Source organism: Cyprinodon tularosa, unplaced genomic scaffold (genome assembly GCF_016077235.1).
Source record: "Cyprinodon tularosa strain WSP-4 unplaced genomic scaffold, ASM1607723v1 ctg5, whole genome shotgun sequence".
Classification (NCBI taxonomy): domain Eukaryota; kingdom Metazoa; phylum Chordata; class Actinopteri; order Cyprinodontiformes; family Cyprinodontidae; genus Cyprinodon; species Cyprinodon tularosa.
Window position 1 is genome coordinate 3,785,060 of NW_024039229.1, and position 144,179 is coordinate 3,929,238.

The 144,179-nt window shown below is 39.1% G+C and overlaps 1 protein-coding gene across 1 annotated transcript; it reads left to right on the plus strand.

Annotated features, from left to right (window-relative positions):
* The first annotated feature begins 5,450 nt into the window (after window positions 1-5,450).
* Window positions 5,451-102,310, plus strand: LOC119795021 (POU domain, class 2, transcription factor 1). The gene is made up of 16 exons (XM_038302828.1): window positions 5,451-6,639; window positions 81,140-81,205; window positions 83,450-83,478; window positions 83,663-83,725; window positions 86,154-86,294; window positions 86,421-86,669; window positions 86,744-86,858; window positions 87,168-87,259; window positions 88,246-88,497; window positions 88,567-88,708; window positions 90,383-90,531; window positions 92,062-92,259; window positions 92,351-92,399; window positions 92,872-93,019; window positions 96,247-96,320; window positions 100,429-102,310. The coding sequence occupies exons 1-16, from the start codon at window positions 6,540-6,542 to the stop codon at window positions 100,809-100,811; spliced, it is 2,250 nt and encodes a 749-aa protein (XP_038158756.1). The 5' UTR covers window positions 5,451-6,539; the 3' UTR covers window positions 100,812-102,310.
* The last annotated feature ends 41,869 nt before the right edge of the window (window positions 102,311-144,179 follow it).

Below are 144,179 nucleotides of genomic sequence, written 5' to 3' on the forward strand. Positions count from 1 at the left end.
CTAAAAAAACGTAACTAACTGAAACTGTGTTTTGTGTTTATTAAACTTGGTAAAACACGAAAATGATAGATATATACATCTATCATATATATAATGATAGATGTTATATATAGTGATTAGGGCTGCAACTAACGGTTATTTTAAAGATTAGATTAACCTCTTTATTCCAAAATAAACATTTTAGACAGAACAAGCAAGCACACAAGTACAGGTTGCTCATTAACTGTACTGGTGCAATGTGAAAAATAAATGTTTGTGTTAAAACTACGCAAACTTACATGAGAAATGTAGCTGTACATCCACAAAATATAGGGTACTTTGTTTCATAAAGCGCAAAAAGAGACAGGCATTTTTGTTTTTAAAAGCCCCTAATGGGTTCAAACAATAGGCCCCCCCATTTCAACAAATTAATTTTTTTTAGACTAGAAGAGTTCTGCCTTTTAAGACAGGAAAGTATAGCAGTTAAAGTTGCTGCTTGAGAAAATACTGAACCATAGAGATAAAAATAGCCCTGTGATTCAAATTATAAATTGTATTTGGAATAAAAATGAGAGAACTAGGGGTGCTAAAAAACACATCCTCCAAAGACAGATATTTACATGGGGATGTGGCAGATAATTAATTGACATATTACTGAGCTTGCTGGATTTTATTCTGCTTTACTTCCATAAATTGCAGGATCTTCTTTACTTTATCTTTGCCAGAAGATTTAAACTTTAAAAGCCTTGTCCTCATAATTTGCAAGTTAATTTATTTATGAAGAAAATATAAACGCTGCTTAAACTAATTCAAATTAAATTAAAAGTAAAATAAGTAGCCAACCTTATCACTGTCTGTAACCTACTAACAAGGTAAGGAAAGCATCAGATGAGCTACCTGAGAAACTAACGTTACGTTTCCTCACTTTAAAACCAAACAAACATGGTTACTCATCCTGCTGATCTGCTCTCTTCACTGCCATTGAAGGCTCCAACGTGTTTTCTTTTCAGGTGCTGCGTCATAACAGTGTTGCTTCCGTGCCATGTTCATTTGTTTTTACAAAAGTTGCATGTTACTACTTTTTTCACTTTACAAAGCGCTGGCTATTTTAATTATTGTGATCAATTTGCGCCGTCAATCCCGGCGCATGCACGCTTCATTTGCAGTCTGGACGCTGAGGGTAAACATCCTGCGGCTCTGACTGCAGCGCTGAGAGAGATTCCTGTGGGAGAGGGAGAAAGGGGTTGGGATGGGGGAGGCGCCCCACAGCAGGCAAAAGCCGCCAGTGACACCGTAAAAAGTCGCCAGATTTGTCGCTAGTCGCTTTTTTGAAAATTAGTCGCTGGAGGGGTCTGAAAAGTCGCTGAGTTGGCAACACTGCAACTGCGGCGCTGACTCGCTCCGCCATAATTTTTTTTTTCTTCCCCCGGATGACAGCGGCGGCGGATGACGCATTAATCGCGCGACACAACTAATCGATGATTAAATTCGTTGCCAACGCTTTTAAAAGTCGATTTTTATCGATTTTATCGATTCGTTGTTGCAGCTCTAATATAGATGTGTATATATAACGCTTGCAAACTGATTCATTACTTTTATAGAAAATACTCTGACCTTTTTAATCCTTTGCCTGAAAATTATCCATAGTATTAAAAAAGATAAAAAAAAAAGTATCTAATAAAACAAGCCAACCAATTCTAAAAACAGGTTAGATCTAACTGAATTAGAGAAGAACTAGGTAAATAAAACTAAGCTAGGAAGAGAAAATCCCAAAAACTTTTTATACCCTGTTCCTGGTTTTTTCATCTTGGAACTGTTCCATCCATGACCCCCATAGTGGAAGACTTATGCAAACACTCAGTTTGTGCTGATGAAGATGGTCTTATTTAGAAACAATAAGTTAGCCTCGTGAGACCATCCTGATCTCGCGAGCTTTCAAGGTTTCACTCGCAGATTAGTCTGGCTACTCTCTGTTAAAGAAAATTTGGAGCAGTTCACCAAACCAAGCCGATGAAACTAGCATTAGCGTGGCTATCGAGCAAGTTTTATCGGAATTACAGAGTATTTCTTCACTGAAAGAAGAGCAAAACACTGCTCTGGAGGCTTTTCTCAGAGGAAAAGATGTTTTTGCTCTTCTCCCGACTGGTTTCGGCAAGAGTTTGATCTATCAATTGGCTCCTCTTCGTCGTCGTCGCTCTGTTAGTATGTCATATGCTTCGTTGATCTGATTGGTTTATTTGGCCCGTCTATCACCAACATAGGCCAATCAGCTAACCAGTATTTTCGCCCCTTCCCAAAATTACTTCAACGGAAGGTTTCCAGATGGATATGCGGAGCAAATCCATCTGGCGGAGTCAGGTTAACAATAATGGCTAAAATTAAGGCCACTGGGATTTATTCAGCCAATGAATATAACACACTTTGTAGATGTGGGCCTAAAGTGTCATGTCTTCATGTTTAGACCCATTTTTAGGCAAGATGAAAAAAAACCTCTGACTTTGATGGTTCAGATGTGAAGACCGTTTGGGTGTGCTCCATTTCAAATTTGGAATTTGGAGAAGATTTAAGCTTTTAATCTAATATCAGAAATTGTTTAGGTTAGGTTTTTTAAGTTATCTGCTAGATTTGATCTGCAGACAAGAGTCATCTATACTCAAAGACATTTCTATAAAGACGCAACAATTAGATAATATCAATAATCCCAGCAGTAAATCCTAACCTGATCATCATGTAACCCCCCCATGAAACAAAGCTGCATCATTACCGTAACCACAACTAGATCAGAAGCTTTTTTAAAGCTATTTTATCTTGATCTCAAACAAAAAAATCTTTATCCAGTAACTCCAGATCTAAAGAAGTAAGCTGTTAAGAAAACGGTAACAACCGACTGCACCATGTGTGTGGATGCTAACAGCTGTAGGTCAAAAGTTAAGGCTGATTTATAATCAGAAACCAGGTCGTCTGTCGCAGTGAATGCAAATATTCCCCACCCCTGCCGCAGACACTCTTGTGCACCTCTCCAAAATTGTAGGGGACAGACAGTACTGAAGAGAGGAGGACTCTGATTGGTCAAATCTAAATCCGCTCTACACTATGCGTATTTCCTGTTTGGTACCTAAGCGGCTTGTTTTGTTTGTGTGACCGCCATTATAGAAAACGACTCTAAATTGAAGATGGACCAGCTAGAAGAGCGAGGTGCGCGAGAACGCTGGGACCCTTTTTCCACCTGGATCCCCGATCTTTTTCGCCCTCATGTCCTCCGTTGTCACACAAACTTGCCTCACTTCCTCGCCGCCTCGGTCGTACCTAGACCCACAGCTAGTTCCTGATTGTCCCTCTTGTTTTGTGGCATGGAATGACATAGCGCAGACCACGCTTCAATATTGGGCATAAATAAAAAATATCTGCGACAAGCTAACAGCGACACACTGACCTGCTGTGTTGGGAGTATAACCAGCCGCTTAGCCTGCAGAGTTTTCTTTCTCTGGAGATTCAGTTCTATTCAGTTTATTTATAAAGCACCATATCACAACACATGTCAAATTAAGTCACTTTAAAGAGACTATTACCTCATTTCCACTACCCTTGAAAAACCGATCCAGGCCGAGACCGGTCTGAGCTCGGATCAGTTAACCAGGCCGAGCTCGGTTCTGACGATCGTTTACAAATCACGCTATCTCGGTTCCTCGCCTCCTAGTGACGATCTGCGGTATTACTGCCAGTATTGAAGGAGGAAATCAAGCAGTTGGTGGCGGTAATGCACCAAAAGTTGTTTGCCAACCGTCATAAAACACAAGAAGAAGAAGACGAAGAAGGAGGAAATCAAGCAAATCAAAATGGAGGCGCCCGTCACATTCAGAAAGTTATGTTTGATTATTATTGCTGTACTTCAGTGTTATTTAAAATGTTGCGTGGAGAAGATTTCGATTGTTGTTCATAGTTGTTCTTCTTCTTCTGTTTGGTGTTGGTTGGCAAGCTGCTTCCGGAGGGGCATTAGCGCCAACTACTGGAATGGAGTGTGAATCGCGATGTGCAGCCAGACGGAGATGACGCGCTCTACTCATGCGCTCTTGTTATCAGAGAACCGGGCCAGGGAAAAACTGAGCCGAGCCCACCTCTGGAACTGGTCTGCAGTTAGCTCGGTTCAGTTCAGTTTGCTTTCCATTTACACACGATAAGTTATCTCGGTTACTGAGCTCGGACCGGTTTTTCAAGGGTAGTGTAAATGGGGTATATTAAAGGGTCGACAATTGCTGAGAATGACAATTTATTTATTTTTTACTACTACTGAAGCAGCTCATTGCTTCCCCTTCTAACTTTTCAGAGACGCCCCTGTTGTTGCATGGGTTTTATGTTTATAATCTGTGTAAGGTCTTAAAAGTCCTTGTTACAGCAGCTTTTAGTTCAGTCATACATCAACTTTAATGATTTACACTGAGCTGTGAAAGTTGGCTGCTGTTTGTAAAGTAACGAGCATCAGGAGAGGAGTGGTGCAGCCATAAAGTGAGCACAGCCGGCCTCTGATGATGCTGCAACCAAGTAGCAGCTGCTTTATAAACCCTCCTTCCTCTGCCTCACATTAGCATAGGCTTAGAGCCCGAAGCCTTTCTAACTATGGGCGCCATAATTGATCGATAACTTATTAACAGCTCAGTCTCACCTCCGAGTTTATACTGGAGAAGGGAGACGGAGAGGTGCGCGCGCTTCTGGTCGATTTCTCTTCCATTGACCGCGATATTTAGCGCATGGATTTTTCTATTTAAAAAAATCCATGTCGGTGATAATCTGGAGTGTAAACGCAGTGCGTCGGAGAGGAGAGGAGAGGGGAGAGGCTATGGCCGGGAGGCACATTCACACACTTAATGGGAAAAAAAAACCCATGCAATTTAAATTCAACTCAGCTGACATTTTACGCACATTTTACGCATACGCGCACGTGGCCTTCCAGAGCCCAACATAATTACTAATTTAAGAGGCGCGCGTGACCGTGCAGGCTTTGATTAGGCGTCCGCCTCTGGAAAAAAAAAAAGAAATACATTAGCTGAGGTGTGCAGGTGACCTTGCGCAGGCCGGAGCTGCGTAAATCCATACAGAGAGAAGCAGAGATCCACCTGCTGAAATATGCATCAAAGGTTCCTCCCCTTTGAATTCATGTCCGCACATTGTGAGCAGCGGATCGATCTCTGAGGCCGGAGATGATGTGATTATTGGCTTCATTATAATCAAATAATCACATGATCAATGGCTGGATCCTGTTCAGGATTATGGTGGTAATGAAATGTGAAGCGATGGGTTTTAATGTGTGCTTGGCCCCGATGATAAGGAATATAAATGTTGGATGTGCAGAGGAAGTGTGTGTGTTGGGGTGACGGGGCTCTGGGTGGAAAGGGGAGGGAATATGGGGGTGAAAGGAAAGGGGGGGCTGGGGATCTCTACGTCTGTCTCCCGGTGAGAGCGCCGAGCCAGAGTGCGTTCAGGCTGCGCGGCGTCGGAGCAGAAAACCGGGGTTCCCAAAATAAACCGAAGGCACCCCGACCCTCAGACACACTGAGAGAGAGGGAGGGAGGGAGAGAAAGAGAGAGAGAGAGGGAGAGAGGGGGGATCCAGGCGGGGAAAAGACCGAGGATGGAGCAGCAGAGCCAAAGAAAAGACACCACAGCCTGAAAGAAAGCGCCCTTCCCTCCTCTTTTGGTCGCTTCCTCAGCTGGAGAGGAAACGGAGGACCGCTGCGCTGATTGCTATGGATTCACCGCTTTATTTTTCTATCGATTTAGCTTTAATTAGTGACCCCCGCCAGTGAAGGAGGAACAGGGATCCAGCGAGAGGAGGAGAGGGAGGAGCGAGAGTCAAAGAGGGGGTGCTGCCTGCCTACAGCCTTACTTTAATATTCCATTAATTCTTTACCAAATAATCTTTTTACTTTGCATTGTTGTGTCGCTTTGAGTTTTCTCCTGCGGACCAGACAGCTACTAACCAAATATTTACAAGAACCAAAAAATAATAATAATAATAATTAAACGCTATTCCACTAAGACACGGACAGTTTTTCCCCTTATTTTCTCCTTTTTCAACCCGAGGATTCACTGTTGGACAGTTTGAGACTTTAAAGGACAGAACAGGAGGATACTTTCATTTTTATTCAAACTCAAACCAAAGCAAAACTCAAGACGGACACCGAGGTTCTCCCATCTTTACGCACAGCCACCGGGACTCTGATTGCGCTCCGACTCTTCACATGGGTGCGATGAGAGCTGATCTGATCCAGGCTCATAAACCTCTGGCCTGTTTGGATAAACACTGGTAGCTTTATTTATTATCCCAAAGCCAAGCAGCGCGTCGGTGTCTTTTTAGAAATTATCCTTCCGATTGACCAAATCTGAAAGTAGAGAGATGTGATTCTGCGTCCAGATTTACTGAAAAACCAAACTTCCCAAAAGCATCTGAGAGCTGCTGTCCACAAGCAGAGAGCAGAGAAGGCAGGCCAGGATAGGAGAAGAGAAGTGAGACCAGAATAAACAAAAACAAAAAAAATCCAACGACCACCAGGTCGACAGAGGACCATGTTTGTCCCCCTGCCGGTCCCCTTCGTCTTTCAGAGAACAGCGTCCGACTTCAGCGCCTGGAGACTCAAGTCCTCGCTGGTCCCGCGGTCCAGCCCCGGTAAGCTCCCTCCTCAGGTCTCCCACAGTGTAATTCATCCACGTCCTGCAAAATTACAACACCTTAACCTGCTTGCATGCAGCAATATTTAACTCTTTATTTTTAGTCCTAAATATCCTCTTCTTAATAAGTTAAAGGAAATAATAATGAATAAAAATGTGTTATTTACTCCTAATGCAAAGATTATTGGTTTTCTATCTTCACAGAAAATGTTTTTATCCATTTATTTGTAGAAGAGAAATAGAATGTCACTTTTAAAATTATAGTTTACTTGAATCTCTTTATTTTACTCTAAATCATAGAATTTGCAATTCATAATTTTCCTTTTTATATATTAACATGCATAGCTCTTTATATGACTGCCTAAAGTTTTAAAAATGTGATTATTCTGCTTTTTTTCAAATAAGAAAAATTGCCTCTTTACTTACTTGCATATGAATCCCGTTTGTAAAGCGTTTCTCCAAACCGGACGCATGAATATTTTGTCTCATTAGCATCCATCAGAGTCTCAGAGCTGCGCCACTCTCCTCTTGGCTCCCGCTCCTCCATCCATGTCATCCTCCATCCATCCCATCTGCCTCCTCTCCTCCAGTCTTTCTCGGCCGGCTTCGGGGGCTGATATTCATGGTCGTCTATTGATCAGGATGTATTGATCCCTGACTGTTGGGAAAACGGGAGTCCAGTTGGAGAAAGGAGAAACTTTGGCGAACAGGAGAGACAGGGGACATTTTAAGAAAATGCTTGAAGTGAAAATCTTTTATTTAAAAAATAAAAGTACACCCGTTTATTTTTTAAATTTTTGATTTTGCAGAATGGTCTTAATGACAGAAGGGCTTGAATTGCTCCTTTCAGACATTATGCTAATAATCACCTCCCTTTATGCTTGATTTATTACTTAACCACTGCTTTAAAGCTGCTTTCCTGATCAATATCCCGCGTCTCATCATGTCTTCTGCTTAATGATTTGATCATTTTCTTAAATGGATATTTGTGCAACAAAAAAAAGATCATTTTACATCTTATTAATTAGGATAAATGAAGTTATAAGTTGGTGTTAATGTTTAGGTGCTTCTTTGTTCCTTCTGGGTTTTTTTTACGTAATAATAAAATATATGAAGAATTTAAGGTTCAGCACATTAGATAAAGGTGTAAATATATGCTGATCCGAGCCGAGCCGTGTGGTGGTAATTCAGACTATCACCCTAAGTAGGTGTCAGGAGGAGAGAAACGGTGGAGGTTTTTAATGAGCTGCTTCTGCTGCTGTTGACAGGCAACATATAACCGGCGTGCAGCTTCTGTTTTGGAGGGGGTGGGGTCCATTTGTCGGCCGGTCCTCTAAGAAATTAAAGTTAAAGGAGAAGAGGACGCTGGGAGCAAGAGAGGCGATGAATGATTGGATGAATAAGAGAATGGCTGCATGCATAAATGAATAATGAATGAATGAGGGGGGTTAAAGTGGCAGCAAACAGGTGAAAGGAAGCAATAAAGAGAGCATGAAGTAAACGTTGAATCAAAGATTGTTCGGAGGAATCGATCAACTAAGGAATGTGTTTGACCTCGGCCGAGAACGTAGGAGGAACATTTAACCAATGTGTAAAATGTGAGGGTTTCCAAGTGAGCCATCTCCCCTGTGTGTTTCTGCATGTGAGGAAAAGAAAGGGTTAGAGTTCCTGCTCCGGCTGCTTTTTTTATTTAAACACATCGCTGTGATAAGCAGCCAATACACAGGAGAGAAATAAACTGTACATGAGTGCAAAACACTCATCCGTCCCTTTTTTTTTCCAGTTGTTTCTTCTCCCCACCTTTCATCGACGCTCTCCAGAGAGATGCGAGCAGAGAATCTGCTGTTTCCTGTTGTCTTTCCCATTTCTGTGAAGTAGGATTCGCTCGACACGGAAATGCAAACTCTCCTCCCGTCTGTTAACTCCCGTCTGCAGCTCGTCCCTGCGGACAGGAGGGTTGCAGAATTGGATTTAGTTTCGGTGTTCTGGTTGGGCCTTGTAAGCCACTTTAGCTGAATCGTCTTGCTCTGATCTGGGGTCTGTGTGCGTGTGCAGGTGTGCACGTTTAGGTGTGTGAGCGTGCACAGATCTGGGTGTCTCCCAGATGAGGTGAGTGAGGTCCAGGGAAGAGCAGAACGGCAGACAGAGGCTCTATGCTGGATTTAAGCTCACAGCTTTAGGTCTTAAACTCTGGTGCTGGACATACTGACTTGGAGACTGAAACTAAAGTTTGATATGAGATACTGCTGAAATGCTTCTTTTCTTGATGGTCAGATCTCATTTTCAGACACACAAACAATGCTGTTCCCTTTCCGTATAATAAATTTGCACATCATGGCAGAAGAGATCACGCTCTCCACAGCAAAACTAGAGATCAGCAGCATCTGGCTGCAAACGCTGAAACACCCAAGTCTGCTGTGTCCCTTCAGCTTCACAGTTTCAGCTCCAGTCCTGTTTGTTGACCTATTGGACACCAAGACGTTCATACTCCTCCATCGCCTCCACTTCCTCTCCTGTTTCTTTTCCCATTTGTCCTAAAATCTACAATCATCACCCTTTGCTTCTGTCATGATTATATGATGTTCTTCTTTAGCTGCTTTGAAAAATCTCAAAACAATATTTCACCATGTTGCTGAGAAATGGTGGACTTTATTACAGACTTGTCTTGAGATAAATAATGATGCAAACATGTTAATTTAAATAAGTCTGGGATTGTTAAACCTAATTTCTAATTTAATTCGATTCAGTTTATTTTTATTGCGCCAATTCACAACACGTCATCTCAAGGCACTTTACAGTTCACCAGATCATCCAGTCTGATTGATTCAAAGTTTTTTTTCTACATTAAAAAAACTAGTTGATTGCATCGACTCATTGATTTGAATGCAATCCCTCACACTAAGCATGCTTGTAGCGACAGTGGGGAGAAAAAACTCCCTAATAGTCCAAATCTGCCTTCTATGTAAAGTTAAAGCCCCCGAACACTTAGTGACTAGCAGCTACTAAGAAAAGGATGCCTACATTTGTGTCCCTTAGCTGCTCTAATTTTTGAGAAAAGTAAAACTAGTACTTTTATTTTAATAAAGTTTCAAAAATAAGCTGGATTTGGTTTTGTACTTTCATTGCTGGACAGCAAACAGCCTTTTAACATATAAGAATGAATAAAAGCTGAATTTAAAGAGCAAAAACACAACTGCCACTTTAAAATGCAGTTGTAATACAGAAAAAATCTGTTTTGAACTTTTCAGAATTTCAAGTTTCACACAGTAAACATATCCTTTAATCTAAAAAAGGTTTCTCCTCATTAAAGCCAAATATACTGGGAGATGATTGGATGACAAAAGTAAAATAAAAGTAAGTAAAATACTCAGAAAAAAGTAATGTTTCTGTATGTTAAAGGAAGCTTTCTCTCTCTGAATATTTTCCTGAAAAGGGATCGCTAGGGACAAACTCTTTAAATAACACTTCATAACATATATGTATTAAATAAACAGGAGATAAGACAACAGCCGCGACAAACAGGTAGCGAAGCATTTTATACTTCAGTATGTCACATCACTACTGGCCTAATTAGATAAACTATTATGGAAAACATCAGTTCTTTCATGCAACAATCAGCTAATATTAAGGTGCAATGAACTCACACATCATCAGTGATAATTATCTTAACATGTATGAGATCTTCAGACACCACTTTTTATCAGAATTAAGTGGTTTGCAGCATTTTAATTAAATTCTACATATAGTAATACTTTATGGCTAATAGTTTGTCTGTCGTCCTTTCTTTTTCCAGCATGGTGTCAGCTGTGTTGCATAAAGCTAACAACCTTCACCTAAAACATGCAAAGCATTAACTGACAGAAAAAATGTCCAATCTTTTAAACTTTATATTTGCTTTTGATTGTGAATGCAAGCTGCTGCGTTTGGCTCTCCTGCATGATTTTGGGCTAACTGATCATGTCTGGGTCTGAATTAACTTTCCTTTCTGTCTTGATTTCTGAAGACATCTATAAAGACATTGTCGTGATAATTATTTAAACATTTTGTTAGTAATGTTTATTTAAAATTAAAACTAGGCAGTTTCAGTCAGTGTTGGAGCTGCTGTTAAAGTATAGGTTCTCAGGAGGAACCCTGAGATCTCATTCATGTCAACCGCGGCCTACAGAGACAACAAACAGAACAAGGAGCGAGGAGCATCTCTTCTCTAAAACGCAGCTTTTGTTCTTTGTTGATTTCAGTTATGAAGCGCCCTGCAAACAAACCATCCTGTCCGAATTATTTTCAGTTGCCTCTAAGAGTTAAATCCTCCTTTTTTGTGCAGCTGGGAGATCTGATCAGAGGGTTTTTATTCTGCTGTGTGGTTTTCAGAGGGCAGGCTGGGCGGAGAGGGACCTGTAGCTGCCTCCGCTTTGTCCCCGCTCTGCAGCACAACAAAGGAAATCTAAATGCTCTTTTATTTTATGTACACTGCTGTAAAATCCTCCAGGTCCGCTGTGGCCCATATAAAACTGAGAGCTTTCAGGGTCTGGATTGAGAGAGATGCTTTATTTATGCCGGCCACTCTGTATGGCCTCCTGCTCAGGCTGCGGCGGCACCAACTTCTTTATCATCGATCCTCTGCAACATTGTAAATCCAAGGTGATGAAAAGTCATTATTTTACATGATTATTTTACCAGAAAGAAAGAGAACAAAAGGAAGAAACGGCTTCAGGAGGCCATAAATGACCAGAGTAAAGAAACAATGAGGCTGTGTGGCAGCACTGCAGAGAAACTTTTATTGCAGAGTTCAAAGCACAGACCTCCTGCCCACACAACAACAAACCCTTACACATATACAGCCATATATAGTGTATATAAACGCAGTGTTTGCTGCTGATAACTACCTTCCCTTTCACCCAGGATCTTCACCTCACAGAGCTCAGTAGGGGGGTTTGTGGTGTCTGTACTACACCTAACTGAGCCTGAGCAGAGGTCCCCCCATGTCTGCATTAATTGCCTTTCTGTGGGTCTCTGCATTTACGAGCAAAGCTCTTCCTCTGCAGCTCAAAGCGGAGAACAAGCTTCTCTGCTCAGATTGGGAGGATGTTTGGAGGTGTGGGCATGAGCCAATGTTTGGATCAGGTCGGCGTGACCGTGTCTCCTGGGCGATGTGTAAATAGCTAAAAGAGGATAGACCTCATGCAAGCTGGAGTCAGAGCGGTTTGTGTTCCTCATGCATGCGCCATAAGGCAGACAGGTAGACGATTCGATAATTGCACGTTGAGGTCAGTTATGGATCGTTCCGGCATGTGTGGCGAACCACAAGAAGCTCATAGCTACCCATTGTGTGAGTGGTTTTAACCTTCCACCAGTATTGATCAACCGGCATCGACTTCCCCTCCACCAGTACCACGATGTGTGTTCAACGTGGGCAGTTGGGGAGCGTGCGACTGCGTGTGGTGACGTCAACAATGACGGTGGATGTGCAGGAATGTGAGAAGGTGCATTCATGTGAGGACACCTGCCTTTGTGTGTGTGTGCGTGTGTGTTTATGGATCGGGTTTTAAAAAGGGGCAGCGTTTGTCGGCGAGTCCCGGTGTTAACGTGATTGCGAATGACAAAGCGTCCAGGCGGGTTTGTTAGCTCCATAATGGGGAATCAATAGACACAACACAGATGTCAATACAACATGCTTTATTGCGTTAAGCTGCCTCACTACCACCCTGAGCTCAGAAAGCACAACACACACACACACACACGGCTCCATCTAAGGATGCACCTTCTGCTGCAGATTGAGGAACACGGATTAAAGTACATCTATAAGTTAGACAGTTATAGATTTGTGTGTCTGACTGGAGCCCATCACATTTCCACCATGACCATGCTGTTATTGTTATTCTTTGCAGTTTTGATTATTTCATTTTCTCCTTCTGCTTTGAACTCAATGGTGAAATGAGAAAATCTCATGGGGAATAATTGAGCTGTGCATGACTTGCATCGCTAAACCAGCAGATGTATCCAATGAGAAACACGCTGAGCTGCCTGGTTAATCCTCACTTTACTACATTTCCCAGGATTCTCTTCACTCAGACTTAAAGTTACTGTTTTATTTTCCTTCTTCTAAAAAATAATCTGAAAAGTTAGGAATTTGAAATGTACAGAGCATCACTGTGAATTAAGATAATCCTGATTATTTTGTGCAACTGGATGAGAGAAATAGTCTAGTGAGAGGAAAGGAAAGGGTACTCGCCATTTTACCTGCTCAGAAAGGTGCAGACAAAGTCAAAGATATTGTTAGATTTACATAAAGGTTATTTAGTACGGAAGATGATTAGGGCCACTGAAAAAAAAAACAGTTAACTGATTTTTTAAAATTTTATTTCAGTATAGCATGGGAAAAGAGTCAGAATTCTGACTTTAATCTCAAAATTCTGAGAAAAAAGTCAGAATTCTGAGATTAAAGTCAGAATTCTGAGATTAAAGTCAGAAATCTGATTTTAATCGTCAGAATTCTGACTAAATTCTGACAATAAAAAAGTCAGAATTCGGAGAAAAAAAGTCAGAATTCGTAGATTAAATTCAGAATTCTGAGAAAAAAGTCAGAGTTCTGAATTTTTTTCCCATGTAAACTGAAAACTGAAAAAAGTCAAAATTCGGAGATCAAAGTCAGAATTCGGAGATTAAAGTCAGAATTCTGAGAAAAAAGTCAGAGTTCTGAATTTTTTCCCCCATGTAAACTGAAATAAAATTAAAAAATCAATTAACTTTTTTTTTTTTTTCAGTGGCCCTAATCCTCTTCCGTAATTTAGGGTTATTTTCCCTAACAAACATTCAAAAACAGCTGGTGTACGACCTTGATAATTACATAAATGAATCTAAGTTTATGTTGAAGTGTTCACTTGTTTATTCCTAATCAGTGTAGTTGTTTGCTTTACAAAAAGTACATGTTATAACAAACAAGTAATTGGACATTTTTCTCTAATCTACTCTTGGTGAGTTTCGTACATAATGTTCAGTTAATTTCTGTCGCTCTTTGGACAATAGGTAGAGTTTTTCAGGTTCAACCCAACTCACTCTGAACTGTTCTGATAATGGAGCCAATAGAGGCACCTTTGATATATAAAGAAAAGCTTTTACACGTCAAGCAGTTGTAAAGTAATTTATAGTAAAGAAAACAGATAATATTTGCCTTATAAATATGCACAATGGTCCTTTAAGCAGTCCTTTAACACTGCAGTAGGAGCTTTCATGTGAGTTTAAGACCATGATCCTTAGTTATTTACAAGCTCAAATATTTAATTGATTAAAGACACTTTGTGCTGTTTACCTAACCCCCTAACAACCCACATCATGCTGCTTCTTTCCCCGTGTTTGACCAGTTACAGTGTGCTGTTATGTTCTCTTCCTCTCGAATCCTCCAAACAGACTTTGTCTCATCTGACCATATAATCGTTCTCCACAGGACATTTCAGTTTATTTATATAGCGCCAAATTCACAACACTAGTCATCTCAAGGCACTTTACAGTTCAACCAGATCATCCAGTCAAATTGATTCCAAGTTTTCAATCTAAGGAAAACCAGTTGATTGCATCGACTCATTGACTCAAATACAATCCCTCACACTAAGCATGCTTGTGGCGACAGTGGAGAGGAAAAACTCCCTTTTAACAGGAAGAAACCTCCAGCAGAACCAGGCTCAGTGTGAGCGGCTGAGCCTGATTTGGCTTGTCTTTCTGAGCTGATCGTTTTGGTTATCCCCTACACTTTGGAGGACCTATGATTAAATCAAAGAACTGGTCATTACGATAGTTAGAAATAGTGATCTTGAATTATATAATTGTTAGGAAATGACTCCAGAAGAGTTTACTACTTTTGGTAAAACTACAGTTCTCCTGCTCAGATCTTGGCTAAGCTTAATGAATTTTGTCATTGTTTGTGTCGGTCAGTGTTTCCACTGCTGTTACAGAAATCCTATTTATAGAGAGAAATAGAAACCACCTGGATCAAGTTATCATATTCTTGCATATCAAATGAAAAGGCTTTTAAATGTGTTAACTTAATCTTTATTCAGTTTTTAAAAAGTGATGCTAATGATTTTGTTATAGAAAAAACGAAATGGGGTAGATCAGTCGCTTCAGCATCCGAAATGAACTCAAACTTCCTGAAATTTTAAGGTTGGATATTTCTACCACACTAAGTTTAAAATCTGGACGAATAGATCTGTTCATTGTGATCAATGTATCACTCTTGGTTCTGCTGTCTTTTACAGTAAATTTAGATTTAGTTGGAAACAGTAGAAAACGTTTTCCTTCATGGTCACTTCCTGCTGTGCAGATATAAAGGAATATTTCCCCCTAACTGCCGAATACGGCTGCCTGAACTCTGCTTCCCCTCGCTGCTGTCCATCGGTCGGTCCATTCAACCAGCTCAAACTCCCATTGTTACCGTGGTAACATCCATAGGCCATTAGACACACATATAGGAGCAGAAAAGAGTGCAGGTAAACAGTGTGCTGCTGCACATGCATGCTGCATTGGACAGTCAACTTGATGGTTGGCCCTAATGGCCCCCAAAGACCATTAAGGGCTAAATTGGCTGTACTCGGGGTATGTCTGGCTGCCCCGTGTGTCCTGCTCTCTTTGGGTATGTAATCAGCCATCATACGTCGGTGTGTATTGGAAGCGATTTATGAGCACAGAGCTGGTATGTCTGTCCATGCACACCAGCACTCTCTGTACTTCTTTGGTGCTTCGTGTGTTAAATTTACCTAATGGTTTGTTTCAGTGGCTGTTGGTTTATATAGCTTGTGTCTATTTTACACTCCAGCTCCATAATGAATTGAGGCCACGGCAGGGGACCATTTTTGGTTTAACACCAATGTTCACCCTTAATCGAATGCAGTCAGTGTTGGCGGCCCCTTTTGTCAGACAAGGTGTCCATCAATAGGCTTTCTACTCGGTGCACATAAATGCCATAAAGAACGCTGAGACTATTCATTCACCTCATAGCTTGGATTCTTCCCATCCATGCCTCCTACTCTTCCTACTCATTCTTGCTCTCTGCTTTGGTCTGAGATTAAGTCTGCCGTGTTCAAACAATGATGTTAAGGTAAAAAATCAGAAAGTAAAGGGTCAGAGAACCATGATAATGTATGTTAAACATCCCTACCTCAGTTAAAGTTTAGCATTGATTCATTAAGTTGGTATGGATCTCCTTCTTAGCTACTTTTTTAACCTGTTTTCTTAGACGACATCACATTTTGTTCTTTTTTTTTTGTCTATTTGAGCCTCAGATTATTGGGTTTTCACCTTTATAAGGACTAGCAAATTAGCCTCGTGAGACCATCCTGATCTCGCGAGCTTTCAAGGTTTCACTTGCTAATCTGCTAAAGAACATTTGGAGCCGTTCACCAAACGAACGTCCAATCAGCGTTGGCTTTGAGGCGCATTGAGGTGTGACGCAACGAGAAGCGCGACAGTTCAGTCTAAAGAACATGACGGCTTCAGCCGATGAAACTAGCGTTAGCGTGGCTATCGAGCAAGTTTTATCGGAATTACAGAGTATTTCTTCACTGAAAGAAGAGCAAAACACTGCTCTGGAGGCTTTTCTCAGAGGAAAAGATGTTTTTGCTCTTCTCCCGACTGGTTTCGGCAAGAGTTTGATCTATCAATTGGCTTCTCTTCGTCGTCGCTCTGTTAGTACGTCATATGCTTTGTTGATCTGATTGGTTTATTTGGCCCGTCTATCACCAACATAGGCCAATCAGCTAACCAGTATTTTCGCCCCATCCCAAAATTACTTCAACGGAAGGTTTCCAGATGGATATGCGGAGCAAATCCATCTGGCGGAGTCAGGTGACTAGCAAATAACAATGAAATTAACTAAGAAAAAAAGAAACAACAAAAAAAAACTCTCCCAAAGTGAACTATTTCTTTTGACTTGACTTTGACTTGAGTTTTTTAAATGTTTGACCTTTTCTTCTTGCACTCTGGCTTCTTATTAACTTTATTCATTTTGTCTCCAGTTGTTGCCTGCAAACACAAAGGTATGAAGTTTGGAGCGAAATATGTCTTAATGTCCTGATTTTTATTTCATTTATTTAAGAATACAGGTGCTGGTCATAAAATTAGAATATCATGAAAAAGTAGATTGATTTCAGTAATTCCATTTAAAAAGTGAAACTTGTATATTATATTCATACATTACATACAAACTCATATATTTCAGATGTTTATTTTGTTTAATTTTGATGATTACAAATGACAACAAATGAAAATCTCAAATTCATCATATCAGAAAATTAGAATATTGTGAAAAGGTTCAAAATTGATGGCCCCTGGTGCCACACTCTAATCAGCTAATTAACTCAAACCACCTGCAAAAGCCTTTAAATGGTCTTTCAGTCTAGTTCTATAGGCTACACAATCATGGGGAAGACTGCTGACTTGACAGTTGTCCAAAAGACGACCATCGACACCTTGCACAAGGAGGGCAAGACACAAAAGGTCATCGCTAAAGAGGCTGGCTGTTCACAGAGCTCAGTGTCCAAGCACATTAATAGAGAGGCGAAGGGAAGGAAAAGATGTGGTCGAAAAAAGTGTACAAGCAAGAGAGATAACCGCACCCTGGAGAGGATTGTGAAACAAAACCCATTCAAAAATGTGGGGGAGATTCACAAAGAGTGGACTGCAGCTGGAGTGAGTGCTTCAAGAACCACCACACACAGACGTATGAAAGACATGGGTTTCTGCTGTCGCATTCCTTGTGTCAAGCCACTCTTGAACCACAGACAGCGTCAGAAGCGTCTAAAGAGAAACAGGACTGGACTGCTGGTGAGTGGTCCAAAGTCATGTTCTCTGATGAAAGTAAATTTTGCATTTCCTTTGGAAATCAAGGTCCCAGAGTCTGGAGGAAAAGAAGAGAGGCACTTCATCCACGTTGCTTGAAGTCCAGTGTAAAGTTTCCACAGTCAGTGATGGTTTGGGGTGCCATGTCATCTGCTGGTGTTGGTCCATTGTGTTTTCTGAGGTCCAGGGTCAACGCAGCCACATACCAGGAAGTTTTAGAGCACTTCATGCTTCCTGCAGCTGACCAACTTTTTGGAGATGCAGATTTCATTTTCCAACAGGACTTGGCACCTGCACACAGTGCCAAAGCTACCAGTACCTGGTTGAAGGACCATGGTATCCCTGTTCTTAATTGGCCAGCAAACTCTCCTGACCTTAACCCCATAGAAAATCTATGGGGTATTGTGAAGAAGAAGATGCAATACACCAGACCCAACAATTCAGAAGAGCTAAAAGCCACTATTAGAGCAACCTGGGCTATCATAACACCTGAGCAGTGCCACAGACTGATCGACTCCATGCCACGCCGCATTGCTGCAGTAATACAGGCCAAAGGAGGCCCAACTAAATACTGAGTGCTGTACATGCTCATACTTTTCATGTTCATACTTTTCAGTTGGCCAACATTTCTATAAATCCTTTGTTTTTATTGGTCTTCAGTAATATTCTAATTTTCTGATATGATGAATTTGAGATTTTCATTTGTTGTCATTTGTAATCATCAAAATTAAACAAAATAAACATCTGAAATATATGAGTTTGTATGTAATGTATGAATATAATATACAAGTTTCACTTTTTAAATGGAATTACTGAAATCAATCTACTTTTTCATGATATTCTAATTTTATGACCAGCACCTGTAGAGCCTGAAAAATATTACTTATGTGAAAGCAAGCATTTCTGTGCTGTGATTTTAGCCACAAAGTATAAAAAATTTTGGAGTTGGTGGAATAAAAACATGTAACAACCATAGAGCATAAACATAGCAGACAACTAAAGCCCTCAATGGGAAATACTGAAAACATCCTTTGTGTATTAAAATAAACTTCTGGATTGAGTTGTGTTCACATTAAGTTGTTCTGAAAAGAAAAAAACAGCTTTTGTAACTTTCCTGTTGGCAGGAAAAAAGCAAAGCGTATTATGTTGTTTGTGCTTCATGCACTCCTTAGTACTGAATACAGTAATATGCAGTAAGAGTGCAACCTCTTTCACAACATTCGTCTTTTTTGTCTCCAATTGTTCAGAAAAGACATGAAAAAGGAAAAGATGTGGATCTTTTTTTGTGTACCATAATATTTAAGGATTTTGTGATTATTACAAAGTTTTTGATGTGAACTCACATTTAGTTCAAACTGCATTTCTTCCTGGTAGCTGTTTACAGAGCTGTCCTTAGGTCCTCAGGCCCCACTGCCACTTAGATGTGTCTTAAGTCAAGCGCACCTGATTTGAATGATTGCATTACATCATCGGCAGCCATCAAATGCTGCAAACGCCAGTAGATCCCCTTTTTCTTAAATTTTAGGTGTGTGAGGTCAGGGAAATACCAAAAACATGGAGGACAGTGGGTACTGAGTTACCTTGTAAGCAGGATGAATTGTCACAAGATTTTGGAAGTCAGAAACTCTCAAACGAATGAAATGCAGTGACATGTATGACGTCAACATATCAACCAGACAGACGGCTGAACCAAAACAAACATGGCGTTGCCAGTTTTAGCTGGAATTGCTTTTTGAAAAACAAGCAAAAGGACACAATTTGTGCTTTTGCGGATGGGAAGGATGTTTGCTGGTTCCTCCCAACTGGATTTGGTAATGCTACGTTCAGACCGCACGCGCTAGAGGCAGCAGAAGCAGCTGGTTTTACATGCTAAGTGATTGGTTGACACGCATCAAAGCGCAACAAAAATCCTGCTTCAGACGCGCAGCAGTAGCATCTGACACGCGCAACGTGCTGTGAAAGCAGCAGCTGCTGAAGTTGGAAAAATTTTCATTTTGCTGCTTGACGGGCCACGTCAACCAATGAGAGAAGCCGATCTGGGAGCTGGCAGGAAGACGGACCCAGCGCTGCTGATGCAGAGCGCTATGATCAGTCCTCTGAAACAGTTTATGAACGTCTAAATCAGGGGTCACCAACCTTTTTAAGGCTGAGGGCCACTTCAAGGGTACCGAGACGTAGGAAGGGCGACCATTACTGACCTATGAGCTGCAAAGCCTAAACTTTGTACATTATCAACTTATTTTTATTGTTTCTGTTAATTTCTAAGTTTATTTAGACATTTTCATTTTTGGAAATCTCTATAAATGATTAAAAAGAAGAGCAACAGAATAAAATAACATTTCAAACTTAGCCCACTGGTGAGCTGTTCTTTATTTAGAAGACTCTGAGGGCCCCCCATGTGGTCCTTGAGGGCACCTTGGTGCCCACGGACACCGCGTTGGTGACCACTGGTCTAAATTAACTTAAAATGTTGAATCCTGTCAGCAAAATGTTTTATTTAATTATTCTGGTGCCTGCAGTTTGGATTACATACAGCGAAAATGCCTTCCAGTCGCCACAAACGGTAGCGGAAAATCCCAAAGAGGCGATCGGGCCAGAGGCTACCATTGAAGGGGATGTCCAGTGACAGCGCACCTCCAATGTAAGGGGGCCTGAGCCGCTCCAACAGAGAAATAATATGGTAATCTTGATTAACTGACTGCACAGATTACGTTTTTAGGACTTTCTCACTTAAAAACATATTAAAACGACTTTTTAACCAATGATCACAGCAAATATAGCAAAGCAGCTCTCTGCCATTGAACACATGAGCAGAAGACGCATCTGGACACACTTTAATGGACATTTGACCTTAATCTGGACAACCATCAATAATGAAGCAGCAGATGCTTTTTTCCTGCTTTTAGCAATGAACGTTGCATTATTCATTAAAATAAGCCTAGCGACTCTCGATTACATCCGCCATTGTTACAGGCAAAGAAAGGATAGGTTAGCTCTACCCAACGAGCATAAGACCCACTTTTCGACCGTGCATCTAGAGCGGCAAAGATGCTTCAGCTGCGCTTCAGAACTACACTTGTACAAGCATAAAAAATGAAGCAGAATGCGCGTTTTTGCTGCTTCCAGCGCTTGCGGTCTGAACGTAAATGGTACTTATATAGCGCCTTTTTTCAAGGCGGGAGACTTGACCAAAGTGCTTTACACTACATTCATTCACCCATTCACGCACACACTAATGGTGGCAAGCTACATTGTAGCCACAGCTGCCCTGGGGCTCACTGACAGAAGCGGGGCTGCCGTAGGTGAAGTGTCTTGCCCAAGGAAACAACGACAATGAAAGTCGGAGCCGGGGCTTGAACCGTCAATCCTTCGATTTCAGGGCAAACTCCTACATCCAACACCACTGTCGCCCTGAACGTAGAATAAGAGTTTGATTTATTAATCAACTCTGCCAGTTGGGAAACAAATCAAGAATAGGATGCCTCTCAGCTACTACTGCTGCTGTGATTGGCTAAAAACCCCACATGGGAGGCAGGTACCCAATCAGCTTCAAGAAGTGTACTGAATGTCCGCTTTTCTTGCGAACCGTTTCTATATGAGGCTTTCTGAATTGATACTGGGTAGATTTTAAAATGAACTACACAAACCAATCTGGTTTATGCCAGATTAAGAAACCCTGGTTTATATTACCTCACAGCAGAAGGACAGCCTAATGATGCTTACATGCTGACCAAAATCAGAAAAGGCTGATTTTTCCAAATTACATGACAGAGAATTAAAACTTAACTTATGTCCGGATGTACAGAGGATTTGATGTCGCTGAAATTCCCAAGTAGAAGTTGTTTGACCCAAAAAGCTTTAGGAAATTAGTTTAAATATTCATGTGACATTAAACATGCAATACCTCATTGTTTGGACTTTGAAGAAACTTTGAGACAACTTTGAGATAAGGCAAACTTCAGAATCAGCTTTATTTGTGGAGTTTTTTTTGCACACAAACAAAGGATTTGACTTTGGTTTCACTTTGCTCTCACTGAAGGTGTTTTGAATATAAATATATATTCAAAAAAGGTTTCACCTTCCTTTTGTCTAACAGACATTAAAAAAACTGAGTAATAAAAGTAAACAATTGACTTAATCCTGAACTTTAAGAGTCATTTTTAAAGTGGTTGCATAGGAACTGTCTGCAGACCATCTGTCCTTGACCTTGTCATTCAAATATTTACAAGCATCAAATTCAAATAACACTGAAGCGATAGTAGAGACGATGTCTTTTCACGCTGGAAGTAAAAACAAAAATGTCCTCCTGCGTAGAAAAATTGATTTTTGATGTGTGGTTGTCGCAGAATTGACCATGAAACCAAACCACACAACCACAGATGCAGCCGGTTTGGGCAGAGCGCCGTTTGTCACATCTGCCATAAAAATTGGTCGATCTTCTTTTCTTCTTAGGACACTGGAAAAAAAAAAACAGAAATCTACTTTTTGACTTGGAGCTGAAACATTTATTTTTGTTTTAGATGGCAAGCGTTTTGCCATGCATTCTAATGATAGAGAATATGCTTTTCCATTTGTTTTCATGCTTTCTGCAAGGCACGTGTGATGTAGCAGGTGTGAGTGCGTTGCATCTAATGCCCATCACCGCCTGCTGCTGGTGTGTGTAATCCAAACGAGCCGGCCTTTTGTGGCGACCTGAAGGCAACGATCTTGTTCCCCCGCCTGCATGAATAAGATGGAACGGGGCTTTAGAAAGGCTCCTGTCCTCCTTCACAGCTTTCTGACATAATGAAGCCAGCGTGTGATCTCACACACACAAAAAAAAAACCCTTCCTCTGGAAGTGTTAGCGAGCTCGTCTGGATGCTCGCTTAAAGGTGCAGGACGCTTAGAGATTACAGCCAAAGAGCTGCTGATTCTTGTGACCGTGTGTGCGTGTCTCTCATCTCCCAGCGTTTGCATGTTCTTGTGCAACAGAGTAATCCAATCCGTGCAGGGCGTCCCAAGAAAACCACACACAGCAAACCAGCGCGTGTCCTTTGTGCGGCGATTTCCATGCCTGCAGGTGTGTGCGCGTATGTTTCCAGGCAATATAAATCGCCTCAGTAACAATGCGTTTCTTTAGGGCCGCTAATACATTTAGCTAATAAAGCTGGATGAAAAAAAGTGGGGTCGGATAGATTGGATTCCAGCTCCTTTGTGTCCCGATGGCTGGTGGTCAGCGGTGTTTTGCGGATGAGGGAAGATTTAGCCCCCCCCCCAATTTAATTTAGCAGACTGAAGTTATGGTAATGAACTCAGGTCAGGGAGAAGGGGGCTTGAGATGAGAGAGGAGGGACGGGGTCAGGGTCTTCCCCCATTTACCACAGGAACACCACGTCCTTCCTGTCCCCGACCCCTCCCTGCACTGAGCTTGGGACCAGCAGTGACTGAGAGCGTTTTTTTGTAGAGAAAAGAGTAATATCATGCAGAATGGGGGGGTCTGTATGTATGCACAGAGACAGAAGTAAAGTGACAACAATAGAGGATGGGGAGTGAAAGGAATTGTTTGGGGTGGTGGGAGGTGGACAGGCGGAGGGTCCAGCCCTTTTTAATAAATCTGAGTGCTCTGGTTAGAGCTTCAATCTCCTGTACTCAACTAGCCCCCTGCCCACATTACACACAAACACACACACACACACACAAATCACATGCACTTACTCGGTATGACTCATTTTCACCCACATTTGCTTTCAGCAGACTAAGTTCAAGGGCTTTTAGAAGGTGTTTTTCCCTGATTGTACAGCTGATGCAGCTCCTAATTGGACTATTTTCCAGATGTGAGCTTAAAAGAATAAAAACCAGCTGCATTTAACATTAATTTGGACTTTTTTTCCCCCTCCTCCATCCTTTGAACTTTTATCTGGTGGACAGTCTTCCTTAATTGCCTCGCCTGTCAACAAACTGCCAGAAAGGTAAAAAGTAGACGTGTGCAATTGCAGCGGGCGTAAAAACAGACTCCGAGACGCGCCGGACGATTAGCCACTCCCATCAAATACCTGGATGAGATGCTGAAAGTGAAGTGAATCTTTCTTTGAAGCTTTTAAGTGCCTGTTAAATGAAAGAAGAGAAAACAAACTACCGGCTGTATACCTTGCATTTTTGGGTCCATTTTGTTGTTGGAAGGTGTGATTTTCTTATTCGTCAAAGATAACCGTGCCAAGCAACAACAGTTGAGTTTAATAGCAGAAAATCTTTCACCTGTCAGATGCATCAAGCGTAAACAGCAGGTTTTGGGTCTTGGCCACTCAGATAGAAAGAGCAACAGCCTCTTCACAGACCCTCCATTTTGCACCGATGTTTAACACTCATCCAGACAACGAACTTCTAACAAGGAAGCGCACTGCGAAGTCAGAGATCTGTTGATTTTTCTTTTATAATGAGTAAACTTTGGTGCATTTGCGTATGTTTCTTTATGCGAACACGTGTTTGCATTAAGAAATCAGTCCAATGCAAGTGTTTAAATATTGCTCCATTATTTAATGCCAATTTGCAGCAAACATCATTTAGATTTGCTCCACATGAACACCTGGTCTAATTTATATCTAGTTATATAGAATCCAGTTAAGTCAAAAAGCAGTTTAGTTCGCTCCGCTGCATTTCACTCTAACCCGCTGATTTAGTTGGATTAAGATTCCACACAGCTCAGTTCAATCCTGTTATAATACGCTTCCCAAATACAACCGGGCAAACAATGCCAGCAGAACCACACATGTTGTCATGATGTAAAAACTGCAATAGTGAAATCATGGTGCACTGCCACACCAAAATAAAAGCTGACACAACTTCAGATAAAAAAAAAAAATGCTAAAACAATGTTAATCTCATTACGTATCCTAATGTATTTTTACAAACTTATTTTAAACATAATCAGAGTTAAAAAGGAGTTTAAATATCAATCTAATGTTAATATTCACTTTATTTTCAATAACCAAGAAGTCAGACTGTGTTGCTGTTACTAGCCGTTACTCCTCTAGAGACAATCAAGGCTCAACGTCGATCTTTTGGTTTTAACAGCCATTTATTGTGGACACTTCTTATAAAGCCCCAAAAAATGCCGTCAGAACTAAGAAGGGAAACAGAAACCCAAATTAGCTCAAAACAAATATAAAGGTTTACACAAATATAAGTAAAGTCGTACCTCATTGGCCGCATAAACTCCAGAGGAATAACGATAACTTATACAGCTTTCTCAGAAAACCAGTCTTAAAGCTTTCTGGTGAAACTTCTTGAAAAAGCAGGTGCAAAAAAGAATTTAGTCAATCAATCTTTCCCATGGGCAACGACGTGACATGCGGAACAAAAAACATAGGTTCCTCCTTACATTTTAATGAGCTTTTTTAACCAATGTACATAAACATAAATTTACTAAAGGTTATTTATTTATTTCTGATTGAACTTTTAATTTCAATATTAGTATTAGTAGAACTGTTGTTTTAACTAAATATTAGAATATTTAAATGAGTTGACTGATGGCAGCTACACTAGCTATGAAGCTAACTGGTGAAGGAGAACTGGAGGCGACAGGCTAGTGTCACCAACTGAGGAACTTTACCGATCCGTTTAGCAACTTAAAGAATAAACTGGCTAAAATTACCAAAAAAAGGACATTGGGGAGTTTAGCAACTTGGCATGAAAGCGGCTATGGTTCTAACATTACTGTTGAACAACAGCACTGAGAGCTGCCATTAGTTTAAAGGCACAGGCAGCCGCCTCGACCTTAAAGGAATAGTACACCCAAAACATGATTAGCCTTCATTTTCTACTCACCCCCATGCTGAACAACACTCTGGAGTACTTTTTTGATATCGCAAATGCATCTGGAGTTCTGGGAGGCTTCTTGCTGTCTGCTGACATTCAAATAATGGAGGTCTATGGCGCCCGAGGCAGAAAGGTCCATAAAAGTCCACAAAAAACGTGTCAATATTCCTCCATACTGCTCGTCCAATGTATTCCAAGTATCCTGAGTGGGTAGCATCCAGAATTTACTCGAAACGAAGTCATTTAGAATGTTTTTAGAGCATAAACAGTAGTGTATAGGATTTCCTAAAAGCGCGTTCACGAGCCTACGGAAACCGCGGCAGACCAAACCAGATGAAAGTGCGCATTCAGCTCGGCAAAGAACTCATGCTCTTCCTCAACACTGAAGTCCTCAGACATTTTTCTTTCGTTGTTTCTTTCTTTGCACAGGTAAACAGCACATTTCTTCTTCTACACTTGCATTATCGGCAGAGCAGACGCTGAAGGCGCACTTTCGTCTGGTTTGGTCTGCCGCGGTTTCCGTAGAGTCGTGAACTCGCTTTTAGCAAATCCTATACACTACCGTTTATGCTCTAAAAACATTCTAAATGACTTCGTTTCGAGTAAATTATGGACGCTACCCACTCAGGACACTTGAAATACATTGGACGAGCAGTATGGAGGAATATTGACACGTTTTTTGTGGACTTTTATGGACCTTTCTGCCTCGGGTGCCATAGACTTCAATTTTTTGAATGTCAGCAGACAGCAAGAAGCCTCCCAGATCTCCAGATGCATTTGAGATATCAAAAAAGTACTCCAGAGTGTTGTTCAGCATGGGGGTGAGTAGAAAATGAAGGCTAATCATGTTTTGGGTGTACTGTTCCTTTAAAGGCCCACATGCAGTCAGCAGACCTGCATCATTTTCCCATTGCTAAGGTATAACGATGCAAAAAGCTGCTGCTGATTCCACCCTGGACTACAAAGCAGGATATAAATATAATTTAAATATAGTTTATAATCTTTTTCCCTTTTTTTCCATGAAAATGTTGCTATAGCGGCTTCCTTAAAGATCTTTTAGGCCGCTGAGAGTTCAGGTCGGGTCCTCCTTTCTTGCCCTATTTGTGACGCGCTTAAATTTTTATATTGTTACAGATATGCTGGAATCCAGGATGCTTTTGTTTTATTAGCACCAGCATGAGTTAATGGCAGCGCAGCAGGGATGATTGTGGCAAACAAAGTTAGATCCGTTAATTAATATAGGAAACGAATTAATACTGAGACAAAATGAAATGAAGCGTTCAAACTAAATTATGGCAGCCCCACCCTTACACTTTTAATCAGTGAGACAGGTGAGTGCGCACTTATACACACCTACTTCCTTGGTGCACACCCACCTCCCTTTGAGCCTCCACCTCCGAGACACGCCATACACCACATAACCATTTATGTCTCCTACAGTTGCACTAAGATAATTACCTGATTGCCACACAGCTGGAATTAAATACTGACCTTGTAACGAGTTCACCTTTGATCGCTGTCTTTTTGGTCAAATTAGATGTATGCAGTAAGGATTCAGGAAATGTATAAAAATTCCTACATTATTTCATAAAGTAAAGTTAAAGTACAAAATGGTCCTTCCCAGTCAAACGCCAGCTGGATGGCAGCCCACTTCCCTGCAACCCCCAGCAAAATCCCATCCAACTTCCATGCCTTTTCCTGGGCGTGCATATTTTTTTACTCTTTTTTTACCCTTTCATTGAATTACAGGGTCTGAGCAGGCGATAGAGCTTCTCTTTAGATCTTAATGTCCATAAATCATGACAGAAAGAATATTTTAGCACAAAGATTAATGTTTTAAAAGGAACTGTAGGCGACCATTCAAGGACCAGCCAAGGAAAGTAGGGAAATTTTGAATGGCTACTACTGTATAATTTCAACTGCATTTTAACGACAGTGACCTGGATAATTATGGTTTAGTTTTAGATACTCATGATGCCCACCATCGCTACGGTAAAAAATAAAATAAAACTCCCTGTGCTATGAACACCTTAACAAATATATTTAGGAATATAAGATCTGCTGTATCAGAAATGCTCAACCGTCTCAGCGTTTTAGAAAATGGTCCAAAAAAGACAAAATATCCAGTGAGCAGTTAGGTGGACATAAATGACATCAGAGCAGAAGAGGCGGGCTGGTCTGAGATGACAGAAAGGCAACAGCAGCTTAAATGACCACTTTTAGAACAACTCAAAGATTAGAGGACTGAGGCTACAGGTCAGGTAGGTTCACCAAACTGGAAAATAACAGACTGGAGAAACCTTTCCTGATCCGATGAGTCTCAGTTTTATCTGCTGCTGTCAGAATTTGCTGTAAATCAAAGATCAATACTGCCTTGTATCAGCTGGGGGTGGAGGTGTGGAGAACATGGGACATATCTCTAACTGGTTTTCTGAACCTAACCCTGAGTTAACTTTACTCCAAGGGCCTTCAGATCTGTGTCCAGCAGAGCAGCGGATGTAGAACTGGAGATTCACCTCATTTGTGAACAAATCTTTACCAAAGGAGCCATGCTGTCATGTCAAAATGAACCCAAAACTACAGAAAACTTGCATGTTGCTGTTTTTTTCTTTTCTTTAAAACCACCCCTTGCTTTTTTTTTCCTGAACTGAACAGTTTTACTTCCTTAGTTTGTTTGTACAAACACTAAATCACACCCGATGTGTCTTTCAAATTCTAAATGGGACATATTTGCCTGGAAAACAGGATTCTTATCATTTATGGAGTGATGCAATACATCCTTATTTTGTTATTATTTCCTCTGCTGTGTGACACATAATAGGAAAGCCTATTTTAACATATGTCGTTTTCAACAGAAAATTTTTAACATATTACCCTTTTCTTCTGGATTATAAAACCCCTTCTGTGCTCTTTGAATGTGTAGCATAATCTCTCCCTGCTTAGAAGACATATTTATTCACATGCTTTTAGCTCATAATGGTGTTCGCAGGCTCTCTATCTGCAGCACTTACTGTGTATTTATTACATCAGATAAACAGAAGGAAAAAGATCCTGTTTTGTCTTTTTTTTTTTTTTCCTGAGCCTGGATCCTTATCTCTGCCCCCATTTTCCTTTTCTTTATCCTCTTTTATTATCCTCTGCGTTTTTTCCAGAAGCAGAGGAGTGCTCAGTCCAGAAATGAAATTAATCTGTTGTACTACTCCCCTCCCTCCTCGTCTTCCTCCCTGCTTCATCTCCTCCTCCCTTTGCTCTGTGGAGTCGTCACTTTAACCTCTTTGTATTGGATATGAATCTGTTAGCTCGCTCGGGCCCTCTCTCTAACGCTTCCCACCTTGAGGTTCAAACACAGGCACGCCGTCCCCATCATTTGAGCGCTCACACTCTTCATTCCACACAGGTATCTAAACAAATCTTAGGAAAATCCTCACACCTGCATGTTGACGTCCCTGACAAACTGTCATCCGGTGGGCTCCCTCCTTTCCTTCAGTCAGATCCATTGATATGAATCTGGGATGTTTTCTCCAAGCCTGCAGCAGCAGTATTAATGCAGCTCTATGATTTTAGCTCAGACAAATCTTTCATCAGTGCCTGTGCCTAGAAAATGGCTCTTTTACCGCGGTCCTCCTCCTCCTTTTATTGGAGCCACTTCTACATAGAGGCAGGAGATATTGCTGGATTTTAACTCTGGCCTTGGCTGAACCATCCTGCCTTATTAGCTGGATGGGATGAATGAGAGGGGCCTCATACTTCATATGAGCAAAGAAGACAGGGAGATGCATGGAGAGAGAAATGGGGAATGAAGAAGAGAAATGTGGGGAGAGAGCGAGGTTCTCCTTAATGGTCCCCCCCAGGGGTTTCAGCAGCCCTGCCAGCTTGTGCAGCCACATGCAGTCATAGCAGTGAAATGGTGAAGATGCTCTCCCTCCTCCCCTGTAAAGAGCGGTATGAATATGGTAAATCCGCTGTCCGCTCGGCAGCACGATTCTCTGCTTCCAGAAAATGGCCCAGTCTCTGCCTCCCTCGGGGGCTGGGAAGCTAAGAAGATCTGCATTTAGGCCCAGCACTCTCTGCCATCCTGCTCTCTGGGGGTCTGAACGGACCCCGGCCAGCCTCAATCCTCCTATCTATCTCACCGCCGCAGCGACAACAGCAGTGATCGCACACAACATTGCAGCGCGGCTTAAACAGGGTGGCTGTGGCCGCACAGCCGTCACTATCTGGGGCTTTTTCACGCTCCCACAGACGCTCAGCCCCATGTCCGCGTCCGTGTCTCGCCGAGGTCCATTTGGCCGGCGTCCGCCTCAGGCAACGAGGAATCACTGACAGCCATCGTCATGTTCTGCTCCAAACGCTCACTCAAGCCTTGTCGGGTCAGAGAACATGGTCGGATGGAAGCTCCCTCAGACGGTCTGTCAGTCATCCATTACTGGAGGAGACGAAACGTTCAGTTTAGCTGCACCTTCTTGGCCTCAGTCTTTCACCTGGGAAATGCTTAGAACAATCAAACGGTGTGATATTTCCGATGCAGAGAGTTAAAGATCGCTGGTTATTTTATACATTCTTTCATTTTAATCAAAATTTTTCACCTAAAAAGACAAAAGATGCAGAAAAGAACTACAAAATAAAATGTGTTTTTTTCCCTGGAGACAGTATTTTATACCAGCATACGGTAGTGGGGTACATTGAATTTCTATCCAAGGAGTTTTGGATTTAAAAATTATAATTTGTTATGAGAAATATGTTTCTTTTTACCACAATGCAATATTTATTATCTCGAGTTAGCAGAGAGCAGCTGTTTCATGCAGCAGTGATGGTTTTTAAAGGAGAAGTCCGGTCATATTCAGAATTCAAACTTCTGAAAGTACTTTAAATATGAATTTATTATATACTGTTCAAAAAATTATTATTATTTTTTTTTTTTTATTAAGAGTAATTTCATTTGAATGTGCTTTACTGGAGGCATCCATGTTTGTCAAAGAACACTACTGCCACAACGCGCTATTATCCAAGTCATCTTGAAAACATTCTTCTTCCAAATGTTAGCTACATATTACGTGTCATAAAATGAGGACAGATGGACCCAGTATTCAAGGAGAGACAGTCAGGAAAGTTCAAAACGTTTATTAAATAAACAGAACTAAAGTGGAGCTGTGGCTCGCGGACACTGCAGGAGGGGGGCGGGGTACCGCCCAATCTCTGACACTCTGTGGGAGAAACACAGGTAAGTGACCAACTCAGATAATCATCTTCTTTAGTTTTGTTTATTTAATAAACGTTTTGAACTTTCCTACTGACTGTCTCTCCTTGAACACTGGGTCCATCTGTCCTCGTTTCATGACAGAAGGCTCATTGGAAGAGGGTAGCCGAGACAGGACGTGGAACCAGAACTTGATGCAGGACTTTAAACTTGTCTCCCTCCTGGAGCCAGGCTTACTGAGATAAAAGCTGAACCTCCCCACATACAGAGCCAAAAACCCAAAGGACTCCGCGGGGGAGGAACAGTGGACGATCAGGAGAGGAGACAAACACAAAACCCTCTTTCCACTGGCCGCCAGGATCCAGGACATGAACCTAGAAATTAACCGACTGAACAGAACGACTAACTGAGAACAAATAATGATCTGGCACTGAATGCTCAGGATGAACTGAGTATAACCCCGAAAAAAAAACAGGTGACAGGAGTAAATTATAATTGAGGCAGGGAGGGAAAACGACAGGTGAAAGGAATTACTAATTAAGGAGGAGCAAACAGGCCAGATCATGACATTACGTGTTTTTTTTCCTCTGGCAAAGCCTCCCTCTTCAAGTTGGCACTCCAACGATGAACCCGTCCGTGGAGGATCAGGAATCATTTTTATTGATTAATGCTAAATTGATAAAATCACTGCGAACATATTAGTTTTAGGTATAGATTATGATCCATTAATCATTCGTAGCTGGCTGGACATTTCCTTTAAAACATGTAAGCCCGCTCTGGTTGGTGAAACAATATTAAAAGGCATTAATTTGATAATTATAAGTCATGCAGATTGAAATGAAAGATTCAAACTTATACATAGATTCACTCCTAGTTGTCCTAAAGCTAGAGTTGCCTGGGTTGGTTTTCAGTTGATAGTGAGGTTGTAGATTTGTTCATACAGATTCAGATACATAAATCCCCCCAATGACCTCCAGTTATGTTTGCTTATATGTTGCAACCATCAAACTTCCTGCATAGTTCTTCATGAGTGCTTGTTTAAACTAACCGGTTTCCTGCCATGAATCCAGCTCATCCAGTGGGAAGCTAAATGTAATCATAAACTAGTTGTGATGCATGTTTTGGATCACTGTCCCACAGAGATGGCAAAAGTACTCACTTTCCGTACTTGAGTAAAAGTACAGATACTTGTGTTAAAAAATACTCTGGTAAAAGTGTAAGTACTGATTAAACTTCTTTACTCAAGTAAAAGTAACAAAGTACAGGTTTGTAAATTTACTTAAAGTATAAAAGTAAAAGTAGAAACCACTTTTTTCATGCCGTTTCCTACATTTTAAATGGATGTCTGCCAATAGGACTAGATCTCCGTTGTGTTCATTTTCAATCATCTCGTCGTCCATGCTACTATGCTAACGCCACCGCCACCAAGCTGCAATGATTTGCCGCCAATGAATACCGCCGAATCTGTCGATTCATCTTGTAGTGGTGCGTCAAATGCAACGTAGATTCCCATCCAATTAGATTGAATTTGGTATTGATGACGTGAAAAATAATAACGGTAACTCCATTGAAATGATTCAAAACTAAAGTAACGAGCCAATTTTTTTAAATGTAAGGAGTAGAAAGTACAGATATTTGTGTAAAAATGTAAGGAGTAGAAGTAAAAAGTCACCATAAAAATAAGTAGTAAAGTAAAATAAAAATATCAGAAAAATCTACTTGAGTACAGTGACAAAGTATTTGTACTTCGTTACTTCCCGTCTCTGCTGTCCCATCTGAAACATGCGCGAGTTTAAATCATCTGATAGAAACTGTTAAGTTTCTATCAGATGATTAGTTAGTGTTTTTACAAACAAACTGGAGACAAGGTGACATTTAAAACTTAAGAAAAACGGACCCAGTGTCCAGGTAGAGGGTGGCAGCATTATTCTGAGGGTTTTATCTTTAACTAGCTGTAGAAATGCTGCATCGCAGAGGCTGGATTATTGGGAAAAGACTGTGTCCAATGATTAAGGATCTTAAACGTCCAAACTGGTTTGGAAATTAATAACATTCCTAATAATAAACAAATGGAATGACCTTTAAAAAGCTTTAACTGCAGTCCTGGTTAGATATTTAAGGAAAATACCTTAAACCTGCAAAGTGTTTGAAATGAATTAATGGTTTTTATCTATTTTATTCATCCTGCAGCTGGATTTGCGTTGTTAGCTGCACAACTGAAGGAACAGCATCTGAAGCCCCAATCACAGGATTGATGATATAAAACATTTTTATTAAAGAAACAGTAAAATACAGATGCCACATAAACACGTTATCATGCAGCTCCTGCCTCTGTGGGTCTGTCTTTGTGCTTAAATCAGTGCCTTTGTCCTTGTGATTTTGGTGCCGTGAGTGTTTGCATAGTTCATCTGCATGTGCGTATCCGTCCTTATGTGTTCATTTCCAGCTCCTGTCCAGCTCTCCCTCCTCCCGCAGCAGCAGGGGTCCCTGCTTCCCGTTATCCCGACCCCTTCCTCCTCTTCCTCTTTGTCTGCTAGTCAGTTAGGCAGCCGTCCACACGGGGCTCTGGGATGCAGGGGGTTGACCTTTACCCTTAACCTCACCCCTCCCCTCTCCGCTGGCCCCAACGATTCATATGCAAGCGACCCCATCCCTGCTTATTATTCTCTTTCATCTGTCCACGGCTGGCCTTGCTGTTGTGTCAAGTCTCAAGTTCAAGTCCCGGGACGGGCCGGGCCATGCAGGGTCACGCCGCACCACAACAGACCAGACCTGGCAGGCAGCGAGGACTGGGTTGGGAGGGGGGAGTGTTTGGTTGCTCATTTTTTATTGGGGGTCAGTGAGAGGTGGTTGGCCGGTGGTTTGGGGATGGGCTGAGGGTCATCTGCAGGGGTCAGTTCTGTTGTAACAAACATGTCTGCTGTAGCTGGGGATTCCATCTGTTATCAAACACAGCCAGAATAATAAGACCTAAAAACCTGGACATGCTCCGATGATTCTGCTAAAACGCCTTATATATTCCAGCTATTTAAAATCCCAGAGATTAGAAACATCCAAACAGCTTTCAGATGATATTTGGCTCTATTTTCTTCCAAAAACATGAAACAGAAACCAGGTTTTTAAGAGATTTCCAGATTGTCGTCGTAATGATTTCTTCCTACTGATGCTGGTTACTTTATTCAGCCTCTGGTTGGAATATTTCCACTTTTAGTTCTCTACTTCCTTAACTTTAGAAGCAGGAAAAGCAGCCTGAGGCCACAAGCAGCCTGCTGCCGTTCTATACGATTTCATGATTATTTGAGGATGGAAAGCGCATCAGATTAATGTCGACCCTTCCAGACACGTTGATGGTTTTTCTTGATTTTGATATATTTTTGAGAGGGAAAAAAAAGAAAAGATAAGAGATCAGGGACTTTTGATGCCTGACCTGATTTCAAATTTGACCAGTGTGACGACAAATAGCTGCTGGTTCCCTGTAGAGGCAGTAGTTCAGAAACAGCAGATAATAAAGGATTTTCAAGGTTATCCAGTTTTATGTGTCAAAACATCTGTCCCCGACTTTTATCTGTTTTCTAGTTACATTAGAAAAATACATAACAGTAAGTTTTATTGGGATAAAGCATTTAAAGGCTGACCTAAAATTAGCTGATTGATTGATGCATCTCTGCGTATTTCTCATTCCTTCAGTTATCTGGGTAGAAAGTAGACGATTAAGTCGTGTGATGTCATGGAGCAGGGCTTTAGGTGGATTTAAAGAACTAGATCGATGTTAATAGTACCACCTTAGAACAATACAGGGATATAACATGATAAAGGGATGAAAGTATTTGTCGTATTCCAGGCGTGTTGTGCTTTGTGCAAATGGTTCCTGTGTCAGTTAGTCAAAAGAAACTGGCCCATTATTGTGATTTTCTCTAAAAATTACTTTCCGCTAGCCTCCTGAGACCATCCTGATCTCGCGAGCTTTCAAGGTTTCACTCGCAAATCAGTCTGAAGACTCTCCGTTAAAGAAAATTTGGAGCCGTTCACCAAACGAACGTCCAATCAGCGTTGGCTTTGAGGCGGGTTGAGGTGTGACGCAACGAGAAGAGCGACAGTTCAGTCTAAAGAACATGGCGACTTCAGTAGATGAAACTAGCGTTAGCGTGGCTATCGAGCAAGTTTTATGGGAATTACAGAGTATGTTTTCACTGAAAGAAGAGCAAAACACTGCTCTGGAGGCTTTTCTCAGAGGAAAAGATGTTTTTGCTCTTCTCCCGACTGGTTTCAGCAAGAGTAGCCTGGCTTGTGGTTGTGTTTTCGTCGTCGCTCTGTTAGTACGTCATATGCTTCGTTGATCTGATTGGTTTATTTGGCCCGTCTATCACCAACATAGGCCAATCAGCTAACCAGTATTTTCGCCCCTTCCCAAAATTACTTCAACGGAAGGTTTCCAGATGGATATGCAAAGTCAGGTTAACTTTCTGCTGGATCTCGACTCATTTGTTCAGATAAGAAGAAGCAGGAAGTAGCTCTTAGCACCTTGTTGCGTTTTTCAATATTTGAATAAAAGCTGAAGCTGGCCCCCCAACTTCCCAAAACGAGACCAACCATCGGATTAATCAAACCGCATAAGGGAGGTAATGTGTGAAAAAAGAAAAAAATTCTTTGTCAATTTAATTATTTTTTTTTTTTTACTTTTTGAAATCAAACCAATTAAAACTTTAAAGCATTAAAACACAAAACGTTTCTCTCTTTCTGATCCTCTGAATCTTAATGAGTCAGAAAAGAAGTGATATTTACTCTTGCTTAGCTCCACCTCTGCAGACTTTTATTGTATTATACATCAATGTAGTCTACGTAGCATTATGTGTATTTCTGTACCCGGCATCTTTGGTTCATTAAACAACCCAGGTTCACTTCCAGCTTTTTTTTTATCATTTTCTTAATGGAAGAGACTTCAGACTCCAAGTACAGCTGGTTTATTTAGACAAACTCTGCTGATGAGCCTCAAAGAACAGATCCAGCAATCAGACAGCTTTCTGTAAATATGGTTCTTCAGTAAATTTAAATTATTTTCTAGAGACCATCTCCAGATTCCTACTTGGACTTACTAGAATATTCTAAAGCCAGTTTATTAACTGTATTTATGTGTGTGTATGTGTATGCACACACAAAGTAATTTTTAAATTGCATTGATTAATCAGTTTTATGTCTTTCTTCATGTTCATGTGTGAGGAGGATTATTGCAGCCCGTGCAGCACTCCGTCTTTACAACCTTCAAATCATTGTGTTTTTGTCCAGAGGCTCCATTGTCCTCCGCTGAGGGGCCTACTGTGGGGAGGGGGGGGGTTGGGGCTTCAGGGTCAGGGTCAAGGTGGGTGGGGCTTTGGGTCAGTTAGCCAGACGGACGCACAGACGGTGGACTTGACATTGAGTGGATGAGTGGATTAACGCGATTGGGAGGTGGATTGTCAGGGAGGGAGGTCTGACAAACCGTCGTTTTCTTTTTTCAGGACTGTTGATTTTAGTTTTCCGAAGGAGAGAAGATTTTTTATTCATGTGTGTCATAAGAATGCTTGAAATAAATTGCGTTGCATTCAGTGTTTCGCAGGAGATGATTGAATATTTTGTGAGATTGGGCTCCGAGTTAAAAGTCCTCCAGTGCTTTTTTTTTAATGGGTCGCCTTAAGGGTAATAATGGAATAGGCATGTTTTTTACTGTAGCCATTAAAACATGAAGCCTATATAAAAGCGCTCAAACAGTGATGTTTGCAGACATACCCAGTGACCTTCAGCTTAAAGATGTAATTCAGAATGAAAGAAATGACTGAACCATCCTCTGGAAATAACTAAGCCTTTATTAAAGGAAAAAAACACACCTTCATTGTCCCGCAGCGGCGCTGGTTTCCTCCCTAAGATGAATAAACCCTCAATCTGTGGAATAATGAAATAAGAAAAATATCCCACCGCATTCCTCTCTGATTATCCTTTAAGAAACATACAAATATGCTCTATTTGGATTCCAGTTTGCTGTTTGTATTTCAGGGAAAAGCCTAAAGTCGCATTCCTTGAAGAGATGCACGGCCTCACAGAGTCCAAGGCTGCGCTAAGTGGGAAAACAATTTCTTCAGGAATCTGACATTTAACCTCCTACTTGTGTTTGATGCATTCTTGTCGATAATGGGCCGGAGTTTGTTTTGAAAGCTTCCCAATTGACAGCTGATTGAGCTGGCCTGAAGGTTATCCAGCAAATGGAGGATGACATCTAGCCTCTGTGAGCTGCAGCTAGCCAGCTGGTAATGGTTCCTCGAAGCTGCTTACAATCATAGCACAAACTGGCCAATCTTGGTGCTCTTAAGATAAACCTCTGCTCCATGTTGTGGGTGAAAAATGAGTGAATGCAAGAGAAGAAGAAAAAAGGGCAACTGCCAATATGCTTCAAGTATGCTTAGGTTGCATTTCCATGTGTAATTATTACATTTAAGTCAGTAAGAAGGGTTAGTTTGATTTCAAAATAAGATCATGTTAACTGATATTCATGGATAGATATATGGATAGTCAATCAGTATAGATATATCTATGGCCTTGAGACAAAAGACTAAAGGCTTGACTTTGAAGCTCGACTTCAAAGGAAAAGTCCGGTCATATTAAGAATTCAAACTTCTAAAAGTACTTTAAATATGAAATTATTTAATACTGTTCAATAAGTGTTGAGTGTTTTTAATTAAGAGTAATTTTCATTTGAATGTGCTTTACCATTTGTCTAAGAACACTACTGCCACCTACTGGTTTGTGACGTCATGGTGCGGTATCGGCTGTTGATCAAGTCCCAGTGCTGTATCTGGTGTTTGTCACAACGCGCTATTATCCAAGTCATCTTGAAAACATTCTTCTTCCAAATGTTGGCTACATATTACGGGTTTTTTCTCTGGCCAGAAGTTCGATGGCAAATCCTCCCTCTTCAAGTTGGCGATCCAACGACCAACCCGTCCGTGGAGGATCAGGAATCAGAAAGGTGAAATAACTACGTTTTTTTTAACTTTTAGCTGTTATGTATTCCAGCATCCAGCTGCCATGCACGTGGGCATTGTCAGTTTCACTATAGCTCTGGTGAATTTCAATGGTGAAGTCCTCTGGAGATCTTCAATAATTGTTGATTGCAGATGTGTCTAGTAGTTCCCATTGATTTAGCTTGTAAAGCGGGGAGAATGGCGCTAGGCTTACCGCACCGTGACGTCACTGCTAGGGGTGTAAATAATAATCATTTTGTATCGATGCATCGACACGTCCGCAAGTGTATCGATTTATGTTTTTTTTCCCTCCGGTCTATTTTTATCCATTTGCTCCAGAACGTAATTCTCCCTCCCGTGCTGCGGTGGCGCTAAACCTATTTTGCCCTCCTACCTCGCTTCCAGGTTATACTCTTACAGCCGTGTGTTGCAGTGAGCTTAGACATTTTTGATTTATGCTCAATATTGAAGCGTGGTCTGAGCTACACGCTGTGGGTCTAGATACGGCCGAGGCGGAGAGGAAGTGGGGGCCAGTTTAGTTTGATGACGGAGGGACATGAGGGCCAAAAAGAGCGGAGATCCAGGTGGAAAAAGTGTCCCAGCGTTCTCGCGCACCTCTCTCTTCTAGCGGGTCAAACTTCACGAGTTGTTTTCCGCAATTTCGGTCATAAAAGCAAAACAAGCCGGCCTTCTGTCTGCGGCGCTGTTTGAGGTCAGATACAATTTGGGAGAGGAGCAGCGGAGCGTCTGCGGAGGGGGCGGGACTTCTAGAGGCGAGGTATTGCATTGCACTCATTGCACTGATTTTGTACAGTATTTTTTGATGCAAATCCTTTCAGAATCTATAACGCAGGGGTATTATTATTTTTCAGTGAACAAGGTTTAATAGGAATAGGTGGACTACAACTTTTCTACTTATTTGCTGTTTTTCCTCAAAAAAATGCATAACAATATTGCAGCTTTCATTGATTTATTTCAAATTTGAAACATTGTCTAGCCTGTAAGGTGTTTTTAAAAAAAAAAAGAAAAAAAAAAAACAAATTAATCGAATCGTATCGTGGTGTATAAAATAATCAAATCGTTGGGTCAGGAAATCGATACTGAATCGAATCGCCATGATGGATGTGATTTATACCCCTAGTCACTGCCGGAAGATGTCAGGAGTGAAAAAATGGCCGCACCTAGACTCAGTCAAACGAAAATTATTGCTTTTATTTTCTTACTGATTAAGGCTAAAATCATTAAATCACAGAGTATCATTTATCAGCTATTGAATCAAAATGTATCGATGCATCTTGGTGTTTAGTTCATTTAAAACATCCTGGAATAGAACCATCTACCTTTTCCATCACAAACCCAGGATGCTTTTTGGGGTAAAAACAGATTTATCTAAGATGTTGATAGTTTAGTAGATCACTAAAACTTAACTACAAAATTTTATGAAGTTTTCTATTTAAATGCTTGACTTTTTGACCGCTCATTTCCAATTGTTTGTGTGGGATATATTAAACACTTTCATGGATATAATTAGGTCAAATTAGGCCCTTGAAATGAAAATGAGTGGGTAGATATCACCACAGGGGCTTTGCGATACCAAAGTATTACATTTTATAGCAAACTATATCTCAAGAGAAAGTTAATTATGCTTGTGTTTCAAATAATGCTTTTCTAAGCAGCGGTTACCGCAGCCCACATAAAGAGCTTGTTTACGGAAAGCAGAGTAAAACCATATGACCCCAGTAAGTGATTCAGAGATTAAACATGACCTGCTATAAGTGATTGCTGACAGGAAAATAGTTTGACTTCTTGCTCTTTCTTTGCCTTCAGTTAACTGTTGTTGAGCTGCTGTCTGACTCACAGCTTGAGGAGAAGCAAACTTCAGTATCTGTGTTTCCGTGTGTAAATATGTGCAGCACCGTGGCCTCGACCCTGCCAACAGAAATGCTTGAAAGAAGTCTTGCAAAGATTCATGAGGTGGGCCTTATGTTCCTGTATTTTAATATTGATCCAACAAATAAACAAAGTTCACAGGAGAAGGAACTCGACCTGCTTTCTAAAAATCTTCCCTCTAGCAGCTTCCAATGTGTGAAAGGAAGCCGCTGATGTCAGATAAATTAGTGACATTACAGCAAGATTTCTTCAAAATGTTCATTTCCTATTTTTTTATGTATAAAATACCTTCGTATCCATCATCATCCTTAAACCTGGAGGGAAAAGATCTACGTGAAAAGTTGGAGTTTTCATCATCTAGATAAAAATGTTGTGGTGGATTTTAAGTCGATATCAATCAATCAGGCACGTACCTGTCCTTGCTCAAGCTAAAAGATGTTTTATTATTTTTCTATGAGGTAATCTCAGCTATTAGATTTAACACCAACTTTCATGCCTCGCCAAATCTCAGAGGAAAAAATCTTTTCTCCTTTTGTGAAAATGGAGCTTTTTAAGCGAGAAACAGTTTGGATGATGTGCCGTCAGCGCTGACAGAAGCATGCAACCTGTCATTGATGTCAATTGACAGTTTCTTCCTACCCTCCCTGAGTGCTGAAATCACTATACTTCAGCTTGTCAGTCCTTTCCCTCAAGTACAGTGTTTTTGGTCCATCATATTGATGAAATTACCATCAAAACAGGTTTTATTTTCTTTAAAATGGAAAACTGGCTAAAAGTTGAAACACCTTCCCATGATTCCTGGAGGATGTGCTTTCTTTATTCAGCATGAGGTAACGTCTGATGCTGTGGTCACCAGTGGCTGCTCGTAGCTTTAAAACCCATCAAATAACAACCAGAATCCAATGGAGCTCTGCTGCAGTCACGTTTGAAGGTAAGGCTTTGTAAAATAGATCCCGGGACTCATTCACGGACCTTGCAGTTGTATTTGTATCTGTTTAAAGATGGGATGAAAACTTAGTTAATAAGAGGAATAGAGCTTTTATTTTTTCCACATCACAGAATTGTTATTATGACGAATGGAAATAACTGCCTTAGTACCTGAATGGTTCGCCTGTGGCCACAAAAACAGTGACTTCACACCATGTAATCAGCTCTCGTCTCACAGATACGACGTAGTATTAGGGCCACACATGAAGAGAAAAAATATTTTTGCCATGACAAGATTAAACTCGACATGTCGACTTTAAAGCCGACATGTCGACATTAAACTCAACATTTCGAGAATAAAGTTGAAATGTCATGTTGAGTTTAATCTCGACGTGTCGACTTTAAACTCGCCATTTCGAGAATAAAGTTGATATATCGTGGCGACTTTAATCTCGACATTCCAAAGTTTGGAGAAAAGAGCAACCGCGCTCCACAGCTGCAGTCTGCGTTTTAAGAGTGAAGGTAGTCTTTGACGTGCTGCAACTGTATAGGATTCTGTGCATGTATCCTGTGCAGCGGTTGGCTCTCTTGAACTAATTTAAACTTTATTGTCGACACGTCGAGATTAAACTCAACATGACATTTCAACTTTATTCTCGAAATGTTGAGTTTAATGTCGACATGTCGACTTTAAAGTCGACATGTCGAGTTTAATCTCGTCATTAAACCTAACCCTAACCCTAATACTCCGTCGTACACAGAAGCTGTTTTGGTTTTCATCAGCAAACTTTTTCTGTTATCTGCAAAGACACTGAGATGTGCATGAATCAAAAAAAAAAATCTGCAGAAAAACACACTGGTCAATTAAAAGTTAACATACCAATAAGATTCTTTTAAACCATCAGAAAATGTAGGATAAGAGATTCAAAACGGTTTCTTTTTAATTTTTTTTAATTGTGAAGCGAACAAAGACTTCACTCATGAACATAGAGTGAAATAAAGGTGACAACCACTGGGAGAATGAACAAATAGAAGCAAATGTAATGATAAAAAAAGGGGGTAGAAAGATATAAGTAAATCTAAACAATATATGTGTAAAAAAAAAACATTTCTGCAAAATCTAAATTCAATTCAGTTTATTTCTATATTGCCAATTCACAAAACAAGTCATCTCAAGGCACTTTACAGTTCAACCAGATCATCCAGTCAAATTGATTCAAAGTTTCTATCTAAGGAAAACCAGTTGATTGCATCGACTCACTGACTCAAATATAATCCCTCATACTAAGCATGCTTGTGGTGACAGTGGAGAGGAAAAACTCCCTTATAACAGGAAGAAACCTCCAGCAGAACCAGGCTCAGTGTGAGCGGCCATCTGCTGAGGCTGACTGGGGTTTAAGGAGACAGAAACAGGCATAGAAAAGGAAGCATAGATACAAAAGGCAACTGTCAACCAACTCCACAGGCGGCCCTGTCCAGGAAACACACAGCCAGGCAGATGAGCTCCGAGTCAGCTCCAATGTAAGAGGATGAAGAGAGCACATCCAGTTAGTCAGAGTCGGAGAAACAGGACTACACGGGAAAACTCCAGCATCTATAAACAAGGGTGTTGATGGAAGCAGCACAGCTGATATTTCTCTCCAGGATGGAGTCACAGCCAAACAGGAACAGACCAGATGAAGCTACTATGAGAAAAAGCAGAGAAAGTAGAACGTTAGAGACTGAGCTAACAGATTCTGCAGAGTGGGAGAATAGAGAGAGAATGCAAAGTGGTTAGTGGGGCATCAGTTGCAGGAGCTGTTTGTCAGCTTGATTCTGTTTTTGATCCGTTCAAATATGGTGACTAGATGAAGATTCATAAATATTTTCATTGCTAGCCAATTTGCTACGTAAGCAGTCTCCCTGCATGACGTCACACTTCAGGCTTGGTAGGGACAAAAAAAAGGAAACGGAAAAAAATATAAGTATCTGATTATCTTACAGGTGTAGTGGAGGATTTCTTTTTCCAGGTTGATCATCTAAATAAGTGCTCCTAATTGTAAATCATTCTGTTGATATGTGTATCTATAGCCGTCCTACGTGCTTGTTCCCAGTTAGCCATCTTTTTCTGCGCACACGCACTTTCAGGCGTATATCTGTGGTGAGCTACGGTTTCAGACAATCATTGAAGCTCCACCTTTCTCAATGGCTGAGGGTCATAAGTGAAATAGTGTCTACGAAGTGTATAAGAAGAAAACAAAGGCCTCAGACGAGGCAGATATTTCCCAAAATGCTTTGTGCGGAGAGTGCTCATCGCAAAGCATTATGGGATTCACTGTCACACCAGCATGCTGCTGCTACCCGACAGTAGTGACTAAGAACAAAGATGGCGCAGGCACCGCACAGTGGAGGAGGAGTTACGTTACCAACGGGGGGCAAAAAGTAGTGATCATCTGTCCGAACGGTCAGTTAACTGGGTTCACTATAAAGTCCACTATATAGTCCCCGCTCTATAGAGTGATTGAGGGATTTAGGGGTTAAGGCGGATGTTTGGACGCAGTAAGCTTGTATGAGCTTTGAGAACAAGAACTTTAAAACAGAGCGTGCACGAGGAGAAATGGGCTTGTGCACGCTATCGCACGTGTTTAATAGGCATTCCCTCTCAGGAGCGGGAACAGGGTTGTCCATGTGCATTGTCAAAAATTCAAGAAAATCCTTTACTATACCTTTAAGACTCTAGTTTTGATGGTGATTGACGAAAAGAGGGCAATTTTAATTAAAAGTCTCATCCCATCTTTAACTCTTTCACATTCTACTTTTAATTATCCACTCTTAAATGTTGGTCTTTTTGAAGGAGTCAGAATAAAATGCGTTAAAAATTTAAAGAAAAGGAAAATTCTTTGCGTAGCACTGTGGGGGAAAAAAATTATTGGAAAATTAATCCCATCTCACGCTTGTTATTAGTTGGTACACTTTGCCCTACAGAAGCTTCGCTCTTCCTCACCTGAATCCTCGCTTTCTGTTTTCCTTTTACTCCCCTCAGGAAAAATCCTCCCTGAAATATAAACACGGTAAGAGTGAGGGAACGGGGATGAGTGGGTTTGCTCAAGAGGAAAGTGGGAGATCACTGGTGGGAGAAGAAAGAAGGTCCGAGGTAAAGGGACAAACAGAGAGACATCAGAGAACGGGGGAGACAGAGGCGGCTCTTTGAATAAAAGGGAGAGGAGGGGAGGATGAGTGCTAAGAGAGTGACAGACAGACGGACAGACAGATAGACAGACAGTGAGGCATTAAAATTCATGGTCTTTTTTATTTTCCATGCTGAAAATCAATACCGTCTACTATGGATGAGGTGAGATGTGGACAACAGCGGCTGCTGGCCTGAGCTGGGGGGAGGGAGGGAGGGAGGAGGGAGTCATGGGGGTTTCGTCAATATTAGTAGTGACACAGCTACTGCTGGCTGAGGGGGAGCTGCAGAGGAGAGGGGCTGTTGGGGGTGGGTGTTATGTGTGCCTATATAGATATATATATATATATGTTATTATATATTTTTTATATATATATGTATGTGTGTGTGTGTAAAGACGTTTGGGGGGTGGGGTCTGCTTCATTAAGTCTGACCAGCAGAGCTGTTGGTCAGCGTGCGGCAGCAGCCGGACCTTTTGTCCGCTGGTCTGGACTCACGCAGATGGACGGACTGATGGATGTTACCCCTCATTCCCATTGTAATTTACAACCCCCTCAGAAGCTTCGTCGTTTAGGCGATGGTCCGCCTGACTAATGTCTGGCAGATGTTCTAACGCCACACACCAACTATTGTCACTGGGCCGGGGTCACTTCTCTTCTAATTCAGGAAATGGAGATTCTTGTGCGCTCAGAAACCATAAATCTTCTGCCATGAAAAGGCCCATCCCTTCTAGGCTCTGCGGTTATTACATTAGTTTCATTTTACAATTTAACTGCATGCAGGCCCACCAGGACTGTACTGGGCACATCAACCTTCTGAACAATGCAGAGTTTCACTGAGGTCAGCCACATTTGAACTTCATAAAGCCTTTTCACAGTACAAGTTCATTCTTTCCTGTGAATTAGGCTCTCTGCTGGTCTGTAATTACGACTGCGTTGAAGCTTTCCACCGTAGAAACCATTAACCCAGCCAAGATGATCCTCAAGGACACCGTGGCTTTTCACACGGCTCCTACTGAAGTGAACAAAATGCACTCTTATGAAGTATTAATGCGGAGGGGGTCAAACATCAAAGAAAACGCTCCTTTTTTTTTAATAATCAGGGATGAGAACAGAAGCATTGTTGACTTGCTTCAATGAGTTTAAAGGCGATATCCGTGGCCTCATCATATGTCATATGTACATTTGTAAAATATTGATCTACCTGTAGTCTTTGGTATCAAGACCACAGCTGGTCATAAAAAGCAAAGAGTGAATTTGTGTTTTTTCAGTTGATTCGGTCTGATCTGCTGAAACTTGGCAGATTAAATCTAAAATATATGTATATATATATTTCAGGGTGAATTAAAAAAATTGGCTGATTAGATGCAACTGTTAGCTAGGTTTGAATTTCTAGCAGATTTTTCTCCAGTATTCATTTTTTTAACATTTACACTGCGAAAAAATTAAATCTAAATCAGTCATTTTTTCTTAAAATAAGTGCATTTTTTCTTGAATTAAGTATTTAAGTGTGACACTTTGCCAGTGGAACAGGACAATTTACACTTAAAATAAGAAAAAAACAATTGCATTGTCTTATTTCAAGTGCATAATATCTAGATACCTTATTCTAAGAGTAAATATACTCATTCCATTGGCAAATCATCTTATTTACCTGCTCAAATTAAGGGTAAATACTCTTATTTTAAGACATTGTTACTCATTTTGAGGTCGTTTTTGCAGTGTAGCTTTACTCAGCACAAGCTACATACCTTAAACGATCTAAAAATGAGTAAAACATGTCTTAAAATTAGTAAACATTTCTTAAATTAAGTGTATTTACCCTTAATTTGAGCAGGTAAATGAGATGGTTTGCCAACGGAATGAGCAATTTTACTCTTAAAATAAGATATTTAGATTATATGCACTTGAAATAAAACAATGCAATTATGTTTTCTAATTTTAAGTGTAAATTGTCTTGTTCCATTGGCAAAATGTCTCCTTTACCTCCACAATCCAAGAACAAATGCACTTATTTTAAGAAAGAATGACTTATCTAGATTTGGATTTTTTCCAGTGGAAATACTGATAGAAAGTTCTTCTTTGGTCCACTCTACTGTAGCTGCATTAAATTCAGTTCAATTCAGTTTATTAATATACCTCCAATTCACAACACAGGTCATCTGAAGGCACTTTCCAGTTCACCAGATTATCTAGTCAGTTGATTCAAAGTTTTCTATCTAAGGAAAACTAGTTGATTGCGACGTTCATGTTTCCAAACAACTGAGTGGTCAAATACATAAAAGTTATGTACTAAACTGACCCCTATAAACCATGACTTTGTTCATCATATCAACCGGGTGAAGGAAAAAATGTCAATTAAATGTAAGCAGCAGCACAGATATTAAAATTAGGAACATCAGTCAAAACGTTAGCGATCATGCACTGGAAAAAAAATCGAAATCTAGATAAGTCATCTTTTTCTTAAAATAAGTGCATTTGTTCTTGGATTGAGGAGAAAAAAGAGACATTTTGCCAATGGAACAAGACAATTTACACTTAAAGTAAGTACACTGCAAAAACAATCCAGAAATAAGTAAAAAAAATTCTTAAATTAAGTATATTTACCCTTAATTTGAGCAGGTAAATAAGATGATCTGCCAATGGAATGAGTATTTTTACTCTTAAAATAAGATAGTTAGATAATATTTACTTGAAATAAGACGATAAAATAGTTTTTTCTTATTTTAAAAGGAAATTGTCTTGTTCCATTGGCAAAGTGTCTTACTTACGTCCTCAATTCAAGGAAAAATTCACTTATTTTAAGAAAAAATAACTTATTGAGGTTTCTATTTTTTGCAGTGTAAGAAAACATAACTGCATTTTCTTATTTCAAGTGCATTTTATCTAATTATCTTATTTTAAGAGTAAAAATACTCATTCCATTGGCAAACTTTATAATTTACCTACTCAAATTAAGGGTAAATACACTTAATATAAGCATTTATTTTCTTATTTCTAGATTGATTTTCCAGTGTTTTCCAACACTAAATAAAATTAGCTCATTTTAGACAAAACTACTTTTGAGTGTAAACTGGAAAGTGTCTGTAAATCACACTACAATTGAACGCATTTCTTTAAGTGGATGAGTTTGAAGCGGCCCCCGCAGTGTGTCCGTCGTTTTTATTTTTTATTATGAAAAAATATTAAAATAAAGGAGTTTGCTTTGAACCCGGAAGGTTGACGGTTCAAGCCCCAACTCCAGCTTGCAGCGTCATCGTGTCCCGCCAAAACACTTCACCCACATTGTCTACTGATGGTGGTCAGAGCGCCCCCTGGTGCCAGTGTACGGTAGCCTCTCTTCTGTTAGTGAGCCCCAGGGCAGCTGTGGTTTGCAACCATCAATGTTTGAATGAATGGGTGAATGACTGAATGTAGTGTAAAGCGCTTTGGTCATGTCCTCTGACTTGAAAAAGTGCTATATACGTACAGGCCGACAACTGGTTGAAATATTTACAGCCAACAAATGACGAGCAGATATATATGATGAAAAAGCACAAAAAAACAACATTTACCCATTTATAGCCTTATGCTGACTGAGAAAAAGACTTGGATTTAAATTAAATGGTTAAAAAAAAAGACAGATTTACTTATTAAACCAAAACCTACTTTAAATATATATACATTTCTTTACACTATCAAACTTTTTAAGAAGCCCAGTAATGTCCTGAGACAAATGCTCATCTGCATGATGGGTTTACCTAAAGTGGCTGTTAATTAAAAAATAATTTGCAGCAGTCCATGGATTTATTGTTATACAGTTGATGATTTTTGTAGATGCGTAAGGAGAGGCTGTTATTGGAAAGAAAGGTCTGATGAATGGTATCCAGTCCCGTTTCTGTTCGTTCTTCCTTGAATCTGTCAAAATACCATACAAACGTTGGCCTGCATGTTGTCACCAGTAGTGTAATTGTAAAAAAAAATAAAAAATAAATAAAGAAGGGGGATGGATTTTTTTTTTTCTTTTTGGAAGCATATATAGCCTTACAAATATAGTCTATTAACCTAAAGTAATATGCATGTTATGGTTGTTACATGTCAGGTACGCCGGTCATTGATCTTGACCACGGCACCTTACAGTAGAACTGCAGTCAGTCCCTGGACTGGCATGGATATCACTGCACCTACATAGTTAGGGACCATTGCAAAGGACAATTTCCCACTGGGATCGGTTTCATGGTCATGGTAGGACATTTCTTTGATTTTATTTTGCTCAGGCTACTCTTAAAGTGGTAGGGAAACGGCTGTTCCAACCGTTGCTTTTCCGAATTCTCGCAAATGGTTCCCGACTTTACACGAGTGAATAAAGTGAATGTGATTGGTCGTTTATCAAGAGGGCAGGATTGTTGTGGTTGAAGGTTTGCAAGCAAGTTTGGTTGTGGCCGGTTTGTCGTAAGCATCTTGCTAACCAGTTAGCATTTAGTGCTAGTAGTTTCCCAATGGGGACCAAGTAGCACTATTTGGTGACTTAGTAACGACATTGTCAAGGAACGCTATGGACAGCGGAAACATGCAAGAGGAGGAGAGTTTAGTGTCGGAGGTCGTGGATGAGTCTCCTCCGTCATCCATTTTTTATTTAGAGGAGGAAAGCGGGGACGAAGATGTTGTGAAAGAGGACGCCAGGGCGGCAGAAGCTTGGTTTGGTGTAGAAGGCTTCCAGCCGTACATGTTTGAGCCCTTGCCTCACAACGCTGCCAGTTCTGTTAGCTCTACGCCTGCCGAAGACACAGACGTCCATCCCCGTGAACACTGGGACGGAACTCAATGGGAAAGGAAAGGATTCTGATTTCTTATTTCAATCGTTGCGTACCGTGAAAAAATTTAATGACAGATGACCATTGATATATGATTGGCCGAATTCAGGTGTACAAGTTGACATATAACTAACTGGCCAGCATAAGATAACAAAAAAAACCCCCACAAATTTTAAGACACGATTTTTTTTTAAATACAAATTTTCTGAGTTTTGGAACAAAATGGTCTGATAAAGTAAATTTATATACATTTTTAAGCTAGAATGATTTGACATTTAAATATGACTTCCCTACGACTTTAAAGGCTAGTCTCTTCTTCCTTCATGTTTAGATCCTTCTTCTCTAGCACGCCACCCACTGGTGTAGCATAAACATTACAACACCTATTACAGGTTGGCCTACCTGAAACGGTTTTATCTCCACGCTTACTTTCTCTGTGTGGATATCTCGTTAGGCTTCCCTTTGATGGAGCCTCGTGTTACTGGTGGTTAGTGTTGTTTAGAAATAGATATTGCTCACTTCACTGGAAAAACAATCTAGAATTAAGTACAATTTCCTTAAATTAAGTGTATTTATTCTTAATTTGAGTAGGTAAATGAGATGATTTGCCAATGGAATGAGTATTTTGACACTTAAAATAAGATAATTGGATACAAAATGCACTTGAAATGAGACAATGCAATTGTATTTTCTTATTTTAAGTGTAAATTCTCTTGTTCCATTGGCAAAATGTATCTTTTACCTCCTCAATCCAAAAACAAACGCACTTATTTTAAGGAAAAATGACTTATCTTGATTCAGATTTTTTCCAGTGTTTAGCCAGTATGTTTATTGTTTATTTTCAGTTTGATGACGTACCGTCCTTTTTTTTTTCCGAGTGGGACACATCCAACCCTTGAAGCTAAAAAAGCTCCTCATGACCTCAATGAGCAGCTCTGCATTGAACTTTTTTACATTCTTATATGTGACATTATCCAATAAACTTGTGCATCTGACGCCAAAGTTGAAGCCTGAGTGGAAAGTCGAGATGCAAGCGTTCCACCGGCCCCTAAATGTCATGTTTCATGATGTGACCCATTGAGTCCCGCTGGTTCCAAACGTCCGGCGCGGCGCTGAAAACCCGGGGTTAGTAGTTACTATGGGGATGGGGTGGTGTAGAGAGCCGGAGCCAGTGAGGTTGGCTGTGGTTTTGAGGTGTAAAGCATCATAAATAATGGAGGCTGAACCTCACATTGAAATGCAAAGGCTGGAGCTCGGGTCTGAGCAGAGGTAATACTGGCTTTTTGAAATTTATTTTTCATAAGCATGATACTCACACAGCAACCCTGAAACCCCCCAACCCCCTCTCCACCCCAACACCTCATAGGAAACTAACTTTAACATACGTGTGCATTCCAAATTTCATTGAATCTGTCAGAGAAGATTATAGTTTATTGAATTCAGCCGTCCATTAATCGCACATCAAAAGCAATATCAAAGTGAGACTAGTTACTGTCGGCAGCATATTAAAATACTCCTCTCTCTGGCAAATAAGAATGCAGTGAGCTAATAACACATCTGCATATCATTCATGTGGAGCTAGTATTAAAAAGTTGATGAAGTGAATATTATTTTCAGATTCAGAGGCTGGTGAGACTTCACACACCTCCAGTCTGTCTGCGTGAGAGTGAGACAGAGGAGAGGGAAAAGTGTGTGCGTGCATCTGTGGACGGGATGAATACACACTGCTTTGTGCTGCATTATGTCCAGAGTAACATGCCAACGTCAGCTGAAGGAAACCAAGGTGGACATTCAGCCAGAATGTGGATGAGAATCCTAACCGTGTGAGACTGACCGCAGACATTTATGTGTGTGTTGCTGCGGTTGTGTGGGGAGAAGAAAGATGTGGCTTCCACAGAGGTGGTTTTCCTCCATGATGACCTGAACATTCTCTCTATATAGAAGGATAAGGATTTATCATGTGGATGCCTGATCAGTTATCTCTGTTTGCCGAACGCCATCTTCTTTTTAAGCCTCTCTTTGATTCGGATGCTAAATAATTCACCTCAGAAACAAACCTTTTCCTTGACTTTTCTATTATTTTGCCTTGATAGACTCTGATCAGTAAGCAGCTGGTAAAATACTGATAAATATGATGGGTTATTTTTCGTTAATTTTGTTTTTTTGGCCTGTGGCCGAATTAATGCACATGTTCATCAAACAAAATGTGAACCTTTAAATTTTTAAACTGTTCTTTTGATTCAACTAGGGCTTAAACAACTAATTGGTTTGAACATGATTAATCAATTATTGAAATTGAAACTAATTTAGTAATCGATTATTTGTTAAATGAAGTCTAGAGATTGTAAAACATGCCTTTAGCTGGTAGGTCTTCAACGGGGGGTCGTGTTACTGAATGGGGGTCAAGAAAGTTTTGGTTGATTAGACTTTTTTTTTAATACTCCCACCTGCATTTTTTCCACTAATTGAAATGTCTTTAATTCCACATTAACATGAATTTAACAGACTGTAGTAACCAGATAAATGGAGGCAGAAGATTTCTTTCAGTCATCAATGCACACATTCAGCAACACACAGGAGCTCTTTCAAGCTGGGCACCGTTTCATTCACAACACCTGTCCCATCAACCAGGAATCAGAAATACTTTAATAATCCCAGGGCGATATTCAGGGTTCCCGCGGGTCCTTAAAACGTCTTAAAAGGCATTGAATTCTTCAAAATAAAACTAAGGCCTTAATTGGTATTAAAATGTCTTAAATTAGTCTTTCGTAGGTCTTGGAAAAAAATCATAAATAGGATTATTTTTATTACGATTTATTTTTGTAATCAAAATAAAACGTTAAAATTGACTTTTTTTTTTTTTTTTTTTTTAAGTATCGGCTCGCCTTTTTTGGTTCCGTCCCGATAGCGGAACCAATAAAAGCGTTGTTGCGGCCGGGACATTTGGGAGATGCGCCATTAACTTTTTGTCTGGAAAATATGAGCGAATGTAAATGTAACGAAAATTGTCTCCAGCCAAGAGTTTTCTCCTTGGCTAAAACCAGGGAACATACATGAGGCTCAGTGGATTTTATGCAAGAAGTCATTCAAGCTCAGAACGATGGGAATTAAGGCAGTGGAGTCGCACATGCGAAGCGCGAAACACAAAGCGTCAAAATGGAGTTACAGAGAAACAGCCGGTATTTCTCAGTTTAGTTCCACCCTTGTCTCTGCAACGCCTCCACTTATCACCAAATCAAACATACTAATAAAACCATACAAAGAAAAATAGCTGCAAAAAAGACTTAGCACTGGTTATGTTGGGGCTTTAAAACTGATTTGTTTTGTTCCCTGCTAAAACAAAGTTTGTGAATTCAGTTAAATAATTGTTCAAATATATCTGTCATTTTTGTGTTTTTAGCTTTCTTCCTGTATGGGAACCTTTTCAAAATTTGAAACATTAGTGCAGTGGTTTATGTTAAAATAAACCTTTGGGTTAAGTTGTCGCAAGCAGGTTTTTCTTTTGTTTCTTGTGAATTTGGTCTTAGATTTTTATTTCAAGTGGCATTAAAAAGTCTTAAAAAGTCTTAAATTTAACTTGCCTTATGCTGTAGGAACCCTGATATTACTTTCGCTACATTACTCCATCTGTAATAGAGTGACTATAGGACAGCGATGGGTAACGCAATGGGTAATGTTAAAACTTTTTCATTTGAACCAAAGTGAGCTGAAATTGATAAGAATGGAAAAAATATAATAATAATAAAATATAATAATACAGTAAACTGTAGATAACAAGCCAGTCACTTATGTGTTTGTTTTAACTGAAATCTCATGAAAAGTTTGAGGCAGCAATGCAGTGTGATACTGTCTAAATTTGGTCCAGTCAAACACAATACAAAAAAAAAAAATCACTTTTGCCAACGTTCCTTCCTGTGTTTACGCTGTACGGTAGGTTCCAGTCCAGTCAGACTTAACTGCCTCATCAACCCAGCATCGCACAGGTGAAACAATTGGAGACCTCCATGGGAGAAAAATATAACAAAGAATATAGAATTTTTGAAGTAATGATGATGAGTTTTTACGTATCAACATTTATTAAGTTAATAGGTTATTTAGGTTATCGTGTTCAACTAGACATGGATGCTTTAACTTTGAGCCACAGATGCTTCATTTTCATCTGTGCTACAGTTAACTTGATGCTTTCACTGCTGCGTTATTAAAAAGGTTTAAATGGCAAAACATTGAATTTTTTTTTTTTTTAACCAAAGGATTCTTCTACATCCTTTTCAGTTCTTCTGTTTGGTTTTGTCTAAGGAACATTTACTGGTTCAACTACAACAAGGTTTAAACAAATCCGTTTGGATGTAATTAGAAAATAAACTCCTATTAAGTCAGAACTGGCTGACCAGCTTATTTAAACATACCTAAATGATTTGTTAAATGTTCAGTTTACATTTATCAATGATTCAGGTAAAGCAAAATTTCTTTTTTTTTTTTTTTTTAAAGAAAGTCCTGTTCTCCGGTATCTCAGTTACATCTAAGTTAATACTTAAGAACATGCAGTACCTGTTCATCCTTGTCAGCACTGAATAGATACATGCTGTACATCTTATGGTTCTCATGTCTTTCCACAGATAATGATGCAATATATCTGTTTTTGTGGCAAGAAATCTTCTTATGCTTTCTACATCGATAAAGAATCTCTTAGTGCTTTTCCAAATTTAAAATACTACAGAAATTGTTTTCTTTACGTTTGCATTATAGTTTTAAAATGGGTGGATTCCATATGTAAAGTTTAAGGGGAAAAAATCCACATAAATATTTTTCTTTTTGCTTCTCTTATAAAGTAATGAAGATTTATTTAGGAAATCAGTTTAAAATTCTGCATTTACCTCCTTTGAATTGCTTTATAGATTATAAGTATTTCTCCATTTAGAGATGAGGATGTGTTGCACAGAATTAATTTAAAGATGCACCGATCAGTGGGACGGAGATTAGAATCGGTTTCCTTTTAATCGGCTTTAACTGATAATCAGCAGGTCAGAATAAATAAATCCTACCAACTAACCTCATTCATTTTCTTTAAGAGTTAGATAAAAATTAGGGACAGCCTTTCATAAACAGGCAAAAATTTATGATTGTATTATTTTCTCTTGAAATTATTAAGTTTAACTTCTTTCCATTCTGCACATGGGTTATAGTCCTTAGCATGTAAATGTAATTGGTAAACATTTGAGTCAGCAGATAAGACCTGGAAAATCTACCAAAAGAACCCTATTTAGGATAAATATTTATCACCTATTAAAGTATGCATATTATGCTTTATTTCATGAAAGCAGCTAAAAGAAATTTGGGATTGCAACAATTAAAAGAAGGGACTTTTTTTTTTTTTTTTTTGATATTCTTCAAACTTTTATACCAAAAGTCACAATATGATCAAATGTGATTTTATACACTAAGGCAAAGGTCACGGATTAGCGGACCAGGGTTCGGATCGGGATCCACCTGCTGTCTAATCCACACCCAACCTGATTTAAAATATTTATAAATTATTGCATATTGTATGACGACAGTGTCTAAACTTCACTTGCGCTGCTTCTCCTGTTAATACGGTAAAGCCCTGGGGAGCGTCCGGCTCCAGGCTGCATGTGATCCAAATGATCCAATGAGCTGTCAGTCTGGGTTGCTGCTGCTGCTACTTTTAGACATAGCAGGCAAACCTGTGGCAAGCCGAGCGATGGGAAAGAAGGAAGAACGGCGGTGAATTGGTTTAAAAAAGGTGAAATGGCGTGCTCAAAGATGATCCTGCACGATTTATTCCTTTTTTTTTTTAGCATGTTTGGCTGAACCTGCTGCTGTGAAGCAGGATTCTCCACCATGAACATAATCAACAATAAATCTGGATCCAGGCTCAAAATGAGCACCTTGATATGTGCTTGAGAATGGCTTTGTCGCCAATCCAACCCAGGTTTAAAGCCTTGCAGGTCAGCCTAAAGCCCACTGCTCTCATTAAGACAGAAAAAAGAGGGGAAAAAAAGCGATCAGTTCAGATGTTTTATTAAAGCTACAGTGTGTAATAATTACAGGGATATACAATCAGAAATGTAATATATTATACATAACTATGTTATTTATCATCATCTACGAGCTCAGCCTCTTAACCTTAATATTTGCGTTGCCTTAGAATTCGTTATTTATAATTACATAGGAGCGGGTCTCGCAGCCATGGAGGCAGACATCTTTGCGCTACGGCAGCGCAGAGCCAACAAACTAGTGATTGCGAGATCGCCAAAACGTCACAACGATGTAGAAAAAATAACGGGTATATTTATTATCTTAAGTCTACATGAAATCTATACCCTACACAGACTAATGAAATACTATCTGTAAAATTATCTATGTAAACAAACCTCATCACTTGAGAAGGTAGGTGATGCGGACGTCGTGGAAGACATTTTGTCCCGTAACGCTCGCCGTACTGTTGGGGGGGGGGGAGAAGTGGTGGGGGGGAGATGTTCATGTTGCTGCAGTCTGCAGTCTGACCGCTAGATGTCGCTAAAAGTTACACACTGTAGCTTTAAAAAAAAGTGAATCAGGAAATCATCGATATACCAAACTGAAAGGATGTTGTTTTCTATTTCAAAAACAATTTAGATTTTAAGATGGAAAAACATTCTATTTTTTTACATTTTTTTATTTAAAAATTCAATGTATAACTAAATGCATAAAACACCTGCTTTTTATTTCAGTGTTAAATGCTGTTTAAAGTAAGTATTATAATTAAAAATGTCTCCTCACCTTAACTGGTTGTTGATTTTCTTTATTCGGACCCCGCTGTTTTTTGATTGGTTACCGCTACACTAAGGTGTTCAGATGACATTCATTGAAGTCACATTATCTTTTTCTATTAATGTGTTTGAGTAACCTGCACTTTACTGTCTTTATCAAAAGTGATTTAAAAAAAAGGCTCTCATAATACGAGTCAACCATTCTTCTATTACACCTTTTTTTTTTTTTTTATAGAGACTCTCATCTAATTGTTAGGACAAAATAGGGGGTTCATCTCCTCTGAGGCCTGATAGAGAGACAGAACTATTTGAACTTGCTGGTCCATTTGTATCTTCTGTTCTGTTTATTAGCAGTCGGCTAACACCCTCTGACGACAATTCACCCTAAATAGGGTAAAAAAATGCCGTTTTTAAAATGTTCTTAGAACCAGACTCTGTGTTGGATGAGAGCATTTTCTACAGGGTTAGGAAGGTGTGTTCAGCTACTGCTCTTTCACCAGAGCTGATTTAACAGACAGCAAAACATTACCCAAACAAATTCAGAGTTTTGCTGTCTGCTTTGCTCTAAGTTTTATCACCAACTTTCTCTTGTATTTTTTATTTATTATGAAACGCCTACAAGCTTGGGGAGAGGGGAATTTGTTCAAAACATTTTAGATTACACATACATAATCAGAGCGGGATCGGAGGGATTCGGTGCAACGTTTGCAGTGAATTGCAACATGAGGCATCGCTGGACCCATAACTTGAATTTAAAAGCACAAAACATGAACTCTTACATTTTAAAGCTCCTCCACTATTTTTTTTAAAGCTTGTTTCTGGAAAGCACAAGCTCAGTGCACCAAAATCATCATGCGTTTTCCACCTGTCTCTGTCTCGTCTCTCTGCACTGTCTGAGCTGAGAAGCTTTCAGAGAGATGTGGGACTATTCTGTTTCATCAACATAGCAATCAGTGCCACTCTCCCTCTGACACACACTCTCTCACACACATAGCAATGTGGGCTAGCTGGCATCAGACCAGAGCATCAATAAAGCCAGCGTGAGTTTGAGAGCCATTTAGGGGCCATTTTGCCCCAGACCTACAATCCTCCCTACAGCTCACTACAGCAACTTGGTGACCATCAGCATGACCCCGTGGAGGGACAGATAGATGGAGAAAGAGGCGGGAGATGAGGACAGAGGAGCACGACACAGGATTGAAGAGGCACAATGGAGAAACGGTTGATGAAAGTAAAGAAAGAGAAAGACGAGAAGGTGGGAGGGCTTCGCTTGGAGACGATCAGACAGGAAGATAAAAGAAAGTGACAGAGAAGAAAATAAAAGTTAATAGATTCACTTTGAACTCCTATGCCAAAAATAAATTATGAAAGACAGTCGACAGTCTACAAGTCATTGTTTCTGTGCATAAAGGGAGGATAAAATTAAAATGATTATGAAACAGGAGCCACATTTGTTCAATAATTAGCTGCATTTGTTGGTCCTGTCTAAAGTCAGATTATAGATTTAGTTTTCTAGCTTGAATATTGTTAGGTTGATCTACCTTAAACATAGCTTACTTATTTAAAAAAAAAAAAAAAAAAAAAAAAAAAAAAAAAACATAGCTTACTTATTAGCCTAGTGTCTTGGTCATTATGCTAGTCTTTAGTACTAATCTTCAAATTTAACTAAATTTTTTCTTAGAGATTGGTTTGCATCTGTCTTGATCTGATGGCTTACTTATGGCCCTAAAAAAATACATGAAAATATTAAATTCAGCTTATCTATATAGCACCAAATCACAGCACCTCATCTAAAGGCCCCTCTACAGAAACAGTTCAATCATGTCACATAGACAGACTGGTTAAAAGTTTTCTGTCTAAGGAAACCCAGCTGAATGCATCCAGTCATTGAATTTGACGCTTTCACTCCTACTGTTTCAGCATGTAGAAATAGTAGACATTTACTTGCTTTGTGAATTGACTCTGTAGCAATCCCTCACACCGAGCGCTCATGCAGTGACGGTGGAGCAGAAAACTCCCCTTTAACAGGAAGAAACCTCCAGCAGAACCAGACTCACTGTGATCAACCTTGTTTGAAGAACAACAGGTTGTTCAAGGAGACAAAGACGTATACCCCATTTAAACTACCCTTGAAAAACCGTGCCGAGACCGGTCCAAGCTCAGTAACTGAGATAACTTATCGTGTGTAAATGGAAAGCAAACTGAACTGAACCGAGCTAGACACAACCAAACCGAGCTTACTGGAGACCAGTTCCAGAGGTGGGCTCAGCCAGTAGTTCCAGTATTTGGCGGTAATGCCCCTCCGGAAGTTGCTTGCCAACCAACACAAAACAGAAGAAGAAGAACAACTATAAACAACTACAAACATCCACGAAAGGTTGCCGTCTTCGCCTGACCCTCCGCAAACACCGAAGTACAGCAATAATAATCAAGCATAACTTTCTAAATGTGACGGACGCCGCCATTTTGATTTGCTTGATTCCCTCTTTTGTCGTCTTCTTCTTGTGTTTTATGGCGGTTGGCAAACAACTTTTGGTGCATTACCGCCACCAGCTGCTTGATTTCCTCCTTCAATACTGGCAGTAATACAGCAGATCGTCACTAGGAGGCGAGGAGTTGAGGAACTGAGAGAGCGCGATGTGTAAACAGTCATCAGAACCAAGCTCGGCCTGGTTAACTGATCCGAGCTCGGACCGGTCTCCGCATGGATCGGTCTTTAAAGGGTAGTGTAAATGTGGTTAAAAAAAGGAAGAAGCTACTCTGATGAGAAAAAGCAGAGAGAACATAAATACTGCAGTATTTTAGAAGAGAGATGGAACGAAACGGAATGATTAAAAATTGGTCCCTACGTTCTCCAGCAGTCTAAGCCTATAGCAGCATAACTACACAGATAGCTCAGGATAACGTGAGCTACTCTAACTATAAGCTCTATCAAAAGGAAAGTTTTAAGGGTAGTCATAAGAGTAGACAGGGTCTAAAACTGTGTATTAAAACTAATACACCGCCTACAGACATCCATCTGTCCTTTTTCTGCTTAATCTATCAGGGTCGCTATGGGGCCAGTAATTATTACAGCAGTCTATGGGATAAAAGGCGGGTCCATACTGGACAGGCCACCAGTCCATCGCAGGGCAACAATTTAGAGACACCAGTTAACCCAAAGGTCATGTTTTTTGGACTTTTTGTCACCAGGCTGTTGTCTAAATGTCTAATGCACTACATTTTCCTACATCCTCAATATCTGAGAGCTTGCTTACCTGTTTTTGGACATCCTCAAGTCTTTTTTGCTGCGGCAGAACCTTTTTTGACTAAAGATCTTTATGTTTAAGATGCATCTGCATTATTCTCCATCTCTGTTGTTGGAATTGTTGTTCTGAATAAAAGTTAGCTGAGCATTGTATGCCTAAAATTCAATAAATGTTTCTTTTATAAACTTAGAAACTGGATTAATAAAGCTTTCAATGTTGAATTAAAACACATTAAGACACTGAACAATAATCAGAACAGATTGTAAAGTTGTTGTTAGCAGTTTTTGTTGTTTGGACGCAATTAAATTACTTTTTATATTCCAAATTTGTTCACTCTCTAAACCAGGGGTCGGCAGCTCTTAAATGCCCCCCCTTGCAGCTCCCTTGAGCTTTTTCCAAAATATATGGAAATGGTTTTAATCTGGTGTGCAGGAGGTGAAACATTCCTTATGTTTTCCATGGCTGTAAAAATGTGCTTGATAAATAAAAAAAAAAATTGAAAATTTGTGTCAAAGATTTGCGTCATAGCCTGCAACACGCGGTGCCAGGAAGGTGGCTGTTGTAAACAAAGCAGCAGGTGTGTCTCAGGCCATGGGTCCCCAATGGAAAAGAAGGAAGATAGCTACTGAGAACAGAAGATTTAAAGAACAATGGAGCGAATCATTTGCTTTCTTTATCAATGCATGTTGGCTTTGTAATTAGAAGTTGTCAAATAATAAAACGTGTCATTTGGAAAGGCTTTTCCAGGGAATGCTTGCTAAATTTGCAGCCGTGATTGTAGATCTTCTAAATAAACTAGAGAAGAGCAAAGATAGATTTAAGATTGCATCTCCAAACTCCACTACTGTAGCTAGTTCTGTTGCAAGCATGGAAAACCGTCCACATATCAAACAGGTAGCGCTCTGATGCAGGTATAAGAATTTTTTTCAATTTCCCCCCCCCAAATCCTCAAAATAAAAATAACATAAAAAATCTGATTCCTTACTGTTTTATCTATAATTTCCTTTAATACAACGAAACCTAACATGGAAAAAATCTAAATCTAGATAAGTCATTTTTTTTCTTAAAATAAGTGCATTTCTTATTGGATTAAGGAGGTAAAAGAAATATTTTGCCAATGGAACAAGACAATTTACACTTAAAATAAGGAAACACAATTGCATTGTCTTATTTCAAGTGCATATTGTCTAATTATCTTTTTTTTAGAGTAAAAATACTCATTCCATTGGCAAACTATCTAATTTACCTACTCAAATTAAGGGTATATACACTTAAGATATTTGTTTAGTTGTTTCTAGATAATTTTTCCAGTAATATTTTAATGGAGCTTAAACTTAAAGCACCAATTATCGTACAGCAGAATAGTCAGATGTTGTGACGTGCTCCAGGATAAATAGTTAATAATCAATGCTTATTATATATCTAAGCCCACATAGTCATTTTTTACAGTGGGCCAATAAGCTTGGAGCCCGTGTTGCCATTTTTTCTTGGTCCAATGTGGCTCTTTGAGCAGTTTGTGTTGCCGGCCCCTGCTCTAAGCTGCTGGTTTAATGCTTATTGGCCTTTGAGATTCCTGCTTTAGTTGTGACCCAGACCACAGCTGAAGGTGTCGGACCTTTTGTGGTTGATGAGAAGTTCTATCAGATGGAACAAAGTCACAGGGGGATCATTAAGGTGTCAGAAATACCCTGATCCTCACACACTTCCTGTCCTTCCTGTCTCGTTCAGTTTATTTTTACTCAAAGTTGATCATTGTAAGGTATGGTTGCTACCACTGATTAATGATTTGGTGGTATCTCATTAATTATCCTTCTGTAATCTTCATTAGAACCTCACCAGCCTCTCTGATGAATTCAGTGACCTCTTTCCTCGCTGTGAGGTTTCTAGACGGCCATCATCCTGTCGACTCCTCTCGTTGCTCATCTTCTTCAGTCAATTTTCTTCTTCTATCCTCAGCTAATATTCTGGAGCCGTCCCGTCCCGTTTGTTCTGAAGCTCTCCCCCCATCCCGTCCCGTCTGTCTGCAGATATCCCTCCTTCCTCTGCCCTCCCTCCCTCTCTCCCTCTGTATTGATCTAGCCATAGTTTTCTGTCTTCTCCGTGCTGGCTGGCTGGCTTTAATCAATATAGATAATTGTCTGCTTTCTCTTCATGCCAAACACGCTGTGTTTTTTCTCAATGAATCCAGGTCTTTCCCTTACGCAACCCCTCCACCCCCCCCCCCCCCCTCCACACGGGAATCCCTCCGTTAATGACAGGAGATAACCTGCTTTCCTTACCGATTTTTATCCTCCCTCCCTCCTCGCTTCCCCTTGCTCCCCCTCCCCTCGTTCCCTCGTTCATTGATTACCGTGAGATATAACCCGATGTGCCCCTGTCAACAAATGTAAACACACTGGGCCACATGGCCGGCCGCCGCTGAGCAAACCTGGACTGTTTTGCAAATATGCAGCTTTGTAAATGCTCAAATGCACGCTAAACATTCCAGATTATGGCTAGATGAGATCTACAACTTTACTCGGACTGGATTTTTTTTTTTTTTTACCCAATTTATTAAAAATAAGTGTTATCATATTAGGCTTAGACTTAAAGTTAGACTTTGACAGATTTTATTTTGTCATTTTTTATACACAAATGTAAACAAACAAACAAATTCATTAAGAACAGCTATATTTTGTGTTTAAGAACAATCAGATGCATAAACTTTTGCTATAATTCTTTTTTCTGTTGTATAAAAACTACATTTTCAATCCAAAGTTTTGCACTTTGTATTGATCCAGTTAATTCAAAATAGATGCTGTCCAATAGATGCTGAATCGAATCGCCATGATGGATGTGATTTACAACCCTAGTAACAACAATAAAAAAGCTATAAAAAAAAATACATTCTTACATTTATTTTGAAGCTCAAACTTCAGTATTGTGTGTTTTTTTTTATATATATATTTATTTTATTGACTACTGTTACATTTGGCTTTAGGTTAAAAAACAGGAATTCTGTCTGGTGTTTTTCATATATACATATATATATATAAACAAAGTTCATTTAGATGGAATTCACTATATTTTGTGTTTAAAAACAATCAGATGCATAAACTTTTGCTATAATTCTTTTTCTGTTGTATAAAAACTACATTTCAATCCAAAAATCCAAAGTTCTGCACTTTGTTTTGATCCAGTTAATTCAAAATAGATGCTGTCCATATTGAGCCAAATATAAACTGATTTTATATTCAGTCCATTTTAGGTGATCAGAGCTAAATCAGTTTTAATTTTGCTTTTTCAAATCATAATATTTCAGATTTCTTTTCTTTATTTTTAACCACTTGACAGGTTTTAATTTTATCGCTTATTTTATCTGCCTCAGAGTTCTCTATTATTCAACTCCTGAGTAAGTCAACATTTCTTTCTGTGTTGTTGGACAAGCAGACCAGATAATCACACCTGATCTTATATAACTTGTTCCAAACATATGAAACACTTTTAGGTTTTAAATATCGCAGAAATGAAACAATAATTGCATGAACTGATCTCTGTTTGTGCAAGATTGTCTGCACTGATGAGTTCCTTCACCTCGGCATTGCAGATGCTTGAAGCCGAAATTGATACTAGAGATCTACCACTTTACTCTGACTGGAATTTTCTCTTTTTTTTACCCAATTTATTAAAAATAATTGTTATCATATTAGGCTTAGACTTAAAGTCAGACTTTGACAGATTTTATTTTGTCATTTTGTATACACAAATATAAGCAAAACAAAAAAATTTATCAAGAACAGCTCCTTAGACTATTTCATTTTTTGCAGCCTAGATATGGTAAGCAGCAGTGATAAAAAAACAAAAAACATTGTGGTGAAAAAAAGATATCTATATATTTGAGAACTAGTGGCAGATATAATGGTAAGACGTTGATGGTTCATGGTGTTTGTAACTTATTAAAAGGCTCAATTTAATTTATTTTTTTCTTTGTTTAATTAGAAATAAATCAGACATAATTGGTCCAGTGTTTCCAGTGGAATAATCTATTTTTTATCTCTGATATTAGTACTCTGATACCAAAGGTTTAATTTGGACACAATAATCGTGGCGCTATTGTTTATTTATGTTAGACGTCTATTTCCATTCAGTAATTGCTTCTTAAACCTTTTTGTGGTTACCAGGTAGAAAATACTATCAGAATCAACTTTATTGATGCAAAGACAAAACATTTTCCCGCAGCTTCAATTACATCACATCAACATTATTTAAATAAATAAGATAAGACTTAGCATTAGAGTCTAGCTGCAGAAAGAAACCATTTGCAGAAAATAATCTATTTAAACAAATCTCTGTAATGTAACTCACCTGCATAAAGAGCTAAAAAGACACCCTCATGTAATTATCAACCTTTAATGACTAATAACACCTTTAGGATCTCGTTTTTCTCCTCTAGATCTAAAACTACTAGATACAATCTTGCTTGAGTCCATTTTTACTTATGTTTTAACATTATAGTGACTCACAAGTAATAAGAAACTACATTAAGACTCAGAACCAAGTTATTAATCAGCCGATCCACAGAGTCACTGCATAACAGTTTGATTTGTTGTTTTATGTTGTTCTAGTCTGTGAGATTCAGCTGCATTCATTGTTTTATCCCAGTAAGCTGCTCTAAAATACACTGATCGGTTTCTGTTGTTCTACCATTTCTGTATGTCGTCATTGAGGTTTTTTTTATATATTTTTTAGCTTATTTTTGTTATTTCTTTTAAACCAGCTTCACAGAACAAAGTGATTTAAGCAATAATTGACAGAATTTAACATCAGCATTACTCCTTAGACCCAGAATATCAACTTTAACTGTTGCTTTGGCCTCTAAGGAAACTGCAGTTGAATTTGTTTTTTATTTCTATAACCTTTCTCCCCATGTGGGCTTAGTGTAATGTTTACTCATTTACTACTTTTATTGATACATTTATCTTTAAAATGAGATGGGTTCGTTGTCTGTTGAAACAATTTCAGTTATCTGGTTTTAGAAAATGTATTTAGTAAGTGTTGACCAGCAGCAGGTCTGCAATGAAACTGTTTATTATTACATTTTCACAATAAGCTGCATCTACATATAACACAGATTTCAGATGAAGGATAAATATATAAACAAACGAATATCCTGGACTGAAGGACGGCTTTAACTTTAAAGTGTCTGTATAGGTTATGACATCATTAGGGGAGTACTGATACAGCTTTTTCAATTCTAATATGATACCATTATTGCAGTTCTGAGAGTTGACAGGTTAGAATGTCAGCAAGTATCATAATTATATCCTTTATTTAGTTGCATAGACGTTTAGAAAAAGCTTAATTAAGTGATCGGTACAAGAACAACTGACTCATTTCTTATTAACCATTGGGTTAGTAAACTTTAAACAGAAGTCTTTCTGTTAGCATGAAAATATTGGAAATTTTAGATGTAGGCCGATATATTCTAGTATTTATTTTTCTGGCTAATATCAGATCAATTTCTGATATCAATATAATATCGATATCCCTAGGTACCATGTTCTACCGAATAAAAGCTATATTTAACCTAATCTTTGATAATGTATGGAGCCCCTAAAGGGACATGGAGGGAAAAAATAAACTTTTGCGGGATCTCGCAAAAGTATTGTGAGATCCTGCAAAAGTATTGCGAGATCCTGCAAAAGTATTGCGGGATCCCGCAAAAGTTTATTTTTTGCGAGATTTCGCAAAAGTTTATTTTTTGCGAGATTTCGCAAAAGTATTGCGGGATCTCGCAAAAGTATTGCAGGATCTAGCAAAAGTATTGCGAGATCTCGCAAAAAATACACTTTTTTTATAGAAACACATTAAAATGAGCAATGAGAAGCAAAGCTTTACGTCTACATTACGAAGTTAATTGCTTTAAAGCAAACAGGCGTTAAAATCTGAATTTTGTTGCTAGCTTCAGCTAAAATGTGAATCTTTGGAAATAGCCTGCAGAATTGAAATAAAAATGTAAGTTTTTTTTAAATATAAGGGTTAATTATGGTTTTTAAGTGTATTTTTTTTTCCCTCCTTTCTTGTATAATCACTGGAACCCTTATATCTCAGCGGTTGCGAGATCCCACAATACTAAAATTATTGCGGGATCTTGCCAAAGTTCTTTTATCCCCTCCTTGCCCCTGTAGGGGCTCCGTAATAATGGAGTTTGCTGCAAAAACATAAAGGCAAAAAAATGTAAAGACTAGAAAACACTTAAAAGAAGCATAACTGATGGAGTAAATTGGGTAAATGAATGAATGAATTTATCTTTATGCCCTTTATCTCCATTTCTGTGAGATTCAGCTCTATAGAAATTGACTCAGCGGTTAGATCAAACTATTAGATCAGGCACAAAGAATCTTTTATTGTAATAGAAAACTTTCCGCAAAGCCCGTCACACAGTACGAGAGTAAAACCCAGAGTGGTTCTCAGTTTTCAGAGGGTTGTCCTGGTTTTTATGGAGTCAAGGATAAGAGCACTGAATAAAAATAAAACACATTCACTTTTCTCTCAGTACATCTGCTAAAAGACAGAATTCATTTTGATTCAAAAGGGATTCATTTATTCAATTTTATAAGCCAACATGTCATTAAATACGGTTAAACCCTGTGGCTTCTTTTCTTACCTCTTTTCATTTCCTTCACAATTCTTGGGTTATAATAAATAATCTTACATTTGATTAAATCATTAAAGTCACCTAAATAATTGACATAAATCTAAACCTGTTTCAAATGCTGAATTTTTAATGGAATTATTTCAAGACCTTACGTTTTTGTTTTGTTTTTTTCATGGAAAACACAAAAGCATGACAAAAAACATGAATGATTTTCCCTCCTGGTTTACTTCTCATGTTAAGGCGGACCCACCAGAGCAGACCTGCTCATAAAGGCAAACATTGGGGCCCACACAGCATGCAGCCAGGAATCCACACTATTGGACTCTACAGGGGGTACAGCAGGGTCACACTGTAATTACATACTTCCATATGAGGCTGAGATGAGAGTTTAGGGGGTCTAAGGAATAAAAAAACACCTCCAAATCAGTTGGATTCATGATAACATCAATAGGATGCAGAATGTTAGGCCACATCGCTAATATAGTCCAAAAAAACTGTTAGGAAAGAAAACAGACAGGTTAGAAGAGTTTATGCTCAAGAAAATATCCTTTTAAGTTGTTTACTTTAATCAAAATTAGAATATATCCTGTGTACTTAACTCAGGGTGTCTGGAAATTATAAATTGCTGTAATTTTAATTAGAACAAATATAAACCAATTTATTATTATTACAATAATAATAATAATTTAACTTTATTGATCTCACATTGGAGAATTTTACCTCTACATTTAACCCATCCCCTTGGGGAGCAGTGGACAGCCATTGTGCGGCGCCCGGGGAGCAGGGTGGGGTTAATGGTCTTTCTCAGAGACCCTGAGTGGCAGTCTATTAGCCTGGGTGCCATTCCGAAACTTAGTCCCGACCACAACGTTTGAGGTCGGGAAGTTCGGTCTGGCATTGCTCAATAGTAGCGCGAGTATGATCGCCCACTCTCTGGCGGGCCAATCAAATTGTCAGGGCGGGCTTTATATGATGATGGACAGATGATCAACAGTAACGTAATAAACCACGTGACCAAAGCGCGCTTGGGTGACAACAACAATGGCTGCCGCTGGAGAGTTGAGGTGAGTAGATTCTGCTATTAGGTCTGTTCTAGAAGATATCGACAGCAAATTAATTTTAAAAGAGGAACAGAGAAACGCGATCAAGGCTCATCTTCTTATTCTAGGCGTGCAACTGCGCACTCCGTTGCTTTTATTGGTTGTAGGTCTATCCAATTGAGTGCAGAGGCATTTTTTTTCCTGGTTCGTTCGAAACACGCCCCATAATCACAGCTCTATGGAGCAGTATCAGACTCATATTCTGGCTAGAATTGAGTAGGACTACGTCAGGCTAGCAGTCTGTGGGGGTGGGGCTCAAACTGAGAAGCTCAGGGTTCCAAACTCTATGCCCTAACCACTGAGCCACCAGTCCCCCTCCCCCCATATAGATAATATGACAATTGGCTCCGATCACTAGTAAGTTTTCACTGAATGCACCAGAAGAACTATACTATAGTGTACTGTTCTGTACTATACAATACAGCTGTATATTATATTATATTAGACTATACTATACTTTAAAATATACTATAAACTATACCATATGATATGCTATATACTATATTATATAATATACTATATACTATACTATAGTATACTTGACTATACTATATACTATACTAGACTAAACTATGTAATATACTATATAATAAACTATACTACAGTGCAACTCGTCCACATCCAGCATCCAGCACTGCTCCCCGGATACCGCACAATGGCAGCCCACTTGTCACCAAGGGGATGGGTACAATGCAGAGAGTTAATTTCATTCTTCTGTACTTTAGACAGTGTAACGACAATAAAAAAGCTAAAAAAAAAATTTAAATTTAATATGAAGCTCAAACTTCAGTATTGTCTGTTTTTTTAATACATATTTATTTTATTGACTACTGTTACATTTGGCTTTAGGTTAAAAAACAGAAATCCAGTCTAATTTTATCGCTTATTTTATCTGCCTCAGAGTTCTCTATTATTCAACTCCTGAGTAAGTCACCATTTCTTTCTGTGTTGTTGGACAAGCGAACCACCTAATCACACCTGATCTTATATAACTTGTTCCAAACATATGAAACACTTTTAGGTTTTAAATATCGCAGAAATGAAACAATAATTGCATGAACTGATCTGTTTGTGCAAGATCGTCTGCACTGATGAGTTCCTTCACCTCGGCATTGCAGATGCTTGAAGCTGAAATTAAAACTGTTGCCATGACTACCTTGGGATTTTAATTTACTAATTACTATGTTGGTATTTGAATTAGCTTATAGAGCATTTAAAATCTCTGTGTAGTTAGACGAGTTTGCTTTTAGTATGAAGATACTTTTTTTAAGATTTTAATTTTTTTAGGCCCAGTACACATGGATCCTCCAAACTAGGAGCTTATCACTGAATCTCCAACAAATCTCCACATTACTCAATGATTATACAAGAAAGGAGAGAAAAAATACACGTAAAAACCATAATTAGCCCTTATATTTAAAAAAAACAACTTAAATTTTTATTTCAATTCTGTAGACTATTTCCACAGATTCACATTTTAACTGAAGCTAGCAACAAAATTCAGATTTTAACGCCTGTTTACTTTAAAGCAATTAACTTCATAATGCAGATGTAAAGCTTTGCTTCCCATTGCTCATTTTAATGTGTTTCTATATAAAAAAAAAAACCATCAAACATCTTCCTCATCCTTTTCATTTCCGTCCATATTTTAGTTGTTATATGAATTTCTTTTTATATTTATATCGAGTGCATGACAAAGGAAACTACCATTGAAAATTTTCATTTATTTAGATTAAACCTTTTTATTAATCCTGTTATTCTCACCTAATGTTGGGTTTTGAAACTAGCGCCATTAATGATGAGCTCAGCAGCTTAGATTAAGCTTTACACTGCAAAAACGATCTAAAAATTAGTAAAAAAAAGTCTTAAATGAAGTAGGGATGCACGATATTGGGATTTTGGCCGATATCCGATATTTTAAAACTCATGTAGCCGATAACCGATATCGATACTGATGTTAAAGCTGGACAAAAATAAGTAGTCATTGAAAATAGCAGTTTTGTTCTCCATTTCTGACACTTTGAAAAATAATATACTCAAATATATTTTCATATGCTGATATCAAATTGATTTGTAAAAACGCGGTATCGATCTATTTTACTTTCAAAATCTCGTGAAATTTCATCGTTCTGTTACAAACTCTCGTGATATTTTGCAAATTCTTGTGATATTTTGTTAGTAAAATAGATCGATTCCGCGTCAATATATCAACATATAAAAATATGGCAAAATTTTGTGAATTTTCGGGGGATTTCGTAGCATAACGATGACATATAGCAATATTTCATTAGTAAAAGAGATTGATATGGTGTTTTTAAATGGCAATATATCAGCATATGAAGATATTGTGATATTTTAATGTATCAATATTTTTTCCCTCGTCTTTAGAAGTTTTTAAGTCTTTAAAAAATAAGTTTTTGAGGACGAAGAATAAGTAGTATTTTTATTTTATTTTTTAGACTTTAGAAACTCAGAAGCTGATCAAATGTCGGGTTAAATATCGGTGGGGTGGCCGATGTCCGATATTCAGTTTTAAGGCCGATACCGATAGGGGGCCGATTATATCGTGCATCCCTAAAATGAAGTACATTAACCCTTAATTTGAGCAGGAAAATAAGATGATTTGCCAGTGGAATTTGTATTTTTACTCCTAAATTAAGATAATTAGATAATAGGCACTTGAAATAAGACAATATAATAGTTTTTTCTTATTTTAAATGTAAATTGTCTTGTTCCATTGGCAAAGTGTTACACGTACCTCATTAATTCAAGAAAAAATGCACTTATTTTAAGAAAAAATTACTCATTGAGATTTTAACATTTATCAAATACAAAAATCAACTAAACTAAAAAAAAAAAAAGTTTCTTTCCAAACTACTTTAAATCCAGATTCCAATGCCAGGAATCCTTTGTCCTTTCTTAGATGTTTGATGATGAAGACCTGAGGAAGGGGACACCCACCTTTCTTTTCTCAGCTGTCCTCCTCCACAGGCCCGACTCTTAACTGCTGCATTTCAGCCATTTTGAGCCATTTTTTGTGTGAGGTTGCAGCACGCTTGTGTGCACTTTCACGTATCGTGTCTGTTGGTGCAGAGGGAATGGACCCTTATCCAATTTGTACTGGTCAGCGGTGTGAAATGGTGGTGGGTCGGTCGGCCAGGCGGGGGGCCGTGCGTGGACCGGAGTGTGCGTGCGCGTTCAAACGCCGCCGTGGTCATGCAGACCGTGTCAGCGGGCTTTCATCTGTTGTGCACCGAGACCAGAGCGTCGTCTCTCTCACACACACACAGAGCAAAATAAAAGAGCTGATTATAGTGCAAATGATAAGACATACATTGTGTTCAGTGTATTATTGCTGTGGGAAAGTATAATGGCGTCATGCTGACTTCCCTGTCGTGTTACAGTCTGAACACAATCTAGAAAAAGGTAGACTTTCCCTTCAAATTGGTCGTTATTGTATAGTCTACCCCCCGCAGATCTGATCCATACAATGACACCGACACACACCCATGTTCTGTGTCGTTGTAATTATCTCTGCCCTGGATGCCTGTAATTGTGCGTGTGTGTGTGTGTGTGTTTGGTGTTAAGGCTGTTGCCTTCACCCTGCTGTTGGGATGATTTTAGAGCCTTTTTCATCATTTCTGACCCCATTATAAAAACCGATTCAAAGAATTCAAAGAGCCTCTTTCACACAATCAGATTTTCTGTTAATAAAAATGTTTTGGCTACGAAGTAGTGAGGCAGTTTTGTGAAGTGAATATATAAAATGCTTTTATTTCTAAAATGGCTGAAAGAAGCGACCTTGATGTGCTTGAAGCTTTTATCGTTTATTTTCTAAAAGGATTCGACAAAATCAAATGTAAAACAGAGAAAATGTCCTCAGAGGGGAAAGAAGCAGAGCAGAGTTTTTCAGAAAAACGTTTCCAAAATGAAGAAAATAACTCGTAATCAAACGTCTGATCAAACAGCAGGAAAGAGTCAACGGAGTGCGTCCAAAACCCGCGTTATGACTCACAACACATCGTCTACGTCTGTAATTTGTGTGTGTGTGTCTACGTGTCATTTGGTGAGTGAACATAAGTGGGTCCGGGGCGGTCTGTTGATGGAAGGAGTGTAAAAATAGAGAGACAACAGCCACTCTGAAGCCAAACAGTCCGAAGGAAGGGGGGGTCGGACCGCCGTGGCCTTGAGCCCTCATTCTCTTCTCCGTCCGTCCATTTCTTTTATCCGTGTGTCCATCCGTCGCTCTCCACGCCAAAACGTTCGCTCCTCGTCGACAAAATGGAGTTTATTAAGTGAAAGGCAGCAATGGCGGCCGAGAGACTCAACCGACTAATCAGGGCGACGTTCTCTCATCTTCAGAGATCTAAAATAATAACAGCAACTGTTGATAAGAGGCTCTGGAGGTCAAATCAGTAAAATAATCAAATGTTTTCTGTTTACAAATTTCTTGGTGAAAATAAATTAGGATCTTAGCTTGATTGGTCTGGAAAAACAATCTAGAAATAAGTAAAAATGTCTTAAATTAAGTGTATTTACCCTTAATTGGAGTAGGTAAATGAGATAGTTTGCCAATGGAATGAGTGTTTTTACTCTTAAAATAAGGTAATTAGATCATATGCACTTGAAATAAGAGGAGGCGATTGTGTTTTCTTATTTTAAGTGTAAATTGTCTTATTTACCTCCTCAATCCAAGAAGAAATGCACTTATTTTAATAAAAAATTACTTGTCTAGATTTGAATTTTTTCCAGTGAGCCTCTCTGGGATCCTCAGTCCTGCTCAGGGTTTATCTTCAACATCTAATCAACATGAGGTTATCACAGTTCTTCATCACATTTACATCTTTAAAAGGAAACATTCACACCTTTTCAACCCTAACTCTCTTTATTCCACTTATCCCATAACTGAATACCCGCCTATAAACAGAGTACAATAATTACACATTTATTACATTCCGTTTTAGAGACTCTGATTCACACCCCCATAAATATCAGTAGCTATTCTTCACTTTAAATGAAAATATAAAGTTCCATTAAAAATAATCAGAATATTAATTTATTGTAGAAAGAAAAAAAAGGATCCTATTTTCCATTTTTTTCAGATCATCTCTCCTCGTAAATCTGACCTTCTGGTCACATCAAGTTAAACACAAGTGTTTGTAATCAAATAGGTGTCATTCAAACGGCTTCTTTACATAACTTGCTGCATGAAAAGTAAAAAAAATAAGCAGATACATCAATTTTAGTTTCATTTTGCTGAGTCTTGTAATAATAAAGAAAATATTAGGTGGACTATTATAGTTTTACTGCCTGGTGATGAAATATTGGAGCATTTGGAAGGACTTTCACTGCTGTCACAGGTTCACTGAAACATTAGGAAAAGAAGATGAGTGAGGAAAAGGTGGGTTAATGGCTGCCGACGGTGTCACAGCTGCATTTAGGATTAACATCATAGTTACAGGTTTTTATTACGGCTTCGAAAGGCTTTGCTTTTTGCTTAGAATATCTCTGGATGTCAGTCTTTATAAATGCTGCAACTTAAACATGTAAACAAACTAATTCACAAACTGATTGATAAAATTATTTAGACAAACTTATTTCCTGTAGCTTTTATTCATTTTTTAAATCTATCTTTAAAAAAAATGCAGCACTAGAGGATTGAAAGTAATAAAGGGACGCCATGCTTTTACACTCTGAAAGCTAATAGGACCCCATGTATATTTTATTATGAGAGTTTTATTAATTAAAAAGACAGGAATGAGAGATGAAAATATCAGTTAATTGTTATAACTTATAGGGATGCTCGATATAATCGGCCCCCTATCGGTATCGGCCTGTATCGGCCTTAAAACTGAATATCGGACATCGGCCACCCCACCGATATTTAACCCGATATTTGATCAGCTTCTGAGTTTCTAAAGTCTAAAAAAAAATAAAAATACTTCTTCTTCTTCTTCCTCAAAAACTTTTTTACAGACTTAAAAACTTCTAAAGACGAGGGAAAAAATATTGATACAATAAAATATCCCAATATCTTCATATGCTGATATATTGCCATTTAAAAACACCATATCAATCTCTTTTACTAATGAAATATTGCTATATGTCATGGTTATGCTACGAAATCCCCTGAAAATTCACAAAATTTTGCCATATTTTTATATGTTGATATATTGACGCGGTATTGATCTATTTTACTAACAAAATCTCACAAGAATTTGCAAAATATCACGAGAGTTTGTAACAGAATGATGAAATTTCACGAGATTTTGAAAGTAAAATAGATCGATACCGCGTATTTAAAATCAGCATATGAAAATATATTTGAGTATATTATTTTTCAAAGTGTCAGAAATGGATAACAAAACTGCTATTTTCAATGACTACTTATTTTTGTCCAGCTTTAACATCAGTATCGGTTATCGGCTACATGAGTTTTAAAATATCGGCATATCGGCCAAAATCCAAATATCGTGCATCCCTAATAACTTAGCATTAATCAGAATGACATGATTTCTATTTAGCTTTTTACTCTATTAGCTTCTTCAGATGCTTTAAGCTCCTACTGAATGTAGAAGATGTGTTTACTCTTTATTTTTCCTAAAATAGAAGAGTCAAAATAAAAAGAATTAAATTCTATAAATAAAGTATTTAAAGACGTGATAATCATTCGTTTTCCTTGTCCAGATGTAAACCTTTTAACTTTAAATCTCTCCAGCGAGACGGGGGTAATTTTCCTGGAGGTTATCTCACTGCTAAACCTCACAGGAGAACCAGCCCACTTCCACCTAAAACTGTGTTTACCAGACTAAAGGAAAATGTGGGGAACCCTCTTGTGGTCCTCTGCTCCATGAAATGCTGAGAGGTTTGGTTCACAGCGAGGAGAGCACAGGGGGGGTAAATCATACCACTCGACTTGCCTCTCCTCATCCCTGCCCTCCCATGCTCCAAACCATTCTTCCACCCCTGGGGGTGATTTCAGAAACCTGCATCCCCATCCCATCTTATCCTTAAATATGGAATCTGCCCGGAGCATCCTGATCCCTGGCTGCTGGAACTGAGGACGGTCACGCTCCCCGATTAGGGATTTCTGATGTAGCTCCGGTCGGGACAGCAGCTCAGCCCTGCAGCCGGGGTTTGTGTTTCTGCTGCCGGTGTGTGTACTTCTCCGTGTGTTTGCACGCTCCTTCATGCAAGCATATTCATGCACTCGGGGCAGATGTGTTTCACCTCAGCGTGTGCATGTTTTTGGAGTGTGATCACGCTTTTCGTTTGCACTCTGGACTCTTGGTTTGAGGCTTTCTGAGGCGATGCTGCATGCGGGTAAATAAAAGCCACAGCGCTTTGTCTCTTGACCTCTCCAAACCAGAAAGAGGAGGCAGCAATTTTCGAAGAAAAGGGGAGGGGAGCGGGGCATGCGTGCGAGGTGGGGGCTGCAGGCAGCAATCGGCGGCCTTTGCGAAAGGGCCTCCAGTGTGCGCGGCTCTGGCTACCCCCTCTGCGGGGCCCCGATCGATACAAACTCAGAGCAATAAAGCTTTCCCCCTGTCATCTCCACAGAATACAAAGCAGAGCGGGGAAGGGAAGGGAAGGAGGGGGGGGAGGAGGGTGAGGAGCTGTTCCGCTAGCCACACCAATTTCCTAACCCCCTTTTTCATCTCCCTCATCTTCTTTTCTTTCCCCCAATTTTCAGCCCTAACCAGAAACCACCTCCACCTCTCCGCCAAACTCTCTGCTTCTGTCCCTCTGGAGCTGCTTGTATTTTATAATTAATGTTGTTTGAATAAATACGCTTAATAATTCATCGTTGTTATTTAAGGCGAGATTGACGGATTGACTGAGAGAAAGTGTAAGAGAGAAGCGGAGCAAAGATCACTTCTGGGGAAAGGTGGGGAAAAGGACAGGGAGAGGAAACAGGAGCGCAGCTCTGTTTGATGAAAGAGCCAGGTTTAAATAGATGGGGGGGGGTTCTAACAGAGAATGGGGATGGGGTGATGGCCACAGATGAGGGGGGGAAGGGAGTGGAGGTATTACACTGAAAGAGAGACGGAGAGGAGCTCAGATCTACGGCACAGGAAGGAGAGGACAGGAAGGGGTAGAGAGGTCAAATAAGTGCTCTGTTTAATTGGGAGCCAATTTAAGTCGGGTCCAATCGATAGAGCTGTAAACCTGGCCTTCTAATGGCTCGCAGCCCGCTCTATAGATCACCGGACGTTCGCAGCTCCAAGGGAGGACGACCGGCCCTACACACCTCCTCTCCCCATCCGTCCATTCATCTAGTCATTAGCATGGCTGCACCTGTGGAGCTGCACGCGCTTCCAAAGCCGATGAACGCAGGGAAGAAGATCCCAACCCGGCGCCAGGAGAGCAGCCTTCATTTTAAAGGCTTGGTTTGTTCATGCTGCTGGGATTTTCTGCCTCAGTCCAAATAGTTGGAACATAAATATCCCTGCGGTCACATGACAACCTCATAAGCTCAGATTGAAAAATAATACGATCTTCTTTTGGGGCGGAGGAAATTCTGCCCTCCTCCGGCTCATGAGATCTCCTCTCAGCTTTTTACTGGATTCAGTTTAAAAATTAAAACCGGTTCTTTCAGACTCCTTGTCTTTGCTTTAATATTTTTTATTTTAATCTTTGGTTCCCTTTTTTATTTGAGCTGAAGGTTAATAATTCTGATTCATCCTGACTTTGATCCCCGTCCTGCAGGTCTCTGACCGAGGCCTTTTCTTTCCTCCATTCCTTTTCCCAGACTCCCGTCTCATTTTTCGGTCATCTCTCTGTCCACCCCGTCGCTTCTTTTTGTCATTTACTCTGTTGCAGACAATCTGCCCCCTCCCTCCTCATCCAATCGCTCACACACAGACCATCAAGGCGAGGCTGTGTGTCTTTGTTAGTCCAATTGTCACCATCTTGTCCTTCCTGCTATTTCCTGCGAGGACGCTCCGTCACGCTGCTGCTCATTCTCTTCCACACACTCTTCATTTTTCCTTCTCTTTGATTTATTGAAGATTTAATTCTTTGTATTTTTTGGTTTTGTTGTGCATTAGCTCTTTTTTTCTTTGCAGCTTTTTCGTCATTTTCCGTTAAACCTCCAAGCAGACATTTTGTTCGCCATTCCCCCTTCAGTTATTTTTACTTTTACCTTTTTGTTGTTGTTTTATCACAATCCTGCTGCTGTTTGCTCCAATTCTTTGCCTGATTTTCTATTAAATCCAGAAGCTTTTGTTTTTTTAAGGAACCCTTCTGTCTCTTTGTGTCCGCCATTATCCTCCAAAGTTTCCACCCTTTCATTTCAGCATCCCAACCCTCTCCCAGCCTCCATCTTTGCACCTCAACGCTTAGATTCTAGGTGAAGGAAGTACCTCACAGTAGCCATTTCCTTCTTCCCCTTGTCCTCCCTCCTTCATTTCTGTGTTTTTATCCCTCCATCCCTGCGTTGCGTTCCTCGGGGAGGGCAGTAATAATGGTGGAGAGAAGGAGAGAGGGAGGGAGGTGCGATTATTGTCTTGTCGGGAGTCAGAGGAATCGATCGGCACAGAAATATGTGGTGCGAGAAAGAGGTACTGTATCGGATATAATAAACACTCTGGAGACATATTCAGAAAGCTCTCGCGCCCGTGCGCGCCGACGTGCACGCGTGCGGACGCACACACGTTTAAGGTGCTCAGAACACAACAGATTGGGTTCTTTTCCAGCCGTGCATAAAGTCAAAGAAACTCCTCCACAAATCAGCATCCGAACACGAGTTCCATCGTCTTCTTCCAGGCAGCTTCTTCTGTTTGCAGCCTGAGGAGGAAGAGGAGGAGGAAGTCAATATTTAGGTTTAAAAAAAAGTCCTCAGCTGCTCAGCAGGAACATTAGCATGCAGATCTGAGCTAGAAATGGGAAATAACTGATCTTCCTGTTTAAAACCTAAAAATAAAAGGAAATTTTCTGTTTGATAGACATCAAATAAAAAGAAGGAACTATAAAATCAACTCCATCTAAACATCAAAGCATGTGTCCCTAACCGTCTGATTTTGTTGCTTCTCTTCATAAAATGGAAGCGGTTGTATTTCCTAGCTTTGATGCACTGAATAATTTAGAAATCATGTCTGATTTTACAGTTTTACCTGCTGGTCTCCCATCAGACTCCTTCAAATGAGATGCTTTTCCACTTTAGGCCTTCAAAAGAAAGAATCAGGATTTTTAAACCGCCCCAATAAATCCATTTACCCACATACCTGTGTTTTATATATTTACTTTTTTGTAACTGCGAACTGAAGAGATGCTTTGTTTTCTTGTGACTGAAAATAAATGTGAAGCAGATAAATCCTCCTGCTCAGGTGAGAGCAGCAGACATTAGCATGCAGGACTTTGTTTGCTCCACTTCGACACCTTCAGGCAGAGAAACATGCTTATTCTTAATGATTAACACTCTCACAGGTGCACACACATCTGAGCACAAGTCCCCGCTCGCACACATGCACACAAACACAACCATTTTGCACCGCTGTTGCCTGGCAACGGGGGCCGTGTGTCCTGCGTTAACACTGTCCGGCGGCGCCACGACCGCCGCCGCTGACCACCGCTGCAGGGGAAGGACGAGGGGTGTGGGAGGAACTGTTTGAAAAAGTGGGAAAAAATTAGAACTCAGAGGCGGAGAGAGACACTAACTGTGGCTGTAATGATACAAATGTTTCTCAGAGGCAGAAATAATCCGGTTTACCTTGACGGCAAAAGCCTGATGGCAAAACCAAAGCTAATCTGTCAAAGTAAGGAAAGGCGGAGACGGAACCGGAGGCCGGCGAGACGGAGAGCAGAACCGAGGCCGTTAGATTAGAGAAGAAAGGCCTGAATAACTGATGGAAATCAAACAAGAAAAGATCCCTTTAAATTAACGCAGAGATTTATTAAGTTTCAGATTTCTAATGCTTTAATTACTGCAGTGTTTTTAAGTTAACAAATCTATCTTTTACCTAAATGATGGCGTTTTTCTACCTAATTTCCATCAGAGTTCTACTTTTATAACCTAACAACAATGCACTAAATATTTCACAGACTGAAACATGAACGCAGACACTTTGCCCAAAGACACGTTCAAATGTAGGAAATCAAACCTTCAGCCAGTTTTAAAGGTACAATTCTGGACTGGAAAACTTCACTGTTTCCACATCTTAGAGCTCTTTATTTTTTAAACTCAAATGTAGGTTTATTTATTTACATTTATTAGACCAAGGGGAGGATTAGATGGAAGGTAAGGAAGCTGTTATTAAACATATTAAAGCTACAAAGGGTGAAATAGAATAATGAATATTAAAGAGAGGTCAAACTGATCATGTATAGTTCATGTTAATCTGGATTATAGGTCAGACTGCCCATCTGACAACGATCCACAGACTTTCTATTATATTGTAATTTTATTTTTTTACCAGTTATACTCAAACCAACAGCTTAGGATGTTATCTGCAGGAAATCAGGGCAGCATGGAATCAGCTGAGAAAAAAAATAAATAAATAATCTGATTATTGGTAATTATTATTATATCAGGAGCTAAAAATATTTATCTTCCTGCTCATCGACAATTTTTATGCACATCAACTGCTAAAATATAATTTAATTCAGTCTAGATGAACAACACTGCAAAAAATCTAAATCTAGATAAGTCATTTTTTTCTTAAAATAATTGCATTTATTCTTGAATTAAGGAGGTAAAAGAGACATTCTGCCAATGGAACAAGACAATTTACACTTAAAATAAGAAAACACTATTGCATTGTTTTATTTCAGGTGCATATTATCTAATTATCTTATTTGAGTAAGTAAAATACTCATTCCATTGGCAAACTATCTCATTTAGCTACTCAGATCAAGGGTGAATACACTTATTTAAGGAATTTTTCACTTATTTCTAGATCGTTTTTGCAGTGTAGTCAGTTTCAGTGTGAATGATTTACATCCAAACAAACGTTTGCGTCATCTTCCTGTGAACTCTGTCTTCCGACTGTTTACCAACCAAATATGCTCGGTAAAACGAGAAAAACTAAACATCCTGCTTTTAGCAGATCTGTAGAATAAAAGGCCACAAACGGACATAAATCCGTGTAAGGGGAAAATTTACATTAAAAATATTTATTCTGTTTTAAACCCTTTTAATTAGAAAGATTTAGATTTTAGAACCGTTCAGCTTGCTGTTATTATTAAGACGTTTTCAGCTTTATCAAAATAAAAGAAAAAAGGTAAATAAATTACCGCTGCAGATTTTTATCGGTGCTTTTTCGCAAATGTTTCATAACTTATTTCAATTTAATTGAATTAAGAAAATGTTAAACATTAAATTTTTTACTTTATTTCAACTTTCTCTTCCTGATGCAATCTAAATTATGCTAACAAGATACATTTTATATTTAAAAAAATAAGATTTATTTTAAGAGGAGCATGATTTATCTAAATACATGTAGTTTTTTTCAGTATATTGATTTTTCTAATCTTTTTAAGAGAAAATATGCTTTAAAAGGTTTAAAATCACTATTTATTTCCCACATGTTATATAGTATAAGAAAGTGTAATAAAGTTGCAAAGTTTCCTTTCCTTCGCTGAGGTTTGCTCTCCGCTCAATGTTACATGACGGGGGGAGGAGGTGGCAGGTGGAAACGGGAGACAGCCGATGTGTACAGAGTGTGGTGGCAGGGGCCATGTGCCTGACCTTTGACCTCCACACGCCAAACAGCTCCAGCTACACCCCCCCCACCCCAGTCCATCCATACAAACCCACGCGCCGTCTGTCACCGGCCCCTGACAGGCGTGACCGAGGCGGGGTGGGTGGGCAGAAAGGAGGGAGAGGAAAGGCCGCTGAGTTTAGGAACCCCACCACCACCAGCCCTTCCACTACAACATAGAGCCGCGCTGGACAGTGCTGCAGGACACATACATCATCTGACCCCCCCACTGGGTGTGTGTGTGTGTTCTAGATTAAAAGACGTTATATTGGAGGAGTTTGTGTTCAGATAAAACAACCAGAAATGGATCAAAACTGAAACTAAACACAGATTCAAAGCCATCCCAGTTTGTTCAATGAAAAACGGTCGAACAGTTTGTGCTGAAACCTGATAATGGATCCGTGGCAGATGGACATCTGGGATCAGGATGGAAGGATGGATGAGGAAGGCTTTTCCAAGACCACACAGTCTGATGAGTTAGAGGCAGAAACAAATGAGGATTTTTCTAGTCTGCTGAGGGAAAGTATGACAAAAAAACACTTTATTTAGTCCTAAAATTGAAGCTGCTATGGAAATGGTTGGTTAAAATTAACTAAATCATAAAATCAATAGTATTTTGTTTTGTAATCACACACAGAAGTGGCGGGGGATCGATTTACCTGTTTGGCAGAAGTGTAACTTCATAAAACAATATGGGAAATTAAACAAAACCTTATATATATATATATATATATATATATATATATATATATATATATATATATATATATATATATATATATATATATATATATAATATCTTTTTTTTTTTTTTTTTTTTCTTAATCTGTAACAACTTAAAATTTTTTATCAGGTTTCATTTGATCACTATTAGCATTTTTCCTTGTATAAAAAAACTGATGGAGTAAGAAAGGCTGAATTTTTTTTACATATTTGTTGATTTAAGTTTTTATGTTTTATAATAAATAAAAAATGATTTATTCAGATATCAAAAAACCAGTTATTCTGCTCTATAAGATAAAAATTACTATGAATAAATCCAAGAGAACCTTTTTTCATTTCTTGAGCGGCTTGTTTGATCAAAACAGAAACTCTACCTGATCAATTCTGAGACAATGCTGCCACCTTCTGGTGGGATTGTGTAACTGTAGATTTCAAACCGGCTCAATCGGCTGCTTTTGGCCTCTGCTGAAGAAATACCTGCTTTAAATAAGAATCATTTTTAAAATGTTTATATTATTTAATTTACATTTTCTCATATTAGAAAAATAAAATATAAAAACTTACGGTAAGTAGATTGATTTCATTATATTATTTTTATCATCCATCTTTTTTCTTCACTCGTCTTTATCTTTCTCAATATTTTACCTTGAACCTTTCACTGACCTGATCGAAGAAAATGCTATTTTAGAAAACACAGGCAGGACACATTTGATATTTATATTATTCAACAGTTTTTCTAAACTGTGTGTTTTTCAGGCGTGTGGCAGAAATGTAAAACTCCTTATTTTGTTGGGGGTTTTTTGGTTTTTGTTTTTTAATTGAGGGGGACAGTGGGTCATTTCCCTTTGTCTCCAAGAAAAAAGAATAGCTTTGTTTTGAATGGTTATTATGCTGATTATTTTTTGTTTTATTTGTTTATATCAGAGCTAACCTTTAACGTTCATCTAGATTCAATTAAAATACAAATAGTTTTAGGCTTAAACTATATAAATAAATATATTTTAAAGGTATAAGAAGGTTGAGAGCGATGAAGTGTTTTATGTTGCATGGTGGTTCTGATTAATGTCTGGTGCTCAGTTAAGCAGTTTCTGCAGTTCTTTTGGGTCCAATTACTGCTGCAGTCCCAGATGTGACCACGAACAAAAAAGAAGAAGCGGAAAGTTTAGGAAACAGGAACATTTACTGCCAGGAAAACCATATTCGTAATCCGTTAGCTGCTTCTGTCCAGCAGTCTCTGCATATTTACATGCACTCACTTCTGAAACATATTTGCTGCACTTTGGGGGGAGGTTTAAATCTCAACTGATTTCAGATTAATTCAAATCAAATGCACACATGTTCAGGCACTTTAAATATACTGTAGGAAAGTTCAGATGCACATTGGCTTGTTTTTAAACCACCTTGGAGGACAATCTGCAAGGGAGTTGCTGATGTTTAGAAGAAATTCGATCCATCTTCTTACATATTGTTTATCAATTGATATTTATCTGTGTATTTAAAAAAACTATTGTTTATTTACAGCAAATAAATATGATTAATTACGTATGGTTATATACCAAATTTATTTCGATGCTGCTCTAAAAAAGTTTAACAATGTAAATGTAGATAGTCCTTTTTCCTTTTTTTCTTTGACATTTATACATTTTTGGTTTGTTTTCAGGTTTTACAGGATTTTGACGTTAATCATATTTTTGTTCTTATTTCCTCTGACTGGTCTGTGTTCTTCTTTGCAGATATCAGGATGTCCAAAGCACCGGGGGAGGAGAAGCCTGGAGCTGAATATCCAGGTGAAAGTTCAGGTATAAGGCAAACCGTTGCAGGAACTAAAATTTATGCTCTAAAATGACTTTAAAGAATAACACATCCTATTTTTTTCTTAACGTAGAGGTGATGTACAGGTTATTGCTTTATTCCTAATGTTTAACAGCTAATGTCAAGAATAAAATCATCATGTATTGTTCTAGAGTGGGGAAATGTAGGTATTTTAATCAGCAATTAAAGGAAAAGTAGAAAAATAAACTGTATGCTTGGATCTAATGAACTAAAAATTTAACTAGAAAAATAAAACACACATTTTTGCAAAAAATAACAACAGTCGGCTATTTATAAGAAAATAGGAGAGAAAAATTTAATTATTGTAGACAACTTACCATCAATGATGGTTCTAAGGTCTAACAGCCAAGTCATTTTTTTCTTAAAATAAGTGCATTTATTCTTGAATTAAGGAGTTAAAAGAGACATTCTGCCAATGGAACAAGACAATTTACACTTAAAATAAAAAACACAATTGCATTGTCTTATTTCAAGTACATATTATCTAATTATCTTATTTTAAGAGTAGAATTACTCATTTCATTGGTAAACTTTCTCATTTACCTTCTCAAACTAAGGGTGAAAACACTTAATTAAGGAATTTTTTACTTATTTCTAGATCGTTTTTGCAGTGTAAATGCACCTAGGGTACAGCTGCATGTCGCTGAAACGGCTTTATGAATGGAGTGGAGGATATTTTTAACTTTGGGACGGGAGACATCGTCCAACAGTTCTGTCTTCCAGCTCCTGTTCCAGGTCAAAGCGTTGGCCGGGAACTGAGCTGACCGTCTTACTGAGCTGCTAACTTCTTCCCAGCTGCATGGATTAAACAGCCATGCTGCTTCTTTCCAAGCATTGCAGTACTTCTTTCATAAATACTTCAGGAAACAAATCTTCTAAATAGGGATGCACGATATTGGGATTTTGGCCGATATCCGATATGCCGATATTTTAAAACTCATGTAGCCGATAACCGATACCGATACTGATGTTAAAGCTGGACAAAAATAAGTAGTCATTGAAAATAGCAGTTTCGTTATCCATTTCTGACACTTTGAAAAATAATATACTCAAATATATTTTCATATGCTGATATCAAATAGATTTTTAAAACGCGGTATCGATCTATTTTACTTTCAAAATCTCGTGAAATTTCATCGTTCTGTTACAAACTCTCGTGATATTTTGCAAATTCTTGTGAGATTTTGTTAGTAAAATAGATCGATACCGCGTCAATATATCAACATATAAAAATATGGCAAAATTTCGTGGATTTTCGGGGGATTTCGTAGCATAACGATGACATATAGCAATATTTCATTAGTAAAAGAGATTGATATGGTGTTTTTAAATGGCAATATATCAGCATATGAAGATATTGGGATATTTTAATGTATCAATATTTTTTCCCTCGTCTTTAGAAGTTTTTAAGTCTGTAAAAAAGACGTTTTTGAGGAAGAAGTAGTATTTATTTATTTATGTTTAGACTTTAGAAACTCAGAAGCTGATCAAATATCGGGTTAAATATCGGTGGGGTGGCCGATGTCCGATATTCAGTTTTAAGGCCGATACCGATAGGGGGCCGATTATATCGTGCATCCCTACTTCTAAATGAACTATTTCTGTGCTGTGGGCTGAGTTTATGGGTTTTTTTTAGAGGGTGACTCAACCAATAATAGGTTCATTCAATATTAGTAGCAGATTTTTGCTCTAAATGTAATAAAAACCTGAACAGGAAGTAAAGTAACTTGTATTTTTTCTCCTTTCATACTTTTCTACTTTTCCCTGTAGAAGGTGTCACATTCTGCATTGAATTACAGTTAACTTTTCCTGCACAACAAAAATCAGACAGTTTGTTTGGACATTTTCACAGACAGTTAGAGGGTTTGTGTGAATGCTATTCAAATTCAATTTAGAAGAAGTTTAATATTCATGAAGGTAAAAGATACGTTTTTTTAAAATCATATAATGGTCGTGGAGTCTTTTAATGTTTGCTGGTGATGATAGCAGCAGAAAAAATGTTATTTTATATGATTTTAAAAAATGAGGCGCATGTTTTCAAATTTTCTAAAGCCAATATATGTAGTTAAAATTATGAATAACTTATCGCTGCATTCTCTCTAAGTAGAATTTAGACTCCTTATTCTGGTCAATATCCCACACTAACTATATGAACTGATGGATATTCTGTTTGATGCAGCCTGATAATCATCTGTTTTTCTGTTTTTCAGACTCTGACAGAAACAGCCCTGATGACCAGGTGGGTTTTCATGGTTTTCCTGATGTCCAGATGCACATTTATAGATTTACACCAATAATAAATGATATGATGGAGTCAGAATGAATCCTGCTGCTTTATGATAAGTGGTTGATGTTGTGTTTAAACAATCTTAGGCGTCTAAGGTTTAAACTAATCCATATCAATGTTTGTGATTTATTTCCAGCTGCAGGTCCAGATGGTGAAGAGCAGCCCTTACAGTCTCTCTCCCTCAGCGGCAGGCGGCAAGGTGAGCTGGATGCCACATGCTGGCTGAGTTCACCTGGTTCAGAACTTAACCAAATCTGACAAATATCAAGACAGACAGAGACCGGAACGATTTCTGTCACTAAAAAGATAGATTTTTAATCGTATTGATGTCTTTATTTAAAGTCATAGGGAAGTCATATTTAAATGTCAAATCATTCTGGCTTAAAAATGTATATAAATGTAGTCTTTATCAGACAATAGTGTCCCAAAAGTTAGAAAACTTCTAAAAATATCCTGTCTTCCCACCTTCTGTGGGGTTTTTTTCGTTATCTTATGCAGGCCAGTTAGTTCTACGTCAGCCTGAACACCTAAATTCGGCCAATCATATATAAACGCTCATCTGTCAATCAAATGTTTTCGGTCACAGCATCTTCATATGTCGCAGCTAATATACGCAACAGTTGAAATCAGAAATCAGAATCCTTTCCTGTTGAGTTCCGTCCCAGTGTTCATGGGGATGGACGTCTGTGTCTTCGGCAGGCGTAGAGCTAACAGAACTGGCAGCGTTGCGAGGCAAGGGCTCAAACATGGACGGCTGGAAGCCTTCTACACCAAACCAAGCTTCTGCCGCCCTGGCGTCCTCTTCCGTCCGCTTTCCTCCTCTAAATAAAAAATGGATGACGGAGGAGACTCATCCACGACCTCCGACACTAAACTCTCCTCCTCTTGCATGTTTCCTCTGTCCATAGCGTTCCTTGACAGCGTCGTTTCTAAGTCACCAATTTAGTGCTACTTGGTCCCAATGGAATTTCCCATTGGGACCCTGCTAGCACTAAGTTGCTAACTGGTTAGCAAGATGCTTCCGACAAACCAAACTTGCTTGCGAACCTTCCGCCATACAATCCCGCCCCCTTGATAATCGACCAATCATTCACTTTATTCACTCGTGTAAAGTTGGGCACCACTCGGGAGAATTCAGAATTGGAACAGCCGCTTCCCTACGACTGTAACTTTTGGCCACTAGGGGCGCTAGAGTTGTAACTTCCCTTATTTTGCTTCAACTAAACATTAGAAATAATAACAAAGTAATATGACTGTATACAAGGAGCGAAGCGGTACCTTACCAGTCTAATAATAAAGTTTAGAAGAGAGAATCAGTTTAACATCCACCTTCTTCTTTCAGGCTGCACCAATGAAAAAACTCGACTCTGGTTTCTCCTCGTGCACAATCCCTTTCACATGTTCTCTTTTAAGCCTCTCAGAAAGTTAAAACTATTTAGTTGCCACATCCATGACCAGTAGTAGAGCAGCCGGAAATATAATAGAGCATAAGAATTACCTCCATGACTATATAAGAGCCTGCGGCCATAATGCGATACGTTCTTCCAGGTCACATGAGAAATAAAACTTTATTGATTTCACAATGGAGAAATTAAAACTCTGAATTTACCCATCCCCATGGGGAGCAGTGGACATCCATTGTGTGGCGCCCGGGTAGCAGTGTGGGGTTAAGGGTCTTGCTCAGAGACCCAGAGTGGAAGCTGTGGGATTCAACTGGATACTTGCAACCTTCTCAGAGCACAAGCGCACCGCTGTAACCACTAGGCTAACACTCCCACTGACGATGAATCTTCTCCCAACTTACATAGGATGCATTTCAAGAAGGGAGCCCCGCTCGTAGCATTGATAGTACCAAGCGCCGTCTGTCGGCCTGAGGAATCATTTAAAATAACTCATATATGCGTCTACTCTTTAGGTCACAAAGTCTGCTGTGTGCCTTTTATTAACCGAAAATTGCTGTTTTCTTTTTGCACATGTATTGATTATTTCTTTTCGATCATTTCCCTCATGATTAGATGCATTTTGTTTATAGTTTTAATCATAAAAGACCTTGAAGAAAGAAGCACCAACAGGAAAAGAAGATGGTGATTTGCAGGTGTAGATAGCAGAGTGCAGCCTGGATGGACGGGAGGTTGCAGCAGGAGGTCAGAGGTCAGCAGCTTCAGGAAGGATTGACTCGTCCTGCTGCAATCTGAAAAAAAGAACTTTAAAAAAGTGAATCTTAGAGGGAAGCATTTCTATTCTAACTGATAATCTCAGTTGAACAGATGGTTTCCTGACTATATAACGAGCCGTTTTTTAAACCAGTAACGGAAAGCAAATAAAAATATTGTGTGGTTAAATTACCACACTTACAATCGTCACCTTATTTTTATCTTCCTTCTCAATGAGCTGGTTAGATGTTCCCATCGGTTCTGGGTGCGCTAAAGATGCAGCATCAGACATTTTGTAGACAACCTTGTGATTTTCAGCCCTTCATCCAGAGTCGGCCGTCTGCAGGATTGTGTTAAACACTCCCACCATCACTGCGAGCTTAGAAAAGCCTCGGCTGAGGTGGAGCAACAGCAAAGCATCAAAGAAAGTCTGATCTGGACTTTTTCTGAAGGGCAGTTTGTCTTTTCTTTCAGGTAAAGAGCGATGAAAGCTCAGAGATAACACAGAGCCCGGCGGCCGCCCCTGCTCCCCCCTCCCAGCAGCAGCAGCAGCAGCAGCAGCAGGCTCAGCATCACCACACACAGCTGATGCTGGCAGGCAGTCAGCTCGCAGGGGTGAGAAAACACACCGCTTGGGTTAGAAGCAGTAAAGATAAAGCAAACGTTACCTTTATGTTTTTATTTAGGTTTGTTGAAAGACGTGAAAATTCACAAATGTTTGATTTTCTCCCCCCTCCCCAGCTCGCGGCCCTCCTCCCCGCCCAGCAGCAGCTGCTCCTCCAGCAGGCGCAGGCTCAACTCCTGGCGGCGGCCGTTCAGCAATCGAATGCCGCTCACGCCGCCGCCCACGCCGCCGCGCAGCAACAGGCCAATCAGCAGCAGCAGCAACAACAGCAGCAGCAACAGCAGCAGCCGAGCAAACAGGAGCAGCCGGTCCAGGCTCCGCCTCCACAGCTGGCCCTGTCGCAGCCCATCCAGCTCACCGCGCAGGTACTAGCCGCATTAACACCTGTCTGCTCCGTTACATCCTCTGCTGCCGCATCTGAAACATGTTTGTGCTGCAGGACATCCAGCAGCTGCTGCAGCTCCAGCAGCTGGTTCTCATGCCGGGTCATCCCCTCCAGTCCCCGGCCCAGTTCCTCCTGTCGCAGCCTGCACAGGCCCAGCAGCCACAGCAGGGTGAGGAGAAAACCCTTATCTAAGCAAAGGTTCTCTGCCTTCAATCATCAACGGTTGCTGTCCTGCATCTTTTACATGCATCCCTGGTCCAACCTGCTAGTTTCTAAAAGTTTCTAAAAGCCCAGTTCTTTTATCCAGATGTGTTAAAGCAGATCTAAATGTTTTAGGGCATCCTCCTTTGATGACTGAAGTTTGAGACCCCTCATCTAAGAGGTTCCAGGATTCGGTTTATTCCGTGTTCCCTGATTTATCTGCCTCACTGATCAGATGGGATCTTTTGTTCTTATTTGGTTTCTCCTACTTTTCCAGGTTTGCTCTCCACAGCAAATCTGATCCAGCTACCTCAGCAGAGCGCAGGAGGACTTCTCACAAGCCCACCTCGCATGGGACTCCAAGCACAGGTAGCAAACAGAAACCTTAATGAAACCCGGCTGGAGTTTCATCTTCTAGACTTTTGTTTTATTTTTGCACTATGGGGGGTTTCTTTAGGACAACACCTTCAAGGAAAAAAAGCAGCCTGAAATTTGATTGAACTGATATATTGACTTAAATTCTTGTTATGTAACAGACAAACTCGAAGTAGCTCATAAATTTATTTACAGATATGGAAAAATGTAGGCATGTATTTGTATTCAGCTACGTAGAAAAAGCATAAAGAGAGAGCAGAACATTAGAGAATGAACTAACAGATTCTGCAGAGTGGGAGAATAGAGGTAGAATGAAGCAGAATGATGAAATAGGGGTCTCTATGTCCTCCAGCAGTCTAAGCCTATAGCAGCATAACTATAGAGATAGCTCAGGATAACCTGAACCACGTAACTATAAGCTTTATCAAAAAGGAAAGTATTAAAGGAGAGACAGAGAGGCTGCTTGGAATAAATGGGAAGATGGATGGACCTAAATCCAGGACAGTCCTGCAGGAAAACCTGTTAGAGGCTGTAAAACACAAGGTTCAACTACCCTGAACAAACATGTTAGAATGGCCCAGTCAAAGTCCAGACCAAATCCAATTTAGAATCTGAGTAAAACTTCAAAAGTAATGTTCACAGATCCGTCTAATCTGACAGTTTCAGACATTTAGCAAATAGTTTGGACTATTTTATTTCCCCCAACAGAATATATTCTAACTGTAGGGACAGTTCTGTATTTATATTTACTTTATTATTCTGCTCTGCTTAGTGTTATTTTATTTTATTTACATAAAACACAATAAATTCTGCACTTATAACTGAAGTCAGTGTGAAAAATCTCTAATGCTAATTAGCCAGACTGGCAAACATTCACTGTAGTTCCTGAAGTTTCTGATGGTTAAAGCTTTAACACTCCCTACTTTTGTTCAGTAGATCAGCGTGAATCGGTCTAAATGCCTTTTATGCTAATTTTATAGAGGGAGAAGAGCAGCGACGCAGGAATCAGCAGCAGCAGCTCAGCCTCTGTAGCTTCCAGTGGAAGCAGCAGCGGCGTAACATCTGTAGGAGCATCCTCTGCATCCAGCAGCGCCATGCCCTCCTCCCTCACCTCCAGCCTGAACCCCGGCAGTCAGACAGCCCACATGAGCGAAGAACCGAGCGACCTGGAGGAGCTGGAGCAGTTCGCCCGAACCTTCAAACAGCGGCGCATTAAGCTGGGATTCACACAGGTGAGGAGGCAGACAGGAAGCACCAACACTCAGAGGTCCAGTGCGTTCATTTAACACTCTCTCTTTCAGGGCGACGTGGGCGTGGCCATGGGAAAGCTGTATGGAAATGACTTCAGCCAGACCACCATCTCTCGCTTTGAAGCTTTAAACTTGAGCTTTAAGAACATGTGTAAGCTGAAGCCGCTGCTAGAGAAGTGGCTGAGTGACGCAGGTGAGACAACAAGTTTATTTATTTATACAGCGCAGATTTAAGACAGAGATTAACGGGTCCTTAGAAGGCCTGACCGTTTGCATGGAATCAGTTAGGCAAGCCCTTATTGTTAGCAAGCATGTGGCGACAGTTGATTGAAACAACAGAAACAGACCTCCAGCAAAACCAGACGGTGTTAAGAACCATCTACACAGGTCACTCTGGTTTTGAGAAAACTACATAAGATGTGCAAAAGCTCCAGTACCAATACAACAAACTGTGCTTTAATTTTAAAAGCATCAGATTGATAAGCTTTTATATATATATATATATATGACACATTTTGTCATATTATACAGTTTTATAACAGATTTGATTCATTATCTAACCAGTGTTTTGTTCCATAGAGATGATAAACCTCTTTATTTAAGGAGTCCTGCTGAAGAGACAATATAAAGACAATATAACATCATCAGAGGATCAATTGGGAATTTTCTTATGCAGCTTCTAATTTTATCAAGTGAAGCATTTATAGAAGTTAATTAGCCCCAAGCACTGCGCCCTGTGGTACTCCATATTTACCTGCAAATGGAAGCACTGTGATCTTTAAAGGCTAAGCTAGAACTTTGTTTTATGAAAACAATGTTTCCAAAATTATACATCCACAGAAAATTTTAAATGTTTAAGTGTTGATGTTGCTTAAAAAATATGGCATGAATTTAATTATCCTGAACCAGATGGTCAGACTTTGGGAGATTTATTGTTGCAGCTAAATATTTTAGTTTATTTTCACTATTATATGACTAAACTGCATGAATCAGGGAGTGAGAAATAAAACTAAATAATAAAATAATAAACTAATCTTTCTTTGAAACTATAGCACTCTGAGTTTGGTTTATTTTATATTAATACAAACAGGCTGAAAACATTGACTTTTTTGGACATGTTGTAAAATTCACTAATAATTTAATATTTTTTCTTGCTGTTTGGTAATTTATGAACTTTAGTTTAAGGGTTTTGTTGCTGCTGTCTTTATTTTGTATTTTTGTTTCATTATAGATGTTGATGCACTTATCAGTTTGTTGTGATTTCTTAGATGATTAAATGTGTTTTGTATTTATTGTTAAAAAAAACAATCCACTGGACTTTGTTCCCAAGTTTGAAGACGTTTCGCTTCCCATCCAGGAAGGTTTTTCAATTCAAAATGGTTTCATTTTTCAATTTTTGAATTGAAAAAGCTTCCCTGGATCCAAAATGTCTTCAAACTTTTTGGAATTACTATAACCTGGATGACTGAAAATCTTCCCCAGTATGTTTTATATTTATATATATAATTTTTTTTTTAGCATTTTTCATTTTAAGGAGATATTTTCATGACAAAAAAGTCATAAGTAATTAAGTAAAGTAAATAAGTAAAATACAGCTGCTTAGAATTGTGAAATCTACTTTGGACTTTTGATTTACATGTGTAATTTATTACATCATTTTGAGTTTTTCCTGAAAAGAAATTTCATGAATCTTTATTAAAATGTGAAAATGATTGATAGAAGTATTCCTGAACCAAGTAACTCATTTCCCCATTTAGATCTAGTTGATATTCATTTATTTCATTTCATTTTTCCCTTCTTGTTTTACCTCTCTGAATGAAAACATATAAATTTTATGCACATTTCTCCCTGGTTCCTTTTCTTGCAGAAACGATGGCGGTGGACAGCATGCTGCCCAGCCCCTCCTCCATCTCCTCCCCCATGTTGGGCATGGAGGGTCTTCCCGGCCGACGCAGAAAGAAACGCACCAGCATCGAGACAAACGTCCGAGTGGTGCTTGAGCGCAACTTCAGCACGGTACGAGACTCCGCTGACTGTGGAGGCTGAATACGTTCAAAACAAAGAGACAAAAGGAGAAATCTGAGCTGGCAGGATTATTTTTAACAACAGAAACTAAATCTGTTAGTTTAACGGTTAATTTAAATTAGTGATGGTGAGATGAAGCCTCACGAGGCATTGAACCGTTTGGCCAAATTGCTTCAACAAATCCCCACAGTTCATGAGGCTTCATGTGAACATGTCACCACCTACTGGTGGACAGCAGAACTACAGTTTGTAATAAAATCTGTGAGTTTTATTTTTTTTTGCAACTGTTCTTTTTTTCCCCTTTTATGTTCCTTTGAAATTGTTAATAGTTGGTGTGTATATTAAAATCTTTTGTAATTTTTTTTAACTGTAAAATTTCTTAGAACAATAATTTAAGGTGCACAGTTTTTGTGCTTTTTTAGTGAAATAAACTCAAGCAGACAGTGAAAGTGTTTTTTGCAAATTGGGCAATGATGAGCAAAATGAGTCATTTTTATTCAAACACGATAGTTTTTCCACGTTTTTTGGTTTTAATCAGGTTGGAAGTTGTGTTCAACCAGTCTTTTGACCAAACTGACCTAATTTACCCAATCTATATATTTCTATAATCTTTCTATTTTTACTCGTCTCATCGGCCAAAATACTTAAGTATAATCGCAACTTTCAAAAGTCAAAGACGAGATTTGAACCATCAACCTCTAGAGTGAAAGCCTGCCTCTTACAGATGAAGCCATCGATACAGATAACCGCACAGGGGGGAAAATACTAATTAATAGTGACGTGTTAACACTGACTTTTTCCGGTGGTTTCCTTAGATTTGATCATTACATTGTTTATTCTAACCAAATTAGTTTTAACCAACTAGATTGGTTGGAAAAACAACCAATCTATTCTTAGAATCTATCCAAACTATCCAGCTGAGAGCAGCTCTCCTCCAAACTCCCACATCTTGACTGAGGCTGTTTAGATGCCTGTCAAAATTCTTGCGCTTCCCGAACCACTTCGCGAAGCGGTCACGTCGTACAACTATAGCGAGGCCTCGGACGTCATCAATTTTGGCCCCTCCCCTACATGAATCACGCCTCGACACGTGCTTCGGGGAAACACCCCCCTCCATTACTCGACACACGCCTCGAAGCCCCGGCTCATCTCATAACATCACTAATTTAAATCAAACAATCCCAAGTCAATTTTCCTTTATAAACACTACTTTCAGTATATGTATTTGTTCTGATTGTTATGTTAAAATTTGACATAATTTCTATTTCCTAATGTTTCGAATGGAGTTTTTAATAGCCCCAATTTGTGCAAAGATCCAGCAGCTCTGTTCAAACCACCAATAAACATCATGTCGCTTCTCACCTGAGCTGCAGATTCTGACATTATCTCCTAAATGTCTTAATGTTTAGTTTATGAATTAAAGATATACAGCAAATATGACTCTTATATTAAAGTTTTAATAGATGAAAAAGTAAATATTTGATGAGTTAAAGAGCGTAATATGCTTTGTTTCCTCCTCAGAACCAGAAGCCGACGTCAGAGGAGATCCTGCTGATGGCGGAGCAGCTGAACATGGAGAAGGAGGTGATCCGTGTTTGGTTCTGCAACCGCCGGCAGAAGGAGAAACGCATCAACCCGTCCAGCAGCAGCACTCCTCCCCTGCCCAGCCAGACCTCGCCTGTCGTGACGCACAAAGCCCACTGCTACAGCCCCCACATGGTAGCGTCCAGTTCTGATCGGCCTCCAGCGCCTAACTCTGTGCTTCCTGAGCTGAAAACTGTTTGACACTTTCCTCTGCTTCCTTCACCAGATATCGAGTCAGAGTCTCTCCCAGGTCACCACCAGCCTCAGCACAACAGGTGAGCTGTAATTACTTGTTGAGGTTTTTTTTAGACCCAAAGGTCTGCAGCAGACGGATGAAACTGCCGGTACTCCTGGTACGTCTGCTGCTTTGATGAAACGCTTCAAAATGATTTCTGCGAGAGAAAGCCTGGAACAGAACACAGTGATATTTTGTTGACATGGAGACGCCGCTCCCATCTTGAGCTGTTTACCTCCATGAGTCATGACTCGTCCCGGTGATTTATCGTCCTCGGCTGCAGAGCCAGCGATCCCGGGCGTCTAACGCATGACAAACGACCTGACGGGTAACAAACACAGCTGGAAATGTATTGGCCCGCTGAGCCCAGGCTCAGACTCCTCTGCTTTGCGGCAGGATGGACACGCCGAGAAGGAACGGCATCAGCAAAGTGTTAGAAACCAGGCTGTAACTCTGCACTGTGTCGACAGCGACTCTGACGTGGAGCATCATCTCTGTCCTCTTCCTCTCAGGATCCAGCTCGTCACCTTCAGCTTCCTGCCCCATGACGCCCGTCAGCTCGGCCGCCATGTCCTCCTCTGTGACTCCTCCTCCTCTTCCTCCTCACAGCACGGCCAGTCCTGCTCCCTCCAGCCTCGGGACGTCTGGGCTCTCCACTGGGTCAGTTTCCTCATATTCTCTCTTTTTATTTCAAACACAGATTCATGCAATTAAAAACTAACCACCTGCTCAGTCATGTGCTATAGAATAAAATAACAACCGCAGATATAGTTTTCTAGTAGAGAGGATTGTTTTAGCTCCAAAAAGCAGGTATTTTAACAGCAGTAAGGAGAGTTTTTTGAATCCACTGGAGCTCTGGCTTGAACAGCAGCCTTTGCTTGTTTTTTAATATTAAAGTATTGTTGTTTTAGATCAGCTTTTTGGTGTGATTGTTGCCATGACCCCCTGTTTTTAACTGCAAAGTAGAGCTTACACTGGAAAAAAAAAAATTCTAGATAAGTCATTTTTTCTTAAAATAGGTGCATTTGTTCTTGAATTGAGGAGATAAAAGATACATTTTGCCAATGAACTAGACAATTTAGATTTAAAATAAGAAAATACAATTGCATTGTCTTATTTCAAGTGCATATCATCAAATTTTCTTATTTTAAGAGTAAAAATACTAATTCCATTAGCAAATTATCTCATTTACCTGCTCAAATTAAGGGTAATTAAAGACATTTTTACTTATTTCAAGATAATTTTTCCAGTGTATTGACTTGTTTCACCTGATCTATGTAATCTCTTTAGAGAATTTTTTTTTAATGATTGTTTATGTTTAATCCTTAATTAATGACTTAATTAAAGGATTGTTTCTGCCCATTTATTGATGTTCTTAAAGGTTTCAGCGCCTCCATGTTAATTGTCTTTTCCTATTCAGATGCATCTCAATGAATAACAAGAAAATCAAGTTAATTAATGTCAATAAAATAATAACTCAGTGTTTAACATATTTTTATTTTTTATTCAATTTGGATGATTACAGCACTAAAAAACACAGTTGGGTTTCTTAGTCGGTTTAGTGGTTGTTGAGGAAGCCCAGGTTTCTCTTTTAGTGACCTTCAGCTCATCTGTGTTGCTGGCTCTGGGGTTTCTCATCCTCTGCTTGACGGACCCTCTGGGACACGGGCCTCAGACTCCTGTCCTCATGGGACGAGTCCTGCTACTTTTCGATATGTCTCTGCCTGGATGCATCTAAAAGTCACTAGAAGCTAAGCCTGTAAGGCCGGATTCTGAGGCCTCTGAAGGATTTAAGTCAGACCAGTTTACAGGCCAGTGTTAGCGGGGCTTTTAAAGCAGACATCGGTTCTTTAGGTGCTGTTGGAAAAGAAAGATTGTCTGAAGAGGGAACCATGAACGGCTCTAAAGTGTCCGATTGGACTTCAAAAAGCTCGTTGAAGCCGATTTCTAAATAAAATGTAACCTTGGGACCATGGTTTTTGCTCTGAGTGCCTGAAAATAAGGCATGAGGTAGTTTTACTTCATGTTCTGGATCAGTCTGGGTTTTGGCTCTAGAAGCTCAGACTTCAGTGGCTTTTCAAGTGGGAGATGATGACCTTCTGTCCATCATTAGAAATGAACAGACACAAGGCAGAGGCCACTTTTATTTTTATTTATTTTATTTATCCTTTATTTAACCAGGTAATACCCATTGAGATTAAAAATCTCTTTTGCAAGGGAGACCTGGCCAAGATAGGCATCAAAATTACATCACAAAATTACATACGTACAAGACACACACATAAAGGCCAAATATGCACTTACAATAAAATTTCAATTAAAACATTGACATGTGAGGGAGTCTTAACTCAAAACATCTAATTCTCAGCTTAAAAGTATTCAAAGGAACCAACACTTATGGAAAAATTAGTATCAAATTAATTATTAGTACATTATTGTTTTTTTATTGTAAATGTCTTTATAAAAGAAGCAACTGAGTGGATGTTTTAATATCTATCATTGTGACGTGTTGCCAAGGTAACCAGCACTGGTCATAGACCCTGCAGCGCGCTCAGCCTCAGCTGATCATCATGTTAAATAATATAAAGTATTATTTCAGAGGAAGCAGGTTCATTTATTCAGAACAATCAGGCTATTTGACCAGAACCTTTTTTATAACTAGCCTATAGCGCCTTTTAGTGGACATCCTGCAGCCAATCACTTCACTCATTGTTGGTCCTTTCTTCCTTTTATCCAAATTTACATTTGCTTTTTGAGCTTTTTTGAGGCATTGTATAACAAGCAACAACGGATTTACTATCCAGCAAAATCCCTTTTGCTACTGAAGAATTTGACAATTTGCTGCTCAGGAGAAAGTAGTTCATCTGGTGGTGTATCTTCCCTTTATTATCTTCTGCTGTCATCCTTGCATATGAACGGTGTGTTGTTTTAAGGCCAGGTATCACCATGTCCTCCTTTCTTGTAGCCTGTTCCAAGTCCTCCACTCTTTTTTCTAAGTCTTCTATCTTCTCATCCTTTTCTGTGATGATTGCCTTCAATTGTTGAATTTCTCCAATCAAGCGCATCAGGCTTGTTTGTTGCTTTACCACCTAACTCAGTTCTTCTGACATGACATTCAATGACAACTTGAGTTCTTCCATATCTTTAGTCAAACTTGAATCCATTGTTTTTTTTTTACTTTCCCACTGCTCAGAATCCTGGTAGTTTACAAGGCCTTTGCTGGTTGTTTAAGCACATATAGTAAAGAGTGCTTATCATCAAGAAAATAGCAGAAATGATCCTACAGGTTCAAACATTAGTTGAGTGTCCAAATGCAAATCAGAATGAGTATCCACCCAGACTGTGATATAAAGCTTGTTAATCTCCCTCAAACTCCTGAAAGAGCTTAAAATAAAAATCCTCTCAGTACTCTGCATCTTTTTCCCTTTTTGTGCCACATTTTTTTCTTCCACTCAAATTTCCATTGACTTGGCCTAAAGCGGCCCTCAGTGGATATCCAGATTATTTTACCTCACTGTTTGTAGCTTCTCCTCCATGGGAGGAATAAATATGCTCTAAAGATTACATTTTTTAGAAATGTTTTATTGGTTTTGCACCACTAAATATCTAATGTTCATTGTGTAAAATTCTGTAGATATCCACTGTAGAACATATGTTGAACTAATTTGAATCAAAACCAACTTTATTAATAAAGCACTATATTTTGCACAAATATAAAGACCATTACATTCAGAAAAAAATAACAATACAATACAGGAAAATGATAAAAAAAAACTGGAATAAAATCAACAAGGGATGAAAGGTTAAATAATTTTTGGTGTTTATTCTGCAGCCGTGTTCTTCCTCATGTCTGAGACTCTGTTTATGTGAATTCATGCACCTTTCAGGAACACAATGATGGGAGTAAGCACAGGGATGAACCAGGCCCTCATCGGCAGTAATCCCCTGGCCACCATGCAAGGTAAACGTGTGTGTCTACGGTGCATGCGCTTCCAGCGCGCTGACCATCCCCTCTGGTCCCCATTTCCAAAAACCACTTCCCATTTCACCCTTCATCCACTCTGTCTGAAATTCATTTTTCTCGCAAAGCCTCAGGTGACAGTCGCCACCGGCGCTCGCTCCTCCTCAGCACAAAGTTTTTGAATCTCTCAGTATGGTGAAAGATTCAATTTCATTCTCATACAATGCCCCGCTATTATCACAGACTGACAAGGGCCCCTTATGGCGGAGCTTAGGAGGCCGAGTCAGCTCACGGCGAACAGTTGAACAGACACAATCCGGACCCTGACAATATTAAGACCTGTTGGCTAAATAACCAGCTTTCACTCACAGTTCCCCTTTCTGACTGAGATGATCTGCTGCTGAATCAATTGAGCATCGCAAATAAGCTCAGCTCCGAATCCGTCACGTGCTCCATCTGCCTATAGCGCAGCTGAACATCTTTTTCTCTGGCTCTTTGGAGAGGCAGCGTCCTTCAGGCCATGTGTTGATGAGAAGGATACAGTCTGTTATGGAAAGCGCAGCTCTGGCTCCGTCGGCTCTGATAGAGTTTTAGGCTGCAGGAGGAAATAAAAGAGGCGGCTCCGTGAAAAGACGGGTTTGAAATGAAGTGTTGACAGGAGAGGATTGCAGCTTTGGCTCCCTCTGGGGCCACACATACGTCCTATGAATGTTTACACTCATGGCGCTGTAATGGATTAAAGTGTTTCCTATTCCGCTGGAACCAGAAAGATGGTCACGTCGGCCGGTAAAAGCAGCTTCAGCCCAGAGTTAATCTCTTTGCTGCAGAAAAGTGTTTTCTAAAGTGAAACGAAAGCCTTGGAGCATTAATCTCTGAAATAAACTTCATGACTCCATTGTCCTAATTGGGTTCAGGTACAGATGAAGTCCACAGGAGTCGATAGAGTTTGATCTCACCTGCATTTATCCTTATAGTCAGGAAGGTATTGTTCTCAGTAACTATTCTTCATCATTTCCTGACCTTTTCTCTAATTTACACTTAAACTAAATCACAGTCAAACTAAAGCAGAGAAACATTAATTCCAACAATTTTCTGCAGAATTAAGATTTTTATTTTATTTGCAGTAATTGTGACACAAATATATTTGCATAAGTGCATTTTATGTAACCAGATGAACTTAGTGTAGACCTGCAGACTAGTACACACTATAAATGAGTGCACACAAACTTTTATTTTTCTTTCACCAGGATCCTTGATACCTCAGGGGTCCAGTTCTCTGCCATAACAATACTAAACCACCACACCTCCACTGCAGCTGAGCTGTGTTTACTCAAAACTTTTCACAACTACATGCAAGTTATCACACTCTCTGTGAAGCTCAGTGACTTTCCAGTAAACCTCTGCAGACCATCATTTATCTCCTGCTGCTAATTTAGATCAAATAGACACCTTTATGTCTCTTTCATAACACAGCTGTATCAGTGGCTGTTTTCTGTGTCTTTTGAATATCCTTCTTAGTTTGTGCAGAAACTGATTAAATTGATAATTATTGTACTTCTTTAAGCAGCACCAATATTTATAGAAACATGAGTTATAATCTCAACTTTATCTGGAATTATATGAGCAGAGCAGGTTTATTTTTACTACAACAAGTAGTTCCCTTTATGGAGGCAGAGCAATACATTAAAAGAACTAAAAGCTATATCTTATAAGTTTAAAAGTAATGAAAGGTAAGAGCACTGTCCAGATTTTAAGAGCATGCGAATATGTAGAAATGCAATAAAAGAAAGACTAAACTCACGTGGAATCTTTACACAGATCTATATTGGCTAAGAGAGACAAATGTCTCTGTCAGTATTAGAAGTATTATAAGCTGTGTAAAATTCATCTCTGCACTCTAAAATAAAATAACATTCATTTCTCAACAGGAAAGCTTCAGTCTTCAGCTAAATAAAATGTATTTAGTTATTAACTTGAGTAATCTGTTATATAGTAAGAGATCCTGTAATTTTATATAAGCAGAAAAAAGGGAGTATGTAGATATGGAAAAAAAGAGTTCAGAGAACAGAGCCCTGAGGCCCTAATTGACTTGTTTACTTGTTCGGTTTCATGGTGACCGTCTAGAATTACAGATTTTCTGTCTGTTATTCAGTATTCTTTCTTTTTCAGTTTGAGGCAGCCTATAGTAGAATAAATAAATATACCTTCACGCAGAACCTGTTAGAACATGTTAACATTTTAATTCAGTTGGTTATAGTTTTCTTTATTAATAGGTGGAGCATGTAAGGAAAAAAAGCAGGACAAAGATGGAGCCTTGAAGAAACCCACATTTAGTGTTTTTTACTCTGCAAGAATATTTTAGTTTTTTTGTTTGTTGTTTTTTTTTATTAACGAGAAAAACTAGAATTATAAAAAAAAAAATAATGACTCACATAAAGTTAAAAACTAAAGCTTGAAAATAATGAAAATTAACTGAAACTGTAATATGAGTTTAGAAAACTAATCGGAAACTAGCAAAGTTTTAAAAGAAAATGTACTTAGTTTTCGTTTTTGTCTTTATTATAATTGATTATATGAAGTCTAGTCTCCAGTTGCTGTTTTCACTTTTTTCCCATTGCTTCAGTAGATGGCAGGTATGATGTTAGGGTCATTTGTGTTGCTGCAGCAGTCTGTCTCTTGTGGGCTTGTCTTTCTTTTCTTTGTTTGTTTTGTTTAGTTCTTTCCTCTGTATGTGAGAAGTATTACATGAAAAAAATAAACAAACTAAAATAGAATTGAAAATTACAGGTCAAAACTCCATAGAACTAAAACAGATAAAATTTACACCTTGTTGCTCTGTATGTTACACTCAGCCAAGTCAAATTCAGCTCTGAAAATTCAAGGCGTAAGTCAAAATGGATTCCGTCAAATGTTATACAATATCATATATCAGAGGATTTTGGTACGGATTCAAATTGCATCCAAATTCATCTAAAATTTGAAAACCTAAATTATAGGCAGACATTCATAGCCTCGTGAGACCATCCTGATCTCGCAAGCTTTCAAGGTTTCACTCGCAGATCAGTCTGGAGACTCTTCGTTAAAGAGAATTTGGAGCCGTTCACCAAACGAACGTCCAATCAGCGTTGGCTTTGAGGCGGGTTGAAGTGTGACGCAACGAGAAGCGCGACAGTTCAGTCTAAAGAACATGGCGGCTTCAGCCGATGAAACTAGCGTTAGCGTGGCTATCGAGCAAGTTTTATCGGAATTACAGAGTATTTCTTCACTGAAAGAAGAGCAAAACACTGCTCTGGAGGATTTTCTCAGAGGAAAATATGTTTTTGCTCTTCTCCCGACTGGTTTCGGCAAGAGTTTGATCTATCAATTGGCTCCTCTTCGTCGTCGCTCTGTTAGTACGTCATATGCTTCGTTGATCTGATTGGTTTATTTGGCCCGTCTATCACCAACATAGGCCAATCAGCTAACCAGTATTTTCGCCCCTTCCCAAAATTACTTTAACGGAAGGTTTCCAGATGGATATGCGGAGCAAATCCATCTGGCGGAGTCAGGTTAAAACATTCATGACATTGTGTTACTTTTATATACCTCCTAATCCTCCAGCCACTAGTTGGCAGCACACTGCCATAGAGCCCATTGTTTAGCTGCTCTGCACCAGTCGCAGCAGAGCAACAATAAGATCTCTTGAGGTTTTTTCAGAGTTTAATTACTAAAAAATCTTAAAATATCATCTTTGTTAATGTACACTGCTAGTTCAGGATTAGTTGCATCATATTGCCATTTTTTTGCCAATTCACACCCCTACTAAACACAGTTAAAATAAAGTTTCAGCTCTTATAATTCTTGTGTTTTTAGTATCATTTTGAAGTGTCTCATCATCTTACAGTAAATCCTTTTGTCAGACATTTTGAACTGATCCTTTTTTAACAAAACACTGAGCTTCTGTACATTCTCTTCTGTGTATTTCATCCTCATTTCCATCACCCCCTCCTGCTGATCATCCTCTGCTTATTTAGGAAGTTTTATTCTGTATTTCTTCTGATTTTTTGCTCACTTTCTCTTGTATTTCCTCCTTTCACCCTCCTCGGTCCCCCTCCTTGCCTCCTATCAGCTCTGGCAGCCAGCGGCGGTCAGCTACCCATCTCCAGCCTGGAGGGGGGGCCGGGCCACATGTTTCTGAGCGGACACGGCGGTCACTCCGTGCCCCCCTCCCTCCGCCCCTCTCTCTTCCTGAACCGCCCTGGCCTCCTGCCAATGGTGACTTGCTCGACAGCAGCTTCCTCCATGTCCAGCATGGGGCTGGTCAGCAGCAGCGCGGGCGGCGTCAGCGGCCCCAGACCCTCCTATTGCCAATCTTCACCCACTGGCACCAGCAACCTCATGAGCCCCACTTCATGCCCAGAGGAGTCTGCGTCTCCCTGTTCGAGTCCCGCCTCTTTCTGCTCCTTCAGCGAAGCCTCACCGCCGCCCCTGGGAGGAGCCATGGCGGAGTGATCAGAGACTGACAGCCAAAGCAGAAGAGGAGGACGAGGAGGAAGCAGAGCTTTAAAAATCAAAATCTACAACATCGCCTTTCAACCAAAGCCATCTCTCCTCCTGATCCATCTCTAGATTGTCTCTCTTTGCCCTTTTTCCCTCTGAAGTCTCCTGAAGCCAAAAATACACAGACTCATGAGGGAAGGAGGTAAAGCGAGTAGGAAGGATGGAGAGGACGGAGAGAACGAAGAGGGGAACTTTGAAACCAAATAATGACCTACAGCTAGAGAGGAGCTTTTCTTTTCACCTGACATCATGAAACAAACACCAAAAAGAAAAGAATAAAACTTGATGACGGCAGAGATGAAACTGCTCAGGAGAAACAGGAAGCTGAGGAAAGACTTGTCCCATAAGCCGAGGAGGCTAAAGAGAAAAACGATGTACGTGTTTCCAAGAGGAAAACCTACATTACAAAGATGTAAACCAAAATCTCCCAATACCAAAAACTGCAAACCAAAAAAAAAGAGAGAAAAAAAAACAACAAACGGAGAGAAAAGCTTTAGCTGAAAAATACTTTTTCTGATCTTTATTCTGTCAAACATCCTCCATTCCACTCAGGATTCATTCCTTTGTTTCATCTTCAGTCAAAACGCTTTGCAAAACATCTATTTTTGTATTATTTTCTAACCATCGACCTTTAAGGCATTTATAATCCCACATTTTTACAGCTGATCCCACCTGCAGGATATGAACCTACCTCTCACTTCACAGTTTTACAGCGATCAGCCTGCCGTACATTTACAGACACTGCTTGTCTTAATAAAACCCGGATTTAACGATGAGAACGGATGCAAGGAGACGGCTCATCTTTTCTGAGAAACGCTATATTTTAGGTAAAACTCGTACGGCCAATGAAAGTTAACTACAGCTTTAATTACATGTCTGATTTTTGGAGATTCATCCTTATTTTCTCAAACCAAAGCAAACACCCCGAGCTCAGCCGTTAGAGGGTTAGATGTGGACACATTATCATGGGATTTCTTCTTCTTCTTCTTTTTTTTTTACATTATTTGCCTTCTTTGATTTATTATCCAGGCCATACACATCCCATCCCACCATCATCATGTCATCTTCCAGACCGTCACTCTTGGATACCAAAGCATCGCCTCTGGCAGCGTTCGTCTCTGGATTCGCCCGGGAGACGAGAGTCCAGACAAACCTCACACACAAATACAAGCATAAGATAGACCAAAAAAAAAAGAACAAAAGGAGGTGAAACACCGGCGTCCCCCCCCCACTACCACCACCAAAAAAAAAAACCTTGCCCTCCAACCCATCTGCCCCTCTCCTTTGTCTCCAAAGATCAGATCAAAGGGCCCAAAACAAGCGAGGAGGAGCAGAGGAGCCAAAGGGGGGAAAGCAGGACGAAGGAGAGGATGAGGAGGAAGTGCGCTTGAAGCAGAGGACCAAAAAAAAAAAAAACAACCCAAAACCAAAAGCTACTCCTTCTGCTACCTGCTCTGTTTAAGCGACTGATGTGAAACCAAATACAAACAGAGGAGGGGGAGGAGGGGTGAGTAGCTCCAGTCTGTCCGTCTATAACTGTGATCGCTGTTTTGGTTCCGGCAGACAGAATCACTCCCTCCCTCCTAAAGCCAACCCCCCCTCCCCGGCTTTATTCTCTCCTTTCCTGGACTCATTAGATAAGGAATAACCTCAACAAACTGAATTTATATATTTATATTTAGTTTTTCCATAGTGTGTCTGTTCCCCGCCGTGTCGTAAGAGAAGTCTGGAAGCAGGGGAGGGTTTTACCTTCTTTCATACGTTCCCATCGCGTCCTTTAGTTGCTCTTTCTCTTCACATGTTTGGAAACGACTGTGAAAATGTAGCTTCCAAGATTTACAGGGGCGGAAAAACTGCTTTTCAGTCCATTCAGAACTTTGTGAAAAAGCCAAAACTGAAAACCAAAAGCTTTTGTTTGATACACAACAAACCAAATAGACCAACCAAACCAATGCACAAGCTGAATGACTGCGTTACTGAGTGTGAACCTGGTTAAACAAGCCTTTGTTTGCAGAGAAACTTTGGTTAAGTGTCTGTTTTTCAACCTGGACTTGTGTCTCTTAATTTCACAATCATCTCCGGCGTCTTTTTGTGCAGAAATTTATATTTCATTTAAATAAAAAAAACAGTTAAAAACAAACCAAGGTACTAATTAGCCAAATAAATACACATTTTAAGGAAAAAAGGCCAGTTGGAAAAAGTGAGACTTCCAAGTTAGAAAACAAATGAGTTTGCCAAATATTGTTGCACTGTTACTAATACAAGCTGATAATAATATATTTATGGATTAACCCTTTAAAGCCCAAACTAAGACTAAAACAAAACACAAAATTACTATTTTTTAGTTTGAAGTCCTTATTTGGCCTTTTAATATTTTTTGTGTAGTCTTCTGCCCTCTGTTATCAGGTATATCTGATTGTGTACAATAGGATTTTGAGCAAAGTTTTTACCATTAAATTATGCAAAAGGTGTCAGACGCAAAACATTTCAGAAACTGTATGTATCAAATACGATACATTTGGCATTACAGGGTTAAAAAAACACAAATTGCAGCCTGTCTCCTGCTGGTTTATAGGCATAAAAAAAAAAACACCAGAGTTATAACAGTTTTTTTTTTTTGTCAAAAATGTGACTTTAGCCACAATTTTGGTAAATCTCCAACTAGGAATTCAAATTTCATCATTAAAACCAAAACCACATTAAACCCTGTAATGTAATCTGTTCATTCTGGTTTTAGTTTAATCCAGATGCTGACCACCAGTAGAGTTTAGTCTGTAGTTTTTCATCCAACCAGTCCAAACAAATCTTTGTCTTGTAAATAAGCTCCTGGTAAGAAATCATTAGATGTAATAAGCTCGAATAAAACTACCAAAAGTTGCTCTTTCTTTGTGCATTTTAACGGTATAAAATAAAAGTAAGGGGGGGATTGGCGGCCTGGTGGTTAGGCCATAGGGCTTTGAAACCTGAGGTTGTGAGTTCGATCCCCCACTCCCGCAGACTGCCACTCTGGGTCCCTGAGCAAGACCCTTAACCTCACACTGCTCCCCGGGCGCCTCACAATGGCAGCCCACTGCTCCCCAGGGGGATGGGTTAAATGCAGATTTTATATACTCCAAAAATCCCTCTGGGGTTATTAGAGTATATAAAATAAAAAAAAATAAATAAAAAAAAAGAAATATTTTCAGCAGAGAAATTCACTTGTCACATATTGGCATAGAAGTCAAAGAAGGTGCATTAAGAATAAACAATATATATACTGTATATCAAGGTAAATAAGGATTAAGGTGCAAGTGTACCTGTATCGCACACAATGATAAACAAAATAAAAATAAAAGATAAAAAATAATAAAAATATGTACAATCCGGATGGCTTATATACAGGTGGATTTACTTAGGTTATATAATCTTTTAAGGATATATAATCAGTTTGCCCCTTTTCTCTATAGATCAAAGCCTGTTTAACAAGCGGATATCAATATAGTGCATTAATTCTTAACTTCACATCTTTGTTTTCTTTTTAAACCAGAAATATTTCCAGACGGCCTAAAGTTTGTTTTTAGTCGTCTTCTTTCAGCCAGCTGGCTGACAGTGTGCAGCAACAAGTGAGAGAGGCCAACTTTCGCTTTCTCTGGCATTAAAAGGACTCTAACGATATCACACTGTAGATGTTTAAAACCTCAGAATATCTCGGTACTAACCTGTAAACATTTAAAACGATAAATAAAAATTGTCATAATTGAATTAAGAACTAATCTGATGACACAAGAGAACAAGTCCAGTGTTGAAACCAGCGACACCTTTCATTTTAAAGACACATGGAGATGAAGGCAGCCGATGATGAGGATGGTACCGATGGGGGTTTGGACAGGTTGGCTTCCTCTTAGCGGGACGTCAACCTTTATTTTATTTTTAATTTGACTCATTTCTACCGACGCTGGGACTTTTATCCTCGATAAAAACCGAAGACGACGATTTCTGAACCAAAAGCTTTAAAACTTTTTCCTCTCTCATGTGTTCTTTGTTGGAAAAAAAAAATATTTGTATTTATTGTATGAGGGAGATGTGTGCTTTTTTTGGGGGGGGGGGGGTGTTTAGGGAAGAATAGTGTAATGTATTTTATGAACCTCTCTGTCCCTCTCTTTGTTTATTTATTGATTATTTATGTATTTATTGGATTCTATTTAAGTCTTTCTTGATCTTTGTACTCGTTTTCAGGGGTTTGTGTGAGGCTGTACTTGCAGAGAGGTGTTCTTCAGATGCCGAACTAGTGTTTCAAACCAAAACAAACTTTAGTGACTGTTGGAAACGGATGGAGAGCGAAGGGGGGGGAGAAATGTAAAGGAGGAATTCCGACAAATTTGAGTTTATCCATCAAACTTTATCATTTTAAATAACAAACCAGCCAATCAGAGCAGCAGATGGATGTTAGAACTTCCTAGTTTGATTTAAAATCTCTTATTTGTTTTCAGATTTAATGACTTAAAGTTATAAACCAGCTTTAAAAAGACTGGATGCTCTTTTAAACAGCTGTAATTCTTTTCTGTAAAGCAGCACAAAGTGAGCTGTCAGTTCTCAGACTGTGAAGATGAATCTATCGGTTTTTGACACGTTTAAGAAGTTCCTTTATCCTTTAACTTGTTTAAATCCAGAGAGAATTTCCTCCATTTACATCTCCTCCGTTCTCCACGAAGCTTTCCGATTCCCCTTCGTCCCGCCGTGGGATCAGGACTCGAACAAATACCTCTGATGAAAAAGAAACCAAATAGACTTTCAAGCTTTAAAGATGAAATCTAAAACGTGTCTGAACTCAGGAGAGAGGGATGAGAAAGCGGCTCATGAAGGAACCGTTTAAAGGCTTTAACCTCCATTTTCACCGAGGTGCTGAGGGTCCGCTGTGTGTGTCTTCTCATCACTGTTTGGATTTAAAGTATTAATTTTCCTTCTGAGTGTTGCTCGTCTGCTGGAGGCGCTTGGGTCCTCCGTGGATCTGAAACCTGAGCAGATTCCCACCAAATACAGGTTTCTGTGTTTTCTTTCGGCTCCAGCAGCAGCGCAGCTCCGTCCGTTTGTGTGCCTGTGTAGTCGGACTTGTTTGTGGCGGTGACCGAGAATGATACCAAAGTTAAAACTGCCACAGAGAGGCGCTGCGCCACAAACACGCCTTTCCACATGTAAATAGACATTGTTAGTGATGAATTAAAGGAAACGAAGGCCTGCTGTTGGTAGAAACACAGATCCACTCTGCGTTTTCTACTGTGGTTCTTCTGTGAATGTTCATTTTACTGCAACCATTACCATGACGTTCTAGCTACAGAGAGAACTAATGAGAGAATAACTTCAGTCCGTATCGTTTGGCCCGTGTTCATGTTGATTTATCGAGGAGAAAGTTAAAAAATTTTCCTTTCTATTTTTTCTACAATGCAGCTTAAATCCAAAGGTTAAGAGGACAGCAAAGATAGATTTTACTGCTAAAGAAAAAAAAACCTCAACAGTGAAAACCAAAGATCTCCACTTTGATTTCTCCGCATTGTACAACCCCCCAACGATTTTATGACGTGAACCCCTAAAGTGTTCTTTAATAAAACCTAAAGATGGTGGTGGTGACGAAGCTGGAAGAAGCACCACTGTGGGACGGCGAGGGGGGGGGAAGGAGCGTGTTTTGCGTTTTTATTCTGCTTACGATGTGCTGTTTTTTGACCTGAAGACTTTCTCTGTCCGAGTTGTTTCTGAAAGCTGATTCTGTTGGGAACGTTTTTTTGGGTTTGAAACGGTCCTACTGTACCTTAACTCATCGCTATCTGTGTGCCTGTTGTTTTCTGGGGGGTGGGTGGGGGGGGGCAGGGAAGAGGAGGGGGCAGAACAAACCTGTAAGTGTTAGAAATAAAGTGCGAATTTAGACCAAAGTCACTTCATGTCTCAGTGTGGTTTATTTACTGTCTTTTACTTTATAGGGGTCATTGCATGGTATTTGCATCACATGACAGCAAGGGCGTAGGTTTGATTTGAACTTTGTTAGGGACACTATTGGTCTGGTGTCATTGGTGCTATGCAATATGCATGCCCTTTTTTATGCTCGATGTGAGCATCCGTACTGATAAGAGGAATTCATTGTTAAAAGAGAAAAGCAACATTTTGCTACATTAAAAAAAATGTTATAAGCTCTACACGCATTAGATGCTGTTTATCAATGTTTGAAGCATCACCGGCTCTGAAGAATGTGGAATTAGGACTGTTTTCCACTTTGAAAACGGTTTCATTTGAACGACTAAGAGAGGGTAAATACAGTATTTTCTTTTGAAGATATAGAATTGTGCAGAGTTAAACCCCACTCTAATATTTGTACCTACTATTCTCTCTCTGTATCAAGCAAAATAATACATTCATTAAAATATTAACTTCACTATAAAAGTTGAACATCTGGGCTGTAGTTACTCTGTGTCGCCCATTTCATGTATTTCATCTGGGGCTGAAAAAAAATGAATCATATTGATTATTTCAATAATCGTCAACTAATTTAGTAGGTGATTCATCATTAACTAGAGTATAGAGACTTTAAAACATACAGTAATATAAATGTAAAATGTGTGTGGGAAACCACAGAGCAACCCACTTAGATAAGTTATATTAAAATTGTAAAAATAAAAACAAAAAAATGAAAACGGTAATATCAACTAAATATCGGTAAAAAGGAAACCCTCACATTTTCTTTCTTAATTGGCTGTTGCTAAGAATCAGAAATGTTGATGGCTTACAGCCTTTATTTGCCCATTTTTCCAGCAGTCTTCAGAACTCCTGGCTGACTCAGAATATATCGTTTTAAAAAAGAAAAAAAAGGTTTTTGTTTTTTAGTGTACATGATATTAATTTTTTTTATTGGGACTAGTTTTGTAGCCTAATATTAATTGTAGTAACCGCTGCATTCTAGTGTGAATAAATTTTCAATGAAGTGCTCCAAGCACACGCGGACTAGAAAACAGCCAATCAGAGGGAGAGAAGGCGGAACTCAGAACAACCAATGAGAGTGGAGTTAAACAGCGCAGCACAGTTCCATGCGCTGCTGCATGTAAGGGACAGGAGAGACCAGGCAGAGGAGCTGCGAGAGGAAAAGAAGCCACTGCTGCAACAACTACTGCTGTAAATTATAAACATGTTGCTCACATCCAATTATTGGTAGGGACAATTAGGTCGGTTCAAAATTTTGGTAGGGACATGTCCCTATGGTCCCTATGCAAACCTACGCCAATGCATGACAGTGATAGTGATGCAGCACAGGATTATGGGTAGTTTCAAAGTCCTATCACCTGCTTCATGAAGCCTTCCCAAAGTCATCTATAGGCCTATGTGATGAAATATTGCCTTAGGTAAAACAGGATTTCACCCTGGAGCCACTGCAGCATGTGATCACACCGCTTCTTAAAGTTAGGCTCGCCTTTAGGAAGGCTGAATAAAATCCAGGAGCTCTTACAGACAAAAACATATTTTTGAGACTCAGGCTGTAAGTAAACTGAGGGCATACACTGCAAAAAATCTAAATCTAGAATCTGGAAAACCGTCCACATATCAAACAGGTAGTGCTCTGATGCAGGTTTAAGAATTTTCTTCCATTCCCCCCCCCCCCCCCCCCCCCCCCCCCCCCAAATCCTCAAAATAAAAATAACATAAAACCTCTGATTCCCTACTGTTTTATCTATAACTTCCTTTAATACAACAAAACCTAACACTGGAAAAAATCTAAATCTAGATAAGATTTTTTTTCTTAAAATAATTGCATTTATTCTTGAATTGAGGAGGTAAAAGAGACATTCTGCCAATGGAAGAAAGCAATTTACACTTGAAATAAGACAATGCAATTCTGTTTTCTTATTTTAAGTGCATATTATCTAATTATCTTATTTTAAGAGTAAAATACTCATTCCATTTGCAAACTTTCTCATTTACCTACTCAAATTAAGGGTGAATACACTTATTTAAGGAATTTTTCACTTATTTCTAGATCGTTTTTGCAGTATAATGTCAGCAGCCAGTGGCGGTTTTAGACCAAATGTACCAGGGGGCCAGCATTGTTTTTTAAGGGGGCCCAGAAAAGTGTGAAATAAACACGGCAAGGGATTCAAATAAATTAAGAGAGCTGCATAAAGTAAAATTTCCATTCAATTAGGTTTAATTAAAACTCTATTTCTTATTAGGTCAATATAGATTCAGGATTTCGGGATGTTACATATTTTTCACATAATTTAAGTTCAAATTGCCATTTTTTTTTATTTTATTTTTTTTTTTATAAAATCTAAATTAGAACTCAAGAAAAGCTGATAAATTCACCTGTAGAAAATAGAGCATAAAAAAAACATTTAGTAGATAAAACTGGGATCCTATCTCAATACCACTGAAGCCTTATCACCTTATTGTTTTTGAATTATTAGTAAAACTGAATTTGTAAAGAAAAAAAATAAAAATAAAGTATTATGTCTTAAGTGCAGGGGCCATAACAGGGGCCAGGACATGAGCTACAGGGGCACTGGCCCCTGTTGGCCCCTGTATAGAACCGCCCATGTCAGCAGCGCTGCTAACACCATATTTATAAAAGGTTTTTACACCAGATCCTGCACAGTGTTGAGGTGGGTAGCACTGCAAAACTGGATGCATTTACAGGATCTTTACACCTTGCATTTATTGAGAAGCAGAATCAAAAAGTGAAATTCAAGGCCTTCAGTCTGACGGCTGAAGCTCTAAATGGAATTATGATAACTTTACGGTTCCACAGGGTGGAAATTCAGGCTTATCAGCAGAAAAGCAAGCAGGCAAATCAAAGCATACAAAATATGGAGTAAAGAATGAAGCGGAAAAGGAAAAACCCAGCAAAGGGACAGAAAAAAAACACCCAGTCAAATCTAAATGTGCAGATATACAGTGGCTGGCAAAACCTTATTTTGACCCATTTAGTTGCATTCTAGCTTCTAATTTTAAACTTCATCAATGTCATTCTATGTGATAAATCTGCAAAAAATATTCTAACCTAATGAAGTAAAATTAGAACAATAAAAAGACACTCTGTCCATATCTATACTCACCTTCAAAAGCTACAGAACTCAGAAAATAAAGTCAGTCTATGTGCAATCAGTGTCCCATTATCTGATTTGCTATTAACAACTTTTCTAAAAGGCCCCAGAGGCTGAAGCACCACCGAGACCAAGGACTTCTCCAGACAAGTCAAGGACAAAGTTGTTGAGAAGTACAAGTAAGGGTGGAGTTATAAGAAATATCCGAAGGTGTGATGTTTCCCCAAAGCACCATTAAAACCCGAATGGAACCACAACAAACCTGTCGAGACGATCACCCTCCAAAACTCATCTAGCGAGGAAGCCATTAATCAGAGCGGCAGCATAGAGACCAGACGTAACCCTGAGGGAGGCGCAGAGCTCCGCGGCCGAGCCTGGAGGATCAGTCCTCAGCACTGCAGTGATGAGCCTTCATAAAGCTGGGCTTTATGGCTGCGAGGAAAACGTTACTGTTAGAAATAATCATTTTCTGATATTATTGGTGCAGCTGGGCTGCACTCGCATTAAGATAAAACACCACCTGCAGCACAGGAGGGGGGGTTTGTTAACCCAAACATTCAGGTCAGACTTATGGTTTATTATGTGCATCGAAATACCTGAACAGACGATCTGTGATGCTGATTGCATCTTCAGAAACATGGAGGCTAAAAGTCCATGACCCCCAGAACCTTTAACTTCATGGATCGCTTTTGAAACAGGTGTGAGTTAAGGTCCAGTTGTGCCGGAGACAGGAAATTTTTCTAACACCTAAAACAAGTGAGAGGATCTAATATGTGTGCAGGCATCTTTTAAGTCACCAGTTCATTATAGTCAACATAACCTGATATTACCAGTCTAAAAAATGTTTCTATATTTAATCTTGACCTGCTGCAGGTTCAATCGTATTAATTCTGTATGAATGCTGACAGGTTGTATAACAAAAAGAAGTTAAATCATATTTATTGTATAACAACAGATGCCTTTCATGATGTACCCAGGATTTAATCCCACACATTCAAGTCAAAGCCTTAAACCACTCCACCACCATCAACCACTGATTAACTTAATAGTTGATTATTTGGGAAAAATCATAAGTAACTCCTTTAATTGTGACATTTTCAGTCAAGAGAATATGTTTGAAATGTTTATTTTAGGCTGTTTAGACAGTCGATCCACTATAGTTTACCTAATCCATGAATCTGTGGTCAATGTTAGGTTCAGAAAATGTAGGTTTGTAAAAGAGAAACTGAGTCTACACAGGAAAGAGATTCAAGCAACTTCTGCAGGAGTGGAAAGAAAAAGCCTAACCCAACTTCAAGCTTTCTTTCACCGAATCCTCTCCTGCAGCCGTCTTTTATTAACAGAACATAACACATGGTTACAAAACAGTATTTGTTCTGACAGAACAATTGATCAGTTCATAAAGACAGGATGCTCCACCAGAATGACAAGGCAGGATGGTCTCCTGACTGAATCACAAGACACATTGGAGCACCCCTTGCTCAAATGTTTCATAAGCACACACAGACATTCATTTTATAATCATCATTGAATAAACCTAACAGTCAACCCCATGGTCTGTTGAAGAAAGCAACTGAGTTAAACCGCTGAGTTCATTCAAACCTTGGAAACCAAGTCCAGTGGATTGTTTTTAAACTTTTACAAAATGACCTGGATGACTGAGAATCTTCATCAGCAAACTGAGTTAAGTTTGATTACTTACACCTAGCTTAACATAGCCACGCCTGTTAATCCTGGCTTGGCCTTTGTGGACCGGACAAAACCAAGATACAATGATCAGGGTAGATCAGGCATCCCCAAAGTTGGTCCCCAAGGGTCGCTGTCCTGCTGGTTTCAGAGGTTTCTCTGCTTCAGAACAGCTGATTCTGATGTTTTCAGTTCAGCAAAAACCTTTTAATCAACTATCAATGTAAATCAGCTGTGCTGGAAGAGGGAAACCTCTAAAACCTGCAGGACAGCTGCCATCAAGGACTGAATTTGGTGATGCCTGGTCTAGATGGAGTCTGACTTTTGCTGAATTCAAATTTCAGGGGCTGCGTCCTCCGAAGGCCGGATTCAAAGGCCGATTACATCATAGCCTACGTTATGCGGACAAATGCATCCTTCTTTTTGCCAGATTTGAAGGAGGGGTCCGGCGTAGCCTTGGATATCCGGTGATTCATTGCAAGTCCAATCAAGCCAGCTTCACCGTGATCAGATGAAAAAGGTACTTGGCACCGCACAGTGGTGAATATTGGAAGTGCAGTTTGTTATAATACAATAATGTGAAGAGTTCTGACTGAAATTAATGAAAATATTTGTTTTATTGGTTATTGAGTCAGATATCTGGCAGGTAATGTTTAATTACCGAAAAGTTTTATATCTGTCATTGTGTAAATGGGACTAAATCAGATTTTGTATTTTTTAATTATTATTTTGCAAAATTTGCTTAGCTAAGTATTTTTTGTTGTTGAATATAAGAGATTTTTGCTGGAGGTTTCTTCCTGTTAAAAGGGAGTTTTTCCTCTCCACTGTCGCTACAAGCATGCTTAATGTGAGGGATTGTATTTGGATCAATGAGTCGATGCAATCAGCTGGTTTTCCTTAGATAGAAACTTTGAATCAATTTAACTGGATGATCTGGTGAACTGGAAAGTGCCTTGAGATGACATGTTGTGAATTGACGCTATAGAAATGAATTGAATAGAGATTTTGCAGAAAATGGTTTTTTGCTCATGCATTGTTTAGATTTACTTATATATTTCTACCCCTTTTTATATCATTACATTTGCTTTTATTTGTTCATGTTACCAGTGGTTGTCACCTTTATTCCACTCTATGCTCATGAGTGAAGTCTTTGTTCACTTTACAATTTAAAAAAATTAAAAAGAAACCGTTTTTAATCTCTTATCCTAAATTTCTGATGGTTTAAAAGCATCTTTTTGGTATGTTAACTTTGAATTGACCAGTGTGTTTTTCTGCTGATTTTCTCAAAGGTTGTGCTCCTTTAGATGGCGTACATGCATGCATCTGGTTACCATCAGAACCTCCATCGGTTCCTCTGTGCTCAGTTTCCACTTTTGTTTAGAGTTTTAGTGAAACTTTTCTCCTTTACATTTCTGTGTTTGTTGCTTTCCAGTGTGGAAGGGAAGGCCTAAAAAATTCAGAGAAGTTTTGAAGCAGGGAAGGACAGCAGCCCTGGAGCCTGTCCTGGATTCTAGTGTGGATATTTAATGAGGTTCTGCTTCTGTTGTTTTGGATGTCTGGCAGCGCCCCTACACACAATCACAGTCCCACAAAGCTTACAACAGGGTTGTTGCTGTAAAGGGGAGAAAAATCGAATCTGCTTTCTTAAAACTGCATCTCCTCAGCAGTCGGTTTCAACACGCTTCTCATTTGTTTTTCATGACCTCCATCCAGAGTTTGTAATGTCACAGATGATCCAACAGGCCTCCTTCCTGCAGAGGGTGGATCATACTGGTGCATCCACCTCCTCCTGTCTTCAGAACTCCGTTTGGTTTTCTGTCCTTTGCTTGTTTAATAGCTCATAACTGTTACAGCGTCAGACATCTGCCCCTCATTTTGAACTGGGTTCTGTCCCCTCTCCTCTAGTTTAGTCTCTTTTATGATTCCTTTGTGTAATATTTGGCTTCCAGCTCTGTGAAGCTGCCAACTGTGGTGAAATAAAATCCCAAATATGAGGCTTCTGTGTGAACCGACTTCTGACGGCTTCCCTCAGCGTCATTAAATAATGATGCTGCTGTTGGTTCTGGGTGGTTCAGAGATCTGGGTGGCCTGGTGTGTGTTGATGTGCTTCCAGTCAGAACCCGTCTGTCTTCTGGGAACGAACAAGCTGCAACCCACACAGTCCCTGAGGAGCAGCCGCTACTGACTTTCTCTCCGCCTTCCTCGCTCAGTAAACCTTGAATGAACCCCAGTGTTCGCACCTTTTCACTCCCTGCGGGCCAGATGTGGATTAGCAGATCGTTAAACGGAAAATAATCTGTAAACAGTTCAGACCAATGAGGGCTCTTATTTAGGGATGATGGATATAAATGGGTCCCAGACATTTTTCCAGAAAACATACAGTTGTTTGGATTGAGGAAAAGTTCAGTTAAAAGTTTTAGTTGACATTTTAGATGCTTGGAAATGGAAAGAGGTGTAAAATATTATAAAGCTGTCATTAAAACGGATGGAAGAAGACACAAAAAGTCTATTAATCTTCTTCAGGAGATTATCTGCCGCTAACTGTGAGGACATGCAGTCCTGCGAAAGTATAGCCTGACGTAGTCCTACTCAATTCTAGTCAGAATATGAGTCTGATGCTGCTCCATAGAGCTGTGATTATGGGGCGTGTTTCGAACGAACCAGGGAAAAAAATGCCTCTGCACTCAATTGGATAGACCTACAACCAATAAGAGCAACGGAGTGCGTGACGTATGTTAAGCGACGCATAGTTGTTGTCAACAAAAATCACAGCGTGCAGTTGCACGCCTAGAATAAGAAGGTGAGCCTTGATTGCGTTTCTCTGTTCCTCTTTTAAAATTAATTTGCTGTCGATATCTTCTAGAACAGACCTAATAGCAGAATCTACTCACCTCAACTCTTTGGCGGCAGCCATTGTTGTTGTCACCCAAGCGTGCTTTGGTCACGTGGTTGATTACGTTACTGTTGATCATCTGTCCATCATCGTATAAAGCCCGCCCTGACAATTTGATTGGCCCGCCAGATATTGTGCTAGCATACTCGCGCTACTATTAAGCAATGCCAGACCGAACTTCCCGACCTCAAACGTTGTGGGCGGGACTAAGTTCGGAATGGCACCCAGGCTAGCGAAAGTATTCAGCCCCCTTGAAAATTCAACCTTTTGCCACATTTCAGGCTTCAAACATAAAGATATAAAAATGTAATAACTTGTGAAGAATCAATAACAAGTGGGACACTGTTGGAGCCAAATGCTTGATTTATGATTGAATATTTATTTCTAGTTTACTATTTTTGTCTGGTTTTGGTATGATATATATATATATATATATATATATATATATATATATATATATATATATATATATATATATATATATATATATATATATATATATATATATATATATATGAACATTAAATATTTTGGTTTGAAGTATAAGTTGACTGACTTAATTATGAAATTATGAATTTGTGTAGTTTCCTTTTGCTGCCGTCCATAATTTACACTGTTTCTCGCCTCCGCCCCTTCATTATGGACAGGTGACTGCAGCACCTGGATTATATTGGAGTTTGCTATTGGGACCGGGTGAGCTCTTGCATTCAGTCAGCGCAGCCGTACAGTTTTTGACCGCTTTTGATTATTGTTGTTTTTTGAGTAGCAAAAAAGGAACGAAATGAGCCGATATGATCTGCCTGTCACGTCAATTTGAGGTAAGAAAATCTAAGTTTGTTTTTATTTTGGAAATTAAAGCGTCTTGATCAAGAGGAAAGAAAGTTTGTTGAATTGCATGGTCACATTAAAAAAAAACATCTGACCGATCTGAAGTGAGTCTAACTTGGATGCTTCTGAATCAAGAGCCTTATTGGAAAGATTGCGCTATTAGACATAATCATGAAGTGTGAAACAAAACAAAAAAACACAAAAAATACCTAAAAAATGTGCTATATTTTGTCCTCCAATCAGTTAAGAGTTTAACATTTTTGAACATTGTTCATTGAACATTGTTCAAAAAAAGCACGAGGCCAGTGAGGTTGGATGGACAGTTTGTGAACAGCAGGTTTCTGTTCTTTCCACAGATTCTTGATTGGATTCTCTGCAGTGCAGAATAACTAAAGTCCAGTACTTTGTAGTCTTTCCTTAACTCTCTATATGCAGATTTTTCTTTTAGATCTAAGGGAAACATATTCTAAGAAATTACAACTATCATCTTTTTATCTTTAAAGGCATCTTGTGTTTGTACTCTATATAAGCTACTGGAAGCAAAATTTCCCTGAAGGAGTAATCCCAAGGGATAAAGTTGTCTAAGCCTGGATTCAGGTCTGGACTTTGACTAGGCCATTCTAACACCTGGATATGTATATTTGTAAAGCATTCTATCGTAGATTTTGCTTTGTGTTTTGAATCATTGTCTTGTTAGAAGATAAATCTCCGTTCCAGTCTCAGGCCTTTGCAGACTCCAACAGGTTTCCTTCCAGATTTATTCTGCATTTGGCTCCATCCATCTTCCCATCCTCCATTTTTGGTTTCATCTGACCAAAGCACCTGCTTCCACATCTTTGCTGTGTTTCCCAGGTGGTTTGTTGCAAACTTTAAACAAGACTTTTTATAGATATCTTTAAGAAATGGCTTTCTTCCATAAAGGGCAGATTTGTGCAGTATATTGTGATTGTTGTCCCCTGGACAGAGTCTCCCACCTCAGCTGCACTTCATCCAAAGTGATCATGGACCTCTGGGCTGCTTCTCTGATCAGTTTTCTCCTTGTTTAAGCTGAAGGTGTTTATAGAGGGTTTTTTATAGAGTCGCATTGGTCTGTTACTCCTTCCATTTAAATATTATCGCTTGCACAGTGCTGCATGGGAGGTTTAAAGCTTGGAAAATCTATTTTTATCCAAATCCGGCTTTAAACTTCTCCACAACAGCATCTTTGACCTGCCTGGTGTGTTGCTTGTTCTTCATGATGCTCTGTGCACTTTAAACAAAACTCTGAGACGATCAGAGAGCAGGTACATTTATACGGAGACTTGATTCCAAACATATGGATTCTATTTATCATCATCAGTCATTTAGTCATTTTATTTCAGTTTAATATGGGAAAAAAGTCAGAATTCTGAGATTAAAGTCAGAATTTTAAGAAAAAAAGTCAGGATTGAGGAAAAAAAGTCAGAATTCTGACTTTTTTTTCCCATGTTAAACTGAAATAAAATTATAAAATCAGTTAACTTTTTTTTTTTTTTCCAGTGGCCCTAATCCTCTTCCGTAGAAGATAAAGGTTGTCCCACCATCCTGTTTAAAGAAAAGTAACGGAGTGAAACTACAGTTTGGCTAACACCATATTTATTTCTTTTAAGAGAACTGAAAGAACATTTATGGACTGATTGAAGCATGTTTGTTCTTTATGAGGTTCTCTAAATTGTCTAGAATTTGAGTTCATGGTATGAGGATATTTATGTTTTATTTTAGAGATCATGCAGTAGAGAATACTCAGCAAAGATTCTGATGGCAAACTAGAAAATCTGTTAAGTTTATGTTTCAATAAGAGAAAAAGCACAAAATCACCAGTAAGGAGCAGCGACTTGGTTTAATGTCATGGAGCAGCTGAAGATCACATAACGACATTAAACCCAGAACATCCATGCAGCACAGATAGGAAGCCATCAGAGGGAGAAGAAATCAGCTTCTCCATGTTTTTATTTCTATTATCACTGCATAGTTCCTACTGAAGTCCTGTTTATAAATAAAGATATAAAATAAAGTTTAAGCAGATCATAGCCTCAGGTGTTTCTGTTTAGAGTGTTTATCTTACATATTGATGAGAAATGGAATAATAAAGCTTAAAGACTCAGACAGCCATTGATTTCAGTTTGAAGTCTGAGCAGAAAATCAAACACCAATCATTTCAATTAGGAACAAATATAATAATTTAATGCTATATTAATCAATGTTGGCATTCTGTTTGAAATTCTCAGTTATTTATCTATTTTCCACATATATAAACTTATAAAATGTCACTGTTTAGACCCATGAGCTGTGAGCAAACTTTCTTCATAAATACCACCAGGTGGCGCCAGTTACTACTGCAGGATTAGAAACAGAAATGCTGCTGGAGGTCAGCCCACATGGTGACCTCTTAAAATCCTTTATATGTGCATATATTTCTAGAATAAAGACCAGGTTAGTGCTGCAGGTCAGACTTCATGGATCCTCTTATCCTTAGAGTCCAAATAAATAAGCCTCAGACGAGAAATATGATGTTGGAAGGAGGACAGGATGAAGCGAAAAGAGAGACGGTGACTTTGATGGTCAGATATAATTTGTTTCCCAGTATGGTGTCTCACTGGGCTGATTGGGAGGTTTTTGTTGCGTTCATCAGTCTGCAGGAAGAAACTGTCTCTAATTCTGTCATCAGATTTACCGTCATAAATCAACAGTTTTACACATTTGTGCTTTTTTCCATCATTTATAGATAACAGTTAAATAGATTATACATCAAATCTTTATTTTTTAATTTTCAAACGTAGAAATAACTCTAACCCCCTCCACCGGTCCTTTATTCTGTTCTGATTTTCTTTGTGCTTGTTCTTTATTCTGTAAGGTTTTTTTTTTATTTTTTTTTATTTTTTTCCTTACCAAACCGCTGAAAGAGTTCAGCCTTCTAAAAATCTGTTCTAGGACACACAGATGGTCCGTTTCTTTTAAACTACCCCGCTCAGATGTAAAATATGATTTCTCTCACAAATATTGGGCCTTTTTGCATAAAAACAGTGAATTTTAAATGTGAAACATGAAATATATCTATGTATTTATTACATAGAGGCGGATATATTTGAAGTATTGTGTCCTTTTGTTCATTCTGCCCCTCCCCTCGTTTGGACTCCCTTTTTTCCCCTCGGCTTTGCTGTTTCCTTCCTGTTTCCATTTTGAGTCTTTTTGTTACTGCAGGGAAATATTTTTCATGAATTTTGGATTTGTCTGGTCATAAAATGTTCTTATAAATCTTTTAGCTATAGATTGGTGCTTGTAATCTGGGTAGAAACTAGATCAGGCTGACCTGAAGCTTAAGTAAGGAAACATTTCTAAATATTAATTTCTCTTTCCATTTAGATTGAAGATAGTTTATAAATATTTTGAATTGATTAAGAAGCAGCTGTTGTTCAGAATCATCTTTGGTCTCAGCTGTTATATTTAGTGATTTTCTTAACTTTTTTCTCCTAAAATGTTTTGTAAAAACCAGCCCAGTTCATTGTGGACGGTTAATCTGCGTCTTTGTTTAATTGCTTTCATTTCCTCGTTATGTTCATTTTCCATCTTCTGTGCATTTATTTGTACTTCAGACCATTTAAATCCACCGTTGAATAATTATAAAGCTGTTGATAAAATAGATGTTTCTTTCAGCTCTTTGAAGCAACCACTGCAGTTCTGATCTGAGATTTTATTTTTTCATTTTCTTATTTTAGGTAAATGATTAAAACCGAATTCCAATCCAGCTCCTTCATTGAAAATCCAACATTTTATTGCATTTTTTTAAATTTATTAGTTCATTTCCATCACGTTTAGGCTCCAGCCTGACATCAACATCTCGCAGAGCAAAAAGCTGCATTATGACAACAATCACAATGTTTTATGTTCTGAAATATGGAACGAAAATAAAGAGTATTTGGGAATTAAATCATATATTTCAGAAGAGTTTAACAGCGTTTACTTTTCATATGAGCAAAATACAAGTTCTTTTTTCTTTCAGCCTTCTGCAGCTTTACTGTTTCCACCAGACTAAATATTTTGATTAAACTAGGTGTCACAAATGGCGCCTTTCTTTGGGAATTACACACTTTTAGCTCAGGGGCTTTAAAGTTATTTGAGCAGCTTTTACTCTTAGAATAGCCTGAATAAACGGGAAAACAACATCTGCAAAACCTGATGATAAACAGTCAAGGAAAAATTATTCAAACCTCTCATGTTTACATTAGTTTCATTTTAATATCTGATACAGTTCAAGGTACGTTTGCTTTGACAAATAAATACCTTTAACAGCTCATGAAAGTTTATATAAAGGTCGATACTGAGCTTTTTTTCATGTGTTCTTGACATTAACAAAAATCATTTTAGCTTTGGAAATGTTCTTTCAAAAACCGATTTTAGTCTTATTCTTTTCTATTTTATTCACATGATAAACATTAATTCTTTAGAGGGCTGTAATATATACAGGTGCTGGTCATAAAATTAGAATATCATGAAAAAGTAGATTGATTTCAGTAATTCCATTTAAAAAGGGAAACTTGTATATTATATTCATACATTACATACAAACTCATATATTTCAGATGTTTATTTTGTTTAATTTTGATGATTACAAATGACAACAAATGAAAATCTCAAATTCATCATATCAGAAAATTAGAATATTGTGAAAAGGTTCAAAATTGATGGCCCCTGGTGCCACACTCTAATCAGCTAATTAACTCAAACCACCTGCAAAAGCCTTTAAATGGTCTTTCAGTCTAGTTCTATAGGCTACACAATCATGGGGAAGACTGCTGACTTGACAGTTGTCCAAAAGACGACCATCGACACCTTGCACAAGGAGGGCAAGACACAAAAGGTCATCGCTAAAGAGGCTGGCTGTTCACAGAGCTCAGTGTCCAAGCACATTAATAGAGAGGCGAAGGGAAGGAAAAGATGTGGTCGAAAAAAGTGTACAAGCAAGAGAGATAACCGCACCCTGGAGAGGATTGTGAAACAAAACCCCTTCAAAAATGTGGGGGAGATTCACAAAGAGTGGACTGCAGCTGGAGTGAGTGCTTCAAGAACCACCACACACAGACGTATGAAAGACATGGGTTTCTGCTGTCGCATTCCTTGTGTCAAGCCACTCTTGAACCACAGACAGCGTCAGAAGCGTCTTGCCTGGGCTAAAGAGAAACAGGACTGGACTGCTGGTGAGTGGTCCAAAGTCATGTTCTCTGATGAAAGTAAATTTTGCATTTCCTTTGGAAATCAAGGTCCCAGAGTCTGGAGGAAAATAAGAGAGGCACTTCATCCACGTTGCTTGAAGTCCAGTGTAAAGTTTCCACAGTCAGTGATGGTTTGGGGTGCCATGTCATCTGCTGGTGTTGGTCCATTGTGTTTTCTGAGGTCCAGGGTCAACGCAGCCACATACCAGGAAGTTTTAGAGCACTTCATGCTTCCTGCAGCTGACCAACTTTTTGGAGATGCAGATTTCATTTTCCAACAGGACTTGGAACCTGCACACAGTGCCAAAGCTACCAGTACCTGGTTGAAGGACCATGGTATCCCTGTTCTTAATTGGCCAGCAAACTCTCCTGACCTTAACCCCATAGAAAATCTATGGGGTATTGTGAAGAAGAAGATGCAATACACCAGACCCAACAATTCAGAAGAGCTAAAAGCCACTATTAGAGCAACCTGGGCTATCATAACACCTGAGCAGTGCCACAGACTGATCGACTCCATGCCACGCCGCATTGCTGCAGTAATACAGGCCAAAGGAGGCCCAACTAAATACTGAGTGCTGTACATGCTCATACTTTTCATGTTCATACTTTTCAGTTGGCCAACATTTCTATAAATCCTTTGTTTTTATTGGTCTTCAGTAATATTCTAATTTTCTGATATGATGAATTTGAGATTTTCATTTGTTGTCATTTGTAATCATCAAAATTAAACAAAATAAACATCTGAAATATATGAGTTTGTATGTAATGTATGAATATAATATACAAGTTTCACTTTTTAAATGGAATTACTGAAATCAATCTACTTTTTCATGATATTCTAATTTTATGACCAGCACCTGTATTTTTTTCTATGACCAATCCTACTTCCATGCGTTGGTGTTGGTTCTCTCTGGGTACTCCAGTTTCCTCCCTCCATACTCTGATACTCTGACGGACATGCAGCAGAACATGAACGGATTACGGTTCCAAATGTTTGCAGCCGAATAGTAAATCAGGTTTTAGTATTTTATCTTATTAGTTCTTTTTGAAGTACAGATTTGTTCTAAAACTGCAACTTCGGAAGTTTATTCACTAAATTTAGCTTAATAAAAACTCTGATCATGACTCAAAGATGTTTAAGAGCGACTGTCCTGCAGCTTTTAGATGCATTCCCTCTCAAAACCTGAATCTACCGGCTGGGTTCCTTTAGCTCTGCAGAAAACTGGAGACAAACCATTCTTTCATTCAAGAGTTGGAAAAGAAATGCATCCAAACACTGAACTAAAACTTCAACTTGACTAAAGTCTTAACTATTGCTTTAATCCACAAAGAACTACATTTTATTTAGAAGAAAAAACTAGTAAAAGCCTCTCTGACTGAGCTTTTAAAGCAAAGCGAGGCCAATATGTGGAGAATTCAGCTGCTTCTTTCCACGATCTCCTTCTTCCTGTGAATTAGGAATCTTGTGTTTTGGCTCAGTGGAAACTTTCAAATTCTGTCGGTTGATTTTAGACAAACGTCAATGAAGATTAATTAAATTTGCTCCACAGGACTTTCCCTGCAAACAAACGCTCCATTCTGCTATCAGTGTTTGATCTGTAATAAATGTAAATCAGCATTTCCCCACTTTGAATGCGAGAGCCGCTTCGTAACAGTTGCCGTGTTTCGCTGCATTTCACATGTAAATTTCCTCCCAACAGTTTAGCTGTTTAGTCTGCAACAACACGCCACAAACGTTGAGGTTATTTTGGGTAAATATTCAAATCACACGGCAAACAGACCTCACTGTTCTCCTCCATAAACCTGCTCCAATGTTACCTTTACCATCATATCCATGTCTTCAAATTAACTCTTTAAGTTAATTAACATTTATATTAAATCATAATTTTATCCACAGATTCTCTAAAAAGTCTATAAATATGATTCTTTATGTGACATAATGGCATTAGGAGTTAAATAGATGGTCAAAAACACGTTTTACAAGTTATACACTGGAAAGAATTGAAATCTAGATAAGTCATTTCTTCTTAAAATAAGTGCATTTGCTCTTAAATTGAGGAGGTAAAAGAGACATTTTGCCAATGGAACAAGACAATTTACTCTAAAAATAAGAAAACACAACTGCATTGTCTTATTTCAAGTGCATTTTATCTAAATATCTTATTTTAAGAGTAAAAATACTCATTCCATTGGCAGATCATCTCATTTAACTACTCAAATTAAGGGTACACTTAATTTAACAAATTTTTACTTAATACTAGATCGTTTTTCCAGTGTAGGAATCTGGATGTTTTACCCATATGTGTTTTTACTCCTGGTGCCTTCCTAAACATGATGCATTCCATGTTGTGTCAGGTGTACTTTCTTGGAACTCTGTAGTTCTTCCCTAAAAAAAAATACCCTCCAAGGAGTTTTAATTGATACTTTCTAGAATCTACACTGGAAAAACAATTTAAGAATGTTTGTACTTATTTCTAGATCAAGTGTATTTACCCTTAATTTGAATATTTGATTGATTGAGATGATCTGCTAACGGAATGAGTGTTTTTACTCTTAAAATAAGATATTTAGATCAAATGCGCTTGAAATAAGACAACGCAATTGTGTTTTCTTATTTTGAAGGTAAATTGTCTTGTTTCATTGGCATAATGTCTCTTTTACCTCCTGAGTTCAAGAACAAATGCACTTTTTTTTTTTTTTTATGACTTATCTAGATTTTGATTTATTCCAGTGTAGTATTAGGTTATGTTTCAGGAGCTTGCCTAGTTCTGTCTGTAAAGTTAAACAAATCTACTTGCTGGTACTCTTGTACTTTGCAGGAGTTTGCAGGGTACTTTTGAAAGAATGAAAGAAAGAGAAAGTTTGCGTAGAACATATCAATTACTTTTTTGATACTTTCCTTAAAAAAACAATTTCTTTTCAGGTGTTTGCATGGTGTTCTCTGGGAACAGAAAGTACCCCTTTCCCTGGTAAAATGGTACTTTCTGTAACCCTTCCAAAAATCAAGATACTTTCTAGCAGCTTCAGTTATACTTTCCTGGATCTTATAAAATACTTTTTTAGTATTTTCCTGAAAGCAAGGTTACTTTTTAAGAATTTTTTAAGTACTTTGTGGAAATTTCTAAAAAAAAACATAACCTTCCAAGAAATTTAAAGGATACTTTCAACAGTCTAAAGATCACTTCCTGTTACTTAAAAAATCCCATGGTTTGTTCTTTGAACTTAAGAGGTACTTTCTGGTAGAATTCTATAAAAAAGAATAATTTCCAGGAGTTTGCATAAAACTTTGTTGGAACTTATAAAGTACTTTCTGGTCGTTCCTAAGCAACATGTTTTAAGGAGTCTTTATGGTATTTTCTAGGAACTAATAGAATACTTTCTAGTACTTTCCATTAATCCTTTTCAGGATCTTGAATGGTACTTTCTAGAAACATAATGGATACTGTTTTTGGATTTTTCTTTTTTCTTTTCTTCTTCTGTTTTTCTGCTCTATTTACATTGCAGTGTCCATATAAACTGTAAAACTCCCTGCATAATTATAATAAAGCAATTTATATGCATGAAACAAGTGGAGCAGTATGGCAATTGCCGTACTGCTCCACTTGTGAAAGTAAAATCTGTTGGGCTCTTTTTGGCATCAAGACAATTACTCTTATTTCCACATTGCCAGACAGGACACTGTTAAAAAAAATGATAATTATACAAAAGAAAGCATTAAAATCTTATTGAGGAAAATGTGTTTGCTTTTAAGGAAATGAGGGAAGACTTTTGCACTAAACTGTACTTTCCCAGTTCCTTCATGTTGGTGAATCTAAAGATAAGTTTGGATCTAAATCTCTTCGGAGCTTTTTTGTCTCAGATAAAACTCCTGATGATGGGAACTCTCGTCAGTCTTCAGCTCTCTGCATCACAGCACATGGCAGCACGCCTCCAATATAAATATACATCATGGCCTGACGTTCCACTGTCTCCCTGAGGTTCAGACACCTCCAGACTCTGTGCTGCATGAGCAGCAGTGATGCAGACAGTCACTCTGTCGCTGTAGAAACCAAACGTTGTGCGGTAGGTGGCAGGCTGCTGCGGTCGGCTGGCTGGCTGGTGTCGTCTGGCTGGCTGATCGCCGATGCCTCGGTGTGATGTCTGTTGCCATCCCACTCTCAGCTTGAGCCAAAAAAAAAGGAGCATGGCTCCTGCATATTCCAGGGCCCTATAGGCTGCGTCTCTTCATGCCAAACCTACACAAACACGGCCCCAGCCAATCTCAACCCAACTCAGACAAACTCATCTCAGTCCAAACCCATCCAAACGTAACTGAGGGCAGCCAAGCCCACCGCTCCCCACCCTGCCTCAACATCTGATATTTTATATTCCAGATATTATTTAGCCAACAGCCTACCTCCAGGATGACAAAGAACTAGGAAAGAAATTTCCCCAAACTCAGGGTGGCTGGATCACCCTGAAGGGAACAGAAAGCATCACATTTAGAATCGCATCGAAGGCTGATAGCCTATGTATGCCAGAGTTTCATCTAGCAGCAAAATTCACCTTTAAGCTCTGATGCTGCTTTCAGTAATAATCACATAAAGTTAAAGACTGATAGTCAGAAAAATCCTAAGCGCAGCCAGAGAGGAATTGTGGCCCTGAGAATATCTTTCCATGGCCTCAAACCGCATTTCAACATTTCTACTACTTTGGTCCTCCAGCATAAGGAGATTTTTGTAACTTTATTTGGGTTTAGACTTTCATCACTAATTTGAATCATCTTAAAATAGAAAGCATTTGGTTTTTCAGATTTGCTTTAATGCATTGTTGTCATGGTCTTGGTTCTGTTGTGCTTTACTTTGCTCCTTGTTTTCTAGTTTTATTGGTTTAATTCCAGTTTTGTTTTAATTTCTATATTTGTTAGTTCTAATGTTTTTCTGTTGTCCTCTTATGTCTGTGTGTGTTCCTTTCCCCTTGGCTCCCTCGTTGTGTCCTCTCACAGCTGCTCCTTGTCAGCTCGTTAGTCCTGCCTTTGTCTCAGTCAGCTACATATATGCTCTGTTCGAAAACCTAGGACGCGTCCTTAGAAGACCGAATTCGAAGTACGATTACGTCATAGCGCGGCGCCGAGGTCTGGTCGGATTCCAAGAGTCCTCGTTATGCGACCTTAAAATGCGTCCTTCTTTTTGCCAGATTTGAAGGACGGGTCTGATGTATCCTCGGTATTCTTGGATATCCCAGGATTCATTGCAAGACCAAGCAAGCCGTGATCAGAGGAAAGGTTACTTGGTGCCGAACAGTGGTGAAAATTGGAAGTTCAGTTTAATATAATACAAGTCATTTAATAGTTCCGTCTGAAATTTATGAAAATAGTTGTTTTAATGGTTATTCAGTCAGATATGTGGCGGTAATGTTTGATTTATCTAAAGGTTTTAATCTGTTCCTGTGTAAATAGGTTTGGCTGGAATTAAAGGACAGATTCTAATATATTTGCAGGGTGGGGACTGGGAATTGCTGTTTTGCACAATATGCTTAACTACTTATTTTTTGTTGTTGAATATTAGAGATTTTGCAGATATATTTTTTATACATACATTGTTTAGATTTACTTATATCTCTAACCCTTTTATAGAATAGAAAATCTCTTTATTGTCCCACAATGGGCAAATAAAAAATTTATATAAAATGGTCACAAAAATGTGGACCTTAGAAAAATGTATAAGAATAACATAATAGGGAAGAGTTAAAATATAAACAATGAAATCCTGCACTGCAAAAACAATCCAGAAATAAGTAAAAAATGGCTTAAATTAAGTATATTTAGCCTTAATTTGAGCAGGTAAATAAGATGATTTGCCAATGGAATGAGTATTTTCACTCTTAAAATAAGACAGTTAGATAATATTTACTTGAAATAAGACGATAAAATAGTTTTTTCTTATTTTAAAAGGAAATTGTCTTGTTCCATTGGCAAAGTGTCTTACTTACCTCCTCAAATCAAGGAAAAACACACTTATTTTAAGAAAAAATAACTTATTGAGATTTATATTTTTTGCAGTGTGTAAAGTGTTTTAACAATATGAAACTGGAGAATAAATAACCAATATGCAGCTATGGACATTTTTACAGTAATGGATATTTGAAAATAGGAGCAACATCAGAGATGTGCAGAATGACAGCAGCAGGTTATTTAACTGACTAAGGTTTCTATCATTACATTTGATTTTATTAGTTCCTTCTCCCGGTGGTTGGAATCTTTATTCCACTCTGGATTCTTGTTAATGTAGTCTTTGTTCACTTTACGATAAAAAATAAATAAATAAACAAACAGTTTTGAAAACTTCGGTTTTCATTCTTTTCCTGCTTTGTGTGTCAACTCTCACGGTTGCTAAGCAACCCGCCGAAGGGTAGACCTGGTCGAATTCACAGCCAAAACTCTTCCGGTCTCTTTATTTTCAAGGACTTAGAAGGATCCAGTCCAGGTAGACCGCGTCCTTGGAGGATGCAGCCCAGGTGTTCGAACAGAGCCATCCTCTCCCTCTGCTGTCACTCCTTGTTGGTTCCTTGTCGTTGCTTCTTTCTTCCTACCTCATCTCTATCCGGCTCCTCAGGCTCGTTTTCCCCTGATGTCTCCATGGTTTTGGTTTGTTTAAAATTTTAAGTTGGATTTCTGAATTTCTGCCTCTGTTACCTATGGTCTGCAATTAAATCTCTCAGAACTCATCTCTGCTTCACTCGTCTCTGCATCTGGATCCTCAAGCAACCTCACCACCCATTCATGACTAAGGTAATAAAAATGGGCAACAAGCACATCTATCCTTTAAATAAGGCCAAAGTGAGGATTTTTGTTGCTAAGAGTGGAATAGAATCCTTTTTTTAACTCAACAAAATAGAAAAAACTCAACTGAAAAAGTTTGAAGCCTGGACTCCTTTCTTTCAATTTATTAAAACCCAGAATTCTTTCTTTTCTACTTATTTGTTTTATAAATATTTAAAGTTTAATTTAGAGTTTTTACAGCGGATATCTTTTGAAAAAAAAAGGTGGAAAGATTAAGATCACCTTGGGTGTTTTTAGGAGAATAAAGAGATTAAAAAAACAGCAGTTTGATGGTTTTTAACAAGATGATCACAAACAAGAAGGAAAAGTTGGAGTTTGGCTGCGTAGTCTGCTGAATACAGAGAATTGGGTTACATAAAACAGTTTCCAACTCTATATATCATGAATTGGTTTCCTTTAAGCATTGATTTACTTTTCTATGTTATTTCCTCTTATTCATATTGTGCATTTAGATGATTATTTGCTGTATTTTTTTTATTTTAACCCCCGTTGTGCCACAACTTTAAGATGTTTTCTTAGTATAACAAACCTGAATCGAACAACTGAATCACATCATGAGTGTACGGAGTCTCCAGAGTCCTGGTATTTATCTAGTTAAATTCAGATGTCTCTGAGCAGAGACAAATCTAAAGGTGTCAGGGCGCCGACTCTGGAACACTGGAGTTGCCCAGCCCTGACTTATGGTTTTATTTCTTTACAATCAGTTCAATCTTATTCAGCTGCTGCCTTCCTTGTTTTCCACTGATGATCTAAGTCAGTTTTTCAGCCATTGTTTAGCTGATTTCCTGCCATTTTAATAGCTGCCAGTTTCCTTTCGCCTTTCGTGGGTAAACTGCTCCCTGTCTGTGTGCCACTCGTGCCACAAGAGTTTACAATCCTCCTCACTTTAAGTTTTATTGTACTTTAGTAAATACTTCAACTCACTGTTCTGCCTGTGTGCGTAGGAGTCTCAACACTTCCTGATATCACAGGCCTCAGTTAGCTGTTTGATGGTCAAAGTTCACGACAGGATGATTAGTAGAAGGTTGAAGAAGCGCGATTTCCTCAACGACACCAAAGTCGAGATGTTTGGTCCTTATGCAGGGAGTTTTACAGTTTATATGGACACTGCAATGTAAATAGAGCAGAAAAACAGAAGAAGAAAAGGAAAAAAGAGAAAAGATGAAAGAAAGAAAGAAGAGATAGAAAGGAGACAATGACAAAACATTTTCAGTCTGCTTCATCACCTGCAACAAGATGAAAAAAGAACAGCACAACCGAAAGACATGGTACGAGACATACAATAAAGCAACACCTTGAAACTATCGCTAAAGTAATATTATTAAGTCTGACATGTACTCTGTGTTGCCTGAAGATATGAATATTTTAGAATAAAGCGTGAGTTTATCTGTCTGACAGCTGAAGCTCGGCCCAAACTGGATCACCGATTTGGGCCAATTTGATGCCACAGAGAGCAGCAGATCTAATATAGAACCGCAGCCACAGCTCGCTCTTTAGACACTCAACGCCTGTTTTTTATCCCTTTGGCTTTTGAAATATAGATATAAAAAAAAAATGCTATTTTTAGCATTTTCTCCATTGCTTGATTGCACTGAATATTCTAAATTACATTCAGTCTAAATATAACCCATTATTTTACATAATTTACCACAAGTTTCATAAACCTGTTTAAAAATCTGTTTTTTCCTTCATTTTAAAACCTAAAAATTAGAAATGCCATCAAAGTTCCTAGAATATCACAACCCCCCTGTGGTAGATGTTTATTAAATAGAATTCAGGTAATGTTTGTGCGTCTACATGTCTAAATAAGTTCTATTAGCTGAAATCAAAAGTGTCTGTTTGGATTGTAAAGGCTGCAGACCTCTGGCCTAGTCAAAGTCCAGACCGCAGCCTGAGTAAAATCCTGCAGCAGGAAGAACTCAACCCCCCTGGACTTTACTCAACTGAATAAATGTTTTAAATAAAAAAAATCTGAATCCATAGGACAGAAAGCAACCATTGAGATTCATCATTGTTAAAGCTTTTTAATCACAGGGTGTGCTTACTTTTTTAAAGTTCTTTTTTTTCCTTCCCACTTTTAAAGTTTTATTCCTCGTTATCAAAAGGTCCCCATCACGACCTTTAAACAATCGCAGGAACACTCAGAGACAGCCTCTGTTATTCTAATGTGTTGCAGAAGTCTGAAGGAGCGGCAGGTAGAGGCATGTGTGGACATACAGCAGGGCCTCTCCCGCCTGTAAAGCACACGGCTGTAGACTATACACGTCAGCCTAAACATATACAACACATTCAAACCATAAAGCCAGGAATAGAGAGACTGCCGGTGCTCAGACCTGTTTAACCGTCTGCAACGAGAAGAAGAGGAAACGGTGACGAAGAGCAGAACCGGGGGAGGAAGATGAGAAGATGATGGAGAAACAGAAGTGAAGGAGATCAGGAACTGAAAGAAGAGAAATAGAGATTAATGCAGCGTGGAAACGGAGCGAAGCTGGCTGAAGCTCAATCTGATACCTATGGTGTTAAAATTAACAGCGGAGAAAATTAAAAACATTATTTTATTGCAGCTTTACGACGCATCTCAGTCTGAGCTGCCAGCAGACAGTAGAGCAAGCTGCAACTGGACTCCAGAGCAGTGGAGTTATGAGTCGTGCTTCTCTATCTGGAAATCTGATGGATGAGTCTCTTGGAATCGTTTTTCCAAGATCTCCTACTGCAAACATCCAGCTGCCGTGGCATTGTCAGTTTCACTATAGCTCTGGTGAATTTCAATGGTGAAGTCCTCTGGAAATCTTCAATAATTGTTGTTGATTGCAGATGTGTCTAGTAGTTCCCATTGATTTAGCTTGTAAAGCGGGGAGAATGGCGCTAGGCTTACCGCACCGTGACGTCACTGCTGGAAGATGGCAGGAGGGAGGGGCTACTATATTTGGGCAAACATGGCCGCTCCCAAACTCGGTGATCATGACAAAAATTATTGTTTTTAACTTTTTATTGGACTAAAAAACTGTGCAGAGTTCTGCTTTAGTTATAAATATTTAATACAAAGTAGAGATATTTTTTTCATTATATTCTTGTTACTTCCATTTTATTGTAAACTTTTTTTCATAGTTAGTTCTTCCTTTTTTTGTCCCCCTTTTTGTTTTTATCGAAGTCCCCCACCCATTATTATTTTCTTCTTAGTGGAGTATAAATTCATTAAATCACTGCAAACGTATTAGTTTTAGGTATAGGTAATGATCTATCGATCTTTGATTCGGGGTAACCATGGAGACGGGGGTCCTTGCTCATCATTTGGGGTCCTGGACTGAAAAGCTGTGCAGAGTTCTGCTTTAGTTATAAATATTTAATACAAAGTAGAGATTTTTTTATTATATTATTGTTACTTCCATTTTATTGTAAACTTTTTTTTCATAGTTGGTTCTTCCTTTTTTTATCCCCCTTTTTGTTTTTATTAAAGTCCCCCTCCCACTATTACTTTCTTCTTAGTTGAGTATAAATCCATGCGTGAGTCGATACATCAGCTGATTTTCCACCTGATGGCATGGACTCTATAAAGTGTATGAGTTCCAGTGATGGGAGTAACGGCGTTGAAAGTAACGGCGTTACCTTTTTTTAGTAATGAGTAATCAAAATGATTACTTTGACTAACTATAATGCAGTTACAATTGCCGACACCCCGTTACTGCACGTTACTCAGGTCGCACAATGAACCTTTTTTCATGATAGGACTCGTGCGCGCCTTGTCATGAGAGAGGGGAGGATGGAGAGGGAGGAGGACTCCAGCGGCAAAACAGCGCTTTCCAGATGGAAATACCGGTGTTACGTCGAGCTGCGTTTCCCCATCAGATACGGTTTCCCCTGCATCTCCGCACAGCGCGGCGGCACGATTCACTGCGCAAGCGACAGGAAACGCGCATGCTCGCTAAAGGCACGTAACAGCCGCTCTGTGCTCGCGCCACAGAGGAACTACGGAGAGCGTGAACGATCATTACCCTATATGGAGAAAGGGTGAAAGATGGATGGATGGAATAGATAGATAGATAGATAGATAGATAGATAGATAGATAGATAGATAGATAGATAGATAGATAGATAGATAGATAGATAGATAGATAGATAGATAGATAGATAGATAGATAGCTACATGTTGCAGTATCTATAACAACCCAAACACAGGATTTCAGAATTAGACATCCCCAGTTATTAATTTCATACACTCGCTAAAGTAACGCAATAGTTACTTTTACTAGTAACTAGTTACTTTTATTGTGGAGTAACTCAGTTACTAACTCAGTTACTTTTTGGGAGAAGTAACTGGTAACTATAATTACTTTTTCAAAGTAACCCAACACTGATGAGTTCCAGTCTGACTGCATGCCTTGAGATGACTTGTTCTGGGATATTATATAGTGGAGCAGTTTGTTGTGATTGGCTTATACAAGGGAGCTCTGTGATTGGTTGCAAACCATCCCTTGTATAAAAAAAATGCATTTGTGTATCGAGACACATCAGGAGAGTCTCAAAAACCCACACAAAAATGCAGTTAAGTTTAAAGACCACTGGTACTTTTTAATTTCATTTATAATTGTTTATGGACTAAAAATCCTGGTTATAATTGCGCTACCTAAATAAACTGAATTGAATTGAATTTGTACTTTCTTCTACACATTGGTGCAGAGTTGAGGGCTAAAAAATATTTGCTATATAGCATGGAGCTAAATCGGTCTCAATTTTCACAAATGCACATATGTGATTCACACATGCACAGCACATGATTCGCCAAAGTATTTCTATATAGTAAAGGCTCAGTGCTGTATACATCTTAAAGCTAACCTGTTTTATTACATTTCCTTTCCAAGCAGCCACACCCTAACTGTGACATTGATCTAGCCTCGTGAGACCATCCTGATCTCGCGAGCTTTCAAGGTTTCACTCACTAATCAGTCTGGAGACTCTCCGTTGAAGAAAATTTGGAGCCGTTCACCAAACGAACGTCCAATCAGCGTTGGCTTTGAGGCGGGTTGAGGTGTGACGCAACGAGAAGCACGACAGTTCAGTCTAAAGAACATGGCGGATTCAGCCGATGAAACTAGCGTTAGCGTGGCTATCGAGCAAGTTTTATGGGAATTACGGAGTATTTCTTCGCTGAAAGAAGAGCAAAACACTGCTCTGGAGGCTTTTCTCAGAGGAAAAGATGTTTTTGCTCTTCTCCCGACTGGTTTCAGCAAGAGTTTGATCTATCAATTGGCTCCTCTTCGTCGTCGCTCTGTTACGTCATATGCTTCGTTGATCTGATTGGTTTATTTGGCCCGTCTATCACCAACATAGGCCAATCAGCTAACCAGTATTTTCGCCCCTTCCCAAAATTACTAAAACAGAAGGTTTCCAGATGGATATGCGGAGCAAATCCATCTGGCGGAGTCAGGTTGACATTGATCAGTTGTTTTCCAGGTTTTCAGTTCTGGTCATGTTAACTGGACAGATTTAGGTTCTGGTCTAAAAACTTCCTCCATCAAAAGGACATTATCTGAAACGATTAGATCAAAGTTGGGATGCAGAACTTGCAGCATCTTTCACTTGATCATCTGTTGTGTGTTGACATCACTGGAGCTAAAATCATTATTTTCATTCAGTCAAGTTTCTGTGAGATTTTTCATGATTTAGCTAACAAAACTGGAACCAAATGGGAGTGAGACTAATTTCCTCTACTGGTTTTCTATTTTTACAAATTCTGTTTATAAATTGGTTGATTAAAAATGTCCTGATGTCTGCCTGGAATTATTGGACAATCAGCAAAAGTCCAAAGAAAGTTGATAATTGGAGCGTTGAGAGCTTTTGATCTAGAGCCTGAGCAGAAAGTCTGTAGACCCAGATCCTCAGGCTGCTGAACTGGTCTGATATTCTCTCTGGAGTTTAGGAAGCTGTTTCAAGAACTGGAAGCTAAAGCAGGACCAAGAGATCCAGTCCTAGAATAAACAGCCGCTGACAACGCGTCTATTTGCACACATGACAGAGCGGTCTGGGTATTTGTGGATGTGTTATAGCAGGAAGTGGAGCAGCTTGCCAATAGGAAGAGGGAGTTCCTCCACAGATAGTCCGAGGAGTCTGTTAACACATGAGCTCAGGATAGACTGACACCGTTCCACACATGCTGGACTGCTGGCTGCTCCTCATCATCATCCTCACTTCCTCCTGCCAACTCACCCCCACCTCCCCCTCTCAGGTTTCCCTTACTCATCTTCCTCTTTACTTTAACATCACAGACTTGGCTCTGACCAGCAAGTAGGTCAAGCTTCATCGTCACATACCCGTTCCTGATGCTTGGATCTCCTCCAGGAGCTGCAGGTGGCCTCTCCCTCTCTCTGAAACTCTGCCATCTCATCATACGGTAACTAGTTTTAGCTGGATTACTCTGTGGGTATTTCAGGCTTCCCTGTAAAACTCTACGAGCAAAAAAAATTATTTATAGCCACAGGTCAGTAACTTATACTAAGGATGATGATAAAATCTTCTAGGATATGGAGACGAAGGACGCTACGCTCTGGAAAAAGACCTCCGTTTTCTCTTTATGTTGCTAAAAAATCGTGAGTTTTTCCTTAGAGAAAAATGGTGCAAAGCTACAGGGACAGAAAACTAAATCCTTTCTCAGTGCCAAGTCTCCTCAATCAGTGATCGAACCGAAGTGTAACAACAAGCGGCCATCTTTAATTTGCAAGTCTGATTCATCTTTGCTAAATCAGCCTTTTGTCAGTAAAGTCTTTCCCCTGCAGGTGGAACATTTGGACTTGACTGCTGAAAGGGCCTTTTAGATCCTGCTGCACACATCTTTGTTAGATGTGCATGAAAACCAGGAAAAAATTTACGATCCTGTAATATGTGTCTGACATCTTTCTGAGTCCATGTGGTTTCTAATTAGCACAGTTCTGAAGCGGTAAAGAGATGCAACCTGGTTTTAGGAAGAACATCTTCATTAAAGTGGCCAGCGAGTGAATATTTGTGTGTGCTCAGTGCACCCTCTGGTGCTGTCAGTGATGTTGTTTTGATTGCATCTTATATCTTCTATCGGAACCACTGATGGTGTCTGTCCAGCCTTGCTTCTGTCAGTCTGCCCCAGAGCAGCTCTGGCTGCAGTGTAGCTCACCACCATCAGCGTGTGAATAGCCCCATTTACACTACCCTCTGAAAACCCATCTGTGCCGATTTCGGACCGAGCTTGGATCAAAAAAAAAATTACGACCACATGCACACCACGATAGCACGGTTCCTCGTCTCCTAGTGACAATCTACAGTACTACTGCTATCTAGAGGGAAACAAGCAAACCAAAATGGGCGCTGGCCCCTAACTTTCAGGAAGTTTGCGGAGAGTCAGGGGAAGAAGGCAGCCTTTGGTGTATTTACTTGACAGATTCGGCTTTTGGGAAGAGGATACAAGAAACGATATTCTAATCACGGTTTACAGACGCAGGAAACGACAGCAACGTTTAGAAACAGATGGACAGTCCATGGAGAAAATGCTAAAGAATGATGTAGTGAAGGAACAATCAGAACTGATATTTACGCTGAGGGACGAGTGGAGAATGACAGTGAAAACATGCTATTTGTTCAGGAGATAATGGCCCCATTTACACTACCCTCTGAAAACCGATCTCTACCAAACTTGGATCAGTTAACTGTGCCAAGCTCTGTTCCTTACGACCGTTTACACGGCAAGCTAGCATGGTTCCTCGCCTCCTAGTGACGATCTATGGTATTACTGCTCTCTAGGATTGAAGGGAAGTAGATATGACAAACCATAGTCACCAGACGTTGAGGTTCATCACACTGCTAATCAGAATCCTCACTGGAAATCATGTGGCACGGTAGGGAAGCTAGTATTTTTATTAAAATTCCTTACATTTCAGTCAGACGGCTCATGCGCTCTTTATCTGAGAACCGAGCCAGAACTGAACTGCACCGTGACCTACTCTGTTGCCTACTGTTAAATGAGGAAGTTATGTCCCCTTGAAGGCAGTTGCGCCTCGGGACTTCCCTTCCGGTTCTTTTCCTGGGAGCAAGTTATTTACTACTCTAAACTCAAAACTGGGTAAAACCATATAAAAAGGACTATAAAAACAGGAGTAAAAAAAGTAACAGAGTTTATTCCGGATCAGGTCGTTACAGAACAGAGAAAATGCTCGAAGCTTGCACAGCTGTGGGCTCAAAAAACGTCCGTGAGCGTCCGGCAAAGATTGAGCCCCGAACAAGGTCATCTTATCCTTCTTATACCTCATGAGTCTATGTGTTGCATCAGGTGGATGCTTAGCTGTCTGTATCAGAAACTGACACGCCATCCATGCCCTGACCTGTATGCGTCTTGCTTCTATGCCCAAGGATTATAGATAGCTCCCCTCTATCAGTCCAGCTCCAAGATGTACCCATATTCTGTGGATCTTTAATAGACAAGAAGGCTGTCCTATTTAGATGATCTCCGTACACACAGTGACATCCACAACGTGAAGGAAGGCCTTCTACTCTCTCTAATCTGGCTAACAAAGTAACAATGCACATGATGTATAAAAGAATAAACCTAACAGGTGAACTAGTTCTAGTTTAGTGCGGTCCGGTTGTGTCTGGCGCAGTCTGGTTCAGTTCTGCGTACCATTTACACTTAACAGTTATCTTGGTTACCGTGCTTGGACCGATCTCAGCGCGGTTTCAAGAGGGTAGTGTAAATGGGGCTATAGTGTGAGTGAATGGGTCAATGGTGAAAGTAGTGCAAGTCTTTGGACTCCTCTGACTTGAAAAGCTGCTTTAAAAGAACAGACCTATTTCTGCTGTTCTGTGAATGGACTTAATGGATCCACAAGTTTGGTTGTAAAGTGCCTTGAGATTACTTTTGTTGTGAATTGCCGCTATATAAATAAACTGAATTGAATTGAATTGAATTGGTTCTAAGATCCTGATCAGAATCAAACCAAACGATAAACATGATGATGAAGAATATTTATGATAAATAGATAAAAACATCACTTAAAATAAGATAAAAAGGCTTTTGATGCTGATTATTTTTATCATTATAGCTTTTATTGTTATTATTATTACACCAATGTTTAATTGATTTCTGTAGAAATGTCTAATTAATCAAAAGTTTCAGTTGTTTGATAATTTAGTCATTTCTAAATTCGGGTTAAGAGTGATAAATGTTTTTGGTTCTAGATTTAAAATTTACCTTATAGCGAGTTTTTCCTGTAAAAAATGTTTTTAAAGATCTTGTTTTTTTTTTTTATTTGACTGTATTGAGGTCCTTCCATTTTATCTGAGGTTTAATTTGATTCAATTCAGTTTATTTCTATAGCGCCAATTCACAACACTTCATCTCAAGGCATTTTACAGTTCAACCAGATCACACAGTCGAATTGATTCGAGGTTTTCTATCTAAGGAAAACCAGTTGATTGCATCGACTCATCGACTCTTCAGCAATCCCTCACACTAAGCTTGCTTGTAGCGACAGTGGAGAGGAAAAACTCCCTTTTAACAGGAAGAAACCTCCAGCAGAAACAGGCTCAGTGTGAGCTGCCATCTGCTGAGGCCGACTAGGGTTTAATTTATATGAATTTTGAATAATAACAAAATATTGGAAAGTTTGCTAAAGCTTTTGTTTAAATAGTAAAACGTTAAATAAATGAAATTAAACAAATGAAAAGCAGTAAGAATGTACCAACGTTTGTGTTTTTTTTTTTCTTTAAATCAGATGTTTTTGATTTTCCTCCTATCACCTCTGATCTGATTTTTCTGATCCTGACAAGAATTCATGATTGTTGCTCATTTTTCAGACTCCTGCTGCTTTGACTGTATTTAGAGAAAGCAAACGTCAGGCGGAGCTTTTCCTGAAATTCAAATTAGACTGGAAAGTCCCCAGTGACCTCCCCTGCCCTAATAACACCCTAATGGAAAGAGACTTTTCTTTCCACTATACATTATTTTATTTTTTTTCGGGACCCCATTCTCTCCTCCCACCTCGCTCTCCTCCCCCGTTTCTTCCATGGCCTCATATTTTCTCCTCTTTCTGTTTTTCTTCTCTCTTCTGCCTGGTGCCGTAGCGCGTTAATCCCATTATACATGTGTGAATACCAGCTGGATGGGTGAGGGAGAGAGATAGTGACATAAAACAGAGTAGGGGGGGAGACAGCGGGGGAGACTGCAACAGAGAGTGTTTGTGTTCCAACTGTGTCGCCTGATGTGTAATTTCCCTCTGAATAATGTTACATATTAGAATGGAACAAAAAAAAACAGATAATGTTTATAATAAGTTTTAAAATAAATAAAATTGAAAGTTGTTTATTTTTAATGTCCTTATCTACTAAAGGAAACCAGAACATCCTAAACACAACTCTGCAGCACAGCTGGCTTCTGCGGGAAGTAAGAAAATAAGGTTTTCTGAGGATTAAATCTTCTCGCTCTGGACTGATTGCTTAATGAATTCCATGTTTTCTTGATCTGACGGAGAAACTAACCTAGCTTAATAAATGATAATGTGGATAAATCCCTTACAGTTAATCTCCCAGTAATCCTGAACGAAAACAGATGGAGCTGCAAAAAGAACGGAAGGGAGCAGCATTATCTTTGGAGGGTGTTCGGTTTTTTGGGTTCCTCTTTTCAGATTTCTTTAGTTTCCTGTTTGTTTTTTACATTTACATTTTGAATGGTTCAACAAATTTGAATATTTACGTCGGATTTTGATGAGAAATGATTCTGCATCAGGAGTTTTAGGCTGAAGTGATGTGAGACAGAGCTAGATCCCAGTAGCTCCATGATGGATCAGAGAAATTGCTTCCTCTCTGGAATAACATTTCTCAGATTCAATTAAGAATTTAAAAAAAAGAAACAAAACATATTTTTGAGCATTGGTGCCAACTTAAGGAAGCAGAGACTGCTGCTTTCCTTCTGGACCCAGAAACCAGCTGGCAACAGTACATGAAAGGTCTAGAACCAGAGTGAAGAGCAGCACGTATTGGACAGGAGGTTCTTTTTTAAATATATCGTTTCTAAATAGAACAAGCCCCCTGGTAAGGGACTTCACAAACTTAAGAGTTAAACTTTTAAGCATTTAAGATATTACATTGTTTGTTTGGTTTCTTATTTAATTTTGTGGGGTTTTTTATCGTTCGTTATTTTTTTTGTTAGATAGCTGATAGAATCTTCTTTGGTTTGTACCCTGTTTGCCTGTATTGATGCTGATTAGGCCTCCTTCCTCAGTCTCCTTCTGCCCCTGCTGCTTCACATCAGCCCCATTAACGCTGAAAACCGTGCTGAGATCGGTCCGAGCACCGTAACGGAGATAACTGTTGAGTGGAAATGGCACGCAAAACTGAATCGGACGTGCCAGACACAACCGAACCGCTAACATGGTGCTAGTTCATCTGCAGGGTTTGGCGCGGTTCAGTTTTAGCTCGGTTCTCAGATAACAAAGAGCGCATGAGCAGACTGCGTCATCTCCTTACAGTCATTTCAGACATTCATAAAAATCCTAGCTTCCCTACCGTGCTGCACCGTTTCCAGTGATGATTCTGCTTAGCAGTGTGTTGAACCTCAACGTTTGTCTTGTTTCCTGCGTCTGTAAGCCCTGATTAGGCTATTGTTTGTCATATCCACTTCCCCTCAATCCTAGAGAGCAGTAGTACCGTAGATCGTCACTAGGATGCGAGGAACCGTGCTAGCGTGATGTGTAAACGGTCGTAAGGAACCGAGCTTGGCGCGGTTAACTGATCCAAGTTCGGCACGGATCGGTTTTCAGAGGGTGGAGTAAATGAAACTATTATCTCCTGAACAACTAGTCTGTTTTCACTATAAATAAATAAATATCAGTTCTGATTGTTCAATCACTAGATTATTCTGTTCAAATAGCATTTTCTCCATGGACTGCCGTCTGTTTCCAAACGTATTGCTGCCTGTTTCTCTGCCCTGATCTCCTCTTCTTGTTGTTCAACTTAAATAAATGAAAACTTATAAACGTTTTTTTTTTATTATTATAAAAGGGAAACACTCTGTTTCACATCAGTCAGTCTCTGCATCAGTCTTTTACAAAACAAATCATGCCAATAAACACCTATATGCCACTGGTGTCCAAACTGTTTGGGGCCAAAATGTAAAATCAGTGGTTCTTAACCCTGGTCCTCAGGGACCCGCTGCCACTGCATGGTTTAGATGTCTCTGTTCCATCACACTTGATTAAAAAAATCACTCCTCCTCTTCAACATTAAAATGCTGCTGAAGCCTGTTAATCACAGAGTTAGTTAGCTGTGTGGCAACAAGGAGACACCTAAAACCTGCAGCACAGGGGTCCTTGGGGTCCAGGGTTGGGAACCGCTGGTTTAGATCATAATTTACATCCTGTCCCACAGGTTCTGTGGGTTCTCTTTATACAGAGCAGGGCGTGTCACATAGAGCCAGGTTAGTTTGGAGCTTTTGATAAAGAGAATGATTATTTGAAAACTATTTCTATCATATTTTCTCAGATTCTCAGTTTGGACCTGCAGCAAATGACCCTTCTCCATCTCTGTCCTTTTACTGAAGTCACCAGTCTTGTAAATAAGCACAAAAAATTTCATCTATTAGCATTTTAATCTTTACCGATGCTTGTTTTTTTGGGTTTTTTTTCAGTGTCCTGTCTGGCAATGTGGCAATAAGAATAATTGTCTTGATGCCAAAAAGAGCCCAACAGGTTTTACTTTCACAAGTGTAGCAGTATGGCAATTGCCATATAGCTCCACTTGTTTCATGCATATAAATTGCTTTATTATAATTATGCAGGGAGTTTTACAGTTTATATGGACACTGCAATGTAAATAGAGCAGAAAAACAGAAGAAGAAAAAGGAAAAAAGAAAAAAAAAAGATAAAAGAAAGAGGAGATAGAAAGGAGACAATGACAAAACATTTTCAGTCTGCTTCATCACCTGCAACGAGATGCAAAAAGAACAGCACAACCGAAAGACATGGTACGAGACATACAATAAAGCAACACCTTGAAACTATCGCGGAAGTAGTATTTGCTTTTTAAAAGTAAAATAATTACTTATTGACGACCAAAGATGTGTGATTTGGTTTATTGTTCTGTAGTCTAAATCATAGGGAACAGGTGAAGTCACTTTGAACCCACAAACCCGACCTTAAAATCCAATATTGCATCCATGAACATTAAGCTGAAAAGATGCAGAAATAAATGATTAATTCTCTTTTGTTTTAGTTTTTAATCTCATTCAATTTCTTCTACCCTGAAAATGCAGTTCTAAGGTTTCCCTTTTGTTGGAACGATGCTTTTATGTTAATTTGAATTATTTTTCATCTACCTTCGTAGTAGTAATAATTTAACTGTATTGATCTCACCTTGAAGAAATTTCCTTCTGCATTTACCCATCCCCTGCGGGAGCAGTGGGCTGCCATTGTGCTTGAACTCAGAACCTCTGGATTCCAAGCACATTGCCCTAACCACTCGGCCACCACACCTTACCTAAGGGCTTCAGCAGACCTATTCTCTTTGCAAAGTCATTAACTATTTACCCCCTGTAGTGGAATTTCCTTTTTATAATTAGGGATAGAAATAAGTAATTTCAGCCCTCCTTTCTAAAGAGGTGTCAATGGCTGCCTGGCTGTATTTCTGGTTGCGTTGATGGTACGGATTGTGGTACTTTTACAGATCGGGTTGTGAGAAGCATTCAAGAGCTTCTTTCCTACCTATCATAGTGTTTCTATCATTAGTCCGTCTTTAATCTTTAGTCTCATATCAGTCAGGTCTCTATTTCCCATCTTCATCTTGTCTAGAAGCTGTGGCTCATCTCTAAACAGGCATTCATAGATTTAATGATATTTTGTGGGTTTTATCCTCCCTTTACTGGCATTCTGAGAGTTGCAAAGTAGAATCTAAAAATTCACCCGTTGACCTATAAATGGTGTCTTTTCACCGTTATACATTTCCCACCCTCTAAAGCTGCGGTCACCAACCTTTTTACAGTTGAGGGCTATTTCAGGATTGCAAGGGTCAATCTTTATCGTTTCTTTAAATTTCTAATTTTCTTTTAGACATTTTCATTTTGAAATCTCTCTAAATGCTTAAATGCCATATACAGGTAAAAGACAGTAAATTTGAATATTTAGAAAAACTTGGTTTATTTCAGTAATTGCATTCAAAAGGTGTAACTTGTACATTATATTTATTCATTGCACACAGACTGATGCATTCCAATGTTTATTTAATTTAATTTTGATGATTTGAAGTGGCAACAAATGAAAATCCAAAATTCCGTGTGTCACAAAATTAGAATATTACTTAAAGGAATAGTACAGCCAAAACATGATTAGCCTTCATTTTCTACTCACCCCCATGCTGAACAACACTCTGGAGTACTTTTTTGATATCTCAAATGCATCTGGAGATCTGGGAGGCTTCTTGCTGTCTGCTGACATTCAAATAATGGAGGTCTATGGCGCCCGAGGCAGAAAGGTCCATAAAAGTCCACAAAAAAACGTGTCAATATTCCTCCATACTGCTCGTCCAATGTATTCCAAGTGTCCTGAGTGGGTAGCATCCAGAATTTACTCGAAACGAAGTCATTTAGAATGTTTTTAGAGCATATACAGTAGTGTATAGGATTTCCTGAAAGCGCGATCACGACGCTACGTAAACCGGCAGACCAAACCAGATGAAAGTGCGCATTCAGCGTCTGCTCTGCCGATAATGTAAGCGTAGAAGAAGAAATGTGCCGTTTACCTGTGCAAAGAAAGAAACAACGAAAGAAAAATGTCTGAGGACTTCAGTGTTGAGGAAGACCATGAGTTCTTTGCTGAGAGAGGAATATTGACACGTTTTTTGTGGACTTTTATGGACCTTTCTGTCTCGGTCACCATAGACCTCCATTATTTGAATGTCAGCAGACAGCAAGAAGCCTCCCAGATCTCCAGATGCATTTGAGATATCAAAGTACTCCAGAGTGTTGTTCAGCATGGGGGGTGAGTAGAAAATGAAGGCTAATCATGTTTTGGGTGTACTATTCCTTTAAGGCTAATACAAAAAAGGGATTTTTTAGAAATATTGGCCAACTGAAAAGTATGAAAATGAAAACTATGAGCATGTACAATACTTGGTTGGAGCTCCTTTTGCATCAATTACTGCATTAATGCGGCGTGGCATGGAGTCGATGAGTTTCTGGCACTGCTCAGGTGTTATGAGAGCCCAGGTTGCTCTGATAGTGGCCTTCAACTCTTCTGCGTTTTTGGGTCTGGCATTCTGCATCTTCCTTTTCACAATACCCCACAGATTTTCTATGGGTCTAATGTCAGGGGAGTTGGCTGGCCAATTTAGAACAGAAATACCTGGACTGAGAGACCATTTAAAGCCCTTTGTAGGTGTTTTGAGTTAATAAGCTGATTAGTTTGTGGCACCAGACGTCTTCAAAATTTAACCCTTACACAATATTCTAATTTTGTGACACACAGAATTTTGGATTTTCATTTGTTACCAGAGATGGCAAAAGTACTCTCTTTCCGTACTTGAGTAAAAGTACAGATACTTGTGTTAAAAAATACTCTGGTAAAAGTGGAAGTACTGATTAAACTTCTTTACTCAAGTAAAAGTAACAAAGTACAGGCTTGTAAATTTACTTAAAGTATAAAAGTAAAAGTAGAAACCACTTTTTTCATGCCGTTGCCTACATTTCAAATGGATGTCTGCCAATAGGACTAGATCTCCGTTGTGTTCATTTTCAATCATCTCGTCGTCCATGCTACTACGCTAACGCCACCGCCACCAAGCTGCAATGATTTGCCGCCAATGAATACCGCCGAATCTGTCGATTCATCTTGTAGTGGTGCGTCAAATGCAACGTAGATTCCCATCCAATTAGATTGAATTTGGTATTGATGACGTGAAAAATAATAACGGTAACTCCATTGAAATGATTCAAAACTAAAGTAACGAGCCAATTTTTTAAAATGTAAGGAGTAGAAGTAAAAAGTCGCCATAAAAATAAGTAGTAAAGTAAAGTAAAAATATCAGAAAAATCTACTTGAGTACAGTAATGAAGTATTTGTACTTCGTTACTTCCCATCTCTGTTTGTTACCACTTCAAATCATCAAAATTAAATGAAATAAACATTTGAATGCATCAGTCTGTGTGCAATGAATAAATATAATGTACAAGTTACACCTTTTGAATGCAATTACTGAAATAAATCAAGTTTTTCAAAATATTCTAATTTACTGGCTTTTACCTGTATGATTAAATGATGAAATGTTCTATAACTGATTTTAAAAAAGAGCAACAGAATACAATGAAATTTCAAACGTAGCTGAGTTGTTCTATTTTCAGAAGACTCTAAGGGCACCCCTTGTGGTCCTTGAGGGCCCCTTGGTGCCCGCGGGCCCCATGTTTGTGACCCCAGCTCTAAAGTCTTGCTTTCTCACTCTGGCACTAAAATAATCTGATCATCTGCTTGTGGTTCTCCTGAAAACTAAACCGAAGCTTGGAGAAGATCAGGCTTATCAGTCATGGCTCCTAAAATCTGGAACAATCTCTCAGGCTTTTTCACTCACTGTTCTTTAGTCTTTTTTTTAACACATCTGTTTCCCCTGACTTTTAACCCGCTATGACATGTTTCGGTATATTCTGTGTGTTTCATTTTGATTTTTATCCTTATGCTTTCATTTAATTTTATTCTTTATTCCGCTTTTTTTTTAGGATGCTCTATAAATAAGATTAACAAGACATGTTCAACCTTTTCAAGAGAACATGTTGCAACAGACTCATCATTTTTCATTGCTAATACTAGTTCG

Excerpts from the sequence above, each read along its gene's own strand:
- LOC119795021 (XM_038302828.1), top strand. The coding sequence starts at position 6,540 with ATGTTTGTCCCCCTGCCGGTCCCCTTCGTCTTTCAGAGAACAGCGTCC. Across the intron at positions 83,726-86,153 it reads CCTCAGCGGCAGGCGGCAAG|GTAAAGAGCGATGAAAGCTC; the intron begins GTGAGCTGGATG and ends CTTTTCTTTCAG. Across the intron at positions 92,400-92,871 it reads CACCAGCCTCAGCACAACAG|GATCCAGCTCGTCACCTTCA; the intron begins GTGAGCTGTAAT and ends TCTTCCTCTCAG.